This window comes from Heptranchias perlo, chromosome 2 (genome assembly GCF_035084215.1).
Source record: "Heptranchias perlo isolate sHepPer1 chromosome 2, sHepPer1.hap1, whole genome shotgun sequence".
Classification (NCBI taxonomy): domain Eukaryota; kingdom Metazoa; phylum Chordata; class Chondrichthyes; order Hexanchiformes; family Hexanchidae; genus Heptranchias; species Heptranchias perlo.
This window is the reverse complement of record NC_090326.1, coordinates 78,430,742-78,574,173: the sequence shown is the minus strand read 5'-3', so window position 1 is coordinate 78,574,173 and position 143,432 is coordinate 78,430,742. Positions and strand designations below refer to the sequence as shown.

The 143,432-nt window shown below is 41.1% G+C and overlaps 2 protein-coding genes across 13 annotated transcripts; both read right to left on the bottom strand.

Annotated features, from left to right (window-relative positions):
* Positions 1-22,026: 22,026 nt before the first annotated feature.
* Positions 22,027-100,671, bottom strand: LOC137332160 (alpha-1,6-mannosylglycoprotein 6-beta-N-acetylglucosaminyltransferase A-like). Its single transcript, XM_067995868.1, has 15 exons — positions 100,617-100,671; positions 95,956-96,020; positions 93,657-93,746; positions 89,827-89,898; positions 87,667-87,828; positions 85,261-85,430; positions 73,185-73,319; positions 71,851-71,984; positions 64,844-64,977; positions 62,827-62,976; positions 49,001-49,147; positions 42,337-42,453; positions 36,864-36,938; positions 26,478-26,635; positions 22,027-22,798 (listed from the first exon to the last, which is right to left on the bottom strand). Exons 1-15 carry the CDS (start codon positions 100,669-100,671, stop codon positions 22,582-22,584), a joined length of 1,881 nt encoding a protein of 626 aa, XP_067851969.1. The 3' UTR covers positions 22,027-22,581.
* ccdc126 (coiled-coil domain containing 126) lies at positions 98,393-132,353 on the bottom strand. Of its 12 annotated transcripts, none has more exons than XM_068003294.1 (5): positions 132,201-132,353; positions 117,626-117,738; positions 115,236-115,309; positions 111,452-111,828; positions 98,393-102,009 (listed from the first exon to the last, which is right to left on the bottom strand). In XM_068003294.1, exons 4-5 carry the CDS (start codon positions 111,687-111,689, stop codon positions 101,828-101,830), a joined length of 420 nt encoding a protein of 139 aa, XP_067859395.1. In that variant the 5' UTR covers positions 111,690-111,828; positions 115,236-115,309; positions 117,626-117,738; positions 132,201-132,353; the 3' UTR covers positions 98,393-101,827. The 12 variants fall into 12 exon arrangements, with proteins under 12 accessions (XP_067859395.1, XP_067859405.1, XP_067859423.1 ...); XM_068003304.1 differs by having other exon boundaries at positions 132,209-132,353; XM_068003322.1 differs by lacking the exon at positions 132,201-132,353 and adding an exon at positions 132,125-132,146.
* Positions 132,354-143,432: the final 11,079 nt, after the last annotated feature.

Here is a 143,432-nt window from a genome sequence, read left to right as displayed (position 1 = left end):
CATGACGTATTTTCTAGCTGGCTGAGTTTTTTTTTTCATCGTCATCAGGGTCGCGAGCGGGAAAATGGCGGACGTTGCGCAACGGCAAAATGGAGGCGGCGCGGAAACAGACGGAAGTGCAACAAAGAGCGTTCTCCAACTCTGCCTTTACAACCGCCAGTTCAGGCGTGGAGCGCTGCCCATCTGTTCCACAGATGTTACAAGCTAACCTGTCCCAGACTTTGAAACCCCCCTTCCCTCCTCAGTGTCTCTGGAGGCTACAACTTACCCGTAACATGAAATAGCAAAAGTAAGTGAGCGAACACCAACCAATATAAAGAGGGATGGCACTGGGTTCTGGCTATTAAGGGTACACAGAGGGTTAAAGTGACTAGTGCAGGTTTGCCATTTCTCCACTGTCTGGAAATAGGTCATCTGTGTCCCAGAACCCAGACTTGTCAAGGCTCATTCGCTTGGAGTGAAATCTAACTTATTTTGGTAAATTTCAGTTTGAATGAAAAATAAACACAACTCCATATTTGGTGTTATGATCCCCCCCCCCCCCCGCCCCCGTTATCCCCTAGCATTTTCTATTTTAAGTTCAGATCCCTTGCATCCCATCTTAATCTTGTATATCATCTATATCCTGATTTTCTATTAAATAGTTTACAAGTCATTCAACCTTTAATAGCTAGAAATGTAGAGAAACAAAAAAAGACTGTCTGAAACTTTCAACTTGGGCAGGGGCATAAAAGAAAACGGGGTGTAGTAGATCAGTCACCGCTTATACTCCCCGTCCGATCTACTACCGCCCATTTTATGCCCCACTAAGTTGAGAGTTCTACCCTATTTCAGTCCATCAAGCTGGCCCCAGTACAACAAAACAAAATGTATGGTTTACTACCTATTTCCTTCAAAGGTGTCAGCTGCAGCTCAGTGGGTAGAACTCTTGCCTCTGAGTCAGAAGATTGTGGGTTCAAGTCCCATTTTAGGGTCTAGAGCACAAAATCCAGGCTGATACTCCAGTGCAGTACTGAGGGAGTGCTGCACTGTCAGAGATGCCATCTTTTGGATGAGACATTAGAACCAAGGCCCTGTCTGCCCTCTCAGGTGAACGTAAAAGATCTCATGCCATTATTTGAAGATGAGCAAGGGAATTTTTCCCGGTGTCCTGGCCAAAGTTTATCCCTCAACCAACACTGCTAAAACATTGTCGCATTGCTGTGTGCAAATTGGCTGCCACGTTTCCTACATTACAACAGTGACTACACTGCAAAAAAAAGTACTTCATTGGCTGTAAAGCGCTTTGGGACGTCCTGAGGTCGTGAAAGGTGCTATGTAAATGCAAGTCTTTGTTTAATTGACTTTCTTGACAAATTCCTATTCAACACCCTCTTAAAATCAACAAAGTTACAGCCTCAAATCAATTTCAAACATTCACCAACCTCTGTGTGAAATAGATATATCTGATCCGTACATTTACCTTCCCTCTTCTGAGCTTCTCCCAAAACCCCTAGTTATTCTTTGGGCCATGGTAAACAGTTTCTGAGGGTTCAACTTCTACTCTGATTGGAGTATTTACTGTTTTTCTTCTTTTCAATCCTACCAAACAACTCACATATCTTTCAGTTTCCAGGTGTGATAAATGTTCTACACCCAAAATGTTAACTCATATTTTCTCTACAGTGCCAATGCATCTGCTACGTATTTCCAATATGTTCCATTTTAATTTTGGATTTCCAACATTTGTGTTTTTTTCTATGTGTTCATGATCTGTCTCTTTTATTCAAGAATCTGACTCCTTAAAGTTGACAGCTCTGTGGATACTAAAAGGCTTTTTTTTATAAATAGAAGCTCTTTTTTCACTGCTCTGTCTTATCATGTAGAAGCACTGGTCCCTAAGGTTTCAGAGCATTTTCTCCAACAGGAAAATATACACCAGAGCTCCTATCCACAGTTTGATGTTGGACTTGTTGGAAAAGGTGGAATTCCTAAGGTGCTTTTATATTGGCGCTTGTTTACATTGGCTAAGAGCAGATTTAATACAGGTTTTTAAAATTATGAAGGGTTTTGGTGGTGTGAATAGGGAAAGACTATTTCCAAAGTCTCTGCTTCAGATAATAATCAAATTGTCCCTTAAAAGATGCAACGGTCTCGGCCTCTATCACTTCATGTGGTAAAGCACTGCATATTTTAATGACCCGCTATATAAAAAAAAATCCCAACTTCCCTCCTTACTCTGAGTGACAATTTTAAATTGATGGCCCTTCATCACTGATTCCCCAACCAGAGGAAATAGTCTTTCCCTATTCACCCTGTCAAAACCTCAGAAGAATTTTTAAAAAACCTCCATTAAATATCCTCTCACTGGAAATAGCCCCAACATCTCAAGTCTTTTCTCATAGCTATAGTTTCCATCTGTGGCATCATCCTGGTGATTCTGTGCTGCATGCTCTCAATGGTTTTAATGTCCTTTCTATAATAGCGTGCCCAAAACTACATGCCCATACTTTAAATGTGGCTTAATCAATGTTTTGTACAAATTTATCATTGTCTCTTTACTCTTCTACTCAATGCCCCTACTGTTTTTTAAAATCATTTTATCTACCTGCACTCACACTTTATGTATTTGAACCTCTATGTCTTTCTGTTCATCCACACCCATCAATGTTTTTCCATTGAGTGCACACTTCCATTCATTGTTTATACCCCCAAAATGTATTGTCTCCCATTTTCCCACATTACAACAACTTGTATTTATATAGTGCTGTTAACGTAGAAAAACATCCCTAGCTTCCTTACAGAGGCTAAGGAAAAAAATGAATGCCAAGCCACAGAAGGAGAGATTAGAAGGGGTGACCAAAAGCTTGCTCAAAGATGTGGGTTTTAAGGAGGGTCTTAAAAAAGGAGAGGAAGATGAAGCGGCAGGGAGGGAATTCCAGAGTGTGGGACCTAGCTATCTGAAGGCACAGCCGCCAAAGGAGGGGCAAAGGGGGATGGGGATATACCAGAGGCTTGAGTCAGAGGAACAGAGAGTCTAGGAGAGGGGAGTTGTAGGTCTGAAGAAGGTTGCAGAGATAGTGAGGGGTGAGGCTATGGAGGGATTTAAACACCAGCATGAGAATTTTAAATAAGAGTATTGGGGAACCAGAAGCCAATCTGGATCAGCAAGGACATGGGTAATAGGTGAGTGGGAAATGTTGCGGGATAGGATACGGACAACAAAGTTTTGGATGAGCTGAAGTTTACAGAGGGTGGAGAATTGGAAGCCAGGAGAGCATTGGAGTAATCGAGTCTGCAGATGATAACATCATGGATGATGGTTTCAGTGCCAGATGGGCTGAGGTAGCGGTGAAGGCAGGCAATGTTATGGAGATGGAAATAGGCGGTCTTTATGATTACATAAGAAATAGGAGCAGGAGTAGGCCAATCGTCCCCTCGAGCCTGCTCCGCCATTCAATAAGATCATGGCTGATTTGATCCTAATCTTAAATCTAAATTCATGTCCAATTTCCTGCCCGCTCCCCGTAACCCCTAATTCCCTTTACTTCTAGGAAACTGTCTGTTTTAAATTTATTTAATGATGTAGCTTCCACAGCTTCCTGGGGCAGCAAATTCCACAGACCTACTACCCTCTGAGTGAAGAAGTTTCTCCTCATCTAAGTTTTGAAAGAGCAGCCCCTTATTCTAAGATTATGCCCCCTAGTTCTAGTTTCACCCATCCTTGGGAACATCCTTAACGCATCCAGCCGATCAAGCCCCTTCACAATCTTATATGTTTCAATAAGATCGCCTCTCATTCTTCTGAACTCCAATGAGTAGAGTCCCAATCTACTCAACCTCTCCTCATATGTCCACCCCCTCATCCCCGGGATTAACCGAATGAACCTTCTTTGTACTGCCTCGAGAGCAAGTATGTCTTTTCTTAAGTATGGAGACCAAAACTGGATGCGGTATTCCAGGTGCGGTCTCACCAATACCTTATATAACTGCAGCAATACCTCCCTGTTTTTATATTCTATCCCCCGAGCAATAAAAGCCAACATTCCGTTGGCCTTCTTGATCACCTGCTGCACCTGCATACTAACTTTTTGATCATCTTGCACTAGGACCCCCAGATCCCTTTGTACTGCAGTACTTTCCAGTTTCTCACCTTTAAGATAATAACTTGCTCTCTGATTTTTCCTGCCAAAGTGCATAACCTCACATTTTCCAATATTGTATTGCATCTGCCAAATCTCCGCCCACTCACCCAGCCTGTCTATATCCCCCTGTAGGTTTTTTATGTCCTCCTCACTCTCCACTTTCCCTCCCATCTTTGTATCATCTGCAAACTTTGATACGTTACACTCGGTCCCCTCCTCCAATTCATTAATATAGATTGTAAAGAGTTGGGGACCCAGCACCGACCCCTGCGGAACACCACTGGCCACGGATTGCCAGTCCGAGAATGAACCATTTATCCCAACTCTCTGCTTCCTGTTAGATAACCAATCCTCCACCCATGCCAGAATATTACCCCCAATCCAGTGATTCTTTATCTTGAGCAATAATCTTTTATGTGGCACCTTGTCGAATGCCTTCTGGAAGTCTAAATCCACTACATCCACTGGTTCCCCTTTATCCACCCTGTAAGTTACGTCCTCAAAGAACTCAAGCAAATTTGTCAGACATGACTTCCCCTTCGTAAAGCCATGCTGACTTTGTCCTATTAAATGATGTTGATCCAAATGTTCCGCAACTGTCTCCTTAATAATAGATTCCAAAATTTTACCCACCACAGATGTTAGGCTAACCGGTCTATAATTTCCAGCCTTCTGCCTACTACCCTTTTTAAATAAGGGTGTAACATTAGCAGTTTTCCAATCTGCCGGGACCTTTGCCGAGTCCAGAGAATTTTGGAAAATTATTACCAAAGCATCCACAACCCCTACTGCCACTTCCCTCAAGACCCTAGGATGTAAGCCATCAGGTCCAGGGGATTTATCAGCCTTGAGTCCCATTATTTTACTGAGTACCAATTCCTTAGTGATTTTAATCGTATTTAGCTCCTCCCCCCGTAGAGCCCCCTGTTTGTCCAGTGTTGGGATATTCTTAGTGTCCTCTACCGTAAAGACTGAAACAAAATATTTGTTCAGCATTTTTGCCATTTCCATGTTTCCCACCATTAATTTCCCGGTCTCATCCTCTAAGGGACCTACGTTTGCCTTAACCACCCTTTTTCTTTTTATATAACTATAGAAACTATTGCTATCTGTTTTTATATTTTTTGCTAATTTATTTTCATAATCTATCTTCCCTTTCTTAATCAATCCTTTAGTTATGTTTTTAGTCGGATACTGTCCTTAATTTCTTTACTTAGCCACGGATGGCTGTCATTTCTTTTACACCCTTTTTTCCTCAGTGGAATATATATTTTTTGAAAGTTGTAAAATAACTCCTTGAATGAACACCACTGCTCATGTACCGTCTTACCCTTTAATCTATTTTCCCAGTCCACTTTAATCAATTCCGCCCTCATACCATCATAGTCTCCTTTATTCAAGCTCAGTACGCTTGTTTGAGAACCAACCTTCTCACCCTCTAATTGGATATGGAATGTAACCATGTTATGGTCACTCATTCTAAGGGGATCCTTAACTAGGACATTATTAATTAATCCTGGCTCATTACACAGGACCAGGTCCAAGGTTGCTTGCCCCCTTGTAGGAGCAGTTACATACTGCTCAAGAAATCCACCCCTAATACACTCAATAAACTCTTCCTCAAGGCTGCCCTGCCCAATTTGATTTGTCCAGTTAATATGATAGTTAAAATCCCCCATAATTATAGCTGTTCCCTTTTTACATGCCCTGACTATTTCCTGATTTATACTTCTTCCAGCAGAGTTGCAACTATTAGGAGGCCTATATACTACGCCCACGAGTGTTTTTTGCCCCTTATTATTCCTTATCTCTACCCAAACTGTTTCATTATCCTGATCCTTTGTCCCAATATCATTTCTCTGTATTACAGTGATTCCTTCCCTTATTAAAATAGCCACCCCACCTCCCCTTCCTTCCTGAGTGTTAAATACCCTGGCATATTTAATTCCCAGTTGTTGTCACCCTGCAGCCATGTTTCTGTAATGGCCACAAGATCATACCCATACGTAGTTATTTGTGCCGTTAACTCGTCCATTTTGTTACGAATGCTATGTGCATTCAGATAAAGAACTTTCAAATATGTTTTGTGACACTTAGTTCCTGCTTTTTCCTTTTTTAACACTTTACTTTTTACTCCATACCTTCTGTCCCTTCCTGACACGCTTTCCTCTGTCTCCCTGCTCAGGTTCCCAACCCCCTGCCACAGCTTTGATGCTGGGTTAATCGCCTTACGCCTTCTAGTTTTTATTTTTTCTGTCGTGCCTAAAGTACACTTTCTTTCCGTTGCACTACGCTTTTCCCTTTCACTTGTTCTTGAACAACTGTTTGTACTATTTGTATTGTAGATTTCCCCTGGGTCTTCCCCTCTCTTGCTGCTCTCAATTTTATTCCCTTCTGACTCCCCGCTCAGGTTCCCATCCCCTTGCCACTCGAGTTTAAACCTTCCCCAACAGCACTAGCAAACACCCCCGCGAGGACATTGGTCCCGGTCCTGCTCGGGTGTAACCCGTCACGCTTGTACAGGTCCCACCTTCCCCAGAACCGGTCCCAATGTCCCAGGAATCTAAATCCCTCCCTCCTACACCATCCCTGCAGCCACGCATTCATCCTGTCTATTCTCCTGTTCCTATACTCACTAGCACGTGGCACCGGCCGTAATCCTGAGATCACTACCTTTGAAGTCCTGCTTTTTAATTTATCTCCTAACTCCTTAAATTCGCCTTGCAGGACCTCATCCCTTTTTTTAACCTATGTCGTTGGTACCAATATGGACCACGACTACTGGCTGTTCACCCTCCCCCTCCAGAATGCCCTGCAGCCGCTCCGTGACATCCTTGACCGTAGCACCAGGGAGGCAACATACCATCCTGGAGTCACGTTTGCGGCCGCAGAAACACCTATCTGTTCCCCTTACAATGGAATCCCCTATCACTATAGCCCTGCCACTCTTCTTCCTCCCCTTCTGTGCAGCAGAGCCACCCGTGGTGCCCCGAACCTGGCTCTTGCTGCATTCCCCTGATAAGCCATCTCCCCCAACAGCATCCAAAGCAGAATATCTGTTTGAGAGGGAGATGGCCCCAGGGGACTCCTGCTCTACCTGCCTAGTCCTTTTACTCTGCCTGGCGGTCACCCATTTCCTTTCTTCCTGCGTAATCTTTACCTGCGGCATGACCACCTCACTGAACGTGCTATCCACGATAGTCTCAGCATCGCGGATGCTCCACAGTGAGTCCACCCGCAGCTCCAGCTCCGAAAGACGGTTAGCCAGTAGCTGCAGCTGGACACACTCTTGTTTTAGAGTTAGATTGTCGTTCACGACTTTGCTTAGGCCTGTTTCAACGCACTGGGAGGGGCTGAATGCTGATGGGAAGGATTCAAATGGAATCTCAGTAAAGATCTGGGAGGTGACAACACATTTGAGGACTAAATTATAAAGAACAAAATAACTTGCATTTATATAGCGCTTTTCACAACCTCAGGTCGTTTCAAAGCGTTTTGCAGCTAATGAAGTACTTTTAAAGTGTAATTACTGTTGTAATGTAGGAAACGCAACAGCCAATTTGGGCATGGCAAGGTCCCACAAACAGCAATGAAATAAATGACCAGCTCATTTTAGGTATTAGCTGAGGGATAAATGTTGGCCAGGACACCAGTCGAACTCCCCTGCTCTTCTTCAAATAGTGCCGTAGGATCTTTTACGTCCACCTGAGAGGGCAGATGGGGCCTCGGTTTAACATCTCATGCAAAAGATAGTACCTTCGACAGTCAGCACTCGCTAAGTACTGCACTGAAGTACCAACCTAGATTATCTGCTGAAATATCTGGACTGAAGCTTGAACATGACCTTCTAACTCTAAGGCAAGAGTGTTACCACTGAGCCAAGTCTGACACCTAAGGAAATTGCATGCTGTATTGCAACTGTGAAAATGAAGTATTCTTATCTGCAATACCAGCCATCAAAATATGTTTAGGTCCAAATACTCATGGACTGTGATTTCCAAATTGCAAGTCACTTATTTTTCAATAAACTACTGATCATAGTTGTGTTGGTTTATATCTTGCATAATATTTGAAATCACTACAAACACTTATGTAAACAAAGTACAGTTTTGTTTAGTTTAAGCTGCTAACTTTGAGTGGACATTTTATTGGTTGGTGATGTAATATAGTTTCAATGAAATGCTTTGTAATTGTGCATTTTGATGGATTATTTATCTAGCAGAGTATTCAAAAAACCTTATGCTTGTAAAACAATTGTAGAGTAATAAATTAAAAAATCACATATGATCCTTCAAATGCTGAATTTCTGATGACTGCACATTGCAGTGGTTCACTAAAATGAAAAAGAGTCAAATGGAGGGAGACACCCATTTCATTTTTCTTTAAAGCCAGTTGTAGAACAGTGGTAGAGGCCTGGGAGCTGGTCGACTCTCAACTAGCAGCAAGTAAGAGGAAGAAAGTACTTTAAAAAGTGTCACTCTCAATCAAAGGAAAATAATTGAGTCTTAATTAATTGAAAAAGTCACAATCTTTTTGATTGAGCTTAAACTTTCATGTTGACATCTTCAAACCTTATTTACAAAAGAAAGGTTCAGTTTACTTTCCAAAATGTGTTTGTGTCCATGTTAATATTTAACATGGAAAGTGGATCTGTTGTTTAGTAGTTTGTGGTCGAATACACTGTCACATAGTAGTTCAAGCGTGAAATCACTAGAGGGCAGCAAACAGGTTACCTGCTCACCACTTTGGCTGGGATTAATGCATATATTCGTAAATATAAAGAAAATATGTTTATCTGTTTTTCAATTTAATTCTTTCCTGCCAGCAAAGAAAAAGAGAATACAGGTAAAGCATATTATGTACTATCATATTCATTTAAAATTTTTGCAATTTGTTTAGAGAAAGTTGTGATGAAATCAATACCAATATGACGACAACAACTTGCATTTATACAGAGACTTTAACATAGAAAAATTTCTCAAGGCACTTCAGAGGTGTAATCAGAAATAAATGGATGCCGAGCTAAAGGAGGGATGACCAAAAGCTTAGGCAAAGAGGTGTTTTTTTTAAGGACGGTCTTAAAGGAGGAGAGAGAGGTGGAAAGGCACAGGCAGAGAATTCCAGAGCATCTCGCCTAGGCAGCTGAAGGCATGGGGTGGGGGTGCACAAAAGTCCACAGTTGAAGGAACAAGAGTTCGGGGAAGGTTCTAAGAAAGAAAAGAAAGAAAGATTTGCATTTTTATAGCGCAAGATATAATCCGAAAGGCAGCATCTCTGACAGTGCAGCACTCCCTCAGTACTGCACTGAATGTCAGCCTAGATTTTGTGCTGAAGTCTCTGAGACCTCTAAGGCTGGAGGAGGTTAGAGATAGGGAGGGACAGGCCATAAAGGGATTTAAACACAAGGATAAGCAATTTAAATGGGAGGTGTTAGGGGACCGGGAGCCAATGTGGAGTGGGGCGATAGGTGAGTGCGACTTAATATGGGATAAAAGACAGGCAGCAGAGTTTTGGATGAGCTTAAGTTTATGGAAGGTGGAGGATGGGAGGCCAGCCAGGAGATCATTGGAATAGTGTGGAGATGACAATGGCATGGATGAGGGTTTCAGCAACAGATGGATTGAAGCGGGGCAGAGGCGGGTGATGTTACGGAGGTGGAAGTGGATGGTCTTTGTGATGGAGAGAATATGGGATCGGAAGATGAGCTTGGGTTTGCATTTGATGCTGAGGTTAGGAATAGTCTGGTTCAGCCTGAGACAATGGCTGCAGATGAGGATGGAATAGGTGGCAAGGATACAGAGTTTGTAGCCGGGGTTAAAGATGATTGCTTTGGTCTTCCCAGTGTTAAGCTGGAATTGCAACTCATCCAAGACTGCCTGTTGGAAAAGCAGTCTGACAGCACAGAGTTAGTGAAGGGTTAGAGAGAGGTGATGGAGAGGTAGAGCTGGATGTTAGCATACACTTGGAAGCTGACCCTATGTCTGTGGATGATGTTGTCAAGGGGCAGCTTGTAGATGAGGAAGAAGAGAGGATCAAGCATTGATTCTTGCGGACTTCAGAGGTAATGGTGCGGGGGTGTGAAGTCACCATTTCTGGAGATGCTGTTACTACAATTGGATAGATAAGAGTGGAACCAAGTGAGGGTAGTCCCAGTGAGATTGAACTAACCCAGGCAACTATAGACCAGTTTGCTTTGTGTTGTTGGTAGGAATGATACTAGAATCTTTACTGAAAGATCAGATAGCAAAATATCTAGAGACAGAGAATATAATCAACTTGGATTTCTAAAAGGAAGGTTGTGTTTAACCAAACTTCTTGAATTCTTTGAAGAAGTAACGAAGAGTAGACAAAGGCAATGCAGTGGCTGCGATATACATGGACTTTCAGAAGGCCTTTGATAAGACATGTCAAAGGTCAGGGCATGTGGAGTCAAGGGCCAGGTATTAGAATGGATTGAAAGATGGCTGCAAAAAAGAAAACAGGGTAGGAATTAAGGAAAGTTGCTTGGACTGGCAGAAAGTGGGAAGTGGTGTCCCGCAGGGATCTGTGTTAGGGTCACTGTTGTTCATCATATACATAAATGAGTTGGACTCAGAAATTGGAGATATGATATCAAAATTTGCAGATGATACGAAATTGAGGGGTATAGCTAATAATGTGGAGGGCTACACCAAATTACAGGAAGACAAACAGGCTTGCACAGAGGGCGTATAAATGGAAAATGAAATTCAATATAGCAAAGTGTGAGGTGGTTCATTTTGGTAGGAAGAATAAGGAGGTCCCTTATTCCTTGGAAGATAAGAAACTAAATGGGGTAGAGGAGCAGAAAGATCTGAGAATAAAGATACATAAATAGCTAAAAGTTGCCACTCATGTTGATAATGCCATTGAGAGTGCAAATGAAGTTCTAGGGTTCATTCCTGGAGGAATAGAATACAAGAGCAGGGAGGTAATATTAAATTTATATAGAACCTTGGTTTGACCACTCTTGAGTATCGTGTGCAGTTCTGATCTCCATACTACAAAAAGGATGTTGAAGCATTGGAGAAAGTACGGAAAAGATTCATAAGGATGTTACCAGAATTGAGAGGATGCAACTATCAGGAAAGTTTGAGCAGGCTAGGGCTCCTATCTCTGGAAAAGATAAGACTAAGAGGAGCTCTGATAGAGGTATTTAAAATGATGAAGGGATTTGATAGGGTGGATGTGGAGAAACTGTTTCCACTTGTGGGTGAGTCCAGACCAAGGGGGCATAAACATAAAATAGCCACTAACAGATCAAATAAAGAATTTAGGGGAAATTTCTTTACTCATAGAGTGGTGAGAACATGGAACTCGCTGCCACATGGAGTGTTTGAAGCAGATAGCATTGATACATTTAAGGGGAGGCTTGATGCATATATGAGGGAGAATAGAGGGATACGGGGGCAGGATGGGAAGAGGTAATTACATTGGGAGGAGATTCGTTTGGAGTATAAACACCAGCATAGACCAGTTGGGCTGAATGGTCTGTTTCTGTGTTGCAGATTCTATGTAATGAAATAGTGACAAGGATTCTCTCTTCAACCCATGGGCTCGCTATATTTACCTAGATATTAGGCAAGTAAAGGCACATTCCGCACCATAAGCAATTAGAGTTCACTTATAGTAACGTCTGTGGTGCTGAACCCGAGGAAAATATCTAGTATCAAAATCCCAAAAACGTAACAGTATCTATGCCCATACCTCACCCCCACTTCTACCAAAACATCCTTCATCACTTCAAAGCTTGACTTCTTCATTCTCTTCACCAGGCCTCCCCAGTTCCATCATACAAAAACCACAACTCATCCAAAATTCCCTGGCCCATATTCCCTCCCTATCACCCTGTCTTTTCAGTCTCCACTGGCTCCTTATTCACCGTGACATCAATTTCAAAATTGTCTTCAGGTTCCTCGATGGCCCCGTTCCACCCTACTTCTGTAATAATTTCTTATCCTACATCCCAGCAAGCATCCTCTGCTCCCAGTAATGGCCTACTGCTCATCTCTCCCCTCCACTCCACTATTAATAGAAGCCATCATGCCCCTACACTCGAGAATGCTCTCCCTAAACCTCTTTGCCTTGCTACCGAGTTGCCCACATTCAAATGCATACTTAAAACTTACTTTTTTGACCTTCAGTCACCTCCCTAACTTCTATGCTTTGTGCTTGGAGCTCACTTCTGTAAAGTGCCTTGGGATGTTTTGTTACAGAGGCTATATAACTCTAAGTTGTATAGTGATTATTCACCAGTGTTCTCCAAAGCTATGCTTTTCTGTAACTTACAAGTACTGTTGACCATTCCCAGACAGAGTGTAAGTGCTCAGAATAACATTGTAGAAATAGAATTGCAAGTTGACTGTTTCATTATGCCATTTCTCACGGTATCCCTCTAATCACTTGAGAGAGGATGAAGAACATATACACACGTTAATCTGCTAGGTGTGCTTCCAAAAAGGACAATGTTGCCACAATTGGCAACTCACCTTTTGAGTTATTGCATGCAAAAACCTGTGCCAAACTGCTTCAAGGTTTAACTTGTTGGCATATCAGGTTTCATATTTCAAAAATTCTCCTACAAGGGAAAACACAGTGAAATGGTAGGACACAGTTCACACCTGATATGCTGAGTTCACAACCTCAGGTGTGTCATCCAGAAGAAGCTCAGAATGAACATAAGAACATAGGAACAGGAGTAGGCCAATAAGCCCCTTGAGCCTGTTCCACTATGAAGATGTTTCCCCACTGATAGTGGACAAATTGGTGCCAATTAACTGGGGTATTCTCATAACTTACTAGTGGATCTCCTGTGACGTTGCTCACAGTAAGTCAGAGGATATGGTAGAAGTTTGAGAGATGTGGTGAGAGACTGAAGTAAATGGGAGTGTTGAAATGTTTTTGGATTGATTCCTGGATAAGAGGATAGCAGTGAATTGTTTTTGATTGGTTCAAGTAACTTATTCAGAAAAGCATGATAGGCACATTTAAAGTGTGATGTGTGTTACACACAAGACCTTTTAATATATTGAATACATAAGATTTGTCTGTGATTAGCAACAGTTCAGAGGTGATACTCCTACACACTGAAAACATTTTAAAACATACTTTTATTGGTTTACAAATTCTGACAATTACATTTCAAATGTCTGGGGAACATTTAACAAACAATATTCAGTTTCTAATGACCTAATCAGTACTGCCAACCTCCAGAGAGCACAAAAATGGAACAATCATTAAGAAATCTTAAATTTTTGGTTAAAAAAACTTACAAAATTCTTAAACAAAGTTCTCAAGTTTTTAGTTAATGGCCACTTAAAAATTTTACAGATAGATACACCATTTTTATATGCAGTTTTTATCATTTTCCCAATTTGGCCAGTGCTAGGGAGCAGTGACCTGCATGGTCAGTGGGGGAAGAAAAGAAAGATTCCAGAGATAAAGGAGATGTGGAGAGAGTGAGAACTTTTCTTTTAAAAAAATTCTCATTTCTGCTAGAAATGACAGATGGCGGCTTCAAATCCTGGTGCTTTTGGGTCCCCATGAAGTCTGGATCATAGGGTTCCAGGCCACCTGTTACCCTTTGGGTATCTTACAGTTAAACAAAGGACAAAGATTGAGAAGAGACCAATGGGAGAGGGAGCTTAAAGAGACAACACCAGTTAGAGGGGAAGCCTGGCAGCTGAAACTAGCAGAACATCATACTATGCAGAGTGGGATAGGTTGTCAGATCACAGCAGCTATGCTGAAAGAGACAAGAACATTCAAGACATGGAAGCAATAAATCTGTTAGATGCAGCAATATTAAAAGAACTTAAGCCAAATTAATCAACAGTCCATAAACAAAAGCAAATATTAAGTCAATGTGTATAAACTAAAAAGAAAAGGCATGAAAAACTGGCTGCCCCTCAACAAAAAAAACCAAATTAAATCAAAACCAGAGAAAAGGGCCAGGGCTACTGGAGATATAATCAGCACTGAGTGGTTCTGAGACAACACCATCTTCCAGGTACACAAATAATGTTCTGCTTAAAATAAAGGTTTACAAAATAACCATTTTAGAAGGAAATATTCTGTAGTGTAATTCCATATAAAACACACTAGTAACATCTGATGGCAGAAAACTGGCATTGCAAAACCTTTTCCACGATTAACAAAGATTATTTGAGCCAACAAAACTCATCCAAAACACAAAGAATCCTAAGCCAATACCAGGAATCTAAAAAGCAATTTAAAAAAAGAACTGTAAAATATCTCTGAAAAACAAACATAATAACCTTTGATAGGAAAGATAACTAAACAATTTAAGCATTTGTACTCTCCTTGAAACTAGATTTGGTGAATGATTAATATACAATTTTAATTTTATGATCGATATCATGTACAGAATTACAATCTGGTAGCTATTACTAAATTCCCTGACACACATTTCCAAACATAATTTTCAAAGTTAACACTCATATTACAAGTATCTTCAGGTTTTTATCTATGTCAACTAACGACCTAGGAAATTGTAGATGATCAGAGTACTACAAAATATAACTTTTTATTTGTAATTTAGAAACAGGCAACTTGGCCTATAATTCTTTTCTGCATGGCATTCTAGTAGAAATTGAGTCACAAGCTGTAATAAAATTGTATAGATTAATGAGAAATATGCTATCCAAATTATTTTAGCTAAGCTTTTTAGAAAGAGTGTCTGAAGTATTTTTTTAAAATTAAAAAACTTAATGTTTTGATGGCTTTCTTTGAAAAACACATTTTCTCCTCATGGTTGTTAATGTCGTCAAGCAACCAAGAGACTGACATACATTCACAGACTTCTCTCTGACAACTTTCAATTCTACTCCATAACTAGACAGCATTGGTTAAGAATCCAAATCAAAAAGGAACTTGGCCCCATGAATTATACTTTACTAATTTGCAGCCAATAAATAATAATTTTTTTGAAGCCAATGATATCTTTACTTAAAAGCCAAAATTAACTCAGTGAATTGACTCAGTATTGCCCAACTGAGCTAAGATTTATCTTATGCTGCACTTACACTGTAACTACTTGTTTCAGATCGGTAGCAACAGTGTTGATTCCAACCAGACAGTACTTTGTTTACATATACAGATGAAACTCTGATTCTTCTGCCCAGGCGACAGCTCTGCATGCATGGTTACAGGAATATGCAGAACTCCATTACTAGTGTGTAAAATTTATATGTCTAGAGAGAGGCAGTGTTCTCATATTCTCAATATTTAAACCAAATCAAGCTAAGATTTAAAAGTATCTAGGAGGCCCAAGTCACTTTTAAATTTGGTTTGACATTGCACAACAGTTACCTCCATACAGTGTCAAACTGAAGCAGTATGAGACTATTGCTTTACATCGATGCTAAAGTTGTGTAAATACACACTCTAATTAGTTGAACATGTCTCATTTTACCTTTTATTCCATGCTTATCTATGTTTTCCTCCTAAATAGTCCTGCATTAACAATACAATTTTATATTAATTTTTTTTAAGTACCCTGAGAAATAAGACAAACCCTCATAAATATTTACATTATAAAATTTCTCAGCTATTTATTTCTATCAAAATATATTTTGTAACTAGGATTATCGAAAGTTTGGTTGCACCTTGTTCAAACAGTGTAAATACTTGTGGACCTTACCACATGACCTGTTACTAAATTTTCATCAGAGTTATTTTTAAGTGATTTGTAACAGTTACATAGCATACAAATTAATTACAAACATTCTGTAATGAGCTAGCCCAACAGCTCAGTAAGTAGCTGAATCATACAGACCAAGGTTTCAGATCTACGTGTAAATGCACATCTTGTGAGGACAGGGTGGGGCTTGGCTGTGATGTTTGTCCCAATCAAACAGCCTGCCCAAGGCTCACTGTCAAGGTTCACGTGAATAATGACCACTTGGCTAAGCTAACAAAAGTTGCTTGGCACTTGTGGAACTGTATCCCAGCAACAAATCAATGTCTTCAGGAGATGGGGGAATTGGCAAGAAAAAAAATTGCAATGCAATATTAAAGGGAAAATTAATTTCAAGTGGTAAAGTATTCCTTTTTATGACATTTCTTTTTTCTATTTAAGCACTATTATTGCAAGGTAAAGTTGTATTCTATTGGTGAGATCATCCTGCATTTAATTAAACAAGGCTAACTGGAATGCACAACTTGTCAGTTGCTTCAGTAATTTGACTTATTTTGTTGGTCGGATTGCACTAATTTAATTCTTTAGAATTACCAGTCAAACTGGAATGGATCTAAATAGCTATTTAACTGAATTGTAGCACTTGTAGTAGAAAATGTATGTCTTGCAGGTATAATTATTCCTTAAAAAATACAGGAGTAGATTTTGTTCTTCACCACCTTTGTGGTAATCTGGTGGGGCAAATCTTCCTTTATGGAACCCACCTGATTTCATTCGGTAGATGTTATAAAGTGTATGTTATCTGCCTTGTCAGAAGTGGAATCAAAATCAGGTGGATTCAAGAACAGATGGGCAAACTGCCCTGCCAGATTACTGCCCAGGTGGTGAAGATGAAAATCTACCCCATTGTAGATTGTATAATTTGACTTTTCATGAAAATTAATAACAATCATCAATACAACAGAAATATCTAGTATTTTTACACACAGTACCTTCACAATATAATACAATTGGTTAGAAGGTGACTAAATTGTACCATTCACACTAGTGGAAACAGCTTTTTCCAGCTCTGTACACCTAGGTGATCTGACTTTGCACCATAATGTTTACTTGCAGTGTACTCTATTGGTAAGTAGTAATGTAAAATTTTTATTTTTCTTGCCAATTTTCTTTCTTCATATCCTAAAGGCATTGAAGTTCTTGATGAGATATTTTGTTGGGTGCCAAGTGCTCTCTGGTACCTCACACTATTATCCGTTATTCACATGGCAGCATTAATAACTATGTTGGACAGCAGAGCCTAATACTGTCCTCATCTAGTGTCCACACAGGTAGGGGATCACTAGAGACCAATTAAAAGTGGGAATCTTGACCTATTTTTTGCTTCTCATGCCAGAGATGTCGAAGCCAATTATAGCACCCATACCAGCCAGCTGAAATTATCTAACCAACACAGATCATAGGATCAAATTTGGGACCTTCCTGACTTATAAGGCTCAGCTACTCACTGGATAAACTCACTAAGCTATTAGAAGAGCCTGAGTAAAATGTAATATTCTAATTAACTGGCCAGCAGTCATAGCAGGACAAGTCCAAGAATATTATTTTAAAAATCTGTAAACTAATCTACAGTAAATACAGCACAGAGAAAGTAACAATGAGAAATAATTCCAAATCCCTAACAAGGTAAAAACAGAAAACATTGCAACAGTTTAAAAACAAATTCAGCATTTCCAATTATCGACAAAAACAGTAAAACCAACAGCACTATCATATGAGTCATAGAGTCATAGAGTTATACAGCACGGATAGAGGCCCTTCGGCCCATCGTGTCCGCGCCGGCCATCAGCCCTGTCTACTCTAATCCCAGAGTATTAAATTATTAGCTGAGGGCTGATTTTCCTCTGGGTATTAAATATTAACAAAATGGTATACTTGAGTAACCAGTAGAGCAAGATCGCCAGAGAGCATTAATGGAACTGCTGTTACTTTGACTTCTCCTCTCATGTTAAAAAGTATTAATGAAGAGTAGCCATAAAATGTTTGTTGAGGTTTGTAGAGAATTTATTAAAAGGTTAATCATGAGAAACTCGTGCAAAATTGTTTAGGAGTAAATGAAAATTGAGTACTGAACTCCTGGTCAGACTTGTAAGTTAGTTATACAAAGGAAGGACAATATTTTAAGCCTCAGCACAAATAGTGTTTGATGTTTCAAAATATAATGGTGCTATGGATAATTTAGATTTTATTTCCTAAAAATTTCATTATATAACTAAAATGAATGGCAATATTATATTGAGCATGTAATATGGGTTTTATATGCACAACAGATTGTAATAATTCAATTCTAGTTAGTTTGAAGGTAACGTGTAAATGAATTAATAGCACCAATGTGTCACCACAGGAATAAAATGCAGGGATTTAGCAATGAATTGATCGCAACAAATGTGATCAAATGTAGCATTTCAAAACCATTATATTCCTTATAAAATATTTCTGAATGGAGGAAGAACTGTGGAAGAGATTCTATCCCACACAATCAAGTGCTGTTTCCGTTAGATCAAACAAAGAGCAGTACTGACAATTTCTGTGGGACAGACCGTCTCATATATAGCTAGAAAAGGAAAGTCTGGATGTAGTGGGCTCACTTGTGAGGTAAGAATAGTGTATCCGAGCAATAAAACGTACGATTATCCACTAGATATAAATAGAATTGATTTTGAACTAATCCTAGTTTATGGTTTATAAGATGTAATCTGGAACAGAAGAATTTGAAATTATCCAACTCAGTTTAGTCCAGTCCAGTTTAGAACTTCAGTCTTACTATCTTATTAACAACTCCATAGCTCGGTAGAACCAATAGATACAGTAAATCACTTTGCTAACATTTCAGCAATAAAAATAGCTCTCTGATATCAATAAATTCAAACTTTCGTTTGGGGAAGGAGACAATGTTAAAGGATAAGGAAACACTAGCACCCTCTAAAACACTAAATTAACACTGTAAACATACCACTGATGTTAGCATATTCATTCTATCATATGATCTTAACTAAATTACCATTGATATTGTTCTCTGATATTCAGTCAGAGAACACAGATCTTGCCTGAGGCAAATTACATTTAAGTGCATGTTCCTGTTAGCATTCTTTTCAATGAGAGAGAGAAAAAGTCATGTGCTTCTGTGATCAGGGGCCAAAATTCCTACGTTCATTAATATTAGCAAAACGGTAGTCACGAGTAAAAAGTTGTAGAATAGTAGAAAGTGCAATTGAACAGTGTTTAGCACTTTTCTGACAATACCTATCCCTCCAAACGTCCACAAAACAAGCAAAAAGCTGCTTTTTCTTGTTACGACCATGCCAAGATCATTATTAAAAACTTACTGCAGCATTCTGCACAGTAAAATCTAGAATATTTTATTCCAGGTCAGGCATTCTGTTGGGTGAGCTGAATGAGCATAAACATTTCAAAGTCTCACCAGAGCAGATAAAAGTGAATAGTACAGAGGAATTCTTTTGTCACGTGGATGTAGTATCTATTGGTAGATACGTCACAGTGGAACAGAAGGTGGAGTGGCAGAGGGTGATCCAGGAGTGCAAAGAGCATAAAGTGCATAACTCACAGTGTGTACTGCCCCAGTATCTACCGCAACCTAAGCTCCTTTTATATTGGTTTAGCTCCTGACACACAGATCTCACTCAGCCAATGGCAAATCAAAGTAAAGTTCCTGGAATCACCAAGGTTGACAAGATCCTAGCGTATAGGTCTTATGCAGCTGGCAGTAAACCTGCCAGATACGCTAAGGCTCGTTGCTGGAAAGACTTGTTTGTGGGAGCTAATGGTACTACTACAGAGCTAAACCAATATAATAGCAGCTAGAATCAACAGGAGTTGCGCTACCTCATCCACGTAGACCCAGCTCAGCCATCTCCAGTGAATTACCAGTAACCCTCAACTTTAAGATGACAAGAGCCCTTCCAGGCACCACAGAGAACATCTCAGGCGTCAGTCTGTATGTTTACTTTTTGGTCAATGGCCACTTTCCTTTTTGCACAAATAACAGACCTCAATATATAGTGAAAGTGAATGAATTTCATTAAATTGTTTAGTGGTAGTGGCATTTTTGTTTAACATAACTTCCTATGTCTTTCCTCTTGCTCTTTGTGAACATCTCTGTGCTTGTTGTATACATACTGTGGCACTATGTCCTTTCCTAATTGAATGAGTAGCATTGGTAGTGTCTGCGTAGCCAAATGTCTAACTGTAGAGGATACAGAAGACCTGCTACCTATCTGCAATGAAGCCAGATGGGCAATATGGGAAATAGCAGCAAATATTTGGTTGTTGGATCTCCCCACACTACCAGATCACCTTCCACTATTATATGCAAGAGGACAAGTGACTCCTCAATACATCCCTGCTATTAACACCGATTCCTTGAAACCAGGCCCACTAAGGTCTGCCTCTTGATCAAACTCAGTCAAGGCAGTATGAATATTGGACCACTCATCTGCATGAGCTGTGCCGTTTTGGTCAATACTAGTGTTACCTCCACCAGTGCTCTGTGCTTCATCCTGTGCTTCTCCATCAATTTGGTCCAGCGTATGTGCACATGTGCTAGTGACTGATTTAAATGTGGATGGTGACAGTTAGTGCTGTAATGAGTACTACTGTTCAATTTTGTCTGCAGGCCGACTGGGTTATCCTTTCTCTATGAAAAGTGCAGATGAGTAATGAGTAAATGAGTAAATAAGCTTACTTAGCCATATGGGAATTGCAGAGTTATTGCATGTATCATTATGCACTTGGCCACAATCACTGCACGTGGAGTCATGTTATAAAATATAGAATAACTGAATAATATGGGGCAAACCAAGAGTACTGTGTTGTTCTTCAAGTTCCACTGAGCCGATGACATACAATCTCTCTCTCCCAACTTGCCTGACATTGGCTTCCTCATATGGGTTCAGTAGTTTGTGGTCTCATGTTACGTTATTTTTTTTAGAAAGATAAGAATTTTGACCCCTAGATTGGCAAATGGACAAAAAGTTCCCAGTCTTAAATAAACCAGCTAAACTAAGCATATAAAAACATTGTTGACAGAGATCTAGTTTTGGAACCTCATACAAGTAGCAGAAGGACCTTGCTGCACTCATGGCGCATTTACACTCCAGCAAGCGAATTCAGAATGAATTGCTGACAAGTTAACTTTGTGTTCAGGGGAACCGACTGGCTCCTCCAAAACCCGATTTCGACTTCTAATTTCAAAATGGTTTGAGACCTCTGGATGTTGTAATGTCATGATTCGTGCACAATGTTATGATGCTTAGACTATAAGCAATCAGAAAGAGAAACTCTGCAGTTTAAAGCTTTGCTATCAGTCGTGTAAAGAAGCTACCTTGAGACCTTGTATAGCTCTAAATAAAAACATAGCTTCCAGCATAGAATGGGAGGAGTGTATAGATGAAGATATTTTACATCATGAAATATCCAGGCATTCCCTCCTTCAAATGTGCTCTTCAGAATATAAAACCTGAACAACAGACCAAATTCACATTGTGGTCGGGTATCTGCAATTTGGGTAACAAACCACCAGCTTCCAGAGGTTTCAGATCGGTTGCTACAGTGCGATACACTTTCAGATTGCTTTGTTAACACACCAGTATAAAATACATTCTTAGTCCTTATGACAGAACCCACCCTCAGTTACAAAACTCAAATTAATAATTTTGGTGTCCAATGTTCTCATTGTTTTCAATGGGAGAATAAAGTATCGCCACATGCATTCTTTCGAGCGGAACCAGATAGCAGAGTCTCTGGTACCAAAATGAAGGAAAAAAGCTAAAGTAAAATAATTGTTAAGGTAACAGAACACTTTTGTTGCTTCAATTGTAATATGCTTGGCAGGGTTGGGGTGGGGTGGGGGAGGGGATCAGGTGTTCTTGTTGCTATGTGTTGCGTCATCGTAAACACATTTATTTAAATACATTTATAATGTTGCTACAAACAATGACAGCAATCCTTCATCCTTTGACAGGAAAGGTCAGTCTATAATTTATCATGATGTGGAGATGCCGGTGATGGACTGGAGCTTACCTCCTTCGTCACGAAGGAGGAAAGCTCCGAAAGCTTGAGATTTAAAATAAAACTGTTGGACTATAACCTGGTGTTGTGCAAGTCCTTACATTTATAATTTATCAACAATTCTCTGGGATAAGATCAGCAAATTATGTTTTTTTTTTGGGGGGGGGGGGGGAGAAGAGAACATAGACTGTGGCTATGCTTCTTCTTAAAAGGTGAAGAATAAGATGAAACACTCATGCACTTTTAATCTCTTAAGGAGCAAACCTATAGATGACATGTTTTCTTTTTGCTCTTGTAGAAAACAGTTGATTACCCGTAGTTGTCCGTAGGTAATCAATAAGATCATGACCATTTTACAATGGTTTGCTTGTAGGTTACCGTTCGAGATAAATGTTCCCTAACAGCTTTTCCGACGTACTGAACTGTCGGGTATTATTTATAAATAAAGTTTGCTTTCATCTTTGATACTAAAGTAACAATTTATCCCACAGTTTTAAATTACATAATGACAGTGGAAGACAAGCTTCGTTTGGCAATTTCTAAGTTACCTATAATACAGCATTGTTAAAATAAGGACTTCATGAATGTTGTTTCTGGTCCACCTGCTTTTACCATCAGCATCTTTTTGCAGTATTCATTCTCGTTGAATCATTTGAAAGTAGCAGGTTCTTTTGTTTCAGTAAACAAGATAGGTTAGTTGTGTGCTTCTCTTTCCAAACAGTCCCGGCAGATAGCAACCTGTCCTTTGATATAATCTCGACATGGACAGATTCGACTGTAATGTTCATGTGATCCTGCACAGCTGAAGAGCAAGTAATCTGACTGAAGTAGACACATTTGGTTGTGAGTGTTATATGCTGGCAGATACAGATCACTTGCCCTTTTTAAGGAATTGCAGTATATTCCATATCTACAAAAAAAAGAAAACATTTGCACAAATCTCACATTGATTATTACACCTAAAAAATCTCAAGTGTTGCTCCCTGCTAGTCTTCAGAATATTTAGGAAAATACTGGACTACATTAACTACATGTTAACCCATGATGTTATGTCAAAGCATATACAAACTTTCCTGTTTCCTGGGATCATACAATAACACACAGTGAAATAAAATTCAATACCACTGCACTATGAATCACAACATATGAGTGTGCTTTCGGTTCAATCATGTGTTTTGCTCACTGAAACCTGTTGTTCTTTTGTTGTGGAACAAAAGTACCATATCTGCTATAGACTTAGTTTAGTAGTAAGAATTAAGTCTGTTCATAACATAATACAGGTAGGCGTGTGTTTCAAAGTAGTAACCCAAGCTCTCACGGTTTGCCACATGAACCCCTCTATGATATGTTACTGATCTATGATGTGTTATCTCTGATCCCTGTGAATATTAACAGCAATATAGGTTTGCACTGATTATATTGATGTTAGTGTGGTCAATACAGATGGAAGGTTTTGCCTCTTAAAGAGCTACATTTTAAATGTATTGCTTTTATATGCTAGTTATAAATTTAAAACTGCTTTCTCAAACCTTTTTTTAAATGTGAACAGAAAGTAATTACCTTATACAGATATATATACTGAAAATAACATTTTTGATCAATTTTCACACTGATTCTCTCCTTTTGGATGGAGACAGGAGACAGGATTCATTGATTTGCTGGTCTGCTTAATTCTGTGGCATCTCAACTTCTCATTCTTCCAATCTTGGCCAAATGTTGACCATATCCCCATATCTAGTACAGCTACCTTGATTGGTTGATTAATTACTTCTCTCTTTCTTTTTCTAAACACAATGGCTGAAACTCATCTCTTAAATAGCTGGCATGTGATTATGTTATGGCATTTCATTTGGAGTTTTTCCTTTTTTAAAAAATAAATCAGCTGCATTGATAGTTGAGTGAGAGCACAAAATAGAAGGAAATCTACAGGTTTAGTCACTTCTGCTAAGGAACAAGTTTTGCTTCAGTAGAGAGCAAAAAATGAGTGAGCCTGGGCTCAGTGGTAAAATTCCTGCCTCTGAGATGGAAAGTTATGAGTTCGAGCCCCACTCCAGACAGCCTCAGTGAGCAGAGATGAGCGTTCCGCTCTCTAAATACAGGGTTGACACTCATGTCCGAGTGCAGTCTTTGAGAACTGCAGCTGCACGCTATTTCCTGTCCTCAGCTGTTGACAAACTCCCAGCACCAAACCCAATCAGACTGGGAGTTCGCTATGAATATTAAGTGAAGCCTCTCTCGGAAAATCCTGCACATTTATCTATAGAAATCCCAAAGACATTTTGGCGAGCAGGAGTTTAATGTGTTTGCCTCTTTTATAATGTTCTGCATGTGTATGTGCCCTACTGCTAGTTGAAGGATTAGTATTGGTGGATAACTGCATAGCCAGTTCGCAGGCAGCCAGGCTTACAGAAGGCCTGTTATCTGCATCTAACACGAATGCACCTGCATCAGCGCCAGTGATCTCCTTTACTGGTGTTGCTATGAGCTCATTGCTTTCAGATGCAGTGCCTACTGTAACTTGCACGAGGCTATGTGTAGTCACATATTTGAAGCTGATAAGAGTACTAGTCGGCTATTTCTGTGCTACTCCACAGGTGCCAGTGCTTGGAGATCATTTCCTCATGAGGCTGACCAATATGTCTAAGTAATGAGCATTTATGAGGTCTCAGAATCCATCCTCATACTTGCTTGTAACCATTATTCAATGAGTCATTATTCAAATGAGTTGAAGCCAGAAATGATTGTATCTTAGAGTTTGAACCCAAAAACCTCCATTACAGCAGTGGGAACATTGATGAAAGATGTTCCAACTGTGCCTATGTCCTGTGTAATTGAGTTTTTCACTGCAGATGCCAGTAGTTGCCACATGCTGAATGATAGTTTGTAGTACAGACAACTATTGCTTCATGACATCACTCACATCATCCACTTTGTGAAAACAGGTCTCCACATACAACTCAGGAAAGGCAACCTGTGTGCGTGGCCACTGTCCTCTACAAGTTGGACCTTCAGCAACCACTAACATTGATACACTTCCCTCCCCAGTGCTCTGTGTCACACTCTGTGCTTCCTTCTCAAAATTCCCTGCACTGCAGATCTTCATCGCACTGTGCATATCTGTGTTGGTGTCCAATTCAAATAGGTTGGTGCTCTTCAAGTTTAGATGAGTTCTGCTGCCCCCTCTAATCTCTGCAAAGATTCACAACCCTCTGAATGAAGAAATTCCTCCTCATCTCAGTCTTGAATGGCCTACCCTGTATCCTGCAATTATGCCCCCTAATTCTAGACTCTCCAACCAGGGAAAACAATCTCTCAGCATCTACCCTGTCAAGCCCCCTCATAATCTTATATGTTTCAATGAGATCACCTCTCATTCTTCTAAACTCCAGAGAGTATAGGCCCATTCTACGCAACCTCTCTTTATAGGACAACCCTCCCATCCCAGGAATTAATCTAGCAAACCTTCATTGCACCGCCTCCAAGGCAAGTATATCCTTCCTTAGATAAGGAGACCAAAACTGTACACAATACTCCTTACTCTTGTACTCCAATCCCCTTGCAATAAAGGCCAACATTTCATTAGCCTTTTAAATTATTTTTTGCACCTGTCCACTAGCTTTTAGCGATTTCCATACTTGGACCTCTAAATCTCTCTCCTCATCCACAGTTCCTGGCTTCTTGCCATTTAGAAAGTACTCAGATCTATCTTTCTTAGGTCCAAAGTGGATGTCCTCACACTTTCCCACAGTGAACTCCATCTGCCACAGTTTTACCCATTCATTTAATCTATCAATGTCCCTTTGCAACTTTCTTCTCCCATCTACACTATTTACTGTGCCACCTAACTCAGTGTCATCAGCAAACTTAGATATTCGGCTCTCTATTCCTTCACCCAAGTCATTTATAAATATAGTGAAAAGCTGCAGCCCCAGTACAGATCCTTGGGGGACACCACTAGTCACATCCTGCCAATTTGAGTACATACCCATTATCCCTACTCTCTGTCTCCTACCTCCTAACCAATTCCCTATCCAAGCCGATATGTTGCTTCCAGTTCCATGCGTTCTCATTTTTGTTAACAGTCTCTTATGTGGAACCTTGTTGAATGTCTTATCTTTTCAAAATTTAGAAGCTATATTCATCATAAAGAGGACAGCGTGTTAATCAATTCTGCTAGTTAGACCTTTTTACAGAGGAAAATTAGACCAAAAAACAATTTTCCCTGTCACTTAAATCCATCATTTATCAATGCATAATATTGTAGTAAAAACAGAAAATGCTGGAGAAGCTCAGCAAGTGAGGCAACATCTGTGGAGAAAGAAACAGAGTTAAGGTTTCAGGTCGAAAACCTTTTGTCAGAAGTGGAAGATGTGAAAATAATATTGCAGGTTTATCACATTTACTTATCTGTCTTATGAAGAATTTGACTTGTATTAAGGTAGCTCAACAAAAGTTGTTTTCAATTTAGTCACTTATACAACTATATGCACAAAAATTGTGTTCTCTAAATAAGATCCGAAAGTAAAAATTAAAGGGGTTGCATAACAGGGTTTGTGATGACAATGTCAAAGCTAGAGCGGAACTCTTACCTCTTAAGCTCAGCCTCTTTGTTGAGATGGTAGAAGAAAGCAGGCTCGCATATTAGTTGTTCTCTTTGGCAGACTTCAACACATGTCTGGGCTGGTTTGGCCATTTTAATTCTAAGTGCACTCATTGGTGGCCATATTTCTCTTTGGAGGCAGAAATCCTGCAGTAAAACAACTAAGTTTAGAATATCAGTTTTTGAGCACTCTCATTCACCAAGTGCAGTAAAGTGACTATTCAGCACCAGAGCTATGAAGGTGGGATGTGTTACAAGTTTTAGGTCTGCCTGAGAAATTCTCTTGGGTACAGCAGTGCTGGCCATTCTTGTAAGCGTCTTGGAGCATCTTATGTTCAGCAGTGTGCCCATATTGCTCAGTATCTAATGGGGGTGCGTAATGTGGGGGGTAACAATTGGACCCCTTTGTGATCTTGACAGGGTATCATGTCTTTTGCAAAGTGCCTTCATGTTGGTTTCTCCAACCTCTGCAAAAGTGGACATGAAACTTGTAATAATTGGTAGTAACTACCTGGGATACTGAATTATACTGATGAAAGTGATTTAAAATTTAAAAGTGAATTGATCAGAAAAAGTGTGATTTTAAAAATGTCTAAATCAAAAGAAATTAAACTTGAGTTAGCAAGGTTAGCAGCCAAAGAGAAAGCAAAGGAGAGAGTTTCAGCTAAAAGAACGTAGGTTTCAATAAGAGCTTCAGCTACGTAGACAGGAAGAAGTATGACAACAAGACCAACGCAGATGGGAAGAAGATCGAGAATGAGAGGAATGCAAATTGCAGGAAGAGAGGGAACAACACAAATTCAAGGCCAATGAAAAGAAGAAACAGCCCCAACATGAGGCTGACAAGAAGGAGAAAAGAGCACTGCAGTGCTCTTGAACTGGCAGAGAAACATGCATTAGTAACAAGTCCAGTAATTGAAGTGGTAGAACAGGGGTCCCACCATTTTGTTAAATCAAATCTGATTCCAAATTGTGAAGAGGAGATGATATTGATAATTTAATCCAGGTATTTGAATTGTTGCCCAGTCACCACAAGTGAGACAAAAATGAATGGGCCAGTCAACACAACTTCATTAACCAGAAAGGTACTCACGGCATTTTCTCATGCCAATCCTAAGAACATAAGAAATAGTAGCAGGAGTAGGCCAATCGGCCAATAAGATCATGGCTGATCTGATCCTAACCTCAAATCTAAATTCATGTCCAATTTCCTGCCCGCTCCCCGTAACCCGTGATATGCTCCTCCTGCACTATGTGGGAAGTCATGGACACTACCAGTGTCCCTGGCGACCATGTGTGCAGGAAGTGTGTCCAGCTGCAGCTACTGGCTAACCGTCTTTCAGAGCTGGAGCTGCGGGTGGACTCACTGTGGAGCATCCGCGATGCTGAGACTATCGTGGATAGCACGTTCAGTGAGGTGGTCACACCGCAGGTAAAGAATACGCAGGCAGAAAGGAAATGGGTGACTGCCAGGCAGAGTAAAAGGACTAGGCAGGTAGAGCAGGAGTCCCCTGGGGCCATCTCCCTCTCAAACAGATATTCTGCTTTGGATGCTGTTGGGGGAGATGGCTTATCAGGGGAAAGCAGCAAGAGCCAGGTTCGGGGCACCACGGGTGGCTCTGCTGCACAGAAGGGGAGGAAGAAGAGTGGCAGGGCTATAGTGATAGGGGATTCGATTGTAAGGGGAACAGATAGGCGTTTCTGCGGCCGCAAACGTGACTCCAGGATGGTATGTTGCCTCCCTGGTGCTAGGGTCAAGGATGTCACGGAGCGGCTGCAGGGCATTCTGGAGGGGGAGGGTGAACAGCCAGTAGTCGTGGTCCATATTGGTACCAACGACATAAGTAAAAAAGGGGATGAGGTCCTGCAAGGTGAATTTAAGGAGTTAGGAGATAAATTAAAAAGCAGGACTTCAAAGGTAGTGATCTCAGGATTGCCACCGGTGCCACGTGCTAGTGAGTATAGGAACAGGAGAATAGACAGGATGAATGCGTGGCTGCAGGGATGGTGTAGGAGGGAGGGATTTAGATTCCTGGGACATTGGGACCGGTTCTGGGGAAGGTGGGACCTGTACAAGCGTGACGGGTTACACCCGAGCAGGACCGGGACAAATGTCCTCGCGGGGGTGTTTGCTAGTGCTGTTGGGGAAGGTATAAACCAGAGTGGCAGGGGGATGGGAACCTGAGCGGGGAGTCAGAAGGGAATAAAGTTGAGAGCAGCAAGAGAGGGGAAGACCCAGGGGAAATCTACAATACAAATAGTACAAACAGTTGTTCAAGAACAAGTGAAAGGGAAAAGCATAGAGCAGCGGAAAGAAAGTGTACTTTAGGCACTTTAGATACTTTAGGCACGACAGATAAAATGAAAACGAGAAGGCGTAAGGCGATTAACCCAGCATCAAAGCTGTGGCAGGGGGTTGGGAACCTGAGCAGGGAGACAGAGGAAAGCATATCAGGAAGGGATAGAAGGTATGGAGTAAAAGGTAAAGTGTTAAAAAAGGAAAAAGCAGGAACTAAGTGTCACAAAACATATTTGAAAGTTCTTTATCTGAATGCACGTAGCATTCGTAACAAAATGGACGAGTTAATGGCACATATAACTACGTATGGGTATGATCTTGTGGCCATTACAGAAACATGGCTGCAGGGTGACAACGACTGGGAATTAAATATGCCAGGGTATTTAACAATCAGGAAGGACAGGCAGGAAGGAAGGGGAGGTGGGGTGGCTATGTTAATAAGGGAAGAAATCACTGTAATACAGAGAAATGATATTGGGACAAAGGATCAGGATAATGAAACAGTTTGGGTAGAGATAAGGAATAATAAGGGGCAAAAAACACTCGTGGGCGTAGTATATAGGCCTCCTAATAGTTGCAACTCTGCTGGAAGAAGTATTAATCAGGAAATAGTCGGGGCATGTAAAAAGGGAACAGCTGTAATTATAGGGGATTTTAACTATCATATTAACTGGACAAATCAAATTGGGCAGGGTAGCCTTGAGGAAGAGTTTATTGAGTGTATTAGGGATGGATTTCTTGAGCAGTATGTAACTGAACCAACAAGGGGGCAAACAACCTTGGACCTGGTCCTGTGTAATGAGCCAGGATTAATTAATAATGTCCTAGTTAAGGATCCCCTTGGAATGAGTGACCATAACATGGTTACATTCCATATCCAATTAGAGGGTGAGAAGGTTGGTTCTCAAACAAGCGTACTGAGCTTGAATAAAGGAGACTATGATGGTATGAGAGCGGAATTGATTAAAGTGGACTGGGAAAATAGATTAAAGGGTAAGACGGTACATGAGCAGTGGTGTTCATTTAAGGAGTTATTTTACAACTTTCAAAACAAATATATTCCACTGAGGAAAAAAGGGTGTAAAAGAAATGACAGCCATCCGTGGCTAAGTAAAGAGATTAAGGATAGTATCCGACTAAAAACAAGGACATATAAGGTAGCCAAACTTAGTGGGAGGATAGAAGATTGGGAAGTCTTCAAAAGACAGCAAAAAGTAACAACAGGATTGATTAAGAAAGGGAAGATAGATTATGAAAATAAATTAGCAAAAAATATAAAAACAGATAGCAAGAGTTTCTACAGTTATATAAAAAGAAAAAGGGTGGCTAAGGCAAACGTAGGTCCTTCAGAGGATGAGACCGGGAAATTAATGGTGGGAAACATGGAGATGGCAAAAATGCTGAACAAATATTTTGTTTCAGTCTTTACGGTAGAGGACACTAAGAATATCCCAACACTGGACAAACAGGGGGCTCTACGGGGGGAGGAGCTAAATACGATTAAAATCACTAAGGAATTGGTACTCAGTAAATTAATGGGACTCAAGGCGGATAAATCCCCTGGACCTGATGGCTTACATCCGAGGGTCTTGAGGGAAGTGGCAGTAGGGGTTGTGGATGCTTTGGTAATAATTTTCCAAAATTCTCTGGACTCGGCAAAGGTCCCGGCAGATTGGAAAACTGCCAATGTAACACCCTTATTTAAAAAGGGTAGTAGGCAGAAGGCTGGAAATTATAGACCAGTTAGCTTAACATCTGTGGTGGGTAAAATTTTGGAGTCTATTATTAAGGAGACAGTAGCAGAACATTTGGATAAGCATAATTTAATAGGACAAAGTCAGCATGGCTTTACAAAGGGGAAGGCATGTCTGACAAATTTGCTTGAGTTCTTTGAGGATATAACGTATAGGGTGGATAAAGGGGATCCAGTGGACGTAGTGTATTTGGACTTCCAGAAGGCATTCGACAAGGTGCCACATAAAAGATTATTGCTCAAGATAAAGAATCACTGGATTGGGGGTAATATTCTGGCAATGGGTGGAGGATTGGTTATCTAACAGGAAGCAGAGAGTTGGGATAAATGGTACATTCTCGGACTGGCAACCTGTAGCCAGTGGTGTTCCGCAGGGGTCGGTGCTGGGTCCCCAACTCTTTACAATCTATATTAACGATTTGGAGGAGGGGACCGAGTGTAACATATCAAAGTTTGCAGATGATACAAAGATGGGATGGAAAGTAGAGAGTGAGGAGGACATAAAAAACCTACAAGGGGATATAGACAGGCTGGGTGAGTGCGCGGAGATTCGGCAGATGCAATACAATATTGGAAAATGTGAGGTTATGCACTTTGGCAGGAAAAATCGGAGAGCAAGTTATTATCTTAATGGCGAGAAACTGGAAAGTACTGCAGTACAAAGGGATCTGGGGGTCCTCATGCAAGAAAACCTAAAGGTTAGTTTGCAGGTGATCAAGAAGGCCAACAGAATGTTGGCTTTTATTGCTCGGGGGATAGAATATAAAAACAGGGAGGTATTGCTGCAGTTATATAAGGTATTGGTGAGACCACACCTGGAATACTGCATACAGTTTTGGTCTCCATACTTAAGAAAAGACATACTTGCTCTCGAGGCAGTACAAAGAAGGTTCACTCGGTTAATCCCGGGGATGAGGGGGTGGACATATGAGGAGAGGTTGAGTAGATTGGGACTCTACTCATTGGAGTTCAGAAGAATGAGAGGCGATCTTATTGAAACATATAAGATTGTGAAGGGGCTTGATCGGGTGGATGCGGTAAGGATGTTCCCAAGGATGGGTGAAACTAGAACGAGGGGGCATAATCTTAGGATAAGGGGCTGCTCTTTCAAAACTGAGATGAGGAGAAACTTCTTCACTCAGAGGGTAGTAGGTCTGTGGAATTTGCTGCCCCAGGAAGCTGTGGAAGCTACATCATTAAATAAATTTAAAACAGAAATCGACAGTTTCCTAGAAGTAAAGGGAATTAGGGGTTACGGGGAGCGGGCAGGAAATTGGACATGAATTTAGATTTGAGGTTAGGATCAGATCAGCCATGATCTTATTGAATGGCGGAGCAGGCTCGAGGGGCCGATTGGCCTACTCCTGCTCCTATTTCTTATGTTCTTATGTACCCCTAATTCCCTTTACTTCTCGGAAACTGTCTATCTCTGTTTTAAATTTATTTAATGATGTAGCTTCCACAGCTTCCTGGGGCAGCAAATTCCACAGACCTACCACCCTCTGAGTGAAGAAGTTTCTCCTCATCTCAGTTTTGAAAGAGCAGCCCCTTTTTCTAAGATTATGCCCCCTAGTTCTAGTTTCACCCATCCTTGGGAACATCCTTACCGCATCCACCCGATCAAGCCCCTTCACAATCTTATATGTTTCAATAAGATCGCCTCTCATTCTTCTGAACTCCAATGAGTAGAGTCCCAATCTACTCAACCTCTCCTCATATGTCCACCCCCTCATCCCCGGGATTAACTGAGTGAACCTTCTTTGTACTGCCTCGAGAGCAAGTATGTCTTTTCTTCAGTATGGAGACCAAAACTGTATGCAGTATTCCAGGTGCGGTCTCACCAATACCTTATATAACTGCAGCAATACCTCCCTGTTTTTATATTCTATCCCCCGAGCAATAAAAGCCAACATTCCGTTGGCCTTCTTGATCACCTGCTGCACCTGCAAACTAACCTTTTGATTTTCTTGCACTGGGACCCCCAGATCCCTTTGTACTGCAGTACTTTCCAGTTTCTCGCCATTAAGATAATAACTTGCTCTCCGATTTTTCCTGCCAAAGTGCATAACCTCACATTTTTCAATATTGTATTGCATCTGCCGAATCTCCGCGCACTCACCCAGCCTGTCTATATCCCCTTGTAGGTTTTTTATGTCCTCCTCACTCTCTACTTTCCATCCCATCTTTGTATCATCTGCAAACTTTGATATGTTACACTCGGTCCCCTCCTCCAAATCGTTAATATAGATTGTAAAGAGTTGGGGACCCAGCACCGACCCCTGCGGAACACCACTGGCTACAGGTTGCCAGTCCGAGAATGTACCATTTATCCCAACTCTCTGCTTCCTGTTAGATAACCAATCCTCCACCCATGCCAGAATATTACCCCCAATCCAGTGATTCTTTATCTTGAGCAATAATCTTTTATGTGGCACCTTGTCGAATGCCTTCTGGAAGTCCAAATACACTACGTCCACTGGTTCCCCTTTATCCACCCTATACGTTATATCCTCAAAGAACTCAAGCAAATTTGTCAGACATGACTTCCCCTTTGTAAAGCCATGCTGACTTTGTCCTATTAAATGATGTTGATCCAAATGTTCTGCTACTGTCTCCTTAATAATAGACTCCAAAATTTTACCCACCACAGATGTTAAGCTAACTGGTCTATAATTTCCAGCCTTCTGCCTACTACCCTTTTTAAATAAGAGTGTTACATTGGCAGTTTTCCAATCTGCCGGGACCTTTGCCGAGTCCAGAGAATTTTGGAAAATTATTACCAAAGCATCCACAACCCCTACTGCCACTTCCCTCAAGACCCTCGGATGTAAGCCATCAGGTCCAGGGGATTTATCCGCCTTGAGTCCCATTAATTTACTGAGTACCAATTCCTTAGTGATTTTAATCGTATTTAGCTCCTCCCCCCGTAGAGCCCCCTGTTTGTCCAGTGTTGGGATATTCTTAGTGTCCTCTACCGTAAAGACTGAAACAAAATATTTGTTCAGCATTTTTGCCATCTCCATGTTTCCCACCATTAATTTCCCGGTCTCATCCTCTGAAGGACCTACGTTTGCCTTAGCCACCCTTTTTCTTTTTATATAACTGTAGAAACTCTTGCTATCTGTTTTTATATTTTTTGCTAATTTATTTTCATAATCTATCTTCCCTTTCTTAATCAATCCTTTTGTTACTTTTTGCTGTCTTTTGAAGATTTCCCAATCTTCTATCCTCCCACTAAGTTTGGCTACCTTATATGTCCTTGTTTTTAGTCGGATACTATCCTTAATCTCTTTACTTAGCCACGGATGGCTGTCATTTCTTTTACACCCTTTTTTCCTCAGTGGAATATATTTGTTTTGAAAGTTGTAAAATAACTCCTTAAATGAACACCACTGCTCATGTACCGTCTTACCCTTTAATCTATTTTCCCAGTCCACTTTAATCAATTCCGCTCTCATACCATCATAGTCTCCTTTATTCAAGCTCAGTACGCTTGTTTGAGAACCAACCTTCTCACCCTCTAATTGGATATGGAATGTAACCATGTTATGGTCACTCATTCCAAGGGGATCCTTAACTAGGACATTATTAATTAATCCTGGCTCATTACACAGGACCAGGTCCAAGGTTGCTTGCCCCCTTGTTGGTTCAGTTACATACTGCTCAAGAAATCCATCCCTAATACACTCAATAAACTCTTCCTCAAGGCTACCCTGCCCAATTTGATTTGTCCAGTTAATATGATAGTTAAAATCCCCCATAATTATAGCTGTTCCCTTTTTACATGCCCCGACTATTTCCTGATTAATACTTCTTCCAGCAGAGTTGCAACTATTAGGAGGCATCTGTACTACGCCCACGAGTGTTTTTTGCCCCTTATTATTCCTTATCTCTACCCAAACTGTTTCATTATCCTGATCCTTTGTCCCAATATCATTTCTCTGTATTACAGTGATTCCTTCCCTTATTAACATAGCCACCCCACCTCCCCTTCCTTCCTGCCTGTCCTTCCTGATTGTTAAATACCCTGGCATATTTAATTCCCAGTCGTTGTCACCCTGCAGCCATGTTTCTGTAATGGCCACAAGATCATACCCATCCGTCGTTATTTGTGCCGTTAACTCGTCCATTTTGTTACGAATGCTACGTGCATTCAGATAAAGAATATGCCACACTATCTCTATCTGTAGGCTCACTTAACTTCCTGCTTCGCCTTCTGATTCCTGACCAGCTCTGGGCTCGAGGTGAATGGGTTTCTCCTCGCTGGACCAGACCTTCTCCCCAGACCGAGTTGGTTGCCTGACTGCCGAAGTGTCCCCATATTCTTTTATCTGTGTTCCCAGCTGTCCTCTGGTGTGAAAACTCTAAATGATTATTGATTATGATATTGTAAAGTGTGCTATTCCTGGTGCACATGACTTAATGCCTGAAGCATACAGGCAGAAATTTCAGAAACCGAGGAAGAATCCATTCAGTATGGCTCACCACCACCTTCTCAAGGGCAATTAGGGATGGGCAATAAATGCCGGCCTCGCCAGCGATGCCCACATCTCATGAACGATTAAAAAAAAATATAGAGATATGGTTATCAAGATCAACAACACATGGCAGATGAGGCTGGAAAGTGAAAGCATAACAGGCTATGAAGGCATTTACCATTTAATGCTGAGGGCCAGATTTCCAGATGACTGAATCTCGTTGCTTGATAAGGAATGTAAAACCCTCAAGTAGCTTAGACACATGTGCCGATCATTGTATTGTCTTGTGAGCGCATATGAGCTTTTGCTTGAGACAAGATACCCAATGCTATCAAATGGATAAAACTGCTCAGTGAGCCAACTGCTCAGCGCACCCCAGGCAAGGACATCGATGTCTGAAGACAATGAAAGCTCATTTAGAGTTTTCACATCTATTGAGGTGGCCATGTTTCTATTCATTTGAGGCCAGCATGAAGTGCCTGTTAACAATATACCCTTAGGAAAGTGGGGGAATTGATTTGATTGCTATTGGCAAATCCTACTGGTGAATCACAGAATGGGGAAAAAGTCAGAGGACAGCCCCCCCACTTGCTGGGAACACAGATAAAAGAATATGGGGACACTTCGGCAGTCAGGCAACCAACTCGGTCTGGGGAGAAGGTCTGGTCCAGCGAGGAGAAACCCATTCACCTCGAGCCCAGAGCTGGTCAGGAATCAGAAGGCTAAGCAGGAAGTTAAGGGAGCCTACGGATAGAGATAGTGTGGCATATTTTTATCATTTTTCCTGTTCACAAGGAGGTTTTCTGTCGTTAGATGAATCAAGGTAAGATTTGATTGCAGCTGTTACACTGTACATTCATTTGCTGTCTGCAAAGTAAAGCAGCTAAACAATTCATATCTAGCCTTGTCTCATTAAAGTGTTTCAGTTGGCCTTCAGAAAGACTGAAGAAATGTATGAGGGCACAGCCGAAAGACAAGACATCCAGTTCGTTACACCCCCAGGTGACGCTATCACATCAATATTGGGCAATATGTGCATCATATGAACCGGTTATGGGATTGACCAGAACTGCTGTACCTGAGAGACTATCGAAGACAGACTTGAACTTGTAACACTGATACTTGTATTCCTTTCCTATTGAAAAGCTTCTGGCCTCAGCTCAAATCCTTCCCCTCTATGGTAGCACACTTGCATTCTTGAAACCACCATTTGCAGAATTGTGGACTGAAAACTCCCCTACCTTTGTCAGAACAAGTTAGGGCTCCAATATACTGCATTATCAGGCCACTAACAACAAAGTTTTCTACCCTTTTTACAAAACAAGTTTTATTTTTAAAAAAAAGCAATATTTGTTTGCTTGTTTTTTTCGTCACCAATTTTCTCCTCAGCCTCTTGAAGGTGTTGATTCCTCGCTGGGTTATGTTGCCACAACATCAGACTCCTTCTGGTACCTCACCCAAATGGCCACCATTCATGTGTAAGATTTGACAGTCAGTGTTAGCAGGTTAGTCACCATGGGGGATGTCACAGCTGAGCCTAATCCTGCATGCGTCCGCACACAGGAGTCATTAGGTTGCGAACAGGACTGGGCCAATTTTCCCCACCGTAACCCTGCATTGAAGCTAATATTCAAGCCCTTACTGCCAATCAAGCTGAGATCATCAGTACAAACTGGGGAAGAAATCTGGAACTTCCTGGTCTGTATGACTCACTTCAGACTGGATAAACTCGCTGAATCATTGCAGCACTTAAAATTCTTTTTATACGTTTTTATTAACCAGATGCATATGGAAATGTGCTAATCATTTTTGTGACAATATTCTGGAGTGAAATAATAAACTTACTTGTTTTTCAATGAAAACATTTAATCTTTCCAACATCCCTTCACTTGTGAATTCATATGGTAAATATGGGTCAACCTGTTTAAAAAAATATTGTTTTAATATAAGCAGACAATCTCGACTATGTTATCATCATAATGAAGAAAGAAAGAATTTTCATTTATATAGTGCCTTTCACAACCTCAGGACATCTCAAAGCGCTTGACAGCCAAAGAAGTACTTTTGAAGTGTGGTCACTGTTATAATATAGGAAACGTGGCAGCAAGGTCCCAAAAACAACAATATCATAATGACCAGATAATCTGTTTTCAGTGATATTGGTTGAGGGATAAATATTGGCCAGGACACCAGGGATAACTCCCATGCTTTTCTTTGAAATAGTGCCATGGGACCTTTGACATCTACCCGAGAGGGCAGACGGGGCCTTGGTTTAACATCTCATCTGAAAGACGGCACCTCAGACAGTGCAGCACTCCCTCAGTACTGCACTGGAATGTTCGCCTAGACTTCATGCTCATGTCACTGGAGTGGGACTTGAACCCACAACCTTCTGACTCAGAGGCAAGAGTGCTACCAGTGAATCACAGCTCCAGAAACCAGGTCTATATAACATCTGTAATTCAGTAATGCTTTATAGTACTGCTCTCCTCTGCCAAAACTGCTCACTACTCCAGGATCATCCTGGAATGCAAAGATAACACCTAGCTTCTCTTCTCCATTACAAACCATCTCAAACCAATCTCCCCTGTCCCCTCCACCCTCACCTCCAACAACAAGTGCGAGGAGCTCATGGACTTCTTTGTCACGAAGATTGAGACCATCTGTTTAGCTGCCTCTGCCGCTTCCCTCTCTTCCCCGAGCCCACCAAGCCAAACTTCCCTCAAGGCTCCCCCCTGCCCTAGCCCTGAACTGGCATCTTTCTATACTTTCTCTCCTATCTCCCTTTATGCCTTTTCCGTGTTCATCTTGTCCATGAGACCCACTTCCTGCTCCCTCGACCCCATTCCCATCAAACTGCTGACCACCCAACTTTCCTTCCTTGCCCCCACGTTGGCTGATACTGTTAACGGTTCCCTCTCCTCAGGTACTGTCTCCCTCCCCTTCAAATCTGCTGTCATCACCCCCCCCCCTCAAAAAAACCACCCTTGACCCCTCTGTCCTTGCAAACTACCACCCCATCTCCAACCCCTCTTTCCTCTCCAAAGTTCTTGAAGATGTTGTCACCTCCCAAATCTGTGCCCATCTTTCCCGTAACTCCATGTTCGAATCCCTCCAATCAGGTTTCCACCCCACCATAGCACTGAAACGGCCCTTAAGTAACAAACTATCCCCCCTCATCCTCTTCAACCCGTCTGCAGCCTTTTGACATGGTTGACCACACCATCCTCCTCCAACGCCTCTCCTCTGTTGTCCAGCTGCTTGGGACTGCCCTCACCTGGTTCCATTCCTATCTATCCAATCGTAGCCAGAGAATCACCTGTAATGGCTTCTCTTCCCGCTCCCGCACCGTTACTTCTGGAATCCCCCAAGGATCTATCCTCGGCTCTCTCCTATTTCTCATCTACATGCTGCCCCTCGGCGTCATCATCTGAAAACACATCTGGTTCCACATGTATGCTGTCGACACTCAGCTTTACCTGACCACCACTTCTCCCTGCCCCTCCACTGCCTCTGATTTGTCGCACTGCTTGTCCGACATCCAGTACTGGATGATCAGAAACTTCCTCCAACTAAACATTGGGAAGACCGAAGCCATTGCCTTCAGTCCCTGCCACAAACTGATCCAAAACCATATTCTAACTTGCACTGAGTCCTGTTCACCCATCACCCCTGTACTAGCTGACCTACATTGGCTTCCGGTCCGGGAACGCCTCGATTTTAAAATTCTCATCCCTCGCCCCTCCCTATCTCTGTAACCTCCTCTAGCCCTACAACCCTCCGAGATCTCTGCACTCCTCCAATTCTGGTTTCTTGCGCATCCCCAATTTTAATCGCTTCACTATTGGCAGCCGTGCCTTCAGCTGCCTAGGGCCTGAGTTCTAGAATTCTCTCCCTAAATCTCTCCGCCTCTTTACCTCGCTCTCCTCCTTTAAGATGCTCCTTAAAACCTGCCTCTTTAACCAAGCTTTTGGTCACCTGTCCTAATACCTCCTCATGTGGCTCAGTGTCAAATTTTGTTTGATAACACTCCTGTGAAGTGCCTTGGGATGTTTTACTATGTTAAAGGCGCTATATAAATGCACATTGTTATTGTTGTAAAAATGAAATGGACACTCCAGTGCAGTACTGAGAGTGCTGCCCTGTCTGAGGTGCCATCCTTCGGATGAATATTAAACCGAGGCCCCGTCTGCCCTCTCAGAGGCTGCCGTCTCCAGCTTAAATTTCACCCTTCATGTTTCGGATCCATCCTTGATCACAAATATCTCCACGATATTCAGTGTTCCTCAATACATCTTAACCACCGCTCCCATTTTCTCAGACAGAAGGATGGCTGCACCAGAGCCACTGGGAGTGGAGTAGGTGTGGGCTTGTGCTTGTGCTTGGGGTGGGAAGCCCCTATTGGTACACGGCTGGTGGGGTGGTCAGCGTTCCTGGGGTTTACCCACCTTTCTCTGCCCATTTCCGGGCCATGGGAGTCTTCTCTTTGTCAGATTATCCATGCCCCTCTGGACCCATCTTTTTTGTTTCTTTTCACTTGTTCCATTACCACCCCCTTTGGCCTTGCACCATCATTCCTTTTGTCATTTAATCACTCCTGCTCTCCTTCCTATCACAGACCCGTCCTCTTTGTTCTTTCCTACTCCCACTAACCCCCCAACCCCCACCCCCCACACCCCCCCTACCGACTGCCCTTTTCCCTGGCTCTGTACTTGCTTAAAAGCTGTTCATCTCTAACATCTTCCAGTTCTGATGAAAAGTCATCGACCTGAAACGTTAACTCTGTTTCTCTCTTCACAGAAGCTACCTGACCTGGAGTGTTTTCCAGCATTTTCTGTTTTTATTACAATATAAGGTATGTGCTGCTTACCATTACAACAAAGACAGAGTGGGTCCACTTGTCTATCAGATGCCATCACAGCTACTAATAAAAAATTGCTCCACAAGTAGCAAGAATGGCATAAGTAATCTTCAACAAGAATTCATAGTGGTACAACACAGAAGGCGGCCATTCGGTCCATCGTACCTGTGCTGGCTCTTTGAAAGAGCTAGCCAATTAGTCCCATTCCCCTGCTCTTTCCTCATAGCTCTGTAAATTTTTTCCCTTCAAGTATTTATCCAGTTCTCTTTTGAAAGTATATTGAATCTGCTTCCTCCACCCTTTCAGGCAGTGCATTCCAGATCATTACATCTCGCTGCGTAAAAAAATGTTTCCTCATGTCACCTCTGGTTCTTTTGCCAATCACCTTAAATCCGGGTCCTCTGGCTACCGACCCTTCTGCCACTGGAAACAGTTTCTCCTTATTTACTCTATCTAAACTGTTTGACTTTGAACACCTCTATCAAATCTCCCCTTAACCTTCTCTGCTCTAAGGAGAACAACCCCAGCTTCTCCATATAACTGAAGTCCCTCATCACTGGCACCATTCTAGTAAATCTCTTCTGCGTCCTCTCTAGGGCCTTGACATCCTTCCTAAAGTGTGATGCCCAGAATTGAACACAATACTCCAACTGAGGCCTAACCAGTGTTTTGTAAAGGTTGAGCATAACTTCCTTGCTTTTGTACTCTATGCCTCTATTAATAAAGTCCAGGATCCCATATGCTTTTTTAATAGCCTTCTCAACTTGTCCTGCCACCTTCAAAGATTTGTGTACATACACCCCAAGGTCTCTCTGTTCCTGCACCCCCTTTAAAATTGTACCATTTAGTTTACATTGCCTCTCCTCATTCTTCCTACCAAAATGTATCACTTCACACTTTTCTGCATTAAATTTCACCTGCCATGTGTCTGCCCATTTTACCAGTCTGTCTATGTTCTCCTGAAGTCTGTTACTATCCTCCACATTGTTTACTACATTTCTGAGTAACGTGTCATCTGCAAACTTAGAAATTATACCCTCCATACCCAAGTCCAGGTTATTAATATATATCAATATTACTCGTTAGCAAGTAAATATTCTGACAATGGGGAAATGCTCAAGCTGAACTAATATTTTTGGCCTTTAGAGGGAGCCACAGAACAACAATTACAGTGAAACCTGTTTTATATCAGTAACAACACTAGCTGTATCCACTAGTTGCTCAGCAAAAGATTGATTACAATAATTTGAATCTTCACAAAGTATGGATGATTTAAAGGACCTTAACATTACATTATTCCAATGCAGTGATGCACAACATATACCATCCATAAATTCTGCAATAATCTCCTGTCTAGTTTTTAAAATATTGATCTGACTAGCTTCACAGTACATGCTACTGATTTAGTTTTTCCAAAGGCAGCTTCATTGTACTGTTTTCATTCAGAAGTTGCTAACAGTAAAATGCACTGAAGTCAAACATTCTTACTGCTGTAGCAAAACACCGTTTTACATAATGAGCATTATATAGCTCAATTCAGCTACAAATACGTCAGAAGTCCTGTAGTGACTGACACAGGAATCGCATGCAGGAACTGGTTACAGGTGATTAATAAATACTGCAGGAAAAATAAGCAAGTAAGCACCTGGCATGACAAGTATTTCTATTGATATTATTTAGACCCATGCTCTCAGAACATTTTTAAAATGTAACCCATGTAAGAATTTTAAATTCCAGAATGACAAGCAGCTGTGGAATGTTTATAATTAAACATTCTTTCCTTTCTTATTCGTTTTTTTTCCCCCGGAGGCAGTCAGTATTATGGAGACCCTAGATTTCACCCACTTGAGCTGGAAAGCCTGGAGACTTCTCCGTAACCTTGGTGGTGCTAACCCGTCCCAAGGTAGAGCCTCGCATGTCGGAGCTGATTCATTACCACCTAAATACTCCTGAATTCCAAGACCCACACAAATCGCCATCAAAATAGGAAAGTAAACAAAGAGCTGCTTTGCTCCCTTTTTGACTGCACACCAACATCATTTTATCAAGACCATTCACCAAAGGCTCTGGCACTTACCAAATCTGGCAAAACTGCAGGCACACCTGCCCATTCTTGCCAGTGTGAGGCTCGGGCCTGATTTACATGCCACTGGCGAGCTGCGGGTACCAAGCGGGTGCTCCCTTGTACGAGGGTGGGAAATCAGCTGGATCCCATGCTGAGCTGGACGACAATTGGAACCTGGGGGTCGGGCTAGGAGTGGGCTAGTGTTTTTGTGGGCCCAGCAGGACATTAGACAATATCTTTTGACCAAGTTATTTTTGGTGGGGCCAGGAGGAGCAGGGAAGCTGAGCTTTAAATAGGCTTCATTATATTACAAAGTTACTAGTACAAGCTCAGTATAATAAAGTGTAAATGTCTAACGTGATTTAATACTCGCAGTGGATTTTCCCAATTACCTTCTGTTTCATTATTTGACGCAGTGCTTCTTCTACATCACTGGGGTTGTCAACGTTAACAGTCCAAACATGGGGCTTCCCAATATAAACCTCTGCATAAGGATGCTGAGATGAGAGCTGTTAGTGGAAATGAAGATAAGGTTTTTTAGCACAGAAACCTGATGTACTATTCAAGCTGCTTTACTTTTAACTGATTTTCACAACATGCAATTGTGGAAGACATTAGGATATTAATACTGATTTGTAAAGACATTTGAATTTCCTGCAAAACATATATTTAGGAGGAGTAAATGGAAAATCATTGAAGCAATGAAGCACTCCATTCACTCAATTCTCAAGAAAATCCTAATTTATAAGTGATTTGGCAAGAGAAGGTAGAGACAAACATATGGATTCATCTAAGACATCACTTAATTGACAATCAGACCAAATGTTCAAGTTGTATAAACAGAATAATGTCTCAGGAAGGGCACTAATGGGGTCACATTTCTCTCTCAGGGACTTGGGAGACGTCAGAGAGATCCCATCAGTGTGAGAAGCAAGCTTGTGTTTACGAGGAGAATTATACTACTTTCTAAGGTATCAATTTGGATTTTTTTTGATAATTAAAAACTGTTTCTTCTTAACTATCAGCATCCAGATACACAATCTCCAATTTTATATAGAAACTTAAAGTATAAAAGTGAAAGTATCCAAGAACCAAAGCATTGAATTATCAATATTGCACTCACCACTTGTGTACCAACAGTGGCTTTTCATGCCTGCACCAAATCTAACCGGGCATTTAGATATATGGAAAAGAGACTTTCTTTCAGAGGTAGAATTTGGTCCACCTTTTCTACCTTACAACACCATTCTATTTTTCCCCCCATCACCAAAGAAAACAAAACTAAACTCTTCAAAAGGGAAAAATGACTTCACCTGTACCAGGATTACTAGTCATAAAGACTGATTTCCCCCCCTAGCACCCTGATATTCTATCATCTTTATTATATTAGATCATTGAAGGAATGGGCAAATCAGAAAGTTCAGAATTGAACCATTCCTACATGTCATAAGGGCAATTTTTCTGGGTTTAGCATCTGAAAAATGGATGATAATCCTTTCCTCCATTCTGTGCCAGAATAGTATTGCAGTAGAATTTCCTGTCCGGCTTCTCAGCAATGTAAATTGCATGTAAATTGGTGTCAGAGACCCTTGCCCTCCGATTTCCTGCTCTACCATCACGTAGAGACATAAACGACTGGTTTATTGATCAGGTCTGATAACTATTGTTACATTAATATGTAAATATCACGAAGACAAAAGCTGTAAAGCGCCCTGGGACATCCAGAGGGCGTGAAAGGCACAACACAAATGCAAGTTCTCTCCTTTTCAGAAAAAAGGATGTTGAGAATTACCAGCACAGTTAAAACATACGGGAAGGTATACGGTTTCCCATGCAACACTCCCAGCGAATGCATAACGCAAGTATAAAACAAAGTGTTCAATTGCTCTTACATTATCATTAGTTGGAAATAGAAACAGGAATTGCAAAAAAAATGCAGAGGTATTCGGTATAAAAAAATGTTAGCATTCTACAAAAATGGTGCAGTGGTTTTTTAATATACAAATAATTATTTTTCTAGTTTCAGGGGCAAATCTGGTGTTACTGCTTCCAGTTCTAATATCTTAAGGGACAGGCTAGTATTGTCAAGCAAGGTCTTTGTTTTTGACTTTTTGAATTAAAAAAAAAATGTTGTGTCACTTCTGTACTTGCTGCAGATGCTGTTAGTTCTTCACATTTAGTGAGTGAGGCTGTGTTTCGTACTTTTCCATCTCTCCACCCAGCCCCGCCCACCTCCTTCCCTCCCTTTTGGCACTACGGCTTATTTCGAGGCAGATAAAGGGAAACTACCACAATACCCCTTGACAACTGAAGTTGTTCGCTTGGGCCTCTCCTGCGCCACTAACACCTATCAGAGTATGAACCCCCCTCCCCCAACCATACAGCCGCTCTATGCCACCTGTAATAAAAAGAGAACCTTCACAGTCAAACCAGCACCCTCCTCCTAATTCCCACGACATCATTCTTCACATGCGCACTTGTCTCCCTGGTTCCTCCACCTATCGCTTGTCGCAACGGTGCCACTCTTATACCAGCTCCCCACAATGCAGACAGCTGAGGTACACTGATTGCTGCTATCTTCCTAGCTATGGCTCACCAGCACAAACACATTCACAGTGGACTGAACGTTTAAATTAACCTGACCACCAACTTGCAAATCACAAGTTCTGGCACACATAAATTAAATTAAAAACTTAGCGCAATTCATCAGAAGCTGGCACTGTAGAAATTTTGATCCATTACCTTTTAAAAAAAAATCTTCTGTTTTTCACGGGACTTCTATTTGACCCATCCTTTTAATATTGCTGCTGCCTTTAAGGCCCAGGCAGCACTGGGACTTCCTCTCAGATCTTAATAGTACCCAATTGAGCACTTGCAGCAGCGCCCAATGTCCACCAATGTGGTTGACCCTTAAGTGCCCTCTGAAGTTGTCTAGCAAGCCTTTCAGTTGTATCAAACAGAAGAAGGGTCACTACTACCTTCTCATGGCAACTAAGGATGGGCAACAAATGTTGGCCTTGCCAGCAACATCCACATCCCAAGAATGAACGAATCATTTTTAAAAAGGGAACGGTTAGTATACTTTTACAATTAATAGGTCATGCTTTAAAAATCTGTAAGAACTCTTTGAGGGGTAACAAAATGGATGAGAGCAATCCAGTAGACGAAGTTTACTTGGAGTATCAAAAGACATTTGACAAAGCTTAAAGCTCATGGAGTAGTCACAATTATTCAGATTAACTAGCAACAGAAGATAGGGAGTGGTGATAAATGGGAAATTCTCTGCCTCGGAAAAAGTAATCAGTGGAGTTTCACAGGGATCTGTTCTGGGACCCCTACTATTTACATTATTTGAGAGTGATATGGAACGGTGTGTCTGTACTAGTATTAAATTTACTGACGACACAAAGCTATTTGGCCAGATAATAAACAGAAATGAGAGTGACGCCGTTGAGAAAGATCTGAAATATTTATGTAGATTGACTGAGTTATGGCAGATGTATATAATATGTTTTCTATTTTAAGTAGGTCAGTTCGACAATCAAATACCTCCCCTTAAAGGGATGACACTACTAAAATGTTAGGAAGGGATTTGCCCACTCAAACTGATGGCACAAGCAATGTGGGTAGGTAATGGGCAGAAAAGAGATTGACAATCTTCAGCAAGAGTGTCAAATGCCTTCCTGAATTCTAGATAGGAAACACACATTGCCTCGCCCTTATCCGCCAGATCTGTAACCTCAAAGAACTCCAATAAATTGGTTGAACTTGACCTGTCCTTTTTGAATGGATGCTGGATCTCCCAAATCAGAACCCTATTCTCCCAGATGATCTCCCTTACAATCCTCTCGCAACTAAAGCATCTCAACCCCCTTTTCAGCAGTAAGAAGAGTTACAAAATAATGATTTAATAACTCTGCCAGTTCCCTGTCCTCAGACATCACCTCCCCACTAGTAAAAGGTCCAATGTCTCTCTGCACCCATCTCTTTCCCCTGATATGCTTAAAGAATGCCTTGTTATTGTCTTTTATATTTACTGCTAAATTTCTCTCACATTCCTTCTTTGTATCTCTCATGAGTTACTTGGCCTTCCTGTTCTTGATTTATACTTCATAGAATCCTAGAAAGTTATGGCACAGAAAGAGGCCATTCAGCCCATCGTGTCCGTGCCGGCAGAGAAAGAGCTATCCAGCTTAATCCCGCTTTCCAGCACTTGGTCCGTAGCCCTGTAGGTTACGGCACTTCAAGTGCACATCCAAGTACTTTTCAGGCAGTGAGTTTCAGGCAGTCATGATCATTTTGAACGGCAGAGCAGGCCCGAAGGGCTGAACGGCCTACTCTTGCTCCTATTTTTTTTTCTACGAGTTCCAGACCCTCACCACCCTCTGGGTGAAAAAAATTCTCCTCAGCTCCCGTCTAATCCTTTTACCAATTACTTTAAATCTATGTCCCCTGGTCACTGACCCTTCTGCTAAGGGAAATAGGTCCTCCCTATCCACTCTATCAAGTCCCGTCATAATTTTATATACCTCAATTAAATCTCCCCTCAGCCTCCAAAGAAAACAACCCCAGCCTATCCAATCTTTTCTCATGGCTAAAATTCTCCAGCCCTGGCAACATCCTCGTAAATCTCCTCTGTAATCTCTCTAGTGCAATCACATCTTTCCTGTAATGTGGTGACCAGAACTGTATGCAGTACTCAAGCTGTGGCCTAAGCAATGTTTTATACAGTTCTAGCACAATCTCCCTGCCCTTATATTCTATGCCTCGGCTAATAAGGGAAAGTATCCCGTATGCCTTTTAACCACCTTATCTACCTGTCCTGCTGCCTTCAGGGATCTGTGGACATGCACTCCACGGTCCCTTTGTTCCTCTACACCTCTCAGTATCCTCCCATTTATTGTGTACTCCCTTGCCTTGTTTGCAACCCTTCCCCACAAATGCATTACCTCACACTTCTCTGGATTGAATTCCATTTGCCACTTTTCTGCCCACCTGTTCAGTCCATTGATATCTTCCTACAGTCTATGGCTTTCCTCCTCACTGTCAACCACACAGCCAATTTTTGTATCATCTGCAAACTTCTTGATCAAGCCCCCCACATTCAAGTCCAAATCATTAATATATATCACAATAAGCAAGGGACCTAGTACTAAGCCTTGCGGGACCCCACTGGAAACAGCCTTCCAGTTGCAAAAACACCTGTCGACCCTTTGCTTCCTGCCACTGAGCCAATTTTGGATCCAACTAGCCACTTTCCCTCGGATCCCATGGGCTTTAACTTTTCTGACCAGTCTGCCATGTGGGACCTTGTCAAAAACCTTGCTAAAACCCATGTACACTACATCAAACACGTTACCCTCATCGATCCTCCTTGTTACCTGCTCAGAAAATTCAATCAAATTAGTCAGACACGACCTTCCCTTAACAAATCCATGCTGACTGTCCTTGATTACTCTGTGCCTTTCTAAATGACGATTTATGCTGTCCCTCAGACTTCTCCATTTCCCCTTCCTTTCCTTCCCTTTACATGCCCCATCTTTTTCCTTTAAAGCCTTCTATGACTTCTTTTCATCCATATTGGTTTTATTCTCCTGTTCAGTTCTCAACATGTTTCTGGGATAAATTGCCTTTGCAATGTAAAGAAAAATCTTCTTGAACACTTAAGAAGGCTGGAGCCACTAGAATTTCAGGGAGGGATAACATGAAAGGATCCTAGTTATTCATTAGGGCAACTTCCTTTTTAAAATATTTTTGTTTGAACCTCTGAATCACCAGAGGTACTAGAATGAGGAATTACTGAGCCCAAAAATGTATAACTGTCAAATTAACATACATAGCTGAAGCTAAAATATGTTTTTATAACTGATATCTGATGCTAACAGACTGAGTAACTTCTCTTAAGACATTATCCCCAAATGAGGATCGACAGCACTCATGTATCATTTGTAAAGGGAAGACTGACGGAAACACACTCACTCAGTAATACATATACAGTATATAAAAAAATAGTAAGTGGCCTTATTTTCTAAAGGTGGGTGATACTATAAATTGACTACCTGTTGAGTAAGATTTCCACCCAAAGCCTGTTCCCCCCGATGAACTGCCCCCAATCCCCTCAATTCCACTGAGCGAGATTGTAACTGCACTTCCCCCCCCCCCCCACCAGCTGAGAAAGATTATGGCCCCCGAACCACCTTCCGTCCCCCCCGCCACTTCATGTTGAGTAAGATTCTGGACCCCATGGAGAAATACAGGAGGTGAAAAGCAGTGGATTTTCTGACAATGGACAGAAGACAAGCAAACAGTTTCATCCATCAAATGGAAGAGACAGTCTCCCCCCAGCCCCCTGCCATTGAACAAGTTTACAGGCTGACTCCATGCTCTCCCCACCACCCCCCCAGCCTGATGAGCAATATTCCACCCTCTTCTCCCCCCATTGAACAAGATTTTGGCCCATGCCCTTTGACTGCATATCCTGTTCCAAGCCACCGAATGGATGCTAATCCTTTTCCCCCTCCAACATCCGACTTGCTTTATTGCCCCCTCACAGGCTTACCCCCGCCCCACTTCATTTTCCCTTTTACAGGAACCCCTCCCCTGACTATATTTCCCGTGCACAATCCAACTCCCCCATTGGCTGTATTTCACTTTCCCGAGAGGCTGGCTATTCCATGTATCAATTCCCCTCTGATCTTAATTCGCCTTCCTCAGCATTCCCTTCTCCCCTGCTCTTCTACTGTCTTCTCCTTACCACCCTTGTCTCCCTTCCCCTCCCCAATCCCCCACATTTGGTTCCATTATACCCTCCCCCAACCTTGTTCATCCTAAAAAATTCAAATTGGCTTGACTACCCATGTTCAATGCCTTTGGAGATTGACTAATTATAATATATATTTGAAATTAGTGTCCATCACCATTATAGGAAAGTAGCCATTGAAACACATTTTTCATATAGCAGTATGGTTAGCATTTTATAATTATAATTTAAACTTCATAATGGCAAGCCTAAAACTCTTCATTCAAACTGAATAATGAATATCTCATATATAATACCTCTCTGAAAGTTGGTTTCCCTTGAAAAAAACGAGTGTTTTTCCTGCTCTTTGGAGGGTTAAAATTTGGATTCAGAAATATGCAGCCATTTGCTATTGCCTCTAGGGGTGCAGGGCCTTCATAGGGAAATCCTAGTCCCACAAAAACCTAAAGGATGAAACCAATATTTTACAAATTAATACTGCACTCATCAATTTCATCATATTCACAATTGATACACATATTTTTCCAGTAAGATACATTGACAGAGTGTCTTTGGTAGAAATGATGGTCTCTTTAGGGCACGGAATTATCAAAATGTGGACGGGGGTGGGGGAGGAATTTGGGGTTTCTGCCTTTTCCTGGCCTCATTGAGAAGCAGGTGTACTTGCCATACAAAGACCGTATGTGGAGCTCACAATGTAGTATCTCAATAGCAGGTCAATCCGAGAGATTGATTGTCATTAGGAAATTGGCAAAACATCAAGGAAGCAACTATTGCTTTAAATTGTTACCTTTGGATATGTGGGTCAAACCGGCACACTGCCCCCGTGCTGGAGGGGATGAATGCAGAGTTTCTACAACCATTGGTAAAAAGTTAAAAACAGTGGATGTCCAAAGGGACTTAGGGGTTCAGGTACATAGATCATTGAAGTGTCATGAACAGGTGCAAAAAATAATCAATAAGGCTAATGGAATGCTGGCCTTTATATCTAGAGGACTAGAGTACAAGGGGGCAGAAGTTATGCTGCAGCTATACAAAACCCTGGTTAGACCGCACCTGGTGTACTGTCAGCGGTTCTGGGTACCGCACCTACGGAAGGACATATTGGCCTTGGAGGGAGTGCAGCGTAGGTTTACTAGAATGATACCCGAACTTCAAGGGTTAAGTTACGAGGAGAGATTACACAAATTGGGGTTGCATTCTCTAGAGTTTAGAAGTTAAGGGGTGATCTGATCGAAGTTTATAAGATATTAAGGGGAACAGATAGGGTGGATAGAGAGAAACTATTTCCGCTGGTTGGGGATTCTAGGAGCAGGGGGCACAGTCTAAAAATTAGAGCCAGACCTTTCAGGAGTGAGATTAGAAAACGTTTCTACACACAAAGGGTGGTAGAAGTTCGGAACTCTCTTCCGCAAAAGGCAATTGATGCTAGCTCAATTGCTAAATTTAAATCTGAGATAGATAGCATTTTGGCAACCAAAGGTATTAAGGGATATGGGCCAATGGCGGGTATATGGAGTTAGATCACAGATCAGCCATGATCTTATCAAATGGCGGAGCAGGCACGAGGGGCTGAATGGCCTACTCCTGTTCCTATATTCCTATGTTCCTATTAGCATTCTAATCTCTACAGAATCTTACCAAATATACATCAGTCTTTCAAACATACATATAGCAAAATATCAGAAATCTTAGAGGGACAAATATTTAGTTCCTCTAAATATCTACAAACACATAAATCAATCCTTGTTTAATTCCGTTAGTAAATGGAACATTTAAATTTGAATGGATAAATGACAAATTTTGAAAAATGTTAAACATCTGATTATACAATGTGAGATACTGTGCAAGAGTAAATAACAAAAACACAGGGGAACAATTAAATTGATAACAGTTGATAGTCCATTAAAATGTTTGCATCAGCCAGAGGTTTCCAGTAAATGCAGTGAGATAGACTAATGGTGCACTATATTCATGAAAAAGTGTTTGGCAAAGCTTTTTTATTTGTGTAGAAGTGACACAATGATATGATTCAACCATTATGTTGTGAACAAATGAACTCTGCAATTGTGCCATTGATACAATCTACATCATTGCACATTGTGTTTTGAAGCACACAAGAAAAGGTTTGCATACACTTTTTGAAGATGATGTACTTCCATTTTTTTAAATGTTAGATACATTTTATTAAGATAATGCTTGTATATATTACAAATTATTGACAAAATCCTCAACTACTGAAGACTCATTCAGAAAAAAATCATATTCATAGCTAAGAAAAAGCAGAAATTTTCTCGGTAGAAGCAAGTCATTTCAATTTTTCAGTTCTCAAAATGTCTGTCACTATTAGAATCACACACCCCAACCCTCAAAAAATGCTCACAGTGAGCAGTGAAGGACTTAAAATCACAGAATTTACCATAATGACACCTCTTAATGTTCTCTGGAGTGTCTCTAAAGATTACAATGACATTCAAAGATACCTCCATGCTGCACTCATGATCTGGGCAGCAGGACAGCATAAAATGTTGGTGCTTCCGATCTTCTACCTGCTTAGTCTGTGATCTCAATTGTTCTAAATGGGGAGATGCTAAGCAATAGCCACATAATTCCCCAACCTTTCAGCCATGAGTGGATAAAGAAAGAAAATACCTCAAAAAGATAGTGTCTCACCCTAAATAAAAGTTAATCTGAATAAAAATAAATAAGTTCGGCTGGGTTTAAATCTATGTCCCCAAAATGAAAAGAACAATGTGCTAACCCCTGTGCCACTTAGTTCCATTCATGAAGTTATTCTCAATGTTAAAGTAAGTACCTCAAAGTCCTGCATGGTGTGTTGCCTCTCTAGTGCCAGGGTAAAGGACATCACAGAGAGGGTGCAGAACATTCAGCGAGGGGAAGGGGAACAGCCAGAAGTCGTGGTCCATGTGGGAACCAACGACATAGGAAAAAAAAAGGGATGAGGTCCTGCAGTTAGAGTTTCAGGAGCTAGGGAGGAAGTTAAAAAGCAGGATGTCAAAGGTAGTAATGTCTGGATTACTCCCAGTGCCACACGTTAGTGTGTACAAAAATTGGAAGATAAGGCAGGTTAACGGGTGACTAGAGACATGGTGCAAGAGGGAGGGCTTCAGATTCTTTGGGCATTAGGACCAGTTCTGGGGCAGGAGGGACCTGTTTAAGAATGGATGGGTTGCACTTCAACACAGCTGGGACCAATGTTCTCGTAGGGAGGTTCATTAGTGCTTTGGGGGAGAGTTTAAACTAATTTGGCAGGGGGATGGACACCAGGATGTAGCATTAGAAAGGAGAAGCAAGGTGCACAAAGGATTGAGAGAGACAGATCGCACTAGAGTAAGAAATAGTATAGTATTAGGTGGGATCAGGTTAAGAGAGAATACAAGAAGGTCTAAGATAGGCTTAGAGTGCATGTGTGTAAACGCACGAAGTGTGGTGAATAAGGTTGGTGAGCTGCAGGCGCAAATAGCCACATGTGAATATGAGGTAGTGGCGATAACGGAGACCTGGCTCAAAAAAGGGCAGGATTGGGTACTAAATATTCCTGGATACAAGGTGTTCAGGAAAGATAGGGAAGGAAAAGAAAAAGGATGGTGGTGGCAATATTAAGGAGAATATTGCAGTGCTGGAGAAAGAGGATGTCCTCGAGGGGTCAAGGACAAAATCTATTTGGTTAGGGTTAAGAAACAGTAGAGGCACCAGTACACTACTGGGTGTATTCTATAGGCCATCAACTAGTGGGGACGATTTAGAGGAGCAAATTTGCAGGGAACTTACAGAGAGGTGCAAGAACTATAGAGTAGTGATAATGACTATTTACACTATTACTATCCGAATATAGATTGGGATAGTAATAGTGTAAAGGACAAAGAAGTGGAGGAATTTCTGAAGTGTGTTCAGGAGAACTTTCTTGTTGAGAATGTTTCCAGCCCAACGAGGAAGGAGGCATTGATGGATCTGGTTCTGGGGAATGAGGTGGGTCAAGTGGAGCAAGTGTCAGTGCGGGAACATTTAGGGAACAGTCATCATAGTATCATAAGGTTTAGATTAGTTACGGAAAAGGACAAGGAGCAATCTAGAGTAAAAATACTTAATTGGAGAACGGATCTGGCCTGGGTAAATTGGAACCAAAGATTGGCAGGCAAAACTGTAATCGAACAATGGGCAGCCTTTAAAGAGGACATGGTTCGGGTACAGTCTAGGTACATTCCCACGAGGGGAACCAAAGACAGAGCTCACTGGATAACGAAAGAGATAGAGAGCAAGATGAAGCAGAAAAAAAGGGGCGTATGACAGATGTCAGGTTGATAATAAAAGTGAGAACTAGGCTGAATATAGAAAGTACAGAGGAGAAGTGAAAAAGGAAATAAGAGGGGCAAAGAGAGTACGAGAATAGACTGGCGGCTAACATAAAAGGGAATCCAAAAGTCTTCTATAGGCATATAAATAGTAAACGGGTAGAAAGAGAAGGGGTGGGGCCTATTAGGGACCAAAAGGAGATCTACGCATGCAAGCAGAAAGCATGGCTGAGGTACTAAATGAGTACTTTGCATCCATCTTTAGCAAGGAAGAAGATGCTGCCAAAGTCACAGAGGAGGTAGCTGATACTGGATGGGCTAAAAATTGATAAAAAGGAGGTACTAGAAAGGCTGGTTGAACTTAAAGTAGATAAGTCACCCGGTCTGGATGGGATACATCCTAGGTTGCTGAGGGAAGTAAGGGTGGAAATTGCAGAGGTGCTGGCTATAATCTTCCAATCCTCTTTAGACACGGGGGTGGTGCCAGAGAACTGGAGAATTGCAAATGTTACCCCCTTGTTCAAAAAAGGGTGTAAGGATAAACCCAGCAACTACAGGCCAGTCAGTTTAACCTTGGTGGTGGGGAAACTTTTAGAAATTATAATCCGGGACAAAATTAATAGTCACTTGGACATGCATGGATTAATAAAGAAAAGGCAGCTTGGATTTGTTAAAGGCAAATTGTATTTAACTAACTTGATTGAGTTTTTTGATGTGGTAACAGAGAGGGTTGATGAGGGCAATGCAGTTGATATTGTGTATATGGACTTTCAAAAGGCATTTGATGAAGTGCCACATAAGAGGTCAGCAAAATTGAAGCCCGTGGAATAAAAGGGGCAGTGGCAGCACAGATACGCAATTAGCTAAGCATAGGAAACAGAGTAGCGGTGAATGGTTGTTTTTCGCATTGGAGGACGGTATACAGTGTTCCCCAGGGGTCGGTACTAGGACCATTGCTTTTTTTGATATATATTAATGACTTGGGTTTGGGTGTACAGGGCACAATTTCAAAATTTGCAGATGACACAAAACTTGGAAGTGTAGTAAACAGTGAGGAGAATAGTAGTAGACTTCAAGAGGACATAGACAGGCTGATAGAATGGGAGGACACATGGCAGATGAAATTTAATGCAGAGAAGTGCAAAGTGATACATTTTGGCAGGAAGAACGAGGAGAGGCAATAAAAAATAAACGGTACAATTCTAAAGGGGGTGCAAGAGCAGAGAGACCTGGGGGTATATGTGCACAAATCTTTGAAGTGGCAGGACAGGTTGAGAAAGTGGTTAAAAAAGCATTCCGGCATCCTGGGCTTTATAAATAGAGGCATAGAGTACAAAGGCAAGGAGGTTAAGTTGAACCTTTATAAAACATTGGTTCGGCCACAACTAGAGTAGTGTGTCCAATTCTGGGCACCACACTTTAGGAAAGATGTGAAGACCTTAGAGAGGGTGCAGAAAAGATTTACTAGAATGGTTCTAAGGATGAGAGACTTCAGTTACGTGGATAGACTGGAGAAGTTGGGATTGTTCTCCTTAGAGCAGAGATGTTGAGAGGAGATTTGACAGAAGTGTTCAAAATCATTAAGGGTTTAAATAAAGTAAATAAAGAGAAACTGTTCCCACTGATGGAAGGGTCGAGAACCAGAGAACACAGATTTAAGGTGATTGGCAAAACACCCAAAGAAGACAGGAGGAAAAGCTTTTTTACGCAGTGAGTGGTTATAATCTGGAATGCGCTGCCTGAAAGGATGGTGGAGGTAGTTTCAATTGTGGCTTTCAAAAAGGAATTGGATAAATACTTGAAGGGAAAAAATTTGCTGGGCTACGGGGAAAGAGGACTAACTGGATTGCTCTTACAAAGAGCCGGCACGGTTTGAATGGGTCAAATGGCCTCCTTTTGTGATGTAATCATTCTAAGATCTGTTGTAAAATAATGTGTCACATGTGAAAAATTTTTTTAACTTCATATAGAACCTTATCACATCTCTTAGAAATGTTTCAAAAGGCTTCACATACAATGGATTCCTCAAGTGCAGTGACTCTTGTCACGTGGACATAACAGTCTAATAAGAGTCTAAATGGGGTAGAGGAACAAAGGGATCTTGGGGTACAGATATACAAATCACTAAGAGTAATGATGCTATCAAAAGGCAAATCAAACATTAGGGTTCATTTCTAGAGGGATAGAATTGAAAAGCAGAGAAGTTATGTTAAACTTGTGTAGAACCTTGGTTAGACCACACTTGGAGCACTGTGTGCAGTTCTGGTCTCCATATTATAAAAAGCATATACAGGCATTGGAGAAGGTGCAAAAAAGATTCACAAGGATGATACCAGAACTGAGAAGATATACTTATCAGAAAAGACTAAACAGGCTGGGGCTCTTTTCTCTAGAAAAAGAGAGGCTGAGGAGTGACCTAATAGAGGTCTTTAAGATAATGAAAGGGTTTGATAGGGTCGACGTAGAGAAAATGTTTCCACTTGAGGGGGAGTCCAAAACTAGAGGTCGTAAATATAAGATAGTCACTAATAAATCCAATAGGGAATTCAGGAGAAACTTCTTTACCCAAAGAATGTGGACTGGGCTACCGCAAGGAGTAGTTGAGGCAAGTAGCATAGATGTATTTAAGGGGAAGCTAGATAAACACATGAAGGAGAAAGGAATAGAACGATATGCTGATAGGGTTAAATGAAGTAGGGAGGGAGGAGACTTGTGGAGCATAAACGCTGGCATGGACCTATTAGGCTGAATGGCCAGTTTCTGTGCTATAGACTCAATTGGCTAAATGTTAACTTTCAGCCAGATGGGAGCAGGGGGGCAAAGAAGATTTCCAGGTGTGAAACCTGGAAGGTAGGTGGACAGGTCGCGATGAGGCCCATCAATTGCACTTCCGAGTTTCGCGCCCGGCAGCCAGCCTGATTGACATTGGCTGTCGGGCAGGAAGGCCTGCAGCAGCAGGCCTCAGCCAGAGATCGGAGGGAGGGATCATGAGGCGGGGAGATCAGGAGGGGGCCGGTAGGGAAGGATCCGGGGGGAGGGGGGCCAGAGGGAGGGATCGGGGGGGTTGCCGGAGGGAGAGAGTGAGGGTCCAAGGGGGCCAGAAAGAAGATCAGAGTTCACTGGAAGTCGGGGGCGGCGGGGTGTGGTGGTTGGCCGATCGTGGGGCTCCTGTCAGCCAGGTGAGCTTGTTGGGCCTGGATGAAGCACTCCTGCTCCTCCGGGCCCACAAGCAGTGCAATAAAGGCACTTACCTCATGGATCCGGCCCTTACTGTCTGCTTTCTCCTGATGTGAGTGGAAAGTGATGGGAAACCTGAACAGGTAAGGTTAAATTTGTTTTATTATTCCAATACACAAAACATTAAGTACCTCAAGTATCTCAATGAGGTGCATTGCCCTTTTAAGTATCAACCCGCCGGCTTTAAGTGTGGGTGGGACTTCCAGGTGTCTGCTCTCCACACATGTACAAACCTGCCTGGGTTAAACCCAGAAGTGGGCGTATTGGAGCCAGGATGCGGTCCCACTCTGAAAATGGAGTAATTTTACACCCGTCCCACCTTAACCCACCTGTTCTTGGGGGTTAGAATTTACCCCAATGTAACTCGATGTAACAGGTGGCTGCCATTCTGCACACAGCAACATTCCACCAACTAATCTGCTTATGATGTGTTGCTAGAGGAAGTAATGTTAGCCAGGGCTCTGGGAGAAGTCTCTGCTCCTCTCTGAATAGTGCCATGGGATCTCCAGCCTCCACCTGAGCCATTGGAACAGACAGCTGGAGTCTTGGTCTGATGTCTCATTCGAAGGACTGCACCTCTGACAGTGCAGCACTCCCTCAATGTTGCACCGGCGTCAGCCTAGAATACGTGCTTGATTCCAGAAAGGGCTGACTCAGAGATGAGTACTGCCAGCTGAGCCAAGCTGACACTTTTCTGGTTTCAGGAAAGTATGGAGTGAGAAAAGGCTATTCAGGCCAGTAAGCCCATTCCTTCCACCAACAATATATAATTTGTTTTATCATACATATCTCCTGAGGAAAAGTTCTGCAAAGTTTTTCACTGCCAATCCCCAAAAGGTAGACGAAACATGCTTCAAAATATCTGTCCAACATATTACATTATACATCTTGACCTGTCGTTTTTCTTGGCATGGCATTTTCAAGGCCCCAGTAGTTCAAGAACTATACACAATCCTTACAGCATTTGATCATCTCTGTCCAAACTTTCCTTATAACCCTCAAACTCATTTCCAATCAGATATTCATCCATCACTTTTTTTTTAAAGGTGTTAATAGACACAATTTTAATTGTTCCAACTGGGTGTATATTCCACATATCTGCTACTCAGAAGGAAACAAAAATTCCTTCAACTTTGAGACTTGTTTAATTTTGTACTCTAATTCTGCACTCAGTCCAAATTAAATAACTTGCTTACATCTAAATTATTAATTCCTCCCAGCATTTTAAAATCCTGGATGATGTCTTTTCTCAATCTTCTCCAATGAAAAAAAATCAGCTCTCTGATTCTTTCTTCAGAACTTAAAGCAACGAATCCCAGAATCATCCTTGTTGCTCTTTCCTAAAGCTTCCCCAATGCACCAATGAATGTACTTTTCAATTGTAAACAATTTTACAACACCAAGTTATAGTCCAGCAATTTTATTTTAAATTCACAAGCTTTCGGAGACTTCCTCCTTCCTCAGGTACTTTTCAAGGTAGAGTGCCCAAATGGCACAACAATGTAGTAAAGAATGAAGAGGATAGTTACAGACACAAGAGGGCATAGACAGACTGGTGAAATGGGGAGACACATGGCAGGTGAAATATAATGCAGAGAAGTGTGAAGTGATACATTTTGCTAGGAAGAATGAGGAGAGGCAATATAAACTTAAACGGTACAATTTTAAAGGGGGTGCAGGAACAGAGAGACCGGGGGGTGTATGTACACAAATCGTTGAAGGTGGCAGGACAAGTTGAGAAGGCTGTTAAAAAAGCATATGGGATCCCAGGCTTACAAAAGCAAGGAAGTTATGCTCAACCTTTATAAAACACTGGTTAGGTCCCAGCTGGAGTATTGTGTCCAATTATGGGCACCACACTTTAAAAAGGATATCAAGGCTTTAGAGGGGGTGCAGGAGAGGTTTACTAGAATGGTACCAGGGATGAATCATAGCCTTGTAGGTTACAGCACTTCAAGTGCATATCCAAGTAAAACGATGAGGGAATTCAGTGACGTGAAGAGACTGGAGAAGCTGGGGTTGGTCTCCTTAGAGCAGGGAAGGTTCAGGAGATTTGATAGAGGTGTTCAAAATCATGAAGGGTTTTGATAGAATAAGTAAGGAGAAACTGTTTCTAGTGGCAGAAAGGTCGGTAACCAGAGGACACAGATTTAAGGTAGTTGGCAAAAGAACCAAAGGTGACATGAGGAAAAAAAATTTTAGGCAGTGAGTTATGCTTCATCTGAATGCACAAAGCATTCATAACAAGATAAACCAATTAATGGTACAATTAGAGATAATGAGTTTGATCTAGTAGCCATTACTGAGACATGGTTGCAAGGTGACCAAGGTTGGGAACTAAATATTCCAGGGTACTTGACTTTTTGAAAAGACAGACAAAACGGAAAAGGAGGGTAAGTAGCCCTGATATTAAAGGACAAAATAAAGGCAGTGGTGAGAAAGGATCTTAGCTCAGAAAATCAGGATGTAGAATTAGTATGGGTGGAGCTAACAAATAACAAGGGGCAGAAAACATTGGTGGGAGTAGTTATACTGTTGGACAGAGTATAAATCAAGAAATAAGAGGAGCTTGTAATAAAGGTAAAGCACTAATCGTGGGGGACTTGAATCTTCATATAGACGGGGCAAACCAAATTGGCAAAAGTAGTTTGGAGGACGAGTTTATGGAATGCATGCGAGGCAGTTTATTGGAACAATACGTTGTGGATCCAACCAGAGAACAGGCTATTTTAGATCTAGTCTTTTGTAATGAGACAGGGTTAATTAGTAATCTCATAGTAAGGGATCCTCTGGGGCTCACATTGAGTTCGAGAGTGGCGAACTTAAGTCCGAAACTAGAGTCTTAAACTTAAAGAAAGCCAATTACTTAGATATGCGGGGTGAGTTGGCTAAGGTTGATTGGGAAATTAGATTAAAAGATATGACGGTAGATAAGCAATGGCGAACATTTAAAGAAATATTTCATAATCCTTAACGAATATACATTCCATTGAGGAATAAAGACTCCACGGGAAAAGTGATCCATCCGTGGCGAACTAAAGAAGTTAAGAATGGTATTAGATTAAAAGGAAAGGCTTATAATGTTGCCAACAAGAGTAGTAAGCCTGAGGATTGGGAGGGTTTTTAGAAACCAGCAAAAGATGACCAAAAAATTGATAAAGAGGGAGAAAATAAAATGAGAGTAAACTAACAAGAAATATAAAAATAGATTGTTAGAGCTTCTACAAGTATGTAAAAAGGAAGAGAGTAGCAAAAGTAAACGTGGGTCTCTTGGAGGCGGAGACAGGAGGAATTATAATGGGGAAGAAGGAAATGGCAGAGATGTTAAACAAATATTTTGTATCTGTCTTCGCAGTAGAAGACACAAAAAGCATACCAGAAATAGTGGGGAACCAAGGGTCTAACGAGAGTGAGGAACTAAAAGTAGTTATTAGTAAAGAAAAAGTCCTGGAGAAATTAATGGGACTAAAAGCTGACAAATCCCCTGGACCTACATCCTAGGGTTCTAAAAGAGGTGGCTGCAGAGAAAGTGGTTGCTTTGGATTTGATCTTCCAAAATTCCCTAGATTCTAGAATGGTCCCAGTGGATTGGAAGGTAACAAATGTAACACCGCTATTCAAGAGAGGGAGAGAGAAAATGGAACTAAGACCAGTTAGCCTGACATCAGTAGTCGGGAAAATGCTGGAACCTATTATTAAGGACGTGGTAACGGGGCACTTAGAAAATCATAATAAGATTAGGCAGATGCAACATGGTTTTATGAAAAGGAAATTATGTTTGACAAATCTATTAGAGTTTTTTGAGGATGTAACAAGCAGGGTAGATAAAGGAGAACCAGTGGATGTAGTATATTTGGATTTTCAAAAGGCATTCAATAAGGTGCCACACAAAAGGTTGTTACACAAGATAAGGGCTCATGGGGTTGGGGGTAATGAATTAGCGTGGTGGATAGAGGATTGGTTAATGGATAGAAAACAGAAAGTAGGAATAAATGGATCATTTTCAGGTTGGCAGGCTGTAACTAGTGAGGTGCTGCGCAATTTACAATCTATATTAATGACTTAGATGAAGGGACTGAGTGTAATGTATCCAAGTTTGCTGACTAGGTGGGAAAGTAAGCTGTGAGGAGGACACAATGTGTCTGCAAAGGGATATAGACAGGGTGAGTGAGTGGGCAAGAAGGTGGCAGATGGAGTATAATGTGGGGAAATGTGAGGTTATTCACTTTGGTAGGAGGTATAGAAAAATAGAATATTTTTAAAATGGGGAGAAACTATTAAATGTAAAACACAAAGTTAACATGCAAGTACAGCAAGTAGTTAGGAAGGCAAATGGTATGTTGGCCTTTATTGCAAGGGGGTGGAGTACAAGAGTGAAGAACTCTTGCTGCAATTGTACAGGACTTTGGTGAGACCACATCTGGCATTCTGTGTACAGTTTTGGTCTCCTTACCTAAGGAAGGATATACTTGCCTTAAGAGGCGGTGCAATGAAGGTTCACTAGATTGATTCCTGGGATAAGAGGGTTGTCCTATGAGGAGAGATTGAGTAGAATGGACTGAAACTCTCTGGAGTTTAGAAGAATGAGAGGTGATCTCATTGAAACATATAAGATTCTGAGAGGGCTTGACAGGGTAGATGCTGAGAGGCTGTTTCCCCTGGCTGGAGATTCTAGAACTAGGGGGCATAGTCTCAGGATAAGGGGTGGACCATTTAGGATTCAGATGAGGAGAAATTTCTTCACTCAGAGGGTTGTGAATCTTTGGAATTCTCTACCCCAGAGGGTTGTGGATGCTCGGTCGTTGAGTATATTCAAGACCGAGATCAATAGATTTTTGGATTCTAAGGGAATCAAGGGATATGGGGATCGGGCAGGAAAGTGGAGTTGTGGTCGAAGATCAGCCATGATATTGAATGGCGGAGCAGGCTCGAGGAGCCGTATGGCCTACTCCTGTTCCTATTTCTAACGTTGGTATGTCCTTCTGTTGATCTGGAATGCACTGCCTGAAAGGGTGGTGGAAGCAGATTCAATTGCAACTTTCAAAAGGGAATCGAATAAATACTTGAAGGTCAAAAATTTGTAGGGCTTTCGGGAAAGTGCAGGGGTGTAGGAATAATTGGATAGCTCTTCCAAAGAGCTGGCACAGGCACGATGGGCCGAATGGCCTCCACACACATGTGCTGTGTGATTCTTTGATTCTAACGCAGGGTCAATTATACATCCTGCATTCCCAGCAGAAAGCCATGCACACAGGAAGCATGGGTCAGAGAACTGGGGCTACAATGTATTCCAAATGTGGTGTCACCAATGATCTGCACAGGGTTATAATAAAATGGTTTGATTTTATAGTAAAATGCTCATAAGATGCAGCCTATTCACAGGCCATTAGTAGGCTAACAATCTTGTAGTTTATAGCATATAATTTAGTTGGGTCTTCTAGGATGCAGAAAGCTGGCTTTATCTGAATGTACATTTTCAGTGCTTTCAAAAAGAATTCCAATATTTCGCTCTGGAGGGTCTCCCATTTGGATATTCCCATAGGTAGCACTAGTTGCCTTGCATCCTTATGCACATGAATAGAGTCCAAAATCAAAAAATAGTTAAGACTATTTGAGATGCATTTTGTCTAAGACATAACTGATATTTTCTTATTGGGAGACAGACAATGAGCAATTCCCCAACATTTTAAGTTCTTCACATGCCTCAGATAAGTATAGCTAAAGGAACAGTACGGTGTGAGTATATTATGTATTATATATGTTTCTCGCCAACTGGTTAGGAGATACGAATAGTCTCTTATGCTCTACTTGACTACCTTGGTAATAGGCCAAAGGATAGGGAGCTTTTCATTGGAAACAACATTAATCAAGCAAATATAAGATCCTATTTTCAAATGTAAACAGAAAAGCACTGCAATAATTGGGTTTGCACCTCAGGTTTGTTAACTGTTGTGAATTGTTGCCTTCTACCATCCATTATTTCCTTCAATCATGCAAAGACCATGCTTTAAATTATTAAACCACTTCATTTTACAAATTCAAGTTCTCATTATATTCCAGAATTTTCACTAATTGTTTTGCATAGCTCAATGATTAAATAATACAATTATTTACACAAATACTAGTCACAATAATTGCTACATTGCACATGCTATTTAATAACATATGCATGATACTAATTCCAATCTCTCGGAATTAGTCCTCGCTTTCATTGGCTGTTTTACGTTGCCACTATGTTTTTGCCAGCTCCATCTTTAAACATCCCTACTATTATTTATTGGACTTTTCTCTTAGTCACTGTTTAGCTTGTCTTTTTCATTTAAGTATGCCTCTCTGAGACCTTTTATATTCGCACTTTTAATCTTGCCCCAGCATCTTTCCTCTTTTATATGTTCCCAGTCATTGTGTCCATCATGGTTTCTTAAAGACATTGCTGAATTAATATTTCTAACTTCAAAGATTGTACTTGTGTATCCTAAATGTTCCAAAAACACAATTATATACATATGCTATCTGTGTCCATCAATGTGATAACCAATTACTTTACTATAGATTGTTAACGTTTTACTAACCTTAATCCCTCTTAGTAAGAGATGAAGGTTATGCCCACTGAGGATTCCATGATTAGTTACATACTCGGGTAAAAGGACATTACGTTCATTGTGAAATGTACCATGGATCTCAGCATATTTTCTGACAATATCCAGGAAAGATGTTTTATCCTGTAAAAATCAGGAGGCATCATTAAAAATAGAACATCCCTTACCTTGGCCAACCTAGGCTTTAGTTCAAAACTTTCAAACAAGTCTTATTAATATAACATCATTAAATTATTCCAGCCTTTTAGAAGAGGATATACATAATTTGAAAATGTTTTTGCAGGGCCTTAAAATGGTTTTTAATTTGTTTAATTTTCAAGAAATGTCACTATGTACCATAAACTTCCTAACATGATACAATACATTCAGAAAGATAGTAAAGTTGTTTGAACATGGTTTTAGAAGTACACCTGTAATAGATATTATTTAACATACCTAGTAGAATTGTTGAAAGAGGTAACTAGGCTGCAAAATGAGGAATGTCCAGTGGATACATGGTAGTTTACTTGGATCTTCAGAAGGCATTTCACATAGTTCTCTCAAATGACATTGTTAGAAAAAGGTTACGGTACATGGAATAGATCACCGCTTTTCCAAATGGTTTGAGAATTTGTTTTGCAACAGAAGCCAACACGTAGTAAAAAATGGAAATTGCTTAGCTTGGGAAGTCATTAACCAAGCATTCCACAGGGATCTGTCCTGAGTTCACTGCCGTTCACACTATTTGTGAATGAAATGGAGCAGGATACTTAGTAGCATCATAAAATTTGCTGATGACTTGTGAGCAAGTAATAAATAGCAAGGAGATTGCTAATGTTCAGAGGGATTTAGACCATTTAACATGGGCTGAAAAATGCCAGAGAGAGAGAGAGAGAGGAGGGGAGAGGGTGTCAGATGGAATTTAATTAACAAATGCATTTAAGGACAAGAGAAAGTAAAATTGTCTAATTTGAAAGGATCCTGTTTTATAGTTGGCTATTGGAACTGTGAATCTGGGAAAATCTCAGCTCCAAGGGATACATTAAGTACTCCCTTTAAAGGGAACAGACTACTAGAAATTCAGTGAAGCGTATAATGTGAAAGGGTCCCATTTTAAGATTTGCCGGTGGAATGGAGAATTCAACAAGAGTCTCCTGTTAAAGGGTGAAACCGTTAAAATTTCAGGAAGTGCTGGGTTATGCAAGCTAGTTTCAAATGAAACAAACCACCAGAGAATAACAAAACTAAATCAAAACATTAAGGCCAGGGGCAACCAAAACAAAATTTCTATGCAGTATCCATTGGTGTTCAGCAAGCTAGTAAATGCTGTACCTTGGTATTCAAGGGGTACCTGGACACAGACCAGAGCTAGAAAAGGGATTGAAGGTGATAGCGATATCAAAGATCTGTTAAATCACATGGGAAGTTCTGCAACGGCATTGCTGGAATCTGTGCTCCGATGTCAATGCCAAACAATCCCAGGTCAGATATAGCATGGTTAGACAATTCCTTACCCTGCCTCAACACCTCTCAGTTCTAATCTCAGAATAGCACTCCCCACCCTCTACCATACCATTTTCTACATGTGTCACTCTGCAAACTCTCTAATTGAGATGGTTAAATACTGCCAAACTGGATTGAATCTGTCCAAACTCATTTCACTTAGGACCTTTAGAGCTAGTAGAGAGAGGAGATTTCATCCCATCAGTCTGTGGTCGATTTTGAACTTAAAATCCCAGAAGAGAAATGCCAGTGCCTAACCCTCTGCACCACTGAGACTCCCACCTGGGAACAATTCTACCAACTTGTTTGCAGTTACTAGATAGGAAATAATTAATCTGATAGACACCTGCAGTCTCTTTCAATCCTATTTTTTTGCCAATTCCATTTCCTTTCTTAAGCCCAAGTATTAATCTTTTGCCTGGGCTAGGCAGTAATATATTCTTCAGGATAAAAAATATAATGAAAATATGTCAACAATCAACAAGAGATAAAAGTAGACAGCACTTACCTTCCAATAGTCTGCCAGTTTACCATAAACCAGAGCTTTGTTAGTTCTTCGGATTTTATTAGCGAGAGTGATATTATTGCCGTTAAAATGCTGCTCCACCACAAAGCCCAAAAAACTGTTATCAGGTGTATGGGCTGCAAGTACATTGGAAAATACAATATAAATTAAGCAGTCTTGACTGTGCTTACTGGTTACTAATGCACCTACTTGCTTAACTTATAAAACAGATATTTTTCAAAGAATTGACAAGACCCTCATACACATGAGCTAATGTAATCCGTCTGCTTGAAGTGTGAAAATGTGATACCTATATTGTTATTAATCACATTCGTTGCAAGAAGCCTACATTTAGTTTTGAAGAAAATAGACCCTGAGCATCATTAAGCTAAACTGAAGTTCACATGCCATCTTCATTTCCATTCGGCCTGTGACAAAAGCTTTATGAACTGGGGCACTATTTATTAGTGTAAATCATTATATTCATGCTCCCAAGAAGATAAAAAATAAAAATATGATTTACATCCCCGTGCACTTCTTTGACTTCCTGTTGTCATTTTTTTTTTCTTCCCGTTACAAATTCCAATGTCCACTTTATACTGGGTTTTACCTATATAAATTCATCACTTTGACTGTACCACCTGGCCACCAGGTTTCCACAAATCACTCAAAATGCTTTCTGAAAATTTGTTTCACCAGCAATTTTCTCAGTAACCGGAATTTCTATTGTTAAAAAAATAAGAATTTAAACTTTTTTTAAAATCAAAAATTACATATTTCACAATAAGTAAAAAATTATCTTTTAATATGTTCATTAAAGTTTTTACTTGATGGTCTTTCCCAAAAGCCTGGGCTTGGATTTGATATTTTTGCTTAGAGCTGTGACTTCATGAGCTGAATTTAGATTGTACAGTCTGAGCATGTGCAGTGCACCTAATTTCCCAGAATGCAACAAGAAAAGCTAAAGAACAATTTCAACAACAACAACCTGCATTTATATAGCGCCTTTAACGTAGTAAAACATCCCAAGGCACTTCACAGGAGCGTTATCAAACAAAATTCGACACCGAGCCACATAAAAAGGCATCAGGCAGGTGAAGTAGGTTTTAAGGAGTGTCATAAAGGAGAAGCGAGAGGTAGAGAGGCGGAGAGATTTAGGGAGGGAATTCCAGAGCTTAGGACCTAGGCAGCTGAAGGCACGGCCGCCAATGATGGAGCAATTAAAATCGGGATGCGCAAAAGGCCAGAAGTGAAGGAGTGCAGAGATCTGGGAGGGTTGTAGGGCTGGAGGAGGTCACAGAGATAGGGAGAGGCAAGGTCATGGAGGCATTTGAAAACAAGGATGGGAATTTTAAAATCGAGGCATTGCCGGACCGGAAGCCACTGTAGGTCAGCGAGCACTGGGGTGATGGGTAAATGGGACTTGGATATGGGCAGCAGAGTTTTGGATGAGCTCAAGTTTATGGAGGGTGGAAGATGGGAGGCCAGCCAGAAGAGCATTGGAATAGTTAAGTCTAGAGGTAACAAAGGCACGGATAAGGGTTTCAGCAGCAGATGAGCTGAGGCAGGGGTGGAGACGGGAGATGATAGAGGTGGAAGTAGGTGGTCTTGGTGATGGAGCGGATATATGGTCGGAAGCTCATCTCAGGGTCAAATAGGACACCAAGTTGCGAATGGTCTGGTTCAGCCTCAGACAGTGGCCAGGGAGAGGGATGGAGTCAGTGGTCAGGGAACGGAGTTTGTGTTGGGGACCAAAGACAATGGCTTCGGTCTACCCAATATTTAGTTGGAGGAAATTTCTGGTCATCCAGTACAGAATGTCAGACAAGCAGTGTGACAAATCAGAGACAGCGGAGGGGTTGAGGGAGGTGGTGGTGAGGTAGAGCTGGGTGTCGTCAGCGCACATGTGGAACCTGACATTGTGTTTTCGGATGATGTCGCCGAGGGGCAGCATGTAAATAAGAAATAGGAGGGGGCCAAGTCAAGATCCATGGGGACTCCAGAGGTCACGGTGCAGGAGCTGGAAGAGAAGCCATTGCAGGTGATCCTCTGGCTACGACTAGATAGATAAGAATGGAACCAGGCGAGGTCAGTCCCACCCAGCTGGACGATGGAGGAAAGGTGTTGAAGGAGGATGGTGTGGTCAATCTTGTCAAAAGCTACAGATAGGTCGAGAAGGATGAGGAAGGATCATTTACCTCGGTCACAGTCACATTGGCTGTCATTTGTGACTTTGATGAGGGCCGTTTCAGTACTGCGGTAGGGGCGGAAACCTAATTGGAGGATTTCAAACATGGAGCTGCGGGAAAGATGGGCGCGGATTTGGGTGGCGACAACACATTCAAGGATGTGTTCAATATCTTTATGCAGATAAAATTCATATTGAGTATGTTTACTTGAAAACAGTGATGGTGTTGAAAGAGAGAGAGAGAAAATACTACTGTTTACACACCTTTTGTTTTGTGTTCAATAAACTTCAGGAAGCGTATTAGGGAGAGGCAGAGAAAGAGAGTTCTCTTGTTAATGTTAGTTCAAAAACACCAAAAAGCACCAGTTGAATTTTGAAACAAGCTAATTATCTCAACTATGTTTTCTTAATAGTCAGAAAAGTCAATGCTAATTATCGCTTATACCTGAGTATGTGTGTGAGAGAAAGATAAGAGTCTTACACCTGTGAGACAGGAGGAAGTGAGAAACAGAGACACAGAGAGAAAGGCGGATAGATAGTATCTGTCCTCATTCTAATTTTATTTTAAAAAAAACAAGTTGAATTTTGAAATCATGCGAAACATTTTTGATTGAAACACAAAGGAAGGGAAGGTAGGGAGTGGAGGGGGGGCAGGAGAAATTAAACTGAGGGGCCTCTGGTATCTCAACACCTGACCATGGGGGGAGTAGATGGAGAGTTAAGGGTGAGGTGAATGATAGCATCATGTGGGGAAGGGGAGGATACAGGGGTTGAGCAGGTAGTTCAAAGAGGTAGGTGTAGTGATGGGAATGAGAGGGTGGTAGGAAGGGGAATAGGTCGTAAGGTGAAGAGGTAGCAGACACAATGGGACTGAGGAAGCAAGAATGATTGGGAGAGAGAATGTGAAGGGAGCTACTGAGGGCAACATTTTCTCCATTACTGCCACCTTAATGCAGTCTTTGGCTGCTCAACCTGTGCACTACACCACCCACAGAAAGAAACATAAGAGGAGAGAGATAATCAATCAGCAACACAAAGACAGCAGAGACATGTGAGAGAGTCCATATTCTCTGACTTACTTTGTCCAATGCTGAGGGTGATCGATTTGTACCTTAACTAATTCCAGGATTTTCGTCTCCATGATTCTACCCAGAAATCCATTTCATGTGTTGATCACTTTGTGTAAAAAACTTCCTGATGTCAATCCCAAATTTGCCTTTGTGTCCCCTTGTCCTACTATTACAATTTATTTTGAAGTCAATTTTCAGGATCTACCTTTCCCATACAGTTTACTATCTTATAGATCTCATTAAGGTCATTTCTCAGTCAGCACCACTCAAGGCTGAAAAGCCCAAGTATCTCCCTTTTTTCCTCATAATTCAGACCTTTGTCAGAAGGTATCAGCTTCATGGTTGTTCACTCAAATGTGCCAAGCATGTCTCCCTTGTGTTTTGGTGACCAAAACTGGACATAGTACTCTGCCCAGAGCACTAAACAGTTTGAGCATGACTTCCCTTGACTTGTATTCGACCTTTTTGGCTACATAGAATCATAGAAGTTTACAACATGGAAACAGGCCCTTCGGCCCAACATGTCCATGTCGCCCAGCTTATACCACTAAGCTAGTCCCAATTACCTGCACTTGGCCCATATCCCTCTATACCCATCTTACCCATGTAACTGTCCAAATGCTTTTTAAAAGACAAAATTGTACCCGCCTCTACTACTGCCTCTGGCAGCTCGTTCCAGACACTCACCACCCTTTGAGTGAAAAAATTGCCCCTCTGGACCCTTTTGAATCTCTCCCCTCACCTTAAATCTATGCCCCCTCGTTATAGACTCCCCTACCTTTGGGAAAAGATTTTGACTATCTACCTTATCTATGCCCCTCATTATTTTATAGACTTCTATAAGATCACCCCGAAACCTCCTACTCTCCAGGGAAAAAAGTCTCAGTCTATCCAACCTCTCCCTATAAGTCAAACCATCAAGTCCATAGTTCAGCATTCGGTTTGTTTTGTTGATTGCTGTGCAGCAGTGATTGGATATGCTGAGCGTTGAGTCTAATAGGATCCCTAGATCTCTCTCAACTTTTATCCTTAGCTATTTCAACCCCATTCATGTTCAGACCAATCACAGCAGGATCTTGTTGCACTACTTCTAAAGCTGTGCTCTGTCTCTATCTCAAAATAAAATATCTATTAACATTTTAAACCTTTTTTTGCCTTTATCATGCACCATTTTATGTTGAAATACGAACATACATACATACGAACATACAAATTAAGAGCAGGAGTAGGCCATTCGGCCCCTCGAGCCTGCTATGCCATTTGATAAAATCATGGCTGATCTGATTGTGGCCTCAACCCTACTTTCCCGTCTACCTACTATAACCTTTGACTCCCTTATTAATCAGTAATCTATCTAACTCGGCCTTAAAAATATTCAATGACCCTGCCTCCACTGCTCTCTGGGGAAGGCCGTTTCACAGACTCACGACCCTCAGAGAAAAAATTTCTCCTCATCTCCGTCTTAAATGGGAGACCCCTTATTTTTAAACTTTGGTCCCTAGCTCTAGTCTCTCCCACAAGGGGAAACATCCTCTCAGCATCTACCCCTTCAAGTCCCCTCAGGATCTTATATGTTTCAATAAGATCACCTCTCATTCTTCTAAACTCTAATGTATACAGACCCAACTTGCCCAAACTTTCCTCATAAGATAACCCCCTCATCCCTGGAATCAGTCGAGTGAACCTTCTCTGAACTGCCTTTAAAGCAATTATGTCCTTTCTTAAATAAGGAGACCAAAACTGCACACAGTATTCCAGATGTGGTCTCACCAATGTACAACTGTAGCAAAACATATCTACTTTTATATTCCATTCCCCTTGCAATAAATGACAACATTCCATTTGCCTTCCTAATCACTTGCTGTACCTGCATACTAACATTTTGTGATTCGTGTACTAGGACACCCAGATCCCTCTGTACCTCAGGGTTCTGCACTCTCTCTCCATTTAAATAATATACTGCTTTTCCATTCCTCCTGCCAAAGTGGACAAGTTCACATTTTCCCACATTATACTCCATCTGCCAAATATTTGCCCACTCACTGAACCTATCTATATCCCTTTGCAGACTCCTTATGTCTTCTTCACAACTTACTTTCCTACCTACTTTTGTGTCATCAGCAAATTTAGCAACCATACATTTGGTCCCTTGATCCAAGTCATTGATGTAGATTGTAAATAGTTGAGGCCCAAGCACTGATTCCTGTGGCACTCCACTCATTACATCTTGCCAACCTGAAAATCACCCATTTATGCCTACTCTCTGTTTTCTGTTAGCTAACCAATCCTTTATCCATGCTAATATGTTACCCCCGACACCATGTGCTTTTATTTTGTGCAGTAGCCTTTGATCTGGCACCTTGTCAAAAGCATTCTGGAAATCCAAGTGCACCACATCCACAGGATCCCCTTTATCCACGTTGCATGTTACTTCCTCAAAGAACTCTAATAAATTAGTCAAACACGATTTCCCTTTCACAAAGCCGTGTTGACTCTGCCTGATTGCATTGAGATTTTCTAAGTGCCCTGCTATAACCTCCTTAACAATAGATTCTAGCATTTTCCCTATGACAGATGTTAACCTAACTGGCCTGTTGTTTCCTGCTTTCTGTCTTCCTCCTTTCTTGAATATTTTCTAATCTGATGGGACCCTTCCAGAATCTAGGCAATTTTGGAAAATTAATACCAATGCATTTACTATCTCTGCAGCCACTTCTTTTAAAACCCTAGGATGAAGTCCGTCAGGACCTGGGGCCTTGTCAGCTTTTAGTTCTAATATTTTTTTCAGAACCCTTTCCCTGGTGATTGTAAATGTTTTAAGTTCCTCCCTCCCTTTCACCTCTTGATTCACAATTATTTCTGGCATGTTATTTGTATCCTCCACAGTGAAGACGGACGCAAAATATCTGTTCAATTCATCCGCCATTTTCTTATTCTCCATTATTAATTCCCCAGACTCACTCTCTAGAGGACCAACGCTCACTTTACTTACTCTTTTCCTTTTTAAATACCTGTAGAAACTCTTACTATCTGTTTTTATATTTCTAGTTAGCTTTCTCTCGTACTCTAATTTCTCCCTCCTTATTGTTCTTTTAGTCATTCTTTGCTGTTTTTTATATTCTGTCCAATCTTCTGACCTGCCACTAATCTTCGCAGAATTGTATGCTTTTCCTTTCAATGTGATACTATCTTTAACTTCCTGAGTTAGCCACGGATGGTACGTCCTTCCCCTGGAGTCTTTCTTTCTCACTGGAAAGAATCTTTGCTGAATGTTATGAAATATCTCATTAAATGACTGCCACTGCATCTCTACTGACCTATCCCTTAACCTAATTTCCCAGTTCACTTTAGCCAGCTCTGACTTTGTGTCCTCATAATTGCCCTTTTTAAGTTTAAAACACTAGTCTTAGACTCACTCTTCTCTCCCTCAAACTGAATGCGATCAGAATGGATCCAGAACCTAAGTGCACATTATAAGCAAACAAAATTATATTCAAAAATGTTTATATAACTGGATTTTAAAGTGATTTTTATGCATAACATGCATCAATTTATATTATAAAATGAATTTTAAGAAACAGGTGCATTATAAATAAAAATGTTTGCAGAGATGGTGACAAATGAGCATTATATACAGCTGCACATTATTTTTGATGCACTACATATGAGAAATCACAGTAAAACATCTCAGTATTTTACTTGTGGTTCACTTAATATATAGCCCTGGAGTGAGTTATATTTAATTTACTTACGGAACATGTTGTAAAACTGCTTGGGAATTAGATTGAGTTTGCCCCAAGGGGAGCCATAGTTTTTCTCCTTGGCATATTCAGCATGGTTAAATTCTGGCTCGGTTCCAAAAGAATCAAGAACCCTCAACAAGCATCTAAAAAAGGATGTTAGAAATGTGAAAAATAGTGGCATGACAATAGACTCTACATTTGTGAGGATGTGCAGAAGAGCAGCCTAAAAATAACTTGTTACTTTGATGTTTCCTCCCTAGGGGGAGAACACTTAAACACAAGGTGATGTATCAGAGGTCAGGAATTCTGCAGCACCGTAAAATCAAACTTGCAACCCACCATTCCTGTGGCACAACACCATCCAGAAACACTTAAATGTTAAAAATTACCAAAATGCATGATGAAAATCCTTAGAGAATTATTAAAGCATAATACAAGCAAATAGAGTCAAACTGAAAGCACATCAAGTTCCCAGAGGAAAATTTAGAAAAAACATAGAAAACAATAGCACTGGTGTTTGTCTTTGTTACTCCATGTAGGTGAAACATCTGCTTAAACTGATAAAGAAGTTTCAGGCATGTTCAGAACTGTGGGTTAGCACAGTGCCATTTGAAAATAAAAATGACTGTTTCCCTCCCAAAGGTACTAAATCACACTGGATGTAGTACTACAAGCGCTACTTCCTCCCACCCCCAATAAATCAACCAAGTGACCATTCTTTATGTTGGAGCCTAGACAGTGGGTCCTAGCAGGCTATTCTATCATGGAGGGTAGCAGAGCTGATCCTGATCCTGATCCTGTCCGCACTTCAATTTCCGGCAGACGCACTATATAACTATTAGGAGCGGAAACCCAAACTGATTTTTTTTTACCCTCCAAGTGATACAGAGGCCAATGGTTGTGCCCATAGACAAATTTATTTTTAAAATCAATTTTCCCGACAAGAGAATGGAATTTCACTTTTTAATTGTTTCATCGCAGTCCCTTCATAATTAAACCCATGATTGTTTACACCAATGATTCCATGGGCTATAGCCAGTAAATCTTTAGTGTCAAACTAACCCTTGCTTTGTCAAGCTGGAAGGAGGCAACTTTATTGGCCAAATCACTAAAACTGAACCCTGCCACTAACAAGTTTCCCATCAACTCATGTGGATGGCTAATAAACTGAAGGCACTACCAAAAATGAGACTCCCAACCCAACTGATATGCACAAAGATTGTGTAGACTGGATCAGGATTCGAGTGCATTATAACTCGAATTGTTATCGGGAGCCCCACTGCAGAATGTGCTGCTTTCTATCATGAAATGAACAAAAGCATAAAGAAGGTATACAGTCTCACCGATAGTGGGTGAAGGATGCTCCTAGTACAGTTCTGAGTTGTTTTAATCCAACAATGTCAATGTATATGAGGTCCAGTAGCTTTAGTCCCCTGATAGGACAGCCATCTCTATTCCCAGTCAGGATGCTCAAATGCCTAATCCAAATTAAGTAGAAGTACTGTTACAATAGTCAGGTTGAAGCTGTTAAACACTGGACAATGTGAATTAATTTGCATGTTTTGCATACATTTGCAACATCTTTATTATTCAACAAACTTTAGATCTTGACCTTCACCATTATGAGCCAGTTTATCAGAACCCACCTGACATTCCCCAGTCAATGTGGCAGGTTGGTTAACCTGTTAGCAGATCTCTGCCATTTCCACTCTCAAGTTAACTTCTAGAAAGTGTGCAAGAGCAGCTGGAATGAATTACCCAGCCTGTGAAGCTGAGCTCAGACTCCTCAGCACATACTCAACGAGGTATAAAAGATCAGTTCACTGGGTTGTAGCCGCTTTCTATCATTCACATCATAGCACATCGGAGGAACAATACACTGTGCGGCCAGTAATTTAAAAATATAATTATGAAAATGACTAAGAAAAAGGTTTTGGAGAAGGAGGAGAGAATAATAAATAAATAAATTGCATCTTAAGCAAATATTACAAATCCAACATGGTAGATAGGGCAAAATTTATTTTATAGTACAAATAATTGAGAAAAAGGGGGGCAGAAATCGTTCCCAAAACGTGAGCTCAACAGTGCTCTCTGTTGTTAGTGGCGAAATGGAGGAGCAAGTTTTGGCGTTCGCACATACGCAGTGAAACGTGGAAATACGGAACTTGCTCCTAGTGGTTTGCCGGCAAATTGACAGCTTCGAATTAAAGGGACATTGCACGCTGCAATCAGAGAAACCATTGAAAATGTGCAAACTTGCTCATCTGCCCAGCTGGAAAGTAACTAATTACACCACAAAACAGGTACACTTAAAAATACAGGTCTAAACTAAGTTTTAACAGCGCAGTCAGTCTTAATGACTGCCAAACAACTAAAAATTAATTTAAAAAAATGTGAGTCTCATTACTCCTTCTTTTAATAGCTTTTGGTCATTAAAAAAAAGTTAAAAATTTAAAAATTCATTTAAAAAAAAAACTTTTCCCTTCTGTCTCTTATTTAATTGAATTATTTCTTACCCTTTCTTTATTTTATTGTCTATAACTGTTTTTACATTGATTTTAATGTTGTACTTTTCACTTCCTGTTTTAACAATTCAAGCCTGCAGAGACAGTGAACGCAGCTTGTCAAAAATGCTGCGATCTGATTGGTCGAGGGGACAGCTCGATCCGCTCACTTCTCCCAGGGTCCTAGATTCGCTTGAACTGACGCTGGGCTCTTCTCCACTTCCTATTTGAGGAAGTGGCCGAAGAAAAGACTGCGGTAGGTTTGTGGGTTAGTATAAATCTATGGAGCGGCGAGCAGCGTTGGTTCACTGCTCTGAGTGATTTCTACCCCAAGTGATTTTGAGGAGTGATGATACTTGATCTTAAACAAGTTTTATTAAGTGGTAGGTAAATCATTACCAATGTGTTTATGAGGCCTGATATCTTTCAGTATCATTGAGCTATTGAATATGCTTTATCTTGTGTCAATCATATAATATATTGCTTCAGTAGATGCAAGACACGTAGCAGAATGGATAGCAAGCTGGCTACAAAACAGAAAACAGAGAGTAGGGGTTAAAGGTAGTTACTCACACTGGCAAAAGGGGGGCGCTGGGACCACTATTGTTCACTATTTACATAAATGATTTGTACTCGGGAACCGGAAGTACAATTTCCAAATTTGCAGATGACACCAAATTGTGTGGGGGGGGTGGGGTATAGTTAATACCGAGGAAGACTGCGACAAAATACAGGAAGACATTAATAAACTTACAGAATGGGCATGTAATTGGAAAATGAATTTCAATATAGACATGTGTGAGGTTTTACATTTTGGTAGGAAGAATAAGGGGGCCACATACTGCTTGGATAATAAGAGTCTAAATGGGGTAGAGGAGCGGAGGGATCTGGGAGTACAGACACACAAATCACTAAAAGTAGCAACGCAGGTTAATAAGACCATAAAAAAAGCAAACCAAACACTGGGGTTAATTTCTAGAGGGATAGAATTGAAAAGCAGAGAAAGTTATGTTAAACTTATATAGAACCTTGGTTGGACCACACTTGGAGTACTGTGAAGAGTTCTGGTCTCCATATTATAAAAAGAATATAGAGACACTGGAGAAGGTGCAAAAAAGATTTATTAGGATGATACCAGAACTGAGAGGTTATACTTATCAGGAAAGATTGAGCAGGATGGGGCGATTTTTTTCTAGAAAAGAGAAGAATCAGGGGTGACCTGATAGGAGTCTTTAAGATTATGAAAGGATTTGACAGGGTAGACGTACAGAAGATTTTTCCACTTGCGGGGAGACCAGAACTAGAGGTCATAAATAGAAGACAGTCACTAATAAATCCAATAGGGAATTCAGGAGAAACTTTTTTACCCAGAGAGTGGTTAGAATGTGGAACTCACTACCACAATGAGTAGTTGAGGCGATTAGCATAGATGCATTTAAGGGGAAGCGAGATATACACATGAGGGAGAAAGGAATGAGGAGGATATGCTGATAGGGTTAGATAAAGAAAGGAGGAGGTTCATGTGGAGCATAAACACAGGCATGGACCAGTTGGGCCGAATGGCCTGTTTCTGTGCTGTATATTCTTTGTAATTCTATGTAATGTAATGTAACAATGGTCTACTATCTGCTGCTAAGTGTAGATTGCAGCAAGACTATGGTAGTCATCAGAAACCCCACTCCAGGTCCTGGACTACCTGCGGAAAATCCCATGGGAGATTTATTGGTATAAGGTCGTATGAGAGAGCTGTAATCCAATCAAAAGAGTTAATTCCCTTACATAGGAACATAGGAACAGGAGTAGGCCATTCAGCCCCTCGTGCCTGCTCCGCCATTTGATAAGATCATGGCTGATCTGTGATCTAACTCCATGTACCTGCCTTTGGCCCATATCCCTTAATACCTTTGATTGCTAAAAAGCTATCTATCTCAGATTTAAATTTAGCAATTGAGCTAGTATCAATTGCCGTTTGTGGAAGAGAGTTCCAAACTTCTACCACCCTTTGTGTGTAGAAATGTTTTCTAATCTCGCTCCTGAAAGGTCTGGCTCTAATTTTTAGACTGTGCCCCCTACTCCTAGAATCCCCAACCAGCAGAAATAGTTTCTCTCTATCCACCCTATCCATTCCCCTTAATATCTTATAAACTTCGATCAGATCACCCCTTAACCTTCAAAACTCCAGAGAATACAACTCCAATTTGTGTAATCTCTCCTCGTAACTTAACTCTTGAAGTCCGGGTATCATTCCAATAAACCTACGCTGCACTCCCTCCAAGGCCAATATGTCCTTCCGAAGGTGCAGTGCCCAGAACTGCTCACAGTACTCCAGGTGTGGTCTTACCAGGGTTTTGTATAGCTGCAGCATAACTTCTGCCCCCTTGTACTCTAGTCCTCTAGATATTAAGGCCAGCATTCCATTAGCCTTATTGATTATTTTCTGCACCTTTTCATGACACTTCAATGATCTATGTACCTGAACCCTTAGGTCCCTTTGGACATCCACTGTTTTTAACTTTTTACCATTTAGAAAGTACCCTGTTCTATCCTTTTTTGATCCAAAGTGGATGACCTCACATTTGTCTACATTGAATTCCATTTGCCACAGTTTTACCCATTCACCTAATCTATCAATATCCCTTTGTAATTTTATGTTTTCATCTACACTGCTTACAATGCTGCCAATCTTTGTGTCATCAGCAAACTGAGATATGAGACTTTCTATGCCTTCATCTAAGTCGTTAATAAATATTGTGAATAATTGAGGCCCCAAGACAGATCCCTGCGGGACTCCACTAGTCACATCCTGCCAATGTGAGTACCTACTCATTATCCCTACTCTCTGTCACCTTTCGCTCAGCCAACTTCCTAACCAAGTCCATACTTTTCCCTCGATTCCTTCCTCAATGCCTTCTGGAACTCCATATAAATAACATCCATTGACATTCCCCTGTCCACTACTTTAGTCACCTCTTCAAAAAATTCAATCAGGTTTGTCGGGCACGACCTACCTTTCACAAATCCATGATGGCCCTCTCTGATTAACTGAAAATTCTTGAGGTATTCAGTCACCCTATCCTTAATTATAGACTCCAGCATTTTCCCCACAACAGATGTTAGGCTAACTGGTCTATAATTCCCTGGTTTCCCTCTCTCTCCTTTCTTAAAAAGCGGAGTGACATGTGCAATATTCCAATCTAGAGGGACAGTTCCTGAATCTAGAGAACTTTGAAAGATTATAGTTAGGGCATCTGCAATGTGCTCACCTACTTCCTTTAAAAGCCTGGGATGGAAACAATCTGGTCCTGGGGCTTTGTCACTTTTTAGTGCTATTATTTTCTTCATTACTGTTGCTTTACTTATGTTAATTTTATTGAGTCCCTGTCCCTGATTCAATATTAGTTTTCTTGGGATTTCCGGCATGCAATCCTCTTTTTCTGCTGTAAATACTGACGCAAAGTAATTGTTCAACATGTCCGCCATTTCCCCATTGTCAATGACAATATCCCCACTTTCAGTTTTTAAGGGGCCAACACTGCTCCTGACCACCCTCTTTTTCCTAATATAACTATAAAAGTTCTTCGTATTGGTTTTGATATCCCTTGCAAGTTTCTTTTCATACTCTCTTTTTGTAGATCTTACTGTCTGTTTTGTGACCCTTTGTAGATCTTTGTATCTTTCCCAATTGCCAGGGCCTGTGCCATTTTTTGCCTTTTTGTATGCCCTTTCCTTATGTCTTATACTGTCCCTTACCTCTTTAGTTGTCCATGGCTGTTTTTTTTGGCAAGTAGAGTTCTTGCCCCTCAGGGGTATAAACCGATTCTGTATCACATTAAATGTTTCTTTAAACATTTCCCACTGATCATCAGTCGTTTTATCCATTAACAGATTTGCCCAGTTTACTGTGGACAGTCTCTGTCTCATCCCATTGAAGTCGGCCTTACCCAAGTCTAGAATCTTAGCAGCTGACTCACTTTTTTCCCTTTCAAACACTACATTGAACTTGATCATGTTATGATCGCTATTGGATAGATGTTCACGCACAGTTAAGCCATTAACTAAATCTGGTTCATTACTCATTACTAAATCTAGTATAGTTTGCTCCCTTGTTGCCTCTAGGACCTACTGCAGTAGAAAACTATCCCGAACACACTGAAGAAATTCACTACCTTTCTGACAGTTGCTTGTCTGCTTTTCCCAATCTATGTGAAGGTTAAAGTCCCCCATTAAGACCAGTATGCCTTTCTTACACGCTTGTCTAATCTCTGCATTTATACAATCCAGAACTTCAGAGCTGCTGCCAGGGGTCCTATACACAATTCCCACTATAGTCTTAGATCCTTTCCTATTTCTCAATTCAACCCATAAAGTCTCTGTTTGCTGCTTACCTCTCATTATATCCTCCTTTATCATTGAAGTGATTTAATCTCTAATCATTAAGGCTACTCCTCCCCCTCTTCCATTTTCCCTGTCTCTCCTGTAGACCTTATAACCCGGTATATTGAGTTCCCAATCCTGACCATCCTGCAGCCATGCCTCAGTAATAGCTATCATGTCATACCCTCCAATTTGAATTTGAACCTGTAGTTCATTTAATTTAGTCCTTATACTCCGTGCATTTGTGTATAGAACTCTTAGTTGGGCCACACACCCTAGCCTGACCTTCAGCTTTGATGCTGGGTTAATCACCTTACATCCTCTAGTTTTCACTTTATCTGTAGTGTCTAAAGTACACTTTCTTTCTGCTGCTCTACGCTTTTCCCTTTCACTTGTTCTTGAACAACTGTTTGTACTATTTGTATTGTAAATTTCCCCTGGGTCTTCCCCTCTCTTGCTGCTCTCAACTTTACTCCCTTCTGACTCCCCGCTCAGGTTCCCATCCCCCTGCCACTCTAGTTTACACCTTCCCCAACAGCACTAGCAAACACCCCCGCGAGGACATTGGTCCCGGTCCTGCTCGGGTGTAACCCGTCCCACTTGTACAGGTCCCACCTTCCCCAGAACCGGTCCCAATGTCCCAGGAATCTAATCCCTCCCTCCTACACCATCCCTGCAGCCACGTATTCATCCGGTCTATTTTCCTGTTCCTATACTCACTTGCACGTGGCACTGGTAGTAATCCTGAGATCACTACTTTGAAGTCCTGCTTTTTAATTTATCTGCTAACTCCTTAAATTCACCTTGCAGGACCTCATCCCTTTTTTTACCTACGTCATTGGTACCAATATGGACCACGACTACTGGCTGTTCACCCTCCCCCTCCAGAATGTCCTGCAGCCGCTCCGTCACATCCTTGACCCTAGCACCAGGGAGGCAACATCCATCCTGGAGTTTGCGGCCACAGAAACACCTATCTGTTCCCCTTACAATCGAATCCCCTATCACTATAGCCCTGCCACTCTTCTTCCTCCCTCCTGTGCAGCTGAGCCACCCGTGGTGCCACAAACTTGGCTCTTGCTGTTTTCCCCTGATAAGCCATCTCCCCCAACAGTATCCAAAGCGGTATATCTGTTTGAGCGTGAGATGGCCCCAGGGGACTCCTGCTCTACCTGCCTAGTCCTTTTACTCTGTCTGGCGGTCACCCATTTCCTTTCTGTCTGTGTAATCTTTACCTGCAGTGTGACCACCTTACTGAACGTGCTATCCACGATAGTCTCAGCATCGCGGATGCTCCACAGCGAATCCACCCGCGGCTCCAGCTCCAAAATGTGGTTAGCCAGTAGCTGCAGCTGGACATGCTTCCTGCACACATGGTCGCCAGGGACACTGGTAGTGTCCACGACTCCCCACATAGCGCAGGAGGAGCATATCATGGGTGCATATTACATGATTTCAGTAATGAGACAAAATAGCAGTTAACTACATAGAGATGTGTTGACCATAGATCTTTTCCTCTAAGCGTCAAGCTGCCTTGGATAAGAAGAAACCAGACCGTCTTGTGATTTAAGCAATGTGCAATGAGTCTTCTTGACTCTTTATTAATATAACATGCTATCTTGCTGAAGTTCCCACAGGCACAGTTAAAACTTTTTGAAATGTTCCAGTGTATTTGACTGACACTTTAGGAAGCGATCTATGTAACAAAATGGTTCGGTCACCTGAAGTGGGATTATGTTTGTGGTCATTTTAGGTATTATGGTTGCAGTTAAAAAAAATACAAGAAAGTTTTGTCTGAAAAGGTAACCTCACTCTGAACTGGCTGAAGTAATTGGAACTGCTGAGACACACTTTATGGTTGATACAAAAGAAAGACTGATCACCTTGGAAACCTGCATAGCTGAGTCACATCAAAGATAATGGATAAAGGGTGTGTCAATCTATTCTTGAGCTGTATTTGAAGATGACTACAGGTGGTTAGCAACCGTCCTAAAGATATAGTGCCAATCAAAGGGATATGGCGGAATCTCTTGATCTGTCTCGCTGATTCTTCCAGATTACCTCCTCCATGGCTGTTTTAATCCTGAGAAGAGAACATGTGCTACACTACTACCCATAGGCAGTGAGACTTCAACAGACCTTAAAGCTTGAGACAACCCAAGTATACGCAAAACTGTCTTTTAAGGGGTAGGTTTAGTATAACCCCCGGATTCTTTCCTGCACCATCAATCTTCTCCTTAAACCACTATCAATCTTTACCTCTAACAAGTGCAAGTAGCTTATGGAATTCTTTGTCACCAAGACTTCGACCATCCATTCAGATGCCCTTGCTGTTTTTCCTCTCCCCTTCCCCTTTCCCTCCAAGCCAAATCTCCCACCCAGATTCCCTCTGCCCCAGCCCTGAACCCGTGTTTCTCTCTAGTTTCTCTCCCATCTCCCTCCACGCACTCTCCAAACTCTTAGGAACTTAGGAATTCCTCGATCATAGAAAGTTACGGCACAGAAGGGGGCCATTCAGCCCATCGTGTCCACGCCGGCCGAGAAAGAGCTATCCAGCTTAATCCCACTTTCCAGCCCTTGGTCCGCAGCCCTGTAGGTTATGGCACTTCAAGTGCACATCCAAGTACTTTTTAAATGAGCTGAAGGTTTCTGCCTCCACCACCCTTTCAGGCAGTGAGTTCCAGACCCTCACCGCACTCTGGGTGAAAAAATTCTCCTCAGCTCCCCTCTAATCCTTCTACCAATTACTTTAAATCGATGCCCCCGGTCACTGACTCCTCTGCTAAGGGAAATAGGTCCTTCCTACCCGCCCTATCTAGGCCCCTCATAATTTTATACACCGCAATTAAATCACCCCTCAGCCTCCTCTGTTCCAATGAAAACAACCCCAGCCTATCCAATCTTTCCTCATAGCTAAAATTCTCCAGTCCTGGCAACATCCTCGTAAATCTCCTCTGTACCCTCTCTAGTGCAATCACATCTTTCCTGCGATGTGGTGACCAGAACTGTATGCAGTTTGCAAGCTGTGGCCTAACCAATGTTTTATACAGTTCTAGCATAACCTCCCTGCTCTTATATTCTATGCCTCGGCTAATAAAGGAATGTATCCCGTATGCCTTTTTAACCACCTTATCTACCTGTCCTGCTACCTTCACGGATCTGTGGACATGCACTCCAAGGTCCCTCTGTTCCTTTACATCTCTCGGTATCCTCCCATTTATTATGTACTCCCTTGCCTTATTTGCCCTCCCCAAATGCATTACCTCCCACTTCTCCGGATTGAATTCCATTTGCCACTTTTCTGCCCACCTGACCTGTCCATTGATATCTTCCTGCAGTCTACAGCTTTCCTCCTCACTATCAACCACATGGCCAATTTTTGTATCATCTGCGAACTTCTTAATCATGCCTCTTACATTTAGGTCTAAACCATTACTATATACCACAAAAAGCAAGGGATCTAGTACTGACCCCTATTGAACCCTACTGGAAACAGCCTTCCAGTCACAAAAACACCCGTTGACTCTTTACTTCCTGCAACTGAGCCAATTTTGGATCCAACTTGCCACTTCCCTTGGATCCCATGGGCTTTTACTTTTCTGACCAGTCTGCCGTGTGGGACCTTGTCAAAAGCCTTGCTAAAATCCATGTAGACTACATCAAACTACCCTCATCGACCATCCTTGTTATCTTCTCAAAAAATTCAATCAAGTTAGTCAGACACGACCTTCCCTTAACAAATCCATGCTGACTGTCCTTGATTAACCCGTGCCTTTCTAAATGACGATTTATACCGTCCCTCAGATTTGTTTCCAATAATTTGCCCACCACCGAGGTTAGACTGACTGGCCTGTAATTATTTGGTCTATCCTTCGCTCCCTTTTTAAACAACGGTACAACATTAGCAGTCGTCCAATCCTCCAGCACCACACCTGTAGCCAGTGGGGATTGGAAAATGATGGTCAGAGCCACCGCTATTTCCTCCCTTGCTTCTCGTAACAGCCTGGGATACATTTCATCCGGGCCTGGCAATTTATCTACTTTCAAAGATGCTAATCTCCTTAATATTTCCTCCTTCACTATGTTTATCCCATCCAATATTTCACAATCCTCCTCCTTAACTACAATGTCTGCATCGTCCCCCTCTTTTGTGAAGACAGACATGAAGTATTCATTAAGAACCATACATAGGTTACCTCTAATAGGCCCTACTCTTTCCTTAGTTATCCTTTTACTCTGTGTATTTATAAAACATCTTTGGATTTTCCTTGATTTTACTTATCAGTATTTTCTCATGCCCTCTCTTTGCTTTCCTAATCTCGTTTTTAATTTCAACCCTACACCTTCTATACTCCTCTAGCCTTTCTGCAATATTGAGCTCTCGGTGTCTGACATAAGTTCCCTTTTTTGCCTTATCCTATCCTGTATGCTCCTTGGCATCCAGGGGGCTCTAGATGAAAAAAGACCACGGTCCATCTAGTTCACCTTCTCGTATCCTGGCAGTCGCGTGATACAATGATAATGGAGTTGCTGACTAATTATAGCAATCAATCTCTATCAAATAGTCTACAACAGACCCAGAAACGACACAAGCAAAACTCCAGTGGTGGAGAGTTTTGGGAGCCATAGGTACAAAGTCACCTTTTCCCTCCCAAGCATGCTACATTTACCACAGGTCATGTCTCAAATTACTCATACACTGTATCCCAAAATGTTACTTTCTGAAAGAAATGATCTAATTTGCAGTTGAATAAATCAATACTAACTGCTTCCACCTTCTCCCTAGGGAGTCTGTTCCATAGATTGTTTCTGCAGATTAGTTTTAAATTCACCTCCCTTCAAGCTCAGGCCGTATCCTCTGGTTCTACTGTTCTGGACAAGGTGAAATAGCTTGTCATGGTCGACATTATCTAGTCCCTTTAGAATCCAAAAAACAGCAATCATATCATCTCCCAATCTTCTCTTTTCCAGTGAGAACATGCCCAATTTACACAATCTATCGTTCAATGGACCTACCGCTTGCATCCTTGATCCCATTCCCACTAAACCACTGACCACCCAACTTCCCTTTCTGGCCCCCATGCTAGCTGACATTGTAAATGGTTCTCTCTCCTCAGGCACTGTTCCCATCCCTTTCAAAATTACCATCATCCCCTCCTCCATAAAACTCACCCTTAACCCCTCTGTCCATGCAAACTGCTGCCCCATCTCCAAATTTCCTTTCCTTTCCCAAGTCTTTGAATATGTTGTTGCTTCCCAAATCCATGCCCACGTTTCCCGCAACTCCGTTCGAATCTTTCCAATCAGGTTTCCGCCTCTGCCACAGCCACAACAGCCCTAACTAAAGTCACAAATGACATCCTCTGTGATTGTGATGGTGGTTCATTATCCCTTCTTGTCCTCTCTGCAACCTTTAACGTTTGACCACACCATCCTCCTCCAGTACCTCAATCTGACATTGTCAGGTAGATGCCAGTTTCATAGCTGTACTGGAACAGCCTGGCTTGGGGAATGATTAGCTCTGGGGCATAGGTCTTCAGTACTACAGCCAAGATGTTGTCAGCGCACAGTATTATGCTGTGTCCAGTGCTCTGCTTCTAATGTCACATATAACATTATCCATCCAACAAAGAAAAGACAGTACCAGTGTGCATGCTATACATTTGACATTTAAACAGTCTATATTCCATCAGTAAACACTGTATAATTACTGCACTTCATAAACAAGATAATTTGAACATAAACAAAGTCCAGAGTAACCATCAAGTGCAAGTTTAATTCTTCAACTTCTGAATTATCTATGATTTTCAAAAATTGTATATCTTGTCTCTTGTATACAAAAGTTGTTGCTTAACAATTTTTTAAATAATCTTTAGTGTTACACATTGGACTCTTTGCCCTCATTATTAAGAACACATTTTGGGATAATCTTAAGAGTCCATGCTGACAGCTGGGATCCTGGCCCACTGGAGTGCACATGGTAAATTCAGGTGCGCAGCATCCAAAATTTTCTTACCATTTAAATTAATGGTCTGAAAATTGTGGGCCGTACACGCCCGAATTTTCAATATGTACTTTCAGTGGGTCTTCATTCCAGGAGAGCCGATTGTAAGATTATCCAGAATATTTCATCTAGGGAATTTAGCTTTGGTGAGACTGAGAGTTAAATTGGAGAAACGTATGGATTTTTCTACAGAACATTTTCTAAATAAAAATTTTCTCACTTTTTAAATTTTGTTGCAAAAGAACTGCAACAATCTTCAGAGGGTAAATTAATGTTGTCTAAAGTCCACTAAAGTACAAAGTGCACTTTTATTATTTTCCACATTTGTTTTCACATTTCTTTTTGTATTTATAAAGGTTTATAAGTTTTTACTTTAGTTTTCACAATTAGTACCATAAATAGCAATATAATGAATGCTATCACTTTAAGCAGAAACTGTACCCAGCTGAAATGACCTAACAAATAGACAATTGTTTTATTCAGTTACTTCTTGCCAGATATTTAAGAGACTTGTGTAGCTTGTTCAGCACATCTTACCGTTTCAGCTCATTTACTGATGTAGAAAGTATCAAGTTGTGGCCCAGGAGATACACAGAGGTTAACAGGTCACTCCACTGCACCAATTCCCCAAGTGGGCCTCCCTTAAAGGCATTCTCGGCTATCTTAAATCCCGATTCCTTTGTCAAAAGACCTAAATGAAGTAAAATCTAACAAAAAAAAAAACAAATGAGAAAATGGATTCTTTTTAATAAAATAAATGACAGTTATTTTCTTTAAAGAATTATAAAGGATGATGAAGGAGGCTATTGAGGCTCTGATTCAAAGCTTAAAAGGTCCAGTTGGATTTTGCATCTGTGAAATCTGTACTAATTGAATTCACATCTCTTTTACACTTGAGTCAAACCCAGTCTAAATTTAGACACTACTGTAAACTCCAGTGCAAGAAAATGTAATGAGTTACTGCTAGCAATAAAGTAATAATGAACACAACTGACTGATAAATTTTACCCACGCACAATGCAATCAAGAGAGGCAGAGAAATGAAACTTTGTAAAGCAGAAAGAATCTATAAATGTATCATTTATGATTGAATTTGACAAAAAACAAATCAGAACAGGAAAGGATAATCCATTCGAAAATAAAGAATAATCCAACGTAAAGCAAACTGGTTTTGAAGTATAATGTACCTTATGAAATTGCATTTGTTTTGTTGGTGTATTTTACTTATACTCGATTTCAAATGAGGCATCCCTATTGACTCATTGAGTAAATGCACCATGTGGAGTGGTACTGAGCTATACAAACAAGAAGCCCCCAGTGTGAAGGGAAGGGAATATTCCGCCATGGTTTGTGCTACTTTTTTTTTTTATTCGTTCATGGGATGTGGGTGTCGCTGGCGAGGCCGGCATTTATTGCCCATCCCTAATTGCCCTTGAGAAGGTGGTGGTGAGACGCCTTCTTGAACTGCTGCAGTGCGTGTGGTGAAGGTTCTCCCACAGTGCTGTTAGGAAGGGAGTTCCAGGATTTTGACCCAGCGACGATGAAGGAACGGCGATATATTTCCAAGTCGGGATGGTGTGTGACTTGGAGGGGAACGTGCAGGTGGTGTTGTTCCCATGTGCCTGCTGCCCTTGTCCTTCTAGGTGGTAGAGGTCGGGGGTTTGGGAGGTGCTGTCAAAGAAGCCTTGGTTATCATTCAGTGATTTCTCTTGTGAAATGTGCATAGATCTGCATTTGTGCAGATATCAGATGAGGACAAGATCAAGCTAGACTGGAAAGCACTATGGTTGAATCGTCTGCTGACACTCACTATCTAGGCTCACACATGAAGAATGAGCACTTGGGCATGCCTATTAGAGTGCTGTCAGCACCCATGGAACTATATCCCAGCAAGATGTAGAGCTTTTAGAAGAGGAGAGGAGAAATGGGGAGAAACATTTAGTGGGGAAAAAATTGTTTTTCTCTTCTTTGTACAATAGCTGTTACTTTGCTGCTCATTGTGACCTCTCCTCCAGAGTAGATTGAAGGCAGAGTTTATTATCATATGAACAAGTACCATGTTCATATATGTCTGTGTTATTGAAATTTATTGAACTTCAAATCAGCCTCTAGAGCCGAGTCAAAATATTTTAATCCTTTACCTGGAAGAAACTTAGCATAATAGCAATCTATTGTTCTGATTGAAATAATATATTTTTTTGTTTAAATGTACAGTTTCTATGCATCCGTTAAGCTAACTGGACTAATCAACCAGTCACATTTTATTCAATCAAATTTCCATTCTTGTGTTTAAATCCCTTCATAACCGTGCCCCACCCTATCTTTATAAACCCCTCCAATGCAACAACCCACCCTCCTGAACTCTCCATTCCTCTGACTCTGGCATCCCCTTCTCACTTTTTCCCTACCATTGGCAGCCATGCCTTCAGCTCCATAGACCCACGTTCTGGAATTCCCTCCCTGAACCCATATACCTCTCCACCTCCCTCTCCTCCTTTAAGACACTCTTAAAACCCAACTCTTTGATCAAGGTTTTAGTCACTCCTCCTAATATCTCCTTCTTCAGTTTGGCATCCATTTCTTCCTTACTCCTTTGTGAAGTGTAGTGGGACATTATTCTATGTCTAAAGGTGGTATATAAATGCAAGTAGTTGTTGTATATTCCTATGGTTCTGACAACCTTAATGTGTTAAAGTTTTCTCCTGTAAGTATCATGCAACAAAACTGTATAGCAACTTCACAAAATGCATGTATGTGTTGTTACAATTAAAAAAAGGAGCCAATAGAATTTTAAATGCAAAATATATAATTGACAATAGTTTAATGTAAATGCAGTCGGTGCAATTACATTTTAACCAAAATATCTGTTTTCTTATTTGGCTTGCAAATAATTATTTCAAAGCTACATTAAATATTTTAAGGAAATAGGTCTATATTTTGTACCTTTTTCTTTGGTCGGTTTTCTAAATTCTGTTTCTTAGCCAGTGATTTCATATCTGTTATCCATTTCTCCTTCATCCTTTCTATTCTTAGTTTAATCCATGTGAGTTCTTCACGTGCAGCCAGTATTTCTAGCAAACCATCCAGGCTGGTCACAACCTCAGCCTAACAAGAAGGATGACATTCGTGATTCTGAACCAGCAATACAGAAAATAACACAGCAACGGCAGAAGAAAGAATATTAATAACCAAGTACAGCAATTTTCCTTTTTCCAGCAACATTGCTGTTATTACCCTGAATTGTCTATGTTGCAAATTTTGGTTCAGTATTCGATATTATCTCGGGTGCAGCAGTGCTGGTCACTCCAATAAGCAGTATGAACATCTTACATTCAGGGTTATTGCCCAATATCTAACGATATGATAGGGTAACCCACGCATGTAACAATAGGAACCCTTTGTGATTTGAACTGAATATGTCTTCACACATGCATTTCTCCAATCTTTCCAAAGGAAGGTTGAAACGTTTAGTGAGACAAAGCCATATGCAAATCATTAAGCCGCCTTATTTTGCAGACAACAAGTCTGTAAAACCACACGGACTGCAGCGGTTCAAGAAGGTGGCACCTTCTCAAGGGCAATTAGGGATGGGCAATAAATGCTGGCCTTGCCAGCGACGCCCACATTTCATGAACGAGTTTTTAAAAAAGTGATCGTACAAAGCAACTTTCAAAGCAGATTCCACTTACCATTCAATATTATATCTCTCTTTGAAAAATGGGAATAAATAATAAACCGCGTGCCATATTCCTTTCATGGGCTGACTTGCTTTTTGACATTACCTTACTTTCTAGGTAACTTTTTACTGCAAAAACGAAACTTCTGTATTTTAGCTTCGAGCTCCAGGCCAAGGACTGCAGCTCTCAGTGTCTTGATTTAAAAATCTTATTGCCCCTCTGTTCCTTTTAATTTTTTTCTGTGACGCTGAGTTTTACTCCCTATTCAGTGATTTGTTAGTATGCCCTTCAATAAAACTGGTGACCTCTCCTTCACCCTTGGGGTGGGTTTAAAGAAAATATCTCCTGCTGTCATATTCCAAGTTCCAATATGCATTACCTTGCATTTATTCATGTTAAAAAGTGACTACCTTCCTTCGTCCATTCTGCTTAGTTGGTCTAGATTCTTCATACTGGTCACCTGGCCACGTAGCTTGGTGGCATCAATAAATTTTACGTTACTGTTAGTGCTCTCCTCCAAGTCATCGATGTCTAGTGCAGACAGCAGGGACAACTAAAACAGCCACTCTGCGGAACTGCACTAGTCACTGCCCCGTAGAATTTATTTTCATTTGTCACCTTTTTGTTTCTTTGCCTAGATAATTTTAAATCAAGCTAACTAATTTGCCATAAAAGAACTTTATCAGATGTCTTCTGAAAACCCGAGTAAATAATAGCCACTGGACAGCTCTTGTCCACTAGTTTAGTTACCTCCTCACAGAATTCCAATAGATTCATCAAAAATCACCTACTGTTTCTAAATCCATGCTGACTACTCCTAATGTGCTCCTTCGATCAACATTAATAATATCCATAAAACATTCTTGAGTATTTCCTCACTATGACTGTTAGACTAATTAGTCCATCATTCATGACTCACCCCTTTTCGCATGTCAGAATAACACTCACTATACTCAGGTACAATTCCAGAGCACTGTGGACTAGCTTGGTCCAGGTAGCCAGCAATTTCCAGGAACAGATTTTGCTAGGATCACAAAATCAGGGCTCAATTGTTTATAACTTTCTTCTGAATGAGTCAATAGCTACTAAAGTTTTCTTCAATCATGCTTCATTATACACTTCTATACAGAAAATAGGTGTAACATTTCCAAATCATTCAAGAAATTGATTTCTGTTCATCAAGTACCGATACTGCCAGTTGATTTTAATCACCCTCATACAGAACACAATAAGATAATTTTCACAAAATCATCATTGCTGCCAAACATTATAGAAGGACTGATAGGAAGCAGGAAAATTCTATGCGGATTATACAATGTGAATTTATTTTATCAAAAATATATTTGAACTAGAGCTAGGAGAAACTATTGCTGCTAATGGTATGTTTCTAAAAAAGTTTAAAATATATTAATGATTCATCTTTCACCTTGGGTTTTAAGGCATCATCATCAGCAATCTGCTTTATTCTGACTGGAAGCATGGGGCAGAAATGCTCAACCTGAAGAATTTTAAAAGTTAAACAATTAGTACACAGCATTAAAATGGAGCAATATAACAGAAGGCAGCAGTTTTACTTTAAGAAAAAGTAATCTTGTTCTTTTTTCCCTAACTTGGATGAGAAATGCTGCCAACCCACTTACTCTGAAACTAGATGCGAGGAGATATACAAGAAAGGCCGTGGATGACTGTCCCTTCAATTTTCTCTCATGGTGGGGAGCTTTTACTCAGTACTTCCTTAAACCACACAAGTGAAATTACAAACTCACCTGATGCACGATTTATTTTCCCAAATGGTGAATTCTTCTTCATTTCCAAGTTGTGGGGAACTGCACAAGTCCCAGCTTTTGCAGTTTCCAAAGCTCAACTTTCAACTACACTTTAAACCTGGATCTAAAACCTTCCTTCAGCTTTGCTGTTCACTCTTCTAGTTCGCAGCTTCAGCAATGCCATTCTCTGTTATTTCATCTTTGCACATTGCCTATTACCATTAAAGTCTTCTACTGGGGGTCCTACCTATATCATTTCTGAAGATTGCCTAGTTTTTGCAAGTGTCCTCCACTCTATTCATATCTGAAACATCCAGTGACTTCTTGATGATGAGGAGTAAAGATAAAGAAATAATGATAGATACTTCTATAATTACTCATGAAGACACCACTACATGGTATTCATCCATAGTTTATCATAAACTTGGGTTTCCCTTTCACTTATATATTATCAAAAGCAAAATACTGCGGATGCTGGAAATCTGAAATAAAAACAGAAAATGCTGGAGAAGCTCAGCAAGTCAGGCAGCATCTGTGGAGAAAGAAACAGAGTTAACGTTTCAGGTCGAAGACCTTTCGTCAGAACTGGATCTTCCATTTCTTTCTCCACAGATGCTGCCTGACTTGCTGAACTTCTCCAGCATTTTCTGTTTTTATCACTTATATATTATGTTTTACAAAAAGAAATGGTCCACACCAATTGTTTTGCTGCTGTCCCCAAAGACACACACTGGCATTATAACAAGCTCTCCAGGAAGAAACACTCCATTTATGTGAACATTACTGAAATCCAATTCTACATTAGTGTTTCATCCATTCATCCGTTAGGTTTCTTTTAGAGATAAATCACTGGGAAACAACTATTCAATGTTATTTTGTGTCCACAGGTAACTGAATTGTAACTTTTCAGTTAATAGAGAACACAGCCTTGAAAGTTCCTGCAGTAACAAGGGCTGAATCTCTTAACAGAAAGGAATTTTCAATGTTTTTTGTAAAGGAAAGTTGTGCTTGTTAAATTGGTCAACTCTTACAGGGTAATCTGGAGGCAGTTACTGGCTTTCTCCAATGTATGTTCTCACTGAGAGCTTAGTGAACTTGCATCAGCTGCTGAAATTTTTTTTAAAACAGCAAGTTTAGATTTTAGAATTAATTTTGATCTAAGTTTATGATGGTTAGGTAGAATATATGAAATTGATCAAATTACATTCATTTGGCTGTAGAATACAGAGTAGCAGGAAATTTGCAAATTTCAAACTTTTCTAGCCCAGTCTCAAATACGCATTTAGTTCAGCATTGTTTACCCTAGAATAGTACACAGGCACAATTTTTTAAAAATACTGCTTTAATTTATTTTAAGGAACAAGTAATATTTTCATAATGGTCAAGATTTGTTATATGTATAAATTATATTGCCAAAGGAGATGAATAAAATGATTTGTAAGTCATACATATATTAAATCTCTACTCTACACTTTAGTTACAAGAATAAACAACACCTTATTTAAATAGTTAAAATATTCTAACACAAAAATACTTTGGAATACCTACTGGATTCTTCCTTCTTTAGAAAATACAACCCAAAAATATAACCATAAAATACAATCTGAAACTGCAATTACAAACATTTTAGGGACCGAACTACTTAGAATTTTTCTCTCTATCTTAAGCTTCAAGCCATTCTGAAGAGATGAACTCCAGCTGATTTTACAGATGAAAACTTGGTATGCTTAGATTTTGAATCTTCTGCTATTAATGGGACAATCATAACTGATACCATAAGTCTCATACTACTGATGGGTTAATTCTTTTTAAAGGAAGTCTGAATACCAGTGCCAGAGGCTGAGGTGGTCAGACACGAGGATGAGTGCATAAAACATTTCAATCAACAAAACAGAATCTAACATCATAGGGCCAGCTAGGGAGATGGAAAAAATTAGGTACCTTAAATGTATTAATAGTTGGTATTGGCTTGTAAAAAATAAGCATTACTACTGCTTTGCTTGGAGTATGAACAAAGGTAGGTTGTGGGATTTTATTATTGCAATATGTTTTGAAATGAATGACAGTTTGGCAATTTGTCCGATAATGGTAAATCATTTGCCTGAACTCTTTGCTACTGCACTTCCTGTTTTATGGCACAAGATATTCATTGCCTAATACAGTGAGAATTCAGTCTGTACCATTAGCACAAAATAACATTTATCATTAATGCTGAGTTTTTCATTTTATTTTTGTGAAGAGTTAGAATGGAGAATCCAATAAGCATGAAGGGTACAGTAGTGCTTCGTATTACTTTATGTGAGAAGGTTTACTTCTTGAAAATTTGATCTTAGCTGGTGCTACAATAGTGGTGTTACAATTAACATCAATGGCCCTGGATAAGAAAAAAAAAAAATCGGATGGGGTTTCCACTTCTGATCATTGCATGTGTGTATATGTGGACAACGGCAAGGATCTGATCAGATTTGGTTGCAATACCCTCCAATGTTGAGTAGCATGTCAAGACTCATTGCCTAGGCTCACACATGAATAATAGTAACTTGGATGAGATTCTGGAGCGCAGCCTGCACTATGGAACTGTGTTCCAATAAAGAGCGAAGAGGACAAGAGGTGGAGAAAAAATTGGTGGAAGAAAAATAAAGAAAATCCCACGATGTGATAAATATTTGAAATTACAGTTCATTCCAACATTAACAAATATCTGTAATAGAACTAGTTTGAATTGTAGCTCCACTGCTTGTATAAATTGTCCCATGTTACCGCTAAACGGTATCTAACTGAAGCAGTGCACCTGTCATTGGTAATATTTTTAAAACACACTATTTTTGTAACATTAAACTATATCATGTAACAAATTATTTAAATATAATTGGTATAAGTCAGTAGTAGCACACCTCTACACAATTGCTTTGAATTTTAATATATACCGTCAAAAATACCATACAGCACTGTACAATAAAGATGGTTAACACAAGTGAATACATTATATAGTAATAAACTGATTTGAAATAAGCAACAATTAATATTTTCTTGAATTTTGTAAACATGAACAACAAAATATAATTAGAACTGAGTGATAACACTGTTAGATGTATTTCTTTTCATCTCTGAGATCTAAGTTTTACTCCAGTTTCCACTCTCTTATCCTAAATATCCTAAGTGAAATGAATGTGAGCATTCTCAGTCTTTTTCCTAATGACAATGTATCACAAAACTGCAATTACACCGCACTAATTGACGGAGTTACTAATAGAGATTAAAAGATGGATATTGTAGGAAGTAGAAAAAAATCACATTGTTGCATAAGGGATGCTCTTGTAAGCAAGGCACATAACTTCAACAGAAATGAGCAAGCTTTACTCTGTGTCCAACTTGTACCTGCCCTGTGGGTGGTTGATGCTAACATTGGATGCAAAACATACTCTATTCCCCAACACTGATGCCAGGACTTGCTGGATAAATTTTTTGTACAGAAGTACAAATAACATACCTCACTGAGATAAGCAATAAACGAGCACACAGATCCATTGACCCCATAGTTTGCATAGCAAGGTTCAGACTTCCACATCTCGTTCATCCACTGCAGCAAAAATAAATTTGGAGAAGAAAATTACATCATTGAGTTCAGTATTAAGAACCTTTAATACATTCATGGTTGCTAATATCAAAAAGAGCCCATCTTAAGTAATGAATATGAGAGAAAAAGAAATACAAAAATAGAAACTGCTACATATCTTCACTTTAAAGTTTTGTTTTCACTTGGTATCTTTGCCTGCTCTAGCCTCAGCGAACAAATTTACTCAGGGATTTTGGCAATGCCTCCTCCGCCTTTCAAAACCCGTTCCTTAAAGAAACGATTTCAACCCTTCTTTCTTCGCCAACTATTGCCCCAGCACCAACTGCCCTTTGTTCTCTAAACATTTGGAATGTGTTGTTGCCACCATGCCCACCTCTCCTTGCTTGAATCCCTTCAATTTAGCCCAAAGCAGTACGACTGACCTGGTCAAAGTCACCAGTGACATTATGTGACTGTTACTGTGGGGCATTTTCTTTCTTCGTCTTCCTTGACTTCTCTGAGGCTTTTTCAAAGCTTGACCACACCATCCTGTTCCATCACCTCTTCTCTGTGGCCCACATCCATGGCACTGCCCTTGTTTGGTTACATTCCTATCCATCCCAACAGAGCCAGCACATCTACAATGGCTTCTCCTTGCACGTCTCTACTGTCACCTCTGGTATGCCCCAAGGTTTTACCCTTGGCTCCCTTCTATTCCTCATCTATATGCTGCCCCTCAGCAATATTTTCAGCAAGCCTGGAGCCAGCTTTCATGTATATTCCACCAATACCCAGCTTTATCTCTTCACCATCACCCTTGATTTCATTATTGCCTTCCTGACATCAAATCGTGGATGCATCAGAACTTTTAGCCGCTCGACATTGACAAGGTGAAAGCCATCCTGTTCAGTCCTTGCCAGAAACTCTGCACGTTAGCTTCCTGATCCCATCCTCCTTCCTGGATGCTTACTCAAGTTAAACCCAAGAGTTGAATCTTGGTATACTCTGTGTACTCCTGAGCTGAACTTCAAACTCAACATCCAGTCCATTACCAGTCTCCATATTTCTCTGAAATATTGCCCGTCTCCACCCCTCTCTCACCTAATCACCACTGAGATGTCCGTGCCGTAGACTTTTCCAATGCCCTCCGCCTAAGCTATACTCTGCATAATCTCCAACTCTTCTAGTGCTTTTAATGCAGGAAACATCGCAAAGTGCTTCATAGTTGATTGTCAAAAAAAGAGCATGAGGAAAATTAGAGGAGGTCGCCAAAGATCCAATGGCAGACCCTTCAGCCATTTTGCCTCCTTGAAACTGTCCCCAAAACCTCACCACTAAGCTATAATTCTTCCATCTTCAAAAGCCTCCTTAAGTCCTACCCCTTTTGACTGCATCTTGAGCCACCTCCTCTAATTACTCTCAGACTACTGCTCGGGTCTGACCCCCAATTATGAAGCATCTTGGATCATTTTCTACATTAAATACGTCATAGAAATGTATGTTTTTAATGTATGTTGTTGAGTGGAGATTGCGATTTTATATATCTATTTGAACAGTTTGGTTGCAGCAGCATATTTAGTTATGGGTTCTACATGGACACCGTAAGACTGCATGGACAAACCAAAAATTATTTATTTAACGATTCGTATCCTTATGAAGATGCACACATCTTTTGTTTGAACTACTCGCAGGTTCTTCAAGGCCAACTCGTGGTTGAGAGGACATGGTGGGCACCCTTCTCCCCAGGCTGCTGCCACGTCTTATTTTTGTTGGCTGCCAGGAAGCTCATATCAAAAATGGCCAACATCATAGGTCAGCCTCAGAATTTTTTTTTAAAAAAGTACTCACCAATTTTCTCCTCTTCTATTCACTTCTTGCTGGAGTATGGTTGCATGGGCACTGGATATTCTCCAGTACATTACCCAAATGGCCATTCTTTACATCTGAGCCCAGATAGCGAGTACTGACTGGCTATTCAACCACGAAAGGAACTAAATGCATGCAAGTCTTTTTTCCTTTAAGTACTCAACACTAACTTGCACGCTGACCCCACTTCAAAGGAGTTCCGTAGGATAGTGAGACACAATAAACTCACTATTGCATCCATCACACCATGTCATATGGATGATGTTGAGATAAAGGAACTCTTCAAAAAATGGTTACGATCAGTTTTTTAATGCTCCTAACCATTCAGGTTCAGCAAAAAATATAACAAATTGGTTTATTTCCTCACCTTTATTTTCTCTTCACAATGTGGAAAACCATCTATTGATGTTAAACCACACAAGGCTGAAAACTCTGCAATGATAATAAGTTTGATTAAGTTAATGGCATAAATTATCCAACAAGAAGCAGTTAGATGAATGACTAAGTGCTTTCATTCTTTAGCAACTCTAACCTTTATTTGCAGTGTTCAGACAATCCAGTGCACCTAGGTGCTGACACAGGAAACTTTCCCTTATAGCCCAAACTATTAGTAGTGATCAACTTTAAGTTCATCAGTAAAATGAGTTCTAGTGCATCATAGATTGCCACTATACTATCAACTCTTGCATCCATGCTAAAAAGTTTCCAACGTGCATCAATACAAGAGTGGAGTTGGGGCCCAATCTTACTCCTGAATCTCTCACTTCAGTCGTCATTTCATGATATATGGCCTCGTCACCAGGTTACCAAAGGTGTTCTTTCCCTAGGACAGTAATAAATGACAGACTTCCTGAAGTTGTGAGTTTGGTGAACATAAAAACGGAGTGCTCTGCACATCAACACAACGAAACTTATGATTCTCATCTGATTGATGGGGAGCCAGAGAAAAAGAGGATTCGTAACCTTCCAATGGAAATTAAACCTTGGAGAGAAACCCAGGTGAGTCAAAGAACTGCTTTATCCTGAAATCAAATGGGGCGGATCCAGAACTAAGACCTGTGGATACAATAATGCCATCTTCCAGGTAAAAAACATCAAATGACACGTTCAAAGACTTTCCAATATTCGGTCCATTATTTATTAAAGGTCCCAGGGAGACCTATTTGAATGCAAGACACAAATTGTTGAGAACCTACTGTACTAGAGCAGAACTGTGCTTCAGACCCAGTTCAAATAATCAATGAAGATATTTTAGAACATAATGAACCTCGCACATGCAGGGAGAATAGATCTAATTGTTCACTATTCCACAAACTTCTGCAATAAACCCAAGGATATTGGAAGTTTTTCTGGAACTTAATAGTTTCTATTAACAAGGGAAGATATTGTTTTTTAAATTGACACTGTTCAATAACCTGCCGTCAGTCAAATGTATTTTTACTGGTTGGGTGAACCTTTCAATGATTTCTCACCGTAGAAGGATGAAAGTATAACTGTCAATTCAGATGTTGGCCCACAAGGTGTCAAAAATAACATGACCAGACCTTAGTTTTAAGCTTTATTTGTAGAAAATAAAGGCACACTTAAGTTGTGTATTGGAATAGCAAATAGAATACACAAATAGTATGTAGACCTATATGATGTGCAGTCTCTATTTATATTTCATTGCAAAGGTTAGTTATATAACTCATTCATGACTGTTAGTTGCAAGGATGACTACACCTCACTAGTGAAATAATAGTAATTTCAACCTGACCAGTTACAAATCCTCTACGTAAGCTACCTCAATAACATAAGTTACTTCATAAAATGCAAACAAAAATCATCATGGAAAGTCTATTTCTTAGGCAAATTAGCCTGTGTTACTGCCAACAGCAGTTATATTAATTTCATAAAAGCAGTCTCATTAATAAAAATTAAAACTGATATTTTCCCTCCCTTCCTACAAAGTTGCCCTATTATAGACAAATAAAATATGCTGCATACAAGGTCTTTATATTGATCTCTACTCAATTATAATAAAGTTACCATGAGGAAGTACATAACTTATGTTGAAAACCTTGGATTATCACAATTAACTGATCAACTGGAAATAGTCAACCAACCCTACATCAGGAAACGCCAACTTTAACAGTTGTATTTACAAAGTTTGTTTTTAATTTAGAACTTTGCTTTACTCTGTATAAAAAGATTATCCTTGAATTATCTCAATTTTGCGCCTGTGCTCAGAGCAATCATAAACAGATTACATTTATGTTGACCTAGCAGGATTTTTTTTTACAACAAAACTATGGGTTGCTTTAACATGTCTATCTTCTGTGAAATTCTTTAAACCATAAAAGCTTACAGCATAGATTATTTGGCCCATCCTGTCCATACCAGCTGAGAGAACAATCCAAAACTTATCCTATTAACCTGTGCTCTCCTCATAGCCCTGTATCTTCCTCTGTTTCAAATACTTATCCATTTTGTTTAAGTTTGGAAAAAATCCAAAGATCAAAATCAGTAGCTTAAAAAAAAATTATCTCCTTCAAAACAAATGGCAGATAGAAGCATTCTGCACTCAGTAGCAAGTGTAGATTGTGCAGTTTTATTTCAAAGGCTCCCAAAATCTGCTTTTGAATTTACAAATGAGCATTACACCTTTAATTACATATGATCCTATAGGGAGAGAGGATTTTTGTTGGCACCAGGCACTGTGTAAGCAGAAGGAAAGAAGCAAGAAAAATGCATTAAATAGCAGCAAAGACTCCCAATTTAGAGGCAAAAAAAACAATGTATGAAAGAACCAGACAAATCAGAAGTGAAATATAGTGCTGTAAGCCTTTTAAATGAACTTTATTAAAGGTACTTCCAACCACAAAGCTCCAGAAACAATGTCACATAACAATGATTAAGCTTTGCAGCAGCACATTATTTTGCTTTACAATTTAAAAAAAACAAAACCTACAAGGTGAATTACAATTATTTCCAATATTTTTAAATTCTCAAAAAATAGTTGATATCTTGATTTTATTATTCAAATGGACTATTAAACAATCTTGGAGATGATATTACTGCTGTGCAAATTGCAAGAAACACTGGTTAACCCAGCAGTGGCACAAAAAAAAATCAAAGTACAAAAATCTCTTGTGATAAGTGCAAAGCAGCAAACATTGCACAAAGTAAGCACAGTGCTCTCAGTTAATGAAAAAATGGCAGCCAGTAAAAGGTAAGAATTGCAGCAGCAATAGAATTATGTTGACCACAGAGACTGCAGCGGTTCAAGATGGCCCACCACCACCTTCTCAGGGATGGGCAATAAATGTTGGCCTTGCTAGTGACGCCCATGTCCAGAGAATGAATAAAAGCAAAGTTGTATTTAATTTAAATTAAGGTCCAACTTATTTCATTCATGTACAGAACAGAAAAAGAGTGATTCTGATGTTACAAATTTGATTTGATCAGTATTTAACAGACTGGAATGTTGGAACTTCAAAACATTGTAGGTTTGTGCTGCCCACATAATCCCTTAAATTCACTGAAATTCTTCTGCGCAAACTCAGCATTAAATGACTTATTGTGCACATTTAATCCCTGTGAAAAAACTGGATAAAAATACAATTGTCTACATGGTGCAGTGTCATCACTAATAATTTGACTGCATTGAAAAGATAGATTAAAGCTTTTAAAGACTTGCATTTTCTACTTCATTTATATTTTACACAGCCACTTAATGTATTTTTTTTTGGTTGCAAAATGCCATTAAAGGGACATAGGGAATTATAATCAGGAGTAAGAAAATATGAGCGCAGTAGGTGGTTATCAACTCCAGAACTGGAATAAAGCTCAACAAGTGAATCTTTTGTAGCGATTAACTTCCCTCTCCCCATGTCGCTATATTTCATCAAATTAGATTTCCTTCTAGATTCTACACATGTTTAATTTTTTTTAAGATAGTAATGGAATATCAAAAAAATTCACATGGTGAGTGAAAATTAAGAAAATCAAGTTGATTCCTGCCCTATAAAAACGAAATGGTCAAATATCATAATAAACTATCTTAGAGGAATGCAACAAAATTTAGTTCAGTCAATACTGCAAATAACTTAGTTTTTAAATCCAACATTCCAACCACTGATTTTACTTGCAAATTAACTTGCAAAGACCATAGTGCAAGTAAGCTAGAAAAGTATTGTGTTTTAAAGTTCAAAAAGAAACTTTTGGTAAACTTTTGTGCTCAAATCAGATACAACAGTGCTGGAGAGTGGAATTTCCACTTTGGGTACTGAATGTCAACATGAACTATTCCCAGCTCAGATGCAGAATAATTCTCTCTCTACATTGCCTCATCATTGTGCCTTATCTCAGAAGAGTATCCCCTACTGCAGCAATGTAAATGTTCTGATTTCCTACACCAGCCATTCTTGTTCCCTCCCTGAGTAATACTGCCAATTTGTGAGAAGTTTTGTGCTGCTTGCTTAGGCTCACTAGAAACTGGGCTGAAATTGTTCAAACTCTCTCCATCTAGGACCCTTACAACTGGCCAAGATGGGAGACTTTTAAGCCGAAGTCTTGGAGGCAAAAGGATAGTGTGACAGCTGTGACCAGTCCTTGAAAGGGATAGTCAATATGTGTAGCAATAGTATAAAACTGCAAAACAGATACAATGCTGTGCAATTCATTTTGTACATTTTTTTCATATTATACTATTCACTGCTTTGCAAAAAAATTGACAGCATGAATAAAGGAACACTTAAATGTAGCACAAAGTCACAAAGCATTTGCAACCCCCAAGCCCCATAAATGGAAGTTTATTGCTCAGCAGTTTAACAGATCAAAAAGCACAGAATTACAATAAGCAAATATACACTTAAATCTGCAGTACTGTATAGGAAACATTTTATATCAGTCTATCAGTTTTTTGAGACTGCACAGCTCCTGACAAATAAATTACACTGAAAATGTATTTACAGATATCAGGAATTGAATATATAGACATAAAATGCCAGTGAATTCTCCCAGTTCAAAATAAGTGTTATGGATTACCTGCAGTACTAGTGTGAACTCCTGTAAGCTTTTTCCCATTACTAATGTAGACCATGTGACATATTACAAAGGTTAAATGTCCTGGTCATTTTACTGTACGTTTTAAGATGGATACCTTATCTTCAAATGATAAAGTCAAAATATGTTTTACTATAAAGTACTGCAGCTTTAATTACAGTGGGGGAGAGGGCACAATGAAGTCTGTTTCGACCAATAACCTTGATATGACCAGAGAGATATACTATGTACAAAGTGAATTTGCATAGCAATTACAAACTTAGCAAGCAGGTTTACTGTTAAGCAACACTTACAGTAAAAAAGAACCCAAATTAGATAAAGTAAACAGAAGAGTTGTGCAGGTGCCAAGAGGTACAGAAAGATAATGTAATGGTAGTGATCAAGCCAAAAAAATTTGAAGAACATTAAATAAAACTATCCATCCATCCATGACTTAACAAATGTAGTCAATAATCAGGTTCCCTTTCTTTACATCCATATCTATTACAAAATATCTGCAATAGCCCTGGTCTGTACAGTACATTCACTATCAGTCATTTAAAAAACCTTTACAGCTTTGAAGGCAGCAGTGCAAACATAACTTTGAGGCAGGTGCAATGGAAATAGAATGGGGGGAGCTATTTTAAAATTAGTAATGATTTACCCCCTTTGCACTTTATGCTATCTTAGGACACTATAGCATACATAAACATACCATTACTGATCCATTATTCAGCATTTTATGGTGATTGTTTTGTGTTAACATGCAAAGTTCAGTGCACTAAAAAATGGATTATTTTAAACAGTAATGATCGTTTATTTTTAAAGTCAACAGTAAAGATACTGCCAATAGACTCCAATCCTCTCATATAATAGATCTCCTTTCCCTACAAACATAAAGCTATTTTTTTAAACCTAGCCAACTAGAACTTGCAATGAACCACGGGACAGATGTCCAAGGATTTGCATTCACATGCAACCAATCCCAGCATTACATTGCGTTGAATTATCTTTTTTGCTAATTTAAGCTGAAATGCTACGTGCCAATCTCAAAATTAATTGAGACGGTGTAGAGCACCACATACTTGCTGTACTTCAACTGGACAGAAATGTCAATGAAACCTTCCAAAAAAGCTCAATAGGATTTGAAGGTTACCAAATCAGAAAGGGAACCGAAAATAGCATCCCATTTTCTTACCCCCTTTGCAGACTTGTTATCTAATACTACCTTGAACATTAATTTGTTTACTGGCAGCTGCTGACACAGGATTGCCGTTGGTACTGTTGGTGATATTTGTCAAGCCGCTCGTAATCATGTAGTCCACTTTGTTTTCCAGTTTCCCCAGGCGATGCAATATGTCATCAAGTAGGACGGCAATTGTCCTTTTCAGATCAGCTGAGGGAGATTAAAAAAATTGGAATGTTTAATATCTAGATTAGTCAATTCCCATTTGAACACTTTTCCCCTTTAATATTACATTTTGAACACAATGCAAAAGCAGTAAAATATACAGCACTCAAAATACCTTCCCCAAAAATAACCCATCCTCAAAATAAATTTCTTTAAAGAATTCCTTGTATTCTTTACATTGACGGAGGCAAAAAAAATTAAGAAAAAGACTTACTAAATTTATAATATCCTGCACAGATGTACAATAGAGAACTTACGTAGTAGCTGCTTGCAGCAAACTTATCACACAAATGGTTTAAAGGAGTTGTATTTTTCAATTTGATATGGATGATGGTAAATTGCTAAAATTATAATTATACTGCTCATAAGACAAATCCAAATTATGAAATGAGTGATGCTGGATTGTATCCCAGCTGGATACATGGTTTCGCTTTCTCCTGACATGAGAATTGTGAAAGCTCCAGAGGACAATTACCATAAGTGAGAACAGTGCATTGCTGTACGGCGGCAGCCTAGTACTGCGTATATGGGAAGGGAGGAGGAGAAGAAGAGGGTGAAGCTAAGACCATTTATAGCTCTAAGATCCTACATCCAGTAGATCTGAAGGCAGAGGATCCTAGAGTATTGTAGAGGAGAGTCTGGTGTATAATAGTATACTGAAGGAGGTGTGGCAAATTGCTGCAGTGCATTTATAAATAGTACACATTGCAGCAATGGTATGCCGGTGTTGGAGGGGGTGAACATATAGACTAGTGGATGAGGTGCTAATCAAGCAGATAGAACAGGGTACTTTCTAAATGGTAAAAAGTTAAAAACAGTGGATGTCCAAAGGGACTTAGGGGTTCAGGTACATGGATCATTGAAGTGTCATGAACAGGTGCAGAAAATAATCAACAAGGCTAATGGAATGCTGGCCTTTATATCTAGAGGACTGGAGTACAAGGGGGCAGAAGTTATGCTGCAGCTATACAAAACCTTGGTTAGACCGCACCTGGAGTACTGAGAGCAGTTCTGGGCACCGCACCTTTGGAAGGACATACTGGCCTTGGAGGGAGTGCAGCATAGGTTTACTAGAATGATACCTGGACTTCAAGGGTTAAGTTACGAGGAGAGATTACACAAATTGGGGTTGTATTCTCTAGAGTTTAGAAGGTTAAGGGGTGATCTTATCGAAGCTTATAAGACATTAAGGGGAACGGATAGGGTGGATAGAGAGAAACTATTTCCACTGGTTGGGGATTCTAGGAGCAGGGGGCACAGTCTAAAAATTAGAGCCAGACCTTTCAGGAGTGAGATGAGAAAACATTTCTACACACAAAGGGTTGTAGAAGTTTGTAACTCTCTTCCGCAAACAGCAATTGATACTAGCTCAATTGCTAAATTTAAATCTGAGATAGATAGCCTTTTGGCAACCAAAGGTATGAAGGGATATGGGCCAAAGGCAGGTATATGGAGCAAGATCACAGATCAGCCATGATCTTATCAAATGGCGGAGCAGGCACAAGGGGCTGAATAGCCTACTCCTGTTCCCATGTTCCTATATGGTCCTATGTTCCTACCTGTGCTGTATATTGACGCTGCCCCTATAGCTGTGCTGTATATTGATGCTGTTCCTAAAGCTGTGCTGTGCATTGACACTGCTCCTATAGCTGTGCTGTATAGTGCCACTGTTCCTACAGCTGTGCTGTATAGTGACACTGCCCCTACAGCTGTGCTGTATAGTGACACTGCCCCTACAGCTGTGCTGTATAGTGACAATGCCCCTACAGCTGTGCTGTATAGTGACACTGCCCCTACAGCTGTGCTGTATAGTGAACATACACACCTGCAAGTGCTGGGTAATCTGTGAAGTGCCATGACCCAAGTAATCATGTAAACTTTGCAGATTTTACCTCGATTGGCCAGAGTTGTCACTTGAATTGTGGACGGGCAAAACATGACTGCAGAACTGCACTGTTTCCAACCTGAACATCAACCATTTTATCGGGCAGTGCATAAATAGTAGTGACTGAGGAGACCAGGCTTTATATTATCTTTGTCACTTCACCTACCCTGGGACAAGGTGGAGAAAGACATCCGTCACCCAAGTTGTAATGATCAAGTCTGCCCAATTTTATTCTCGTTGGTTAAGCTTCAGGGTATTTCGTCTTTTCAAATTATTTTTCCTACATTATTCACCAATTATGCAAAACCTTTCTCCCAAATTTCGATTCTCCAATTTCCACCAAAAAATTTACACATCCACTGTACAGCAAAAAAAAAAATCTACAAATTACATCCCCTCATGAAGCAGGAAAAGGAAGAACTTGGAATTATTTAGCACCTGTCACATGTTCAGGACTTCCCAAGGCACTTCACATGCTAGCAATTAAGAAAGCATACGGGATCCTGTGCTTTATAAATAGCAGCATAAAGTACAAAAGCAAGGAGGTTATGTTGAACCTTTATAAAACACTGGTTCGGCCACAACTGGAGTATTGTGTCCAATTCTGGGCACCGCACTTTAGGAAGAACGTGAAGGCCTTAGAAAGGGTGCAGAAGAGATTTATTAGAATGGTGCCAGGGATGAGGGACTTTAGTTATGTGGATATACTGGAGAAGTTGGTGTTGTTCTCCTTAAAGCAGAGAAGGTTGAGAGGAGATTTGATAGAGGTATTCAAAATCATGAAGGGTCTGGACAGAGTAGATAGAGAGAAACTGTTCCCATTGGCGAAGGGCTCAAGAACCAGAGGACATAGATTTAAGGTGATTGGCAAAAGAACCAAAGGTGACATGAGAAAAAACTTTTTTAACTCAGCAAGTGGTTTTGATCTGGAATGCACTGCCTGAGGGGGTGGTGGAGGCAGATTCAATCGTGGCTTTCAAAAGGGAATTGGATAAGTACTTGAAGGGAAAAAAATTGCAGGGCTATGGGATTGGAGGGGGGGGGTGGCGGGGCGGGATGGGGGGGGGGGGGGGGGGGGGGAGGGGGGGGAGGGGGAGGGTAGTGGGACTAGCTGGATTGCTCTTCGAGAGCCAGCATGGATTTGTCGGGCCAAATGGTCTCCTTCCGTGCTGTAACCATTCTATGATTCTACAGCCAATTACTTTTGAAATGTCGTCACTATTGTAATGGAGGAAATGCAGCAGTTAATTTCAGCACAGCAAGGTCCCACAAACAGCAATAGAATAAATAATAGATATTCTGTAGTGGTGGTGGGAGGGATACGTGTTGGCTAGGATACTGGGAGAACTCTCCTGCTCTTCATCGAACAATGCCATGGCATCTTTTACATCCACCTGTATAGGCAGACAGGACCTTGGTTTAACATCTCATCAGAAATACGGCATCTCTGACAATGCACCATTTCCTCAGTACGGCACTGAAATGCCAGCCTACTTTTATGTTTAGCTAATTAACCCCCGGAAGTCGCCTGTGCCCATTTGTGAGTGTCTAAGCTTTGGATTTGTTAACATGCACTTAAGTTCACTGCGCAAGGAGATTGCAAAACATGGAGTGTACAATCACTGGATTAGATGTCTGGGCAGCTTAGTTCAGAAACTTGAACAGAGGAATTTCTGTAACGTTAGAGACTCTGCTGACAAATTTAAAGTGGGTGGGTGCCTGACAATGGGGTTCATTTCCTCCCCCAAAAAGATGCCAATGTTGCTTTGTGCGAAATTGCATAATGGTGCCACTTGGTAGGTGAAAACAGCACTAAATGAGCAAAAAATATTTATTTTATCCATATATAAATTATAAAGCAAAATGGAACCTTGCCTTGGCGTCAGAAACTTTTTCAGGGCTGAGTACTTGATTATTTTTGCCTCAGGTCAAAGGACAAATTGGCAGGTTACGAGACTGGGGTGTGGAAACGTGCTCCCACGCCCCACAATTACAGTTGTTCAGATAAGACAACACTGTACAAGGCACTAACAATGTGTATCTCTATCAGTTCACCCAGTGAACGGTGGTATTTGGTCAGAAACACTTACAATATCTCAGATAGGGTGTTTTTAAAGAAAAAGAACCCCCCACCCCACCACTTCAGTAAATTACAGGGGATGGAGTAGAAGATAAGTCGTTAGGAGTCAAGAGACAAACTTAATAAAAATATTCTCGCCTCGTCTCCTGAAGGTGTCAATTCCTGATTGCAGTATGGGACCTACCCTCAGTGTCCATCTCTCGTGAACGTAGACAGTGAGCGGTGACAAGCCATTCTTTCATCACAGCCAGCTCGACCCCGTACTCACACAACATCTACATGCACCCTCCAGCAGAGGTCACAGGACAGCAACTTCTCCCCCTCTCAACCTGTACCGTGATGCCAACTGTAGCAAACCCCCACCACCAACCCCCAGCTAACCTGGCATAGATGGGGATAGGAAAATGAGGGACAGTTGCCACTTCTAATCACACTCTCCTGACGGGAACACGCCCCCTCCCCCCAGTGGAAAGCACATGTATGAATGCCAGGCGAGGACAGGATTGGGCTCAGCTCTGCGGTTGAACAGCCCACCAAATGAGCTCCCAATATGTGTATAATGGTTACTGGGGTATGCTAGGCAATCGCTTTGTGTTTCTTCATATAGTGCTGCCTGCCCTGCCTGGGCTTCAAGTCACTTTTACAGAGCATAGTGCCATCAGCAGAGAGACAGTACTCTTGCTGCTGTTAGCATTCTCTAATGTAAAGGACCTAACTTTAAAAACCCACATTTTTGTGGGTCTCAAAAAATGTTCAGCTCCTGCTGTTTGAGGCATGATGCGAGCTTGCAGCTTTGGCTTTCTCGCTGTATTAGGTTTTCTTTGGCATGGTCCAGTTTTTAGCTTCCTTTATCCACATCATACATCTGTATTATTGACACAAACTATTCCATTTATAAAACTGAGTCACTCCGGATAAACAATCCTGATGTAAACATAATTCTGACTTAGGTAGGCAAGTTAGGATGGAGTCAAAAATTAAGGGAGGAATTAAAATTTCGGTCCAAGCACTAGAATGTTCTAAAATCTGATCAATGACTGGACAATAGGAAATTCAGCTCTGTCCCTCTCCTTCCCAAGAAAGTGTTTTCTAACGTCCTTGCGAAGTGGAGAAAGCTGCTTGCCGTAGATAGAATTTTATTGGAAGGCTATTAGGTGTCAGTTTGGCTCAGTTGGTAGGACTGTCATTTAAATCAGAAGATTAGGAGTTCAAGTCCTACTCCAGGACCAGAGTACATTTTAGGCTCCAATACTGAAGGAGTACTGCACTATCAACAGTGCTGTTCAGGATTATGTTAAAGATCCCAGTGTCCTGGCCAATATTCCTTCTGCAACCACCACCACCAAAAAATAAACTAACTGGTCATTCCTTTCCGTGAAGTTGGTTGGATCTTGTGTACAAAATGACCATCATTGCCCACATTACAACAATGACAGCACTTGATAATTCATATAACTCACTTTGGATTGTTGACAGATGTGATGAAGTAGTATATTCATTCCTGTCTTTCTTGGATTTCTCAATCATAAAGCACAGTAGGAGGCCATTCAGCCCATCATTCTTTTGCCGGCTCTCAAAGAGCTACCAATTAGTCCCACTCCCTTGCTCTTTCCCCGTAGCGCTGCAAATTTTTCCTTTTTAAGTATATACACAATTCCCTTTTGAAAGTTACTATTGAATCTGCTTCTATCACCCTTTCAGGCAGTGCATTCCAAATCATAGCTTAGTAAAAACAATTCTCATCTCCCCCCCCCCCCCCACCGGCTTTTTTTGCCAATTATCTTAAATCTGTGTCCTCTGGTTACCGACCCTCCTGCCAGTGGAAACAGTCATTTGCAATTTGAAAAAAAAATTATTTTACAATTAATTTCCTTTTTCAATTTATTTTATGTGAAAATTCTTGCATACATTTTCATTAATTTCCCTTAATCAACCTGTTTTTCCCTCCTTTAACTCTGTCCATTATTAAATTCCAGATCTGTGAAATCCTGACTTTATGCCAAGGATGATACCAGCTAAGTAATGAAGAAAATTGAACTATCTAAAATTGGTTTAGTTGGAGAAAAGCCTGAGGGGGGAGACATTTTAAAAATCATGAAAGATAAACGAGCATAAATCATCAACGAGCAATTTAATTTGGACAATAGGATAGAATTACAGGATTGAAGGGTGATGGAAACAGATTCAATAGTAAGTTTCAAAAGGGAATTGGATATATACTTGAAAAGGAAAAACTGCAGGGCTTTGGGGAAAGGGCAGGGGAGTGGGGCTAACTGGATAGCTTTCAAAGTGCTAGCACAGGCATGATGGGCCGAATCCTTCTGTGCTGTATGATTCAATGATTCTAAGCAGTAGGATAAACTGATAATAGAAAATTGCAACAGCAGAGCTAAAACTCTTCCTACTACAATATCCAAAGCCATGAAGTGAAATATAATCCTACAGCTCTTACTGACCACACTCATGGGAGTCAGGAGAATCTTAACTATTAATAAAAACAGAAAAGGCTGGAAATACTCAGCAAGTCAGGCAACATCTGTGGAGAAAGAAACAGAGTTAACATTTCAGGTCAAAGACCTTTCGTCAGAGCTGGAAGACGTTAATGAGTTAACAATTTTTAAGCAAGTACAGAGCCAGGGAAAAAGGGTGGGGGGGGGGGGAGGGGGAGGGAGGAAAGGGAATGGTCTGTGATAGAGTGGTGGGCAAGAGTGATTAAATGACAAAAGGGATGATGGTGCAAGGCAAGGAGGGTGGTAATGGGACAAGTAAAGAAACAAAAAAGAGCTGTAAATGGCAACATCAGAACCATTACCAGCAGCTGCAGTCCCACAACAAAAAAAAATGGGAGCAGTAGTTATGGTCTGGAGTTATTGAAATCAATGTTGAGACTGGAAGGTTGTAAAGTGTCTAAACGAAAGATGAGGTGCTGTTCCTCAAGCTTCTGTTGAGCTTCATTGGAACAGTGTAAGAGGCCGAGGACAGAGAAGTCAGGGTGGGAGTGGAACAGGAATTAAAATGGCAAACGACTGGCAGGTCAGGGTCACACTTGTGGACTGAGTGGAGGTGTTCAGCAAAGCGATCACACAATTTGCGCTTGATCTCCCCAATGTAGAGGAGACCGCATTGTGAGCAGCAAATACAGTATACTAAATTGAAAGAAGTACAAGTAAATCGCTGTTTCACCTGGAAGGAGTGTTTGGGGCTCTGGATGGTGGGAAGGGAGGAGGTGAAAGGGCAAGTGTTGCGTCTCCTGTGCTCGCACGAGAAGGTGCTGGGGGAAGGGGAGTGGGTGTTGGGGATGATGGAAGAGTGGACCAGGATGTAGCGGAGGGAGCAGTCCCATCGGAATGCTGAAAGGGGAGGGGAGGGGAAGATGTATTTGGTGGTGGGATCGTGCTGGAGGTGGCAGAAATGGCGGAGGATGATATGTTGAATGTGGAGGCTGGTGGGGTGGAAGGTGAGGATAAGGGGGACCCTATCATGGTTCTGGGAGGGAGGGGAAGGGGTGAGGGGAGAAGTGCGGGAAATAGAACAGACATGGTCGAGGGCCCTGTCAACTATACAGTTGAGGGGAATCCTCGGTTGAGGAGAAGACATATCGGAAGCACTGGTGTGGAAGGTGGTATCGTCAGAACAGATGCGATGGAGAAACTGGGAGAAGGGAATAGAATCCTTGCAGGAAGTGGGGTGGGAGGATGTGTAATCAAGGTAGCTGTGGGAGTCGGTGGGCTTATAAATATATTGGTTGACAGCCTATCCCCAGAAACGGAGATAGAGAAGTCGAGGAAGGGAAGGGAAGAGTCGGAGATGGACCATGCGAAGGCGAGGGAAGGGTGGAAATTGGAAGCAAAGTTGATGAAATTTTCCAGTTTGGGGCGAGAGCCGGAAACGGCACCGATACAGTAATCAATGTACCGGAAAAAGAGGTGAGGGAGGGGACCTGAGTGGGACTGGAACAAGGAATGTTCCACGTATCCCACAAAAAGGCAGGCACAGCTGGGACCCATATGGGTTCTCATAGCGATACCTTTTATTTGGAGGGTGTGAGTGGAGTCAAAGGAGAAGTTGTTCAACGCAAGAATAAGTTCAGCCAGGCAGAGGAGGGTGGTGGTGGATGGGGACTGGTTGGGCCTCCGTTCAAGGAAAAAGCAGAGGGCCAGCAGGCCATCCTGGTGGAGGATGGAGATGTAGAAGGACTGGACGTCCACGGTGATAAGGAGATGGTTAGAGCCAGGGAACTGGAAACTATTAATGTGGCGGAGGGCGTCGGAAGAGTCACGGATGTAGGTCGGAAGAGACTGGACAAGGGGAGAAAAAAAGAGTCGAGATAGGAGGAAATAAGTTCAGTGGGGCAAAAACAGGCTGAAACGATGGGTTTCCCAGGGCAGTCCTGTTTGTGGATCTTGGGAAGGGTGTAAAAGTAGGTTGTGCAGGGTTGGGGGACTATAAGGTTGGAGGCTGTGGCCGGGGGGGGGGGGGGGGGGGGGGGGGGAAGAGGGAGGAGGTAGATCTCCAGTGGAGATGAGGTCAGTGACAGTCTGGCAAACTGGCTTGATGTTCAGCGGTGGAGTCCTGGTCCAAGGAGAGATAGGAAGAGGAGCTGAGAGTTGGCGTGCAGCCTCCGCACGGTAGAGGTCTGTTCGCCAAACAACAGCGCTGACCTTTTTATCAGACTTAACGATAATGTCAAGGTTGGACCTGAGAGAACGAAGTGCTGCGAGTTCAGAGGGAGGTAGGTTAGAGTGAGTAAGGGAAGTAGAGAAATTGAGACGGCTAATGTCACACCAGCAGTTCTCAATGAAAAGATCGAGAGAGGGTAAGAGGCCAGAGGAAGGGGTCCAGGTATAACGAGAATTCTGAAGATGGGAGAAAGGGTCCTGTCCAAAGATGTGGGCGCGAAGGTGAAGGAAGAAGAGCTCAGCATCATGTCGAGCTTGAATTTCATTGAGGTGGGGACGTAAAGGTACGAAGCTAAGGCCTTTGCTGAGGACTGACTTTCGGAGTCAGAGAGGATAGTGAAATGGATGTCCAGTCCCTCTATCCCCCACCAAGACGGCCTGCAAGCCAATGAAGTACTTTTGAGGTGTAGTCACTTGTAATAGCAGGCAATTTGCACACAGCAATTGCCCACAAACAGCAATGTGATAATGACCAGATAATCTGTTTTTAGTGATGTTGGTTGAGGGATAAATATTGACCAAGACACCAGGGATAACACACTTGCTCTTCTTCAAAATAGTGCCATGGGATCTATCATGCCCTCGGTTTAATGTCTCCTCCGAAAGATGGCATCTCCGACAGTCCAGTACTTCCTCAGTACTGCGCTGGAGTGTCAGCTTAGATTTTTTTGCTCAAGTTGCTGGAGTGGAACTGGAACCCACAACCTTCCGACTCAGAGGCAAGAATGTTACCACTAAGCCACAGCTGACACACTCACATAGCAGATGTTCTTCAGCTCTTACCATATCCTGCCATTGAAGCACCATGAGGACCATCTATTGCATCCTGATTTTCCTCTGCTAGTGCTCGGACATATCTTTTACTCAGTTCCAGAATCTGTTCACGCAATTCTGCACTGTTTTGGCGCTTTGGATGCTGGAAGGTATATCGAAGTAGCATCAGCCCCCAAATAAACCCAAAAATCAGCAGCAAGGCACTTAGTTTCTGAGATGTATTTCTTCTGAACAGACTTCCAAACATGTTTGTCCAGCCACAGCCTCCTTTTGCGGACAAACCAGTCACATTATCAACATCTTCACTTTTCTAATCCTTTATGAGGGAGCATTCAAGCTGTTTTCTGTCGCATTAGATCCTTTTCATCTAACATTCACCTTCTGTCCTGCAAAAATGGAGAAATTTGTTCTTTAGGATGTAAAAGTTACACAACTGACAATTAAATCACCAACAACAAACTTTACATTGACCAATACCCAACCAAAAAAGAAAATGGAAAAGAAGACAAAAGGTATTTGACCAAAAAAAATACAAGAAAAAGTAGCCAAGTTGACAGCGCAGGTATCTAAAGATTGGAATAATTAGGAAACAAAGCTACCTCACAAGGTACAGCAATTTATTTTTTAAAAACCATGATTGCAAAAAATTCTGGCTGTAAGGTGAAGTATTATCAGGTCATGTTAAAATGAAAGCCAAAACTTTATTCAACACCAACTTTATTTTAAAAGAAACAAAACCTAGTTATATAGCAAAAGACATAATGATCATTTAGTTTCCTTGAAAATAAATGGGTTCTATAATCCAATTACAATCAAACAGTCATGGTCTACACTGCTTTATGCACCCCAGAAAAATGAAATTATTGCTTAAATAAATTATTGCAGTTGTACCGTGACTGCAATATAAACAACGTAATATCAACTTACAGCAAGTTGTTAGGAATTTCCAGTTAATGGGATATTACTGCATGCAAGAAACCCAACTGTAAGACACGTTTTATTGAATGCCATTATACTAATCTTCAGTGCTCTATTTTACGCCACAGATTTGCTAAGAGGAAAGAACTTTAAGGAAATTAATTTGAATTGTAAACTAAATCAATCTGACTGATGCACATTTTTGTTTAGATAAAATGTTTAAGCCTCACAAGTGAAGATTTGTTTTACCTCGCAAAACACTGCAGCCCATTGATTTTCACTCCAATTTAAATTTAATCCAGTACATCAACTGTAATCACCTCATTAGAACGTTTTACAACAGATTATTGATATAATACTGCAAGTTACATTACTACCTTTTAACACACTCCACACTGCCATGTATTATTCTTGATAATGCGTGTATAGAAAGTGATTTATTCTACTTTTATTTGCAGCAGCAGGATCTCTTCCCATTTATGGACCGATACCCTATAATGTGATTAGACCACAAAAAACAGATTTCTTTCAGTGCCTGACACACTGGTATGGGCAAGCGGATCTCCTCTGGCACTGCTCACTTTAAAACAAACAATATCTTGTGTTATTGTCTCAATTGTGTTTATGTTGGTTGTGTCTCACTAGGCTTTTTTTCTTTGCTTTGTTTTCTGTTTTTTTAATGTATGCCTTGTTATTTTTTAATCTTCCATGTTGTTTTCACTTGTCTGTCTGTCTGTCTTTTGTTCCTTTATTTGCCCATTCCTTGTTCTAACTGTGGGAGGTGTAACTGGTGGTAGGATTTCAGATAGAAATTTAGGCAGATTTAGATTGTGGTTGGCGTCAGAGGAATGCGATGAGGCCTGAAGACCACTTTGGGGTGTTGGGAGTGGGAGTGAAATTCAATGTTAAGGGGATGGCATTCCACCTTTGATTACAAGAGGTATGCTTGTGAATTGTTAGACAACACGTACACTGTGCCCTCTTCTCACATCAACCTGTTCTTGCCATGTGACTGAATCTGAGTATCTCATTGCTAAGTGGCACAAGACCCTTGCACCTATAAAAGTGGTTCACCTCAAGTCTGTGTACCACTTTTCTTCCTGTAATGAAGCTCCTGTGCTGTCCTTCATTGCCTTCAGCATTGTAAAGCTCAAGCCTTTTCTAAAGCCTAACCTTTTCTGACACTGTTGCAATTTACTCAGACATTAAGTGTATCAGGTAAAAAGTCAACAGTAGGGGAGCAGGAGATAACGCTCAAACCAGCAGAGGAAGTAACTTTAAATAAAAAAATAAACTTAGCCACAAATACCACCATATGTATAAAAATATACTTTTGCAGGAAGCTCGGGTCTGATAGCGGAAGCAGCTGGGAGGCGCAAGTTAAAAGGGGTAGCAGCACCACCTAGTGGCTAGAGAACTGAAAGACAAGTTTAAGGGCAAAGCAGGTGTTAGTGTTACACATTAAAAGTAATTAAGCAGACAGAGCTTTCAAACAAGCACCAAGACATAGCTTGGCTGGTGGCGAGAAGGGCCCTTCCCGTCAGATCCTTCATGCACTCCCGGACTCTCAGCCCCACTGCACGCTGTCCTCGAGGAGGCTGCGGTGCAGACGAAACCGGCACCCATCTCCTTTTGGAATGTGCCTTTGCAAAGAAGGTCTGGAGAGAAATGCAGTGGTATCTGTCCAGGTTCGTCCCGAGCAGTTCCGTAACACAGGACTCTGTGCTCTACGGGCTGTTCCCGGGGACGCACATGGAGACGGACATCAACTGCTGCTGGAAGACCATCAACTCGGTCAAAGACGCCCTTTGGTCTGCCCGAAACTTGCTGGTCTTCCAGTGCACGGAACTGTCCTCGACAGAGTGTTGCAGACTGGCACATTCCAAGGTCCAGGACTACGTGCTCAGAGGCGCACTGAAGCTAGGTGCGGCCGCCGCAAAGGCTCTGTGGGGAAAGGCAACCATTTAGAGCCTTCCCACCATTGTATACCGAGGGGCTGCAATCAGGGAAAAACCCCCCGGGCAGAATGTAAAATTCGAATTGATGTAATGTACCTGTAATGAATCTGTAATCCAAAATCTGTATTGAGTGTAATGCAAAGAGACACCCTAGAGTGTCATGAACTGTAATTATGTACAATGTTTTCGTTGAACTGTACTTGATGTAACCTGCAAATTGTATAATCTGTACTGTGTACGCTTGGAATGTAATATGACAACTGTTTTGTATGTTTTGCTATAAATTTTATGAAAAAAAAAGTAATTAAGCAGACATCACTCAGACATTAAATGTAACAGTGCTGTTAGCGCTAACAGTGCCACAAGCCTGACAAAGCTGATACAGGATGTAAGGATGACAACAGGAAGTGCTTGCAGTTGCAAGTATTACGAACCATATTTTCTGTGGTGTTGCTCAGAGTGAGTCGGAGAATAAGCCATTATACAACAATAGGGGTCTCATTGACAATGTTTAATGCGAAACTGTGCTGGAGAAAGTAACTATAAGCAAGATTTTTGAATATAAATGTGTATCTCATGCACCACCACCCCCCCCCCCCCCACCCCCGTCTCAATCTCTGTCTTCTCCTTTGACCAGTCTCCCTCCCGCAAACCCACCCCCCCACATCCTCCACCCCCAGATCTCTTTCTCGGTCCCAATCCCCATCTCTTTCTCTCCTGGATGTCTATCCCCCTTGCCGTGTCTCTCGCTCTCTGGGAAGTTGCAGGGATGCTCAGGACCCCAATGGAGACCGCCGCAGAGGCAGAATCCTGCGGGAAGGGGTAGGAAGCCCAGCAGAGACGGAAGAAAAAGAGGGGCCCAGAGGCAGACAGCAGAGGAGGCATGAGTTAAAATTTAAGTTTTAATAAAAATCTACCTGTAGCGCCACCTAGACGAACAGATGTGAGGAGGTGGTTGATGGAGGAGGAATGCCACCTAGTATTGAGAGGACTGAAAGACAAGTATAATGGTAAGTAGGTATTTTATTTTACAGGCAGTTAAATATTGCAGGATATAATGTATTTAGAAAATATAAGGAAGGAAGCTGTACTAATTAGAGACGAAATAATGGCAATAAAAAAAGGAACACAAGTAACATTCAGATAGAAACAGAATCCAAATGGATTGAGACAAAGGATAAGGGATTGACCACCTAATAGTGGAAGGGAAGTGGGGGAAGAAGTATGTAGACAAATCTATGAAATTAGTAAAAAAAACAAATAATCATGGGCGATTTCAACTACCCGCAAATAAACTGGAAAGAGAAATGGAATTTTTAAAACAGTATAAACATGACTCCTTTCTTACCCAGTATGTGAGAAGCCCAACAAGAAAGCAATCACTGCTGGATCTAGTAATGTAAACAATTTTACAACACCAAGTTATAGTCCAGCAATTTTATTTTAAATTCACAAGCTTTCGGAGGCTACCTCCTTCCTCAGGTGAACGATAGTAATGGGGAATGAACCAGAGCAGATAAGAGAAGCAAGTGCAGGGAAACATCTAAGCAATAGCAATCATACATAACATAATGAGGTTTAAAATAATGATTGAGAAAGACATAAGCAAGACAAAGACCAAAGTAATAGATTGGGAAAAATAAAAGCTACTTTTGAGGGGATGAGAATGGAACAGTGGAAGCTAAACAGGAATTTTTTTTGACGGACAAAGAGATAGAACAGCAAATATTTAAAATGATCAATTGAGTTCAGGAGAAATATATTCCTCTAAAAAACAAACGAGCCAATAATGAAACACCATGGATGAATAAAGAGATAAGGGTAAAATTGAAACTGAAGAAAAAGACATACTCTAAATATACAGATAATAAAAGGAGGATGAATAATGGAAATACGAAGTGGTTAGGAAAGAAATTTTAAAAAATTAGGAAAGCAAAGAGGAACTACGAAATTAAATTATCAAGGAATATAAAAAGATATAAAGTATTCTACAGTCACATAAATAACAAGAAAAATCAGGATAAGGCCACTAAGGGATGCACAAGATAAACTCACAGTTAATGATAGTGAAATGGCAGAAATATTGAACAGTTACTTTTCCTCAATATTTACCAGGGAGACTAACAAGGTGGGCAAGACATTAGAGGAGATAAAAAAAAAATGAAGACATTTAAGATAGAAAGGGGAGAGATAATTTATTAAAAGGCAAATCCAAGCACTGGGGTTCATTTCTAGAAAGATAGAATTGAAAAGCAGAGAAGTTATGCTAAACTTGTATCGAACCTTGGTTAGACCACACTTGGAATACTGTGAACAGTTCTGGTCTCCATATTATAAAAAGGATATAGAGGCATTGGAGAAGGTACAAAAATGATTCACTAGGATGATTCCAGAACTGAGAGGATATATTTATCAGGAAAGGCTGAACAGGCTGGGGCTCTTTTCTCTAGAAACACAAAGGCTGAGGGGTGACCAGATAGAGGTCTTTAAGGTAACAAAAGGGTTTGATAGGGTAGACAGAGAGAAAATGTTTCCACTTGTAAGGGAATCCAAAACTAGAGGTCATAAATATAAGATAGTCACTAATAAATCCAATAGGGAATTGAGGAGAAACTTCTTTACCCAAAGAGTGGTTAGAATGTGGAACGCACCACCACAAGGAGTAGTTGAGGCAAATAGCATAGATGCATTCAAAGGGAAGTTAGATAAGCACATGAGGGAGAAAGGAATAGAAGGGTAGGCTGATAGGGTTAGATGAAATAGGGAGGGAGGCGGCTCATGTGGAGCATAAATGCCGACATAGACCATTTGGGCTGAAAGGCCTGTTTCTGTGCTGTGGATTCGAAGCACAGGTTAAAAGTAATATCCAGGCATAAAACCTACTGTTGGCACAGTAATGATGGAAACTGTCATTTCTCAAAAATCATGACACAGAAATAAGATGAAATGTGTGGAGCAAGTGCATGCTATAGGTAGGATTTTTAATAATAGATAGCTCTTTTCTGATATCATAGGTGTTACAAAATGTGCAATGTAACCAACAAGGACGGTCACAGAATCTCATATGGGATTGGCATCTATATAATTAAGCCTTTTGTTATCTAGTGTGGTTTCGTAGTAGAATACCATTTGGGCCCAATGGCTTATCAACTTTAAGTTTCTGTTGTGATTCAGGCTTTTCCTCAACATTTTAAAATTGTGTTCACAGCAAAAAAACGTAAGCAGAATGAATCATGAACTGAAACCTGCACTCTTTAAATGTGACATGAATAGGACAGCACCCCAAGGGTTTATAATCGCCCCTTACCTGCGGTAGGTTATACTGAGCTCATGTGGGATGCCCACTGCTTTCAAGTTTGCCATGAAAGGTGGAAAATATCACACTGTCAGATCATTATGTTCAGGCTAACACCAACCGACCTATTTAGAAGTAAGATAATTACTTAGCAGAAAATCATATCAAGTTACTGATGCTTAGAATAAAAACATTGAATAGGAGGTCAAATTTCTTCAGAATGTATTTCTGGCAGTCTGACAGTCTGCAAAACTTTGAGCAAACACTGTTCTTAGAATTCAAGAAGTGATGTTTATGAGTGAGGTAATGATTCTGCCCACTGCACAAAGTTCAAATGCCAATCACAGAGACTGAAACCGAGCTAAACATTGATGGTAATACCTTTATGCCGAACAAAGTCTTTCCTATCGCAGCTAATGTTGAGACGTTAGTGATCTTTCTCTTAGGAATATCCACTGACAGATTAGCTAGTAGTGTTAATGAATTCCTCCTCAGCCTACATACTTGCACATATTAACATTTCAAAGACTTACCCATTCTGTGATCAGAAAGCAAACTACTGCAGATGCTGAAAATCTGAAATAAAAACAAAAAATACTGGAAACACTCAGTAGGTCAAGTAGCATCTGTGGAGAGAGGAAAGTAGGGATAATGTTTTAGATCTGATGACCCTTCTGTTAACGCTAGCTTCCGCTCTCCACAAATGTTGCCTGACCTGCTTTGTGTTTCAAACCTGTGACCTGATCAGTTACTGAATACAAACTGTGGCATCAAAGGCAGGCAGCTGATTCTCATTGAAAATGTGGATGAATCAGGACAGTTTCATATGTTGACTACTCTCCTGACAGAGACAAGGAATGTTTAAAGATACAGTTCTCTGAAGAAAATTTTTATTTCACATTTACTCTGTTTAAAGTCAAACATTAAAATAAGCATAGTAACCTTTACCTATTCGGCACAGGTTAGAAACCCTTGATCACAATCCCATTAAATGTTTTAATACCATTTCCTTTCCAAAATTTATATCCACTAGCATATCTCTCATGGCATTGTTCACAGTGAGAGGTTATGTTGTTCTAAGAGGGGTGCTGGGCAGATCAGTGGTGCACGTCACCATTAAAGGACTTGGAAAGAAGTTTGCAACTGATATACACGGTGAAGTGTATTTTGATTACTTCCTGTAACAAGTGCAGGTAAACAAGGTGAAGTTGGAATGATAATTATGCAAACATGCATTGGTAAAACTTGGGGAACGCAAATTAGAATTAGAAGTATGTCAGCATTCAAGAATGCGTGCGGCTCACCACCACCTTCTCAAGGGCACTTAGGGATGTGCAATACATGCTGGCCTCGCCAGCGACGCCCATATTCCACGAATGAATATAAAAAAGATGTCAGGGAGAAAACAACAAAGGCCTCGACTACAATCATTTAGAGATCTTTGGATATAAATCTTGTGTCAGGGGGTTTGTCAGAGTAACACCTCTGTTCAAAAAGTGAGAAAAAGATAAACTGAATAACTGCAAACCAGTCAGCCCAACAATGATTATGGGTAAATCTCCAGAGGCCATAACATGGGATAAAATTCTCACTAGAAAGACTCGAGTTACAGCAGGCACAGATTTGTAAAAGGCAGATCATGTCTGACAAATAGAGCTCTTTGGGGAAATATACTGATAAAGGAAATGTAGTGGATGTTGCAGATATGGATTTTCAAAAAGTGTTTGATAAACTGCTGTACAAGAGGTGTACTAATAAAATTAAGGTGCATGCTATTAAAAGGAATACAGTAGTATAAGTAGGATGTTGTCTAAAGGGCAGAAAACAGAATAGTAGTTAATGGATGTTTTCAGCTAGAAGAATGTGAATGGTGGTGCCCTCCAGCAGAAAGCAACTCAAGTAGATTTTTCAAATCCATTTAGGCTTTTTTTAAAATGACAAAATTAAGATAAACATGCATTTTTCCTTCTTTGCCAAATATCTCTGCAACAATACTTATGTTAATAAAGGTCCTGTTTAAATAAACATTTAAATTCAAGACTTTTATTCAAAACCTCTCTCCAAACTTGGCTAATGGCATAGTCCATCCAGAATTTTTTGGCATTATAAACCATTTTTTCTGCCAATTGAGTTCTCACTCAGATAAACAATTAAATAATGCAGCTCTCTAATTTTTTGGAATACGCTATAACACAACAAATTAAACAATGGCAAAAATCTCAGTGGATAGTTTCATTTAACACATATGTAACATGATGCCCTTGTTAAATAAACAACCTCTTGACTATAGTAATTTAGATAACTTTCCTGTAAAAAATCTCAGAAGGAATTCATGCTTTACTTCATCTTTATATTTTTGTACAAAAGAACGCGCACATTCTGGTTACTTTTACTACTTGTAAAAAAAAATGTTTCCCCTGACTGCTAGTACTTTTTTAGTCAGGCATGCAGGATATTGGGCATACAACCCCCTTCTGGCACTGTCTGTGAATGACTAGTCCTGCTGTCAAAAACATTCAGGCTGTTGCAAGCATAGATGCATTCTGGAACCTTTCGCTTGGTACTTTTGAGTCTCTTCAGACAACCCTATGAACTCAAGCATTGGCTTCTCTGAGGCACAAGCCTTCACTGGAAAACATTAGATACATTTCAAAAACACAAAATGCTACTGTAAAATTATGTTTAAACCTTTTCTTTTCAAGTTTTGTAAATTTTTTTGTCAATTACGTTGTGAACCTTATTTTCAAACCCCTCAGTTTAATGAGAGTCCAAGATGGTAACCAAAAGGATTTTCAAATAAATATTTTTAAGTGATTTAAGTGGTTTCCCCTTTTTACTTGTAGCTTTTACCAACTACTCATTGTTGGTTGTTTTCATACTTCCTTAGCTTTACATTGCTTCCATTTAGTACATTCCTTACATGTTTTGCAATGAATGGCACGCAATTTATGAATAATGACATTTGAGCCATGTTACAGATTATCAGTATAAAATTTGAACCAATTGGGTGCACTCCCTGTGGTGAGTGACTTACCTCCTGACTCCCCAAAGCCTTTCCACCATCTACAAGGCACAAGTCAGGAGTGTGATGGAATACTCTCCACTTGCTTGGATGAGTGCAGCTCCAACAAAACTCAAGAAGCTAGTCACCATCCAGGACACAGCAGCCCGCTTGAATGGGACCCCATCCACCACCCTAAACATTCACTCCCTAAACCACCTGCGCACTGTGGCTGCAGTGTGTACCATCCACAGGATGCACTGCAGCAACTCGCCAAGGCTTCTTCGACAGCACCTCCCAAACCCGCGACCTCTACCACCTAGAAGGACAAGAGCAGCAGGCACATGGGAACAACACCACCTGCACGTTTCCCTCCAAGTCACACACCATCCCAACTCGGAAATATATCGCCTTTCCTTCATCATCGCTGGGTCAAAATCCTGGAACTCCCTTCCTAACAGCACTGTGGGAGAACGTTCACCGCAGGGACTGCAGCGGTTCAAGAAGGCAGCTCACCACCACCTTCTCAAGGGCAATTAGAGATGGGCAATAAAAGCTGGCCTTGCTAGCGACTCCCACATCCCATGAACAAATAAAAAAAAGATATGACCCCAGAATATACGTTGCCCTTCCACGTCCTTCTCTGGTACTTACTTTCTTTCCCTCCTCTGTCAATGCAGAGGTCAAATACTTAAATATCCCTGCATTCTTTTATTCTATGCTACAACATTACTTAGTAGCAGTCAAAAAAGGCTACAATATTATAGGAACATAGGAATATAGGAACAGGAGTAGGCCATTCAGCCCCTCGAGCCTGCTCCGCCATTTGATAAGATCATGGCTGATCTGTGATCTAACTCCATATACCTGCCTTTGGCCCATATCCCTTAATACCTTTGGTTGCCAAAATGCTATCTATCTCAGACTTAAATTTAGCAATTGAGCTAATATCAATTGCCGTTTGCAGAAGAGAGCTCCAAACTTCTACCACCTTTTGTGTGTAGAAATGTTTTCTAATCTCACTCCTGAAAGGTCTGGCTCTAATTTTTAGACTGTGCCTCCTACTCCTACAATCCCCAACCAGCAGAAATAGTTTCTCTCTATCCACCCTATCTGTTCCCCTTAATATCTTATAAATTTAATCAGATCACTCCTTAACCTTCTAAAAGCTAGAGAATACAACCCCAATTTGTGTAATCTCTCCTCGAAACTTAACCCTTGAAGTCCAGGTATCATTCTAGTTACATCAGTACTGAACATCAGTACTGAACATCAGTACTGAACATCAGTACTGAACATCAGTACTGAACATCAGTACTGAACATCAGTACTGAACATCAGTACTGAACATAATGCCAGCAGGAAAAGGGTGAAACCTACACTGTAGTATTAAGACCAAAACTTCACTTTTGAAAGAATCCCCACATTCAAACGAGGATGAACTGCTCTAAGGAATGTTCCGAAACAGGAGCGCACTCAAAAGATTCAAAGCTACTGCAAGTAACAAAGTTGAATTCTAGGTGCTCACTAGAATAGGTAAATATTACAAAACTTAGTTCCATCTTCATTACAGAAGAGAAAGGGAGAATAAATTATAGGACCAAATAGTTCTATGTTGTTCTATTTATCTTAATAGCCCAAATGTCTTTCATCCAGGTTTCTTATTGACGTTAATGATCAGAGCATCAACTGCTTTAGCTGGAATTCTGCTCCACTTTTCTACTATTCTGTGTTTGTTGAGGGGAGAGAAAAGAGCAGGATCCCATCTTGTTCACGGGTCTAATTTTAATTCGAGTCCTCCAGTTCTATGCTCTCAATATAAGTTAAGTAACCTATTGCATCCACATTTTCCATTCCTCTTGGCATTTTAAACACTTGGAATAATCAGTAAAAAGAGGAAAGCTAAAGATCATTCTGGAAGTCATTACCACAGAATCCAATGGTTAATACTTGCCCTCGTACCCTTTTTATGCCCAGCACCCTAAATATAGAGGGCACCCATTTGATTTTGCAGCTTGATGTACAGGAAACACATCCAACAGTTTAAGTTTTTCAAAAACAGCCACACGTTTAGTTACTTGTTGAAATTAAATTGAAATGCATCCCTACTTTCTACAGCACAAGTTTTTTTTTAGCTTTACAGCATTCGACTTTTTCAGGAGATCAGAAGTGTACAATTGTATACGCAGAAAGGAATGAATTATTGAGAACAATAGCAGAACGATCAAATAAAATATACCGTAGATAGGCCTCTTAAAAAAGGAAAAATTATTTCACCAAATAGACAGAAAGAAAATATATATATATATATATATATATATTAACAATGCAAGGTAGTTCTGGAAGTGATAAACAAGATTCTTAAACACGAAACATATGGCATAAGGAACTGACACTGTAAATAATATGGTGATCACCTGAAGAAACAACTTTCCGATAAGACGGGAACTTTTTTTCCTTCAAAACTTTCCCCAGATGCTTATTTTAGCATGGACTTTGAAATGAATAAAAATTGTGGGATCATTCCAGCGTTTAGTGTTGCACAACTACTGCTTACTATTGCACCAATAAGTACAGGGGAATATCCTAACAAACATTTTAACAAAAGAAACAATGGGAATCTACTGTGTACACTAAGAAATGTACTATACACTCACCAAATATATATAATTGAACACAAGTGTTAGGATCTCACATTTACTACACGAGCTGGCTTAGCAAACTGCATCTACAGGTTCCCACTCATCTGTTGCCTGAACCTGTTTCTTAGGTGCCACATAACAAAATAAATCATTAATGCTTGGTCATCATCATTTAACCAGGAGATAAAGTGACAGATAGATACAGCTGGAATATGGGGAAAGCCATTCCCACAAAGGTGCGTTAAATTTACACAAATACAAATTAAAATTCCTTCAAAATTAATTGGAACTCTCAGAGCTAACAGGCTGACTCTAGCTGAAACTTTATGTACATACGAATCAAGAGCAGGAGTAGGCCATTCAGCCCCTCGAGCCTGCTCTGCCATTTGATAAGATCATGGCTGATCTGATTGTGACCTCAACCCTACTTTCCTGTCTGCCTACTATAACCTTTGACTCCCTTGTCAAACAGGAATCTATCTAACTCAGAATGTAGAAGCTATTCTCTTACTAGATTGTTAAGCTTGTACAATTTTCCTACACAAAGTAAACAATGTTTTCTTTTTCAAGAGTGTAAAATTGATAGATGAACAGTGACCGACAATTCACCAGTTTGCCAAACTGTAAAACTATGCTTATGTGGTTAACGATTTAAATTTGGTGAAAACATACCACTCACTGAGTGGAACTTCAAACAAGACTGATATGTTTTATAATTGGCCCATGGGGGAGAAAAGGCGGAAAATGTTCAGTTCTCTCTATCTGAACTGTTCCTACCATCAGTGTCACTTCTGTTAAATGAAAATATGTAAGCAGATCATGGCCTGAGCTTCCATTAAAAGCATTACAGCAAGGTCACAGAGCTTTGACAAGACTCCAACATAAATTTCTCATTTAGACGATACTTCTTGCCCATGCTTCAATCCAACAGTCAACCCAACAATTCATTTTTAAAAATCTGCTACATTCCAATCTCACAAAAAAAAGGAAAAAAACACCTGTCCTCAATAGTGAAACTGTCTTAAACTTGGATTACTAATGAGCAGCATCACATGACCTGTACTAGTAAATGAAGCCCTGTGGAAATAACAAACACAATCTTCAAAACACGATTTTTTTTTATTCTTGCAGTCTCCTGGTGGCCAGCCATTCTGAAACTTTTCATAAAGTCACTTAGCTGAAGTCAGTCAACAGCACAAGCAGGTATTGTTTCCCATCCCTGAAGCTGCCCTGGAGACAAGAGACTGGATAATTCAGTTCCAGCTGAGTGCACAGTACTGCCTAGTCAGTACTACAGGTTTCAATCTTGGATGCCTTTCGATTAGCATCCAGCACCAAAAAGACAAGTCCACATAAAGATACTCATTAACGAGGACCTGTAGCTGACATTAGATTAGGAGCTTTGTGATATGTTTAAAATCCAAAATACCACGACTCTTTGGAGGCTATGAGAACCTGGAGGTAAATTTTTCCCTACTAATCATGGCACGTTTCACTTGGTTTGATTTGGAGGGGAGAATATACTTTACACTGAAAGCATTCGTCGTGTCCTTCCACACACACACACACCCCTTCTTTAAAACAATCTCCACAGGCCACAGCACATTGAAATCCAATGCAACAAAAATGAAGCATTTTTATGATGAATTTTGCCATTATAATTTCATTATAGATGGAGTTAAAACTAAATTCAATTAAAGATTTGACCGGTCTGGCAGATAGATGTTAGGATAAGATGGAAACAAAATATGTGGCGGTATAGTTCAGGGGCGGTATAGTTCAGGAATTCTTTAACATACAACGTTTATTGCTATTGCTACTGACAGGTGAGGGAAGGTTGCACAGATCATCCATTGTGTTTGAAACAGGTTAATCTATTTCCAGGAAGTTGTCAAGATATTCAGTTCAAATATCTTATCAATTTTTTTTGAAGTATATGTTTTTACTGGCTGCTCTATTTGAGTTTGAGGGAGATATGTTTAACTTCCTTTGTTCCAGTCAACCCTCAAAGGATTTTTATATCTCAAGGAGTCCAGGAGAGTTTTCAATTTTCCACTCCTTCTGATGGGGTTGTGAGGGGGAGGAAGGGAAAGAGAGAAGAAAAAGAGCAGGGCTTCCATGTAAGGTTCTGGTCAAGGGCCATGTTTCAGGTCCAGTTTTACATTGAGTTTTATAAGAGATGCAACAATATTTATATTGAGGAAGAATCGTTCACTGTGTATATTCATGTAATTCAACTGTTTATCTTTGTTGCTACTTTCTTACCAATTTCTTAATAAATTCATTTTGTAGTTTATAATAAAAATCATGGTTTGCAACGTCATGGTGGGGGCATCCGATATATTCAATATGTCAAAATAAAATGAAAAGTGTTTCTGTTCAACCTCTGGGCTTGCTACAAATAGCTAAATATTGAGCAGGTAAAGGCACACTCAGATTCATGAGGCTTACAGTAGCGGTCTTTGACCCTGAACATTAAAAAAAAACCATAATAACCACCATTGGCCCTGATGGCAGCGGTCACATTAGTGCAAATCTGATTTATTCAATTATGCTCAGCATATTTATACGAGGTAATTGTAACAGTGTACATGTGAGAAACATTTACTATGAGTTATATAAGAATTGCATGTAAAATATTTAAACACATATTCAAGGGTGCAATCACACTACAATTGTAGCATCAGTGCAAAGTTTGCACTAATGCTGCAGTTATATTGTAAGCACAGCCTAAATCCATAGTCAGAGCCTCACCTGACACCTGAAGAAAGCAGAGTGGGAGACAGTCTCACTCCACTTGAGAGAGTTTGGGCCTTTACACCTGATTTACACTGCACAAGTTTATAGCCAGTGCAAAGCTTAAATCACTCCGCAGTGACAGTAAACACATGGTGTAAATGCTCCAGTAAAGTGTCTCAATAGTGAATGATCAATTGAGTGTGATTCAGGAGTTCCTTGCAACAACATATTTAAAGCCCAACATGATTTAATACATAGTATCATTACACACAAACTAAAGAAACGTATTAACTTTAGGGTCAGAGAGGCAAGATTAATTATGTGGACAAGAACTATTTCCGTCCTAAACTATTTCTATTTTCCTTTTGTTAGCAATACAAATGAAACAATACAGCCACTTTATCTGATTTCTAACTTGTCATGGAAGCAGATGACTAAACATTACTACATGCCAAATCCTTATTGCTAACATAATGGCAAATGTTTTCACTGTTATGGAGTACACTGAAAACAATAGAATCATAGAATGGTTACAGCACAGGCCGCCATTCAGCCCATCAAGTCCGTTCCGGGCCTTTGCAAGAGCAATCCAGTTAGTCCTATTCCCCCCTAGCCCTGCAAATTTTTTCCCTTCAAGTATTTGTCCAATTCCTTTTTGAAAGCCACGATTGAATCTGATTCCACCACCCTTTCAGGCAGCACATTCCAGATCATAACTACTCGCTGTGTAAAAAGGTTTTTTCTCACGTCGGCTTTGGTTCTTTTGTCAATCACCTTAAATCTGTTCTCGACCCTCCGGCCAATGGGAACAGTTTCTCGTTATTTACTTTATCGAAACCCTTCATGACTTTGAACACTTCTATCAAATCTCTTCTCAACCTTCTCTGTTATGAGAACAACCCCAGCTTCTCCAGTCTATCTACGTAACAGAAGTCCCTCATCCCTGGAACCATTCTAGTAAATCTTTTTTGCACCCTCTCTAAGGCCTTCACATCCTTCCTAAAGTGCGGTGCCCAGAATTGGACACAATACACTAGTTGTGGGCGAACCAGTGTTTTATAAAGGTTCATCATACCTTCCTTGCTTTTGTATTCTATACCTCTATTTATAAAGCCCAGGATCCCATATGCTTTTTTAAGTGCTTTCTCAACCTGTCCTGCCACGTTCAAAAATTTGTGCACATATACCCCCAGGTGTCTCTGTTCCTGCACCGCCTTTAGAATTGTACCATTTAATTTATATTGCCTCTCCTAGTTCTTCCTGCCAAAATGTATCACTTCACACTTCTCTGCATTAAATTTCATCTGCCATGTGATCGCCCATTCCACCAGCCTGTCTATGTCCTCTTGAAGTCTATTACTTTCCTCCTCACTGTTCACTAAGCTTCCAAATTTTGTGTCATCTACAAATTTTGAAATTGTGTCCTGTACACCCAAGCCCATATTAATATATATCAAAAAAAGCAGTGGTCCTTGTACCGAGGACCCCTGGGGAACACCACTGTATATCTTCCTCCAGTCTGAAAAACAACCGTTCACCACTGCTTCCTGTCGCTAAGCCAATTTTATATCCATGCTGCCACTGCTCGTTTCATTCCATGGGCTTCAATTTTGCTGACAAGCCTATTATGTGGCACTTTATCAAACGCCCTTTGAAAGTCAAAATACACAACACCAACCGTCTGTTACCTCATCAAAAAACTCAATCAAGTTGGTTAAACACGATTTGCTTCTAACAAACCTACGCTGGCTTTTCCTTTATTAATCCCCACTTGTCCAAGTGACTATTAATTTTGTCCTGGATTATCGTTTCTAAAAGCTTCCCCACCACCAAGGTTAAACTGACTGGCCTGTAGTTGCCGGGCTTATCCTTACACCCTTTTTTGAACAAGAGGGTAACATTTACAATTCTCCAGTCCTCTGGCACCACCCCCATATCTAAGGAGGATTGGAATATTATGGCCAGCACCTCTGCAATTTCCACCCTTACTTCTCTCAGCAACCTAGGATGCATCCCATCCGGACCGGGTGACTTATCTACTTTAAGTACAGCCAGCCTTTCTAGTACATCCTCTATCAATTTTTAGCCCATCCAGTACCTCAACTACCTCCTCTTTTCCTGTGACTTTGGCAGCATCTTCTTCCTTGATAAAGACAGATGCAAAGTACTCATTTAGTACCTCAGCCATGCCCTAAGCCTCCGTGCGTAGATTTCCTTCTGGGTCCCTAATCAACCCCACCCCTCCTCTCACTACCCGTTTACTATTTATATGCCTATAAAAGACTTTTGGATTCCCTTTTATGTTAGCCGCCAGTCTATTCTCATGCTCTATGCACTTCTCATTTCCTTTTTCACTCCCCCTCTGTACTTTTTATATTCAGTCTGGTTTTCTCTTGTATAATCAACCTGACATCTGTCATACATCCCCTTTTTCTGTTTCATCTTACTCTATGTCTCACCTATATTTGTGGCTTATGGTGTTAAAACACTGAATTTTCATCACTTGGAAAGAAAACATCAGAACTCAAGTCATGGCCCACCCTCCACTCAAATCCTACCACTTGTTTGGGCGGTAACGATAGAATGGGCACTTGCTGCCTCTAATTCAAAGGCATGGCAGAACAAGAGAAAAGGACACTTTTGATAAAAATGTTTGACTTCCATAAGACACGTAGCATAGATATGCTTTCCATGGTGTCAGTTACCATATATGGTATACCATCAATCATACAACATGATCAAATACTTGTCAATGGGGGAGGGACATGTCGACGACTATTGCATTCTGCATTAGATATCTGTATATGCATCACTGAAAAATCAGTTCAGCAGGACATTTATAGATTTACTGGCTTACAGGCACACAAAATACACAACTTGGTCTTTCTCAAAGACATTGGTGAACATTGGATGGCACTCCCAGGAAATAATGAAAACATTACAACTTCATTTGCACCTTTTCTGCATTCAAATGTAAAGTGAGCCTTGTTGAAACTACCACCTCATCTCTAACCTCCATTTCCCCGCTAATGTAATTGAATGTGCTATTGCCTCCCAGATCCGTGTCCATCTCTCAAAACTCCCCATTTGAATTCCTCCAGTTTGACTTCTGCTCTTTTCAAAGTACCGAGACAACCCTGGTAAAAATCACAAATGGCATCCTCAGTGATTGCGACCATGGTGCATTATCCCTTCTTGCCGCCCTTGACCATTTGGCAACATATGATACCATTGTTCAACCATCCTCTTCCATCACCCCCATCTGTTGTCCAGAACCATGGCATTGTCCTTGCCTGGTTCGACTCCTACATAGTCCAAGCGATGCTAGCACATCTCCAGCAGTAGCTTCATGTCGAGTCCCTGCACTGTTACATACGAATTAAGAGCAGGAGTAGGCCATCCGGCCCCTCGAGCCTGCTCTGCCATTTGATAAGATTATGGCTGATCTGATTGTGACCTCAACCCTACTTTCCCGTCTACCTACTATAACCTTTGACTCCCTTGTTAATCAGGAATCTATCTAACTCAGCCTTAAAAATATTCAATGACCCTGCCTCCACCGCTCTCTGGGGAAGGGCATTCCACAGACTTACGACCCTCAGAGAAAAAATTTCTCCTCATCTCCGTCTTAAATGCGAGACCCCTTATTTTTAAACTGTGGCCCCTACTTCTAGTCTCTCCCACGAGGAGAAACATCCCCTCAGGATCTTATATGTTTCAATAAGATCACCTCTCATTCTTCTAAACTCCAGTGTATACAGGCCCAACTTGTTCAACCTTTCCTCATAAGATAACCCCCTCATCCCAGGAATTAGTCGAGTGAACCTTCTCTGAACCGCCTCCAAAGCAATTATGTTGTTTCTTATACAAGGAGACCAAAACTGCACACAGTATTCTAGATGTGGTCTCACCAATGCCATGTACAACACCAGGCCCGGATGAAATGTATCCCAGGCTGTTAAGAGAAGCAAGGGCAGAAATAGCGGAGGCTCTGACCATCATTTTTCAATCCTCCCTGCTACAGGCATGGTGCCGGAGGATTGAAGGACTACTAACGTTGTACCAGGGGAAAGGAATAGACTGAGTAATTACAGGCCAGTCGGCCTAACCTCATTGGTGGGCAAATAACTGGGGAAAAAATTCTGAAGGACAGTATTAATCGTCATTAAGAAAGGCACGGATTAATCAAGGACAGTCAGCATGGATTTGTTAAGGGAAGGTCGTGACTGACTAACTTGATTGAATTTTTTGAGGAGGTAACAAGGAGGGTCGATGAGGGTAGCGTGCTTGATGTAGTCTACATGGATTTTAGCAAGGCTTTTGACAAGATCCCACATGGCAGACTGGTCAAAAAAGTAAAAGCGGCAAGTTGGATTCAAAATGGCTCAGTGGCAGGAAGCAAAGGGTAATGATCGACGGGTGTTTTTGTGACTGGGAGGCTGTTTCCTGTGGGGTCCCTTGCTTTGTGTGGTATATATTAAGGATTTAGACCTAAATGTAGGGGGCATGATTAAGAAGTTTGCAGATGATAAAAAATTGGGTGTGTGGTTGATAGTGAGGAGGAAAGCTGTATTCTGCAGGAAGATATCAATGGGCTGGTCAGGTGGGCAGAAAAGTGGCAAATGGAATTCAATCCGGAGAAGTGGGAGGTAATGCATTTGGGGAGGGCAAACAAGGCAAGGGAATACACAATAAATGGGAGGAACAAAGGTACCTTGGAGTGCATGTCCACAGATTCCTTGAAGGTAGCAGGACAGGCGGATAAGGTGTTGAGAAGGCATATGGGATACTTTCCTTTATTAGCCGAGGCATGGAATATAAGAGCAGGGAGGTAATGCTAGAACTGTATAAAACATTGGTTAGGCCACAGCTTGAGTAATGCGTACAGTTCTGGTCACATTACAGGAAAGATGTGATTGCACTGGAGAGGGTATAGAGGAGATTTTCAAGGATGTTGTCAGGACTGCAGAATTTTAGCCATGAGGAAATATTGGATGGGCTGGGGTTGTTTTCTTTGGAACAAAGGAGGAGGAGGGGAAATTTAATTGAGGTGTACAAAATTATGAGGGGCCTAGAGTGGATAGGAAGGTACTATTTCCCTTAGCAGAGAGGTCAATAACCAAGGGGCATAGATTTAAAGTAATTGGTAGAAGGATTAGAGGGGAGCTAAGGAGAAATTTTTTCACCTAGAGGGTGGTGGGGGTCTGGAAAGCACGGCCTGAAAGGGCGGTAGAGGCAGAAACCTTCATCACATTTAAAAAGTACTTGGATATGCACCTGCAGCGCCATAACCTACAGGGCTACGGACCAAGTGCCGGAAAGTGGGATTAGGCATGATAGCTCTCTATCGAGCAGCACAGACATGATGGGCTGAATGGCCTCCTTCTGTGCCGTAAATTTCTATGGTAAGAAGTAGAATAGATGAAGGTACTCTGCTTGCCCAGCTGGTGCATCACAGGTGCAGAAAACAAGGAGATATATGTGTGTGTATATATATATATATATATAGATAGATAGATAGATAGATAGATAGAGACACTTTCACTGCTTCCCTACATCTTCAGCTGTGAGTAAAGCAGCACTTGCAGGGGATGAGGGGGAGAGTGAAGGGTATTGCTAAGTTTATAGATGGTACATGACGTAATTTAGGGAAGTTGGTTGCAACATTAAAGTACATTGTCACAAAGTCTGATAACGGGGGACAGGGACCGGGGCCAGGGACAGGGACCGGGACAGGGGACAGGGACCGGGGACGGGGCCACCTCCCTCACCAGGTCATATGGCAGAGCAGCAGAGGTCGATGTCCTCCCCTCCCCTGGTAGTAAATCTCGCCAACACCCCCATTTCATCCAACACAAGTTTCACTGACTGGCTTCTCACAACATTGACACACGTTTCTACTCCTGAACCTCCGGGTGAACCAAACCGGCGCACGGTTCACCTGGAAGCTTCCGGGCCGCCAGCAGCCGGTAACAGACACCCGGCACCGGAGCCCAGGAATTGCCCGTCACTCGTCCGCCCGCCCGGTGACCCCACCCCTTGGGCACCGGACCGCTGCCCGACCCCCGGGGCAATGAAGAATAAACAGGCGACGGGGAGGTGGCGGATCCCCGGGGCCCGGGCACTGACCGGCGACCCCTGCCCGTTGTGACGCAGCTCCTCCGCCCGCCCGGCCTGCCGCCCGCCGCCCGGCCCGCGTGCTCACCCGCTCACCCGCTCGTCCTCCTCAGGTTCCGAGTTCTGGCCGCTTCCGGCTCACAGCACCACCCGATCCCAGCAGCCTCTGCTCCTTGCCCGATGCGCATGTGCGGGCCGCCGGGTACACCCAACGGTGAGGCGCCTCCGCTCGAGGAGAGTTGGGAGGCTCGTGGGGAATGGTGATAAATTACAGACTCCTTCAAACACACAGAGGCTCAAGGGTGACATTGAGACACATAGAGTCACCTGTTTAAAACGAAACTATTCAAGCTCTCTTGGCAGGAAGGGAGGAGAGGAAGGAGGGAGGGAGGGGATGGGGGAGGGGAGGGGATGGGGGAGGGGAGGGGAGGGAGGGGATGGGGGAGGGGAGGGAGGGGATGGGGGAGGGGATGGGGGAGGGGAGGGAGGGGATGGGGGAGGGGAGGGAGGATGATGGGGGGGGGGGAGGATGATGGGGGAGGGGGGGGATGGAGTGGGAGGGGGGGGATGGAGTGGGAGGGGGGGGATGGAGTGGGAGGGGAGGGGGGGGATGGGAGGGGAGGGGGGGGATGGGAGGGGAGGGGGGGGATGGGAGGGGAGGGGGGGGATGGGAGGGGAGGGGGGGGATGGAGTGGGAGGGGAGGGGAGGAGAGGAGAGGATGGGGTGGGTGGAGAGGGAGGAATGGCAGAGGTGTGGAATTAGAGATGGGGAGAGGGGCAGAACGGAGAAAAGGAGGAGGGATGGGAGCTGGGACGGAGGACGAGGGAGTGAGAACACAGGGAAGAGGCAGAGGGAGAGGAGATGAAAATGGAAAGGGGAAGTTTGTCTCAGTGGGTTTCAGGGTTGTCTGCAACCTATTTTGCCCTAGGGGGATGGGTGCTTGTTGCTGTTGTTGACTTCATTTGGTTGGGGGGGTTTCTAGTAACACATCTCTGCATCAGTGGGGAGAGGGAGGGGGGACGGTCCAGTTGCGGAGGGGAGCGGAAGATTTAAGGCCTCAAACTATATTGGCCGAGCAGCTTGAATGTTCGTGTTTCCCATGACTTACAGTGTATTCTACAGCTCTTCAAAGAAAGTGGCAATGGAGTCACAGGAAAGAAATTGGGCAGGAGATCTGGTCAGTTTCCTGCTGGGCCGGTTAGGTTAAATTTAGTTCCGCCAAACTTCTGCTGAAGTAACAATGGTGGAGCAGGAGAAGCCTTGAGGAAAATTCCCAGCATAAGAACCTCCCAATTAAGCTTAATGTAGCCTATGTACCTGGAAACATGGTTATTATATCTTAGAAAATGGGTGTAATAAATGGAGAGGCACGATTATCACACCGCAGATAAAAATTACTGAGGGAGATAGTGAATGGGTGACCAACAGACAGAGGAAGAGTAGGAAGGCTGTGCAGGGGTCCCCTGCGGTCATCTCCCTCCAAAACAGGTATACCGTTTTGGATACTGTTGGCGGAGATGGCTCACCAGGGGAAGGTGGCAGTGGCCAGGTTCATGGCACCGTGGCTGGCTCTGCTGCACAGGAGGGCAGGAAAAAGAGCGGCAGAGCTATAGTGATAGGGAACTCGATTGTAAGGGGAATAGACAGGCGTTTCTGCGGACGCAACCGAGACTCCAGGATGGTATGTTGCCTCCCTGGTGCAAGGGTCAAGGATGTCTCGGAGCGGCTGCAGGACATTCTGGAGGGGGAGGGTGAACAGCCAGTTGTCGTGGTGCATATAGGCACCAACGATATAGGTAAAAAACAGGATGAGGTCCTACAAGCTGAATTTAGGGAGTTAGGAGTTAAACTAAAGAGTAGGACCTCAAAGGTAGTAATCTCAGGATTGCTACCAGTGCCACGGGCTAGTCAGAGTAGGAATGACAGGATAGCTAGGATGAATACGTGGCTTGAGAGATGGTGCAAGAGGGAGGGATTCAAATTCCTGGGCCATTGGAACCGGTTCTGGGGGAGGTGGGACCAGTACAAATTGGACGGTCTGCATCTGGGCAGGACTGGAACCAATGTCCTAGGGGGAGTGTTTGCTAGTGCTGTTGGGGAGGGTTTAAACTAATGTGGCAGGGGGATGGGAACCGATGCAGGAAGTCAGTGGGAAATAAAGTGGTGACAGAAACAAAAGGCAGTAAGGGAGAGTGTACAGAACATGACCGGACAGATGGTCTGAGAAAGCAGGGCAAAGACCAAGGGAAGTCTAGATTAAACTGCATTTATTTCAATGCAAGAAGTCTGATGGGCAAGGCAGATGAACTCAGGGCATGGATGGGTACATGGGACTGGGATATTATAGCTATTACTGATACATGGCTAAGGGAGGGGCAGGACAGGCAGCTCAATGTTCCAGGGTACAGATGCTATAGGAAAGATAGAGCAGGAGGTAAGAGAGGAGGGGGAGTTGCGTTCTTGATTAGGGAGAACATCACGGCAGTAGTGAGAGGGGATATATCCGAGGGTTTGCCCACTGAGTCTATATGGGTAGAACTGAAAAATAAGAAGGGAGAGATCACTTTGATAGGATTGTACTACAGACCCCCAAATAGTCAACGGGAAATTGAGGAGCAAATATGTAAGGAGATTACAGACAGCTGCAAGAAAAATAGGGTGGTAATAGTAGGGGACTTTAACTTTCCCAACATTGACTGGGACAGCCATAGCATTAGGGGCTTGGATGGAGAGAAATTTGTTGAGTGTATTCAGGAGGAATTTCTCATTCAGTATGTGGATGGCCCGACTAGAAAGGGAGCAAAACTTGACCTCCTCTTGGGAAATAAGGAAGGGCAGGTGACAGAAGTGTTAGTGAGGGATCACTTTGGGACCAGTGATCATAATTCCATTAGTTTTAAGATAGCTATGGAGAAGGATAGGTCTGGCCCAAAAGTTAAAATTCTAAATTGGGGAAAGGCCAATTTTGATGGTATTAGACAGGAACTTTCAGAAGTTGATTGGGAGAGTCTGTTGGCAGGCCAAGGGACGTCCGGTAAGTGGGAGGCTTTAAAAAGTGTGTTAACCAGGGTTCAGGGTAAGCACATTCCTTATAAAGTGAAGGGCAAGGCTGGTAGAAATAGGGAACCTTGGATGACTCGGGAGATTGAGGCCCGAGTCAAAAAGAAGAAGGAGGCATATGACATGCATAGGCAGCTGGGATCAAGTGGATCCCTTGAAGAGTATAGAGATTGCCGGAGTAGAGTTAAGAGAGAAATCAGGAGGGCAAAAAGGGGACATGAGATTGCTTTGGCAGATAAGGCAAAGGAGAATCCAAAGAGCTTCTACAAGTACATAAAGGGCAAAAGAGTAACTAGGGAGAGAGTAGGGCCTCTTAAGGATCAACAAGGTCATCTATGTGCGGAACCACAAGAGATGGGTGAGATCCTGAATGAATATTTCACATCGGTATTTACGGTTGAGAAAGGCATGGATGTTAGGGAACTTGGGGAAATAAATAGTGATGTCTTGAGGAGTGTACATATTACAGAGAGGGAGGTGCTGGAAGTCTTAACGTGCATCAAGGTAGATAAATCTCCGGGACCAGATGAAATGTATCCCAGGACGTTATGGGAGGTTAGGGAGGAAATTGCGGGTCCCCTAGCAGAGATATTTGAATCATCCACCGCTACAGGTGAGGTGCCTGAAGATTGGAGGGTAGCAAATGTTGTGCCTTTGTTTAAGAAGGGCGTTAGAGAAAAGCCTGGGAACTACAGACCGGTGAGCCTGACATCTGTAGTGGGTAAGTTGTTAGAGGGTATTCTGAGGGACAGGATCTACAGGCATTTGGAGAGGCAGGGACTAATTAGGAACAGTCAGCATGCTTTTGTGAGAGGAAAATCATGTCTCACGAATTTGATTGAGTTTTTTGAAGGGGTAACCAAGAAGATTGATGAGGGCTGTGCAGTAGACGTGGTCTACATGGACTTCAGCAAAGTCTTTGACAAGGTACCGCATGGTAGGTTGTTACATAAGGTTAAATCTCATGGGATCCAAGGTGAGGTAGCCAATTGGATACAAAATTGGCTTGGCGACAGAAGACAGAGGGTGGTTGTAAAGGGTTGTTTTTCAAACTGGATGCCTGTGTCCAGCGGTGTGCCTCAGGGATCGGTGCTGGGTCCGCTGTTATTTGTTATTTATATTAATGATTTGGATGAGAATTTAGGAGGCATGGTTAGTAAGTTTGCAGATGACACCAAGATTGGTGGCATTGTGGACAGTGAAGAAGGTTATCTAGGATTGCAACGGGATCTTGATAAATTGGGCCAGTGGGCCGATGAATGGCAGATGGAGTTTAATTTAGATAAATGTGAGGTGATGCATTTTGGTAGATCGAATCGGGCCAGGACCTACTCCGTTAATGGTAGGGCGTTGGGGAGAGTTATAGAACAAAGAGATCTAGGAGTACAGGTTCATAGCTCCTTGAAAGTGGAGTCACAGGTGGATAGGGTGGTGAAGAAGGCATTCGGCATGCTTGGTTTCATTGGTCAGAACATTGAATGCAGGAGTTGGGATGTCTTGTTGAAGTTGTACAGGGCATTGGTGAGGCCACACTTGGAGTACTGTGTACAGTTCTGGTCACCCTATTATAGAAAGGATATTATTAAACTAGAAAGAGTGCAGAAAAGATTTACTAGGATGCTACCGGGACTTGATGGTTTGACTTATAGGGAGAGGTTAGACAGACTGGGACTTTTTTCCCTGGAGAGTAGGAGGTTAAGGGGTGATCTTTTCGAAGTCTATAAAATAATGAGGGGCATAGATAAGTAGATAGTCAAAATCTTTTCCCAAAGGTAGGGGAGTCTATAACGAGGGGACATAGATTTAAGGTGAGAGGGGAGAGATACAAAAGGGTCCAGAGGGGCAATTTTTTCACTCAAAGGGTGGTGAGTGTCTGGAACGAGCTGCCAGAGGCAGTAGTAGAGGCGGGTACAATTTTGTCTTTTAAAAAGCATTTGGACAGTTACATGGGTAAGATGGGAATAGAGGGATATGAGCCAAGTGCAGGAAATTGGGACTAGCTTAGTGGTATAAACTGGGCGACATGGACATGTTGGGCCGAAGGGCCTGTTTCCATGTTGTAACTTCTATGATTCTATGATCTTGGAAACAGGTAGTTTATAGTCATGGGAAAAAACTCATTTGAGTTGTAACAACACAGGAATAATTGATAATGTATCAAGAGAAAGCTCCCACTATCTTACAAAAACATTCTTGATATAGGTATGTAACCAAAACCATAAATAGCTTTCCTCCCTCCTGGAAATAGGATGGGAAATAGCTTCGAAGAGCTGCAAAGCTTTGGCCATAATCCTCCAAAGCTCTCTCGATTCAGGAATTGTCCCTTAGATTGGAAAATTGCAAATGTAACTCCGTTATTTAAGAAAGGTGAGAGAGAGAAACCAGGAAATTATAGACCTGTTAGTCTAACATCTGTTGTGGGGAAGTTATTGGAATCTATAATTAAGGGCAGTGTGACTGAGCACTTGGAGAAATTTGAGCTGATTAGAGAGAGCTAACATGGCTCTCTCTAGATCATGTCCAACGAATTTAATAGAATTTTTTGAGGAAGTAACTAAAGTAGTAGACAGGGAAATGTCTATGGATGTAGTTTATATGGACTTCCAAAAGGCATTTGATAAAGTTCCACATAAGAGACTGTTATCTAAAATTAAAGCTCACGGAATTGAAGGGAAATTAATGGCCTGATTAGGAGATTGGTTAGGCGGTAGAGGACAGAGATTGGGGATAATGGGTCTGTACTCGAATTGAAACAAAATGACTAGTGATGTCCCACAAGGACCAGTGCTGGGGCCTCAACTATTCACTATATTTCTTAATGACTATAACACAATAGAAACCCATATATTGAAGTTTCCCGATGAGACAAAGATTTGTGGCATAGTAAGTAGTGTAGACGAAAGCATAAAATTACAAAGAGACGTTGATAGATTAAATGAGTGGGCAAAACTGTGGCAGATGGATTTCAACGCAGATAGGAACATAGGAACAGGAGTAGGCCATTCAGCCCCTCGTGCCTGCTCCGCCATTTGATAAGATCATGGCTGATCTGTGATCTAACTCCATATACCCGCCTTTGGCCCATATCCCTTAATACCTTTGGTTGCCAAAAAGCTATCTATCTCAGATTTAAATTTAGCAATTGAGCTAGTATCAATTGCCATTTGCGGAAGAGAGTTCCAATCTTCTACAACCCTTTGTGTGTAGAAATGTTTTCTAATCTCACTCCTGAAAGGTCTGGCTTTAATTTTTAGACTGTGACCCCTACTCCTAGAATCCCCAACCAGTGGAAATAGTTTCTCTCTATCCACCCTATCTGTTCCCCTTAATATCTTATAAACTTCGATCAGATCACCCCTTAATCTTCTAAACTCTGGAGAATACAATCCCAATTTGTGTAATCTCTCCTCGTAACTTAACCCTTGAAATCCGGGTATCAGTCTAGTAAACCTACGCTGCACTCCCTCCAAGGCCAATATGTCCTTCCGAAGATAGTTGTGCGGTCATTCATTTTGGACCAAAGAAGGACAGTTCCGAGTATTTTTTAAATCATGAAAAACTAGGAACAGTGGAGGTCCAAAGAGATTTAGGGATTCATGTACACAGATCACTAAAATATAGTGGTCAGGTACAAAAAATAATCCAAAAGGCTAATTAAATGTTTGCCTTTATATCTGGAGGGCTAGAATTTAAAGAGGAGGAAGCTTTGCTACAGCTATACAAAGCCCTGGTTCGACCACATCTGGAGTAGTGTACAGCTCTGGACACTGCACATTAGAAAGGAAGTATTGGCCTTGGAAGGAGTGCAGTGCAGATTTATCAGAATGTTACCAGGACTCCAAGGGTTAAATTATGAGGCGAGATTACATAAACTAAGCTTGTATTTCCTGGAATATAAAAGGTTAAGAGGTGATTTGACCGAAGTTTTTAGAATTTTGAAAGGAATTGATAGAATAGATAGAGAGGAACGTTTTCCGCTGGTGGGTGAGTCTAGGACTAGGGGACATAACCTTAAAATCAGAGCCAGGCCATTCAGGAGAGAAGTTAGGAAACACTTTTTCATGGAAAGAGTGGTAGAAGTGTGGAACTCTCTCCCACAAAAAGCAGTAGATGCTAGCTCAAATAATGATTTTAAATCTGAGATCAGTAGATTTTTGTTAGCCAAGGGTATGGATATGGAGCCTAAGCAGGTAAATGGAGTTAGGATACAGATCAGCCATGATCTCATTGAATGGCAGAACAGGCTCAAGGACCTGAATGATCTACTCCTGTTCCTATGTCCCTATGAAAGAGTAGGAAATAAACTCACTAAAGTTAAATTACAGCATAAAGAATGTAGGAATTATAGAAATTTACAGTACAGATGGAGGCCCTTCGGACCATCGTGTCTGTGCCGGCTGAAAAAGAGCTATCCAGCCTAATCCCACTTTCCAACTCATGGTCCGTAGCCTTGTAGGTTACGACACTTCAAATGCATATCCAAGTACTTTTTATATGCGATGAGTGTTTCTGCCTCTACCACCCTTTCAGGCAGTGAGTTCCAGACCCCCACCACCCTCTGGGTGAAGAAAATTTCCACAACTAATTCTTCTACCAATTACTTTAAATCTATGCCCCTGGGTTATTAACCTCTCTGCTAAGGGAACTAGGTCCTTCATATCCTCTCTACCAAGGCCCCTCATAATTTTATACACCTCAATTAATTCTCCCCTCAGCCTCCTCTGATCGAAAGAAAATAACCACAGCCTATCCAATCTTTCCTCATAGCGAAAATTTTCAGGTCCTGGAAACATCCTCGTAAATCTGCTCTGTACCCTCTCTAGTGCAATCACATCTTTCCTGTAATGTAGTGACCAGAAATGTATGCAGTACTCCAGTGTAGATTGGTTGTTATTGAATGTACACAGTCCTTGTAGTGTTGGCTGCTACTGAATGTACAGAGTCCCTGTGGTGTTGGCTGTTACTGAATGTACACAGTACCTGTAGTGTTGACTGTTATTGAATGTATGCAGTCCCTCTAGTGTTGACTGTTATTGAATGTACACAGTCCCAGTAGTACTGGCTGTTACTGAATGTACACAATCCTTTTGTGCTGGCTGTTACTGAAAGCACACAGTCCCTCTAGTGCTGGTTGTTATTGAATGTACACTGTTCCTCTGGTGTTAGCAGTTAATGAATGTACACAGTCCTCTAGAATTGGCTGTTACTGAATGTACACAATCCACTTGTGTTGGCTGTTACTAAATGTATACAGTCCCTGTAATCTTGGCTGTTACTGAACATATACAGTCCTCTAGTATTGATTGTTACTAAATGTACACAATTCATTTGCATTATCTGTTACTGAATATACATCATCTCTGTTGTGTTGGCTGTTACTGAATGTACACAGTCTCTGTAGCGTTGCTGTTACGGAATGTGCACAGTCGCTGTCGTGCTGACTGTTATTGAACGTACACAGTCCCTCTCGTGCTTTCTAAAATTATAAAATTATAAAAGGAAATAATATGTACCGAGGAAAACAATAGTATTGGAAATTGAAACTGCTATAGAACAGATAAATGAATCAAGCAAGGGAAGAATTATAGAAAAATGATGGATGGGTGGGGGGAGGTTATGAAAGTTACAACATCGGGAATTAATTGGTGTCTTTTTAGTAACCAAAGATTCCATCAACTTTAGGGGACTAATCTCAGAAGGAACTGCAAAATTTTTGTTTAATATATTGGCAAACATAAATGAAGAAGTTTAGGTGAATTACTTAATAATAGATATGGGTCTCAAAGAAAGCTGCAGGAGGTGGTCTTAAGAAGATACTTGTTCCAGGGTCTGAGGAAAGCAAGTCTCAATTGGGAAATGTGGATTCAACAATGAGGTCCCTGATGAATATGGGTTCTTAGCCAAGGATATAGAATGTCTTTTCTTGCCAGGAGTCCTGACAAGGCGGGCCTCTGTGAAACTACTTTTAAACCAGGAAGTATTTTTTCTTAAGAAGAAGACATTCTCCATAACTCCATTTCACAATTGGGAACGTAGTGTATGATTTGTCTATTTGCCCCTCTTTTCTCTCCATATAGGTGTCATCAGACCACATAACTGTTGCAGCTGAGGTAAGGTGGTTAACCTGTTCCGAGATCTATGTCAATGTTCTTCTCGGGTTTATGGGATTACTGGCTATTTTTCCATGGAAGGTTCTTGGTATCATTTACATTAAAATTTTACTGTTAACTTAAATTTAATTCTCAAGAGATTAAATCCCCTTACCTGCTAAGGATTGGGGAACGAGGATTAAATCTGGACAAACCAATTTATGAAGTGGTGCTACCTGTATTTTATTTTAACTGGGCACAATGGAAGTTATTAAAAGCGCCTTGGGACATTTTACTACATTAAAGGTGCTATATTGTTAATAAGTTGTTGTTGTTTAAAAGCTCCTGTACAACAGTCACACCCATTTGGCTGCCTACTTGCCCAGAACAAGGTCACATAGTGCTTCCCTTAGAGTAGTAACATATTGACTGAGAAAGCTATCCTGAACACACTGCAAATAAATCGCACCTTTCTCACCACAACACAAAAAGTCAACATACAGGTGCAGCAGGTAATCCGGAAGGCAAACTGAATATTGGCCTTTATTTCTAGGGGGATGGAGTATAAAAGCAGGGAAGTGATGCTACAACTGTACAGGGTGCTGGTGAGACCACACCTGGAGTACTGCATACAGTTCTGGTGCCCTTATTTAAGGAAGGACATACTTGCATTGGAGGCAATTCAGAGAAGGTTCACTAGGTTGATTCCGGGTATGGAAGGGTTGTCTTATGAGGAAAGATTGAACAGGTTGGGTCTATACTCATTGGAGTTTAGAAGAATGAGAGGAGATCTTATTGAAACATACAAGATTCTGAGGGGACTCGATAGTGTAGATGCTGAGAGGATGTTACCCCTCATGGGGGAATCTAAAACTCGGAGACATAGTCTCAGAATAAGGGATCGCCCATTTAAGATGGAAATGAGGAGGAATTTCTTCTCCCAGAGGGTCGTGAATCTTTGGAATTCTTTACCCCAAAAAGCTGTGGAGGCTGAGTCATTGAATACATTCAAGGCTGAGTTAGACAAATTTTTGATCAGCATGGGAATCAAAGGATATGGGGACAAGGTAGGAAAGTGGAGTTGAGGTAAAAATCAGATCAGCCATGATCTCATTGAATGGCGGAGCAGGCTCGACGGACCAAATGGCCTACTCCTGCTCCTATCTCTATTGGTCTTCTGGTCACCATAGTCACCATATATGTTTTTCCTATCATAAAGTTTTTTTTAAACTTGTGCAGCTGCTGTGGAGTTTGCTTATGATTTAAAGAAAGAGCTTAAATTTATATTGCACCTTTCATGTCCTAGAGATTTTTCAAAGTACTGCTGAGCCAATGAACTATTTTGAAGTGTCGTCACCATTGTTATCTGGGCAAAATTTTATACAGGTTGACTATGTAAATAACCAGTGTGCTTTTCACCCACTGCAGTGTTGGAGATTTACCAGAATGGTACAAGAGATGAGGAACTTCAGTTATGTGGAGAGACTTGAGAAGCTGGGATTTTTCTCCTTAGAGCAGAGAAAATTAAGGGGAGATTTAATAGAGGTGTTCGAAATTATGAGGGGTTCTGATAGAGTAGATAGGGAAAAACTGTTTCCACTGGCAGGAAGGTTGGTTACCAGAGGACACAAATTTAAGATAATTGGCAAAAAATCCAGGGGGGAATTGAGGACACTTTTTTTTATGCAGCGAGTTAGGATCTGGAATACACTGCTTGAAAAGGTGGTGGAAGCAGATTCAATAGTAACTTTCAAAAGGGAACTGGATATATACTTGAAAAGGCGAAATTTTCAGGGCTATGGGCAAAGAGCAGGGGAGTGGGACTAATTGGATAGCTCTTTCAAAGAGCCGGCCCAGACACAATGGGCTGAATGGCCGCCTTCTGTGCTGTATGATTCTATGATTGCAAGTGGATAAAGAAATAAATGTGGAGGAAATGGACAAGTTAACATTTCAGGGCTAGACAACTTCATCTGTTCTGACAGTCTACACGTGAAAGGTTGACTTGTCCGTTCGCTCCACAGATGCTGACTGACCTGCTGTTTCCAGCAATTTTCAGTTTTTGTTTTCGAATTCCACCATCTGCAGTTTTTTTGCTTCTTTTTAAAAAAAAAAGTAAATGTGTTCCTTGCGTACCGTGGTCAGATGAGGAAAGCAATCTGGGGCTCTT

What these genes read in the sequence shown, in the direction of transcription:
- LOC137332160 (XM_067995868.1), bottom strand. Translation starts at nt 100,671, where the DNA reads ATGGTCTACATTAGTAATGGGAAAAAGCTTACAGGAGTTCACACTAGT. An exon ending in TTATTGCTTATCTCAGTGAG is followed by an intron (nt 89,899 to 93,656) that starts GTATGTTATTTG and finishes AAAATTCTTCAG; the next exon opens with GTTGAGCATTTCTGCCCCAT. An exon ending in TCAGTAAATGAGCTGAAACG is followed by an intron (nt 73,320 to 85,260) that starts GTAAGATGTGCT and finishes AATTTGGATTAG; the next exon opens with GCATTTGAGCATCCTGACTG.
- ccdc126 (XM_068003294.1), bottom strand. Translation starts at nt 111,689, where the DNA reads ATGTTTGGAAGTCTGTTCAGAAGAAATACATCTCAGAAACTAAGTGCC. An exon ending in TGCTTCAATGGCAGGATATG is followed by an intron (nt 102,010 to 111,451) that starts GTAAGAGCTGAA and finishes AATCTCCCTCAG; the next exon opens with CTGATCTGAAAAGGACAATT.